The sequence below is a fragment of the Mauremys reevesii genome, unplaced genomic scaffold (assembly GCF_016161935.1).
Source record: "Mauremys reevesii isolate NIE-2019 unplaced genomic scaffold, ASM1616193v1 Contig54, whole genome shotgun sequence".
NCBI lineage: Eukaryota > Metazoa > Chordata > Testudines > Geoemydidae > Mauremys > Mauremys reevesii.
The window spans coordinates 217,288-360,234 of record NW_024100867.1 but is presented as its reverse complement, the minus strand read 5'-3'; the positions used below and the strand labels follow the sequence as shown (position 1 = coordinate 360,234).

General features: G+C 48.0%; 3 protein-coding genes and 1 long non-coding RNA gene across 12 annotated transcripts; 2 read left to right on the top strand and 2 right to left on the bottom strand.

The window, feature by feature from the left end:
• The first annotated feature begins 16,788 nt into the window (after nucleotides 1-16,788).
• On the top strand, nucleotides 16,789-17,652 carry LOC120394384 (olfactory receptor 1009-like). The gene has a single exon (XM_039518616.1). It carries the CDS (start codon nucleotides 16,789-16,791, stop codon nucleotides 17,650-17,652), a length of 864 nt encoding a protein of 287 aa, XP_039374550.1.
• Nucleotides 17,653-33,815: 16,163 nt separating this feature from the next.
• On the bottom strand, nucleotides 33,816-85,977 carry LOC120394386 (NACHT, LRR and PYD domains-containing protein 12-like). 9 transcript variants are annotated; one of them, XR_005592271.1, is made up of 13 exons: nucleotides 85,826-85,977; nucleotides 80,571-80,771; nucleotides 75,227-76,949; nucleotides 69,751-69,840; nucleotides 62,661-62,831; nucleotides 60,795-60,965; nucleotides 51,614-51,787; nucleotides 49,709-49,879; nucleotides 48,677-48,847; nucleotides 45,920-46,090; nucleotides 36,448-36,618; nucleotides 34,918-35,238; nucleotides 34,230-34,360 (listed from the first exon to the last, which is right to left on the bottom strand). XR_005592271.1 is itself a non-coding variant. In XM_039518618.1 (12 exons), exons 3-12 carry the CDS (start codon nucleotides 76,891-76,893, stop codon nucleotides 34,195-34,197), a joined length of 3,123 nt encoding a protein of 1,040 aa, XP_039374552.1. In that variant the 5' UTR covers nucleotides 76,894-76,949; nucleotides 80,571-80,771; nucleotides 85,826-85,977; the 3' UTR covers nucleotides 33,818-34,194. The 9 variants fall into 9 exon arrangements, 8 of the variants coding, with proteins under 8 accessions (XP_039374557.1, XP_039374556.1, XP_039374554.1 ...); XM_039518618.1 differs by lacking the exon at nucleotides 34,918-35,238 and having other exon boundaries at nucleotides 33,818-34,360; XM_039518621.1 differs by lacking the exon at nucleotides 34,918-35,238 and having other exon boundaries at nucleotides 33,818-34,360; nucleotides 45,920-46,033.
• LOC120394389 lies at nucleotides 38,010-51,619 on the top strand. Its single transcript, XR_005592273.1, has 3 exons — nucleotides 38,010-38,126; nucleotides 49,723-49,954; nucleotides 51,529-51,619. It is a non-coding gene; the product is annotated as an uncharacterized LOC120394389 (long non-coding RNA).
• A 4,757-nt stretch (nucleotides 85,978-90,734) lies between the features above and the next one.
• On the bottom strand, nucleotides 90,735-142,608 carry LOC120394385 (NACHT, LRR and PYD domains-containing protein 3-like). Its single transcript, XM_039518617.1, is given in 17 exon segments — nucleotides 90,735-91,384; nucleotides 93,618-93,788; nucleotides 97,349-97,519; nucleotides 99,658-99,828; nucleotides 101,466-101,636; nucleotides 104,559-104,729; nucleotides 111,358-111,528; nucleotides 113,636-113,768; nucleotides 113,771-113,805; nucleotides 116,057-116,227; nucleotides 118,293-118,463; nucleotides 129,609-129,698; nucleotides 134,303-136,028; nucleotides 138,127-138,168; nucleotides 140,897-141,377; nucleotides 141,826-141,984; nucleotides 142,448-142,608. Coding segments are annotated over 15 exon segments (3,768 nt in total). The 5' UTR covers nucleotides 141,180-141,377; nucleotides 141,826-141,984; nucleotides 142,448-142,608; the 3' UTR covers nucleotides 90,735-91,293.
• Nucleotides 142,609-142,947: the final 339 nt, after the last annotated feature.

Genomic DNA, 142,947 nt, shown 5'->3' with positions numbered 1-142,947 from the left:
CAGCAATGGTTAAGGGCTCAGGTCCTTGGCGGGAGCTGAGCACACAGCAATAGTTCAGGGCTCAGGTCCTTGGCGGGAGCTGAGCGACAGCAATAGTTCAGGGCTCAGGTGCTTGGCGGGAGATGAGCAACAGCAATAGTTCAGGGCTCAGGTGCTTGGCGGGAGATGAGCACAAAGCAATAGTTCAGGGCTCAGGTCCGTGGCGGGAGCTCAGCACACAGCAATAGTTCAGGGCTCAGATCCTTGGCGGGAGCTGAGCACACAGCAATAGTTCAGGGCTCAGGTCCTTGGCGGGAGCTGAGCGACAGCAATAGTTCAGGGCTCAGGTCCTTGGCGGGAGCTGAGCAACAGCAATAGTTCAGGGCTCAGGTCCTTGGCGGAAGCTGAGCGACAGCAATAGTTCAGGGCTCAGGTCCTTGGCGGGAGCTGAGCACACAGCAATAGTTCAGGGCTCAGGTCCTTGGCGGGAGCTGAGCACACAGCAATAGTTCAAGGCTCAGGTCCTTGGCGGGAGCTGAGCACACGACAATAGTGCAGGGCTCAGGTCCTTGGCGGAGCTGAGCACACAGCAATAGTTCAGGGATCAGGTCCTTGGCGGGAGCTGAGCACACAGCAATTGTTCAGGGCTCAGGTCCTGGGGGGATGCTGCGCGACAGCAATAGTTCAGGGCTCAGGTCCTTGGCGGGAGCTGAGCACACAGCAATAGTTCAGGGCTCAGGTCCTTGGCGGGAGCTGAGCGACAGCAATAGTTCAGGGCTCATGTACTTGGCGGTTGCTGAGCAACAGCAATAGTTCAGGGCTCAGGTCCTTGGCGGGAGCTGAGCGACATCAATAGTTCAGGGCTCAGGTCCTTGGCGGGAGCTGAGCACACAGCAATAATACAGGGCTCAGGTCCTTGGCGGGAGCTGAGCACACAGCAATAAAACAGGGCTCAGGTCCTTGGCGGGAGCTGAGCACACAGCAATAGTTCAGGGCTCAGGTCCTTGGCGGGAGCTGAGAGACAGCAATAGTTCAGGGCTCAGGTCCTTGGCGGGAGCTGAGAACACAGAAATAGTTCAGGGCTCAGGTCCTTGGCAGGAGCTGAGCACACACCAATAGTTCAGGGCTCAGGTCTTTGGCGGGAGCTGAGCGACATCAATAGTTCAGGGCTCAGGTCCTTGGCGGGATCTGAGCACACAGCAATAGTTCAGGGCTCAGGTCCTGGGCGGAGCTGAGCACCCAGCCATAGTTCAGGGCTCATGTCCTTGGCGGGAGCTGCTCCCACAGTAATAGTTCAGGGCTCAGGTCCTTGGCGGGAGCTGAGCACACAGCAATAGTTCAGGGCTCACGTCCTTGGCGGGAGCTGAGCACACAGCAATAGTTCAGGGCTCAGGTCCTTGGCGGGAGCTGAGCACACAGCAATAGTTCAGGGCTCAGGTCCTTGGCAGGAGCTGAGCACACAGCAATAGTTCAGGGCTCAGGTCCTTGGGGGGAGCTGAGCACACAGCAATAGTTCAGGGCTCAGGTCCTTGGCGGGAGCTGAGCACACAGCAATAGTTCAGGGCTCAGGTCCTTGGCAGGAGCTGAGCACACAGCAATAGTTCAGGGCTCAGGTCCTTGGCGGGTCTGAGCGACAGCAATAGTTCAGGGCTCAGGTCCTTGGCGGGAGCTGAGCACACAGCAATAGTTCAGGGCTCAGGTCCTTGGCGGGAGCTGAGCACACAGCAATAGTTCAGGGCTCAGGTCCTTGGCGGGAGCTGAGCACACAGCAATAGTTCAGGGCTCAGGTCCTTGGCGGGAGCTGAGCACACAGCAATAGTTCAGGGCTCAGGTCCTTGGCGGGAGCTGAGCACACAGCAATAGTTCAGGGCTCAGGTCCTTGGCAGGAGCTGAGCAACCAGCTGGTAGGTCCAGACTTCTCTGTCTGAGCGCTGGGGTGAGGGGGAGACTGCCACCCGTGAGTGGGGTGGCAGGGGGGACACAGGCCCACCCACTCCACTGTGTCCCAGCCCGGGGCCCTAACAGCAGCAGTTAGTCTGCTGCTGGGTCGGTGGGGTCCTGACCGCAACACACCGACATCGGCTCAACGTCTGCTGTAGCCAGACTGGGGTCAGCTACCCCCGGGCTACTTTCCATTTCCCCCTGCATGGATACCTGCTCAGTACCGGTGTCCGGCGCTGAGTCCCACACCATGGGCTCCTCCTCGTGCTGAGTGTCGGCTAGCTCGGGCTGCTCCTCAGGACGCGGGTCCGGGTTACGCTCAGGTAGCTCCTCGGTGTACCGGGCCCGGGGAAGGCTCGGCCAGTCCTCCTCGGGGTACCTGGCTCGGGGCAGGCTCGGTCCAGCAGGAGCTCAGTCAGGAGCGTCTGTCCTCTCCGGCCGCCGGGCTGCAACTGAGCGCTGGGCCGAGGCTTTTATACTTCCTGTCCCACCCCTTGACTTCTGGGGGGCGGGGACAGGCGGCAATGGCTCCGCCCACTGTGGCGGCTGTTCTGGCTCCTCCCTCTCAGGTGCGGCCGGGAGCCAGACCGCCTCACTACAGGCCTGTCTACTGCAGCCAGGTGTTGACTATGTGCAGGCACATCCGGAGCCAGAGTCCATATCTGCGCTGGAGGTCAAAGCTGGGTGGTCGAAATTGCCGGTGTCGGGGAAGATCAGGAGGAGGAGGAGGCAGGGCTGGAGCGGGTGGCTGGAGGGCCTGGAGCGAGGCTAGAGAAAGGCAAGGAGAATACCGAGCCGGGTTTCAGAACCCAAATCTGGAGCCAAGAAGGGTCACACCAAAGTCATAGCCAGAGACCGGAGTCAAGAGTCCAGCCAGAGTCAACAGCGAGAAACCGGAGGGCAGGGCAGGGCAGGGCAGGGGGTACATGCGGGCGGGAATGTGGATGACTTACTTGAGCCTGGAGACCCCTCATCGGGGGACTCCCTTCCTAGCAATAACAGAAAGACAGCGGGATGACAAAGATGTCTCTGAGCCTGGGGTCCAAGCCAAGGGGAGCTCCCATCCAGGCTGTGTGCCAGGACCCCGACACCCTCCCTGTTCATTTCACACTCTCAGACCCCCTAGCCGGAGGGGAGAATAAAGGGGCAGAAGCGAAGGTGCCCCTGGGGGAAAGGCTCTTGGCCGGGACCCAGTCCACTTCCCAGATCTACACCCAGGATTGTGTGACCAGGCCCACAGCCCTTCCTCTGCATCTCAGTTCCCACCTGCCAGACGGGGAGGCTGCTCCCCTGCCCCAGGGTGTTCAGGGGGAGTTTCCTTCCTGCCTGGGAAGGGCTCAGATACCGGGTGGGTGGATTGGGCCCCGGCTGGGGGATGGTCGGATGGGCACAGGGTGTTACTAGTCCCCACCGCCCCAGTCCTCCTCCCTTTCCCCTGGGTCTCCCCTCACCTCCAAAGAGGGAGCCTTGAAACACAGGGCTCCCAGACCCCACGGAGGAGCTGCTGGACCCGCAGGAGAATACAGAGCTGGTGCTGTCACTGAACTCCTGCTCTGGGCTGGGAGGAGGCGCCACAAGTGCCAGGCTGGGGCTGGCGGGAGGCTTCTGAGTCGCCAGGCTGGGGCTGGCAGGAGGCTCCTCGGTGGCCAGGGTGGGGCTGGCGGGAGGCTCCTCCGTGGCCAGGGTGGTGCTGGCAGGAGGCTCTTCCGTGGCCAGGGTGGTGCCGGCGGGAGGCTCTTCCGTGGCCAGGGTGGTGCCGGCGGGAGGCTCTTCCGGGGCCAGGGTGGTGCCAGCGGGAGGCTCCTCTGGGGCCAGGGTCGGGCTGGCGCAGGGCCCCTCAGCTGCCACGATGGTTGGCGGCTCCTGCTGGGCCCTGGGGCGCAGGTCCTGGATCCTTGGCTTCCTGAAAAGGAAGCCCCAGAGCTGCCGTCCCTGGCTCCTGCCCTCCCCTGGCTCTCTGCTCCACGGCTGAACCCGGGGCCACCTCCGTTTCGGCCCAGAAGGTGCCTCCGGGTCAGCTAGAGGAGCTGCTGTCTTCCGCCTCCTCCAGCAGGCGAAGCAGCTCCTCCCTTTCCCCTGGCCACGAGCCTCTTCCCCGCCTGCGGGGACAGAGGGGCCGCTCTCCACCTGGGCAGGTGGGCTGATGTCTTCTTCTGGCTGTGGAGCCACCTGCCCGGCCTTCCTCCTGAGCATCTGCCTGATTCGCCTCATCCTGGAAGTGAGTGGGGAGCAGCCATGAGTCTGGCTTCAAAGCAGCCTCTCATTAACGAGCCTGCCTGCTCCTCTGCCCACCTCCCCTCTGCTGAGGCAATTTCTCCTCCCGACACATCCCACCGCAGGGCACAGGAACCCTTAACCTGGGGAACAAACCCTGACAAGGGACGGGCTGGGAGCCCTAGTGGTGGGATATTCCCACCACACTGGGGATGGCTCTGGAGAACTCCACTTACTTACTCTAGATCAGATGATGCTGAATGGCAGATGCTCGGGGTTGCTCCTCCCTTCACCCTCCTCGCTCTCCGCACCCAGGTGGCCGGCAACGGGTGCCGCTCAATGCCCTGCCAGCAGGGCAAGGGGTAGAAACCAGAGCTCTAAACTGGCTGTGAAAACAATACAATGCCACTAGTGGAACGCTCCTGGGACACTCCATAGCTGTACCGGGGCCACCTCCATTTGGGCCCAGAAGGTGCCTCAGGGTCAGCTAGGGGAGCTGGGGGCTTCCTCCTCCTCCAGAAAGCCAGAGCTGGCAGTGCCAGCAGGACTCGATTCCCAGTCTCCCTGGCTCCAAGTGGGACCTGTTGTAGTGACTGATGGATTTGCTCCTTGTCCCCCATCCAAAGCCAATAACACATCTCTGGGTTGGCAGTCATGAGTTAGACCTTCTCAGCACCCCTCTGTCTCCTGCAGCCCTCAGCTGTTCCTTGGACTGCGGTGGCTTGGACGGTAACAGGAGTGGATATTGTTACTGGCTCACTGGGTGGTTCTAGCCAATGAGCGTCTCAGTCTAGCCTCAGAGGCCCACACCCCCAGACACTACAGGTCAGGGTGGATTGATTTCATTCCAAATGTTTTGTAGTTGTATTTTTGAGTTATTTTCCTAATGAGAGATTGATTCTCATGAAATTCTTAGTGGTGGCCGATGACAGAACACGGAGCAACGGTCTCAAGTTGCACTGTGGAAGGCTTAGCTTGGCTATTAGGAAACACTAGTTCACTAGGAGGGTGGTGAAGCCCTGGAATGGGTTCCTAGGGAGGTGGTGGAATCTCCATCCTTACAAGTTTTTAAAGGTCAGCTTGACAAAGCCCTGGCTGGGATGATGAAGTTGGGGTTGGTCCTGCCTGCAGCAGGTGGGTTGGACTAGATACCTCCTGAGGTCTGTTCCAGCCCTAGTCTTCTATGATGCTAGGAATAGGGATTCATTGAAACATGCTGACTTGCTGGTTTTGCAGGATACAGAAAAACAAAAAGGTTGACTGAACCATTTGTTTTCATTTCAAACAAACTGAGGTAAAGAAGTATCTCTAGTTCGTGCACTGAACTGATTGTTCCTGCTCATAACGTCCTTCCAGATTTTAGAAGTAGTAGCTCACACCTCCTCCTCTCTAGCCTTCATCCTTTTTCAACTCCCAATCAGTTTCTTACATTTGAATGAAGTAGCTGCATCAACTGGAATGAAGAAAATATTCTTTCTGCACCCGCAGAAGAGGCTAGTGCTGCCAAAATCTGGCTGAGTGTTTCAATAACTTCTGGACCCCCAGGTGCTTAGGCAATGACTTCCAACAGTTCAGTGCTTTGACTTCCCCTGACACTTGGCAGCAAACATGGACTTCTTCATATATGTAGTTATTTAAATTACTTTAATAGGCTGGAGCAACTAGAGTCCTTAACATCACTTGTCATCATTTCAAATTTTATACTGGATAAGTTTAAAAGAAAGCTTTTTCAATATAAATTTAAAAAACCCAGTTTAAATAAAAATAAAATCTCTTTTGTGGGGGAGGGGGGGTTAGGTTGTGAAAAAGCCACTGACTGGTCTTGCCCTTGATTTTAGAAGAACTACTTCATCTGAGAGAATCAGAAACTGCTTGTATTCTAGTCAAGGAGAGGAGGCAGCAAAATTCATCCTAGCAGTAATTTGTTGGGCCTTATTTGCTCAGTCTCAAACAAACAAGTGTGCAAAACTCTAGCTAGTTTCTTTTATGTAGGCCCAGCTAAGAGGTGGTGGGAGGGGCAGGAATGCTGTCTCCATCCCAGATCCAGTAGCAATTGCACAGGATATTGCCACAAAACCTACATTTTACTGCCAAACTCTCTAAGCCAGTCCTCTCCTGCGCTTCCTGGTTTCTAAGTTTCAAATCCACAAAACCTTCCCCTTGACAGTCACTGCCCAGGTGGTGCAGCAGGCAGAGGAACCTGAGCAGTAACATTGTGACACCAGAGGTAACTCAGCCACCTGTCGCTCCCTGACTCCACTAACCCGGAGCGTAAACCCGAAGCCTGAGCCCTGCCTTGGGCATCGCTCCCACGGAAACCTGCAGGCTCATTTACTGACTTATGCAAATCACCTGTGGAGAGTTAGCACTGACTGGCTGAATTCATTCTCAGGTCACAATGCCCTTCAGCTTACAGCACGAATGGAAGGGGCACAGGGTGGAAATCAGGCTTTTCTGGTGGCCCGTTTTCCAATTGAGAAGAAGGGACAAGAGGGAAGCAAAATGGCCACATTCCAAACGCTCCCAGCGAGTCACAGATTAATTCCAAGCCCAGAGGAAACCACTGTCGTCTGACTTTCTCTTTCACTTCGGCCATAGAATGTGCCTCAAAATAATTCCCATAGGAATTAGAGCAGGTTTTTAGTAAAACACCCAAGCTTGATTTTAAAGGAGGCCAGTTGCGGAAAATCCAGCACAACCCTCAGTGAATTGCTCCAAACTCTAATGTTAAAAATGCTCCTCGCCTTCTTTCCAGTGTGTATTGGTCTAGCTTCAGCTTCCAGCCATTGTCTGCTCATAACCTTTCTCTGGTAAAGGGAAGATGGAGGCTTGCTGCAGCAAGGCTCCAGGGCTCTGCGAGGTTCCCCCTGCCCCACATCCCTGTCCTGCCTGGCTGTTGGCAAGGGAGCTCTGTGAGGTCACAGACGTCTCACTCATAGAATCATAGACTATCAGGGTTGGAAGGGACCTCAGGAGGTGTCTAGTCCAACCCCCTGCTCAAAGCAGGACCAATTCCCAACTAATTGTCTTTGCTCAATGGGCTGAGCTCCTGCCAAAAGCTTTTGTGAAGTCACTGCCACACCCACCTTTCCCTGGCAGGCCTGACCTTTGCCCCTGGCCAGCCCCGCTGGATGTTTGAGCTGCACCCCGGATCACCCCACTTGCTCATTATTGATTCTGGGGAGCAAGCAGGCTACCCAGTAAAACAGCAGAGTCTGTTCCGCACCCCACACTGAGTTTTTCATAGAGGCATCAGTTGTGAAACAATTCAGTCTCCTAATCTGGCCTCTATTTCACGGGCTATGAAATTTCACACTCTTAGCACCCTATTGAGCCCAATTGCTTGTAATTCACTAAAAGGCACCTTCCCAACCAGTTATGATGGTAGGACACCAGGAAACAGAGACTCCACCTCTCCCCTGGGTAATTTCTTCCAGTGGCTAGTCTCCCTCACTGTCATAATTATATTGGAAATTGACAACCTCTGATAAGGGCCCAATTTATGACAATCTTTTAAATAATTTAAATAGAAGAGAAAAATAACATTCAGTAGAACATGTTCACTGCCAAGCTTTTCAGACAGTCGCACCACTGATGTGATAGCTAAGGCCCTGGAAGCAAAGCTAGCTGAAATGCTAACCCAGCTTCGGGCAGCAGTAGCTTCCTTGAAAGGTGCAGAAAATATTGTCTTCCTTTCAGTTTATTCAAATCGTTCAGTTCAATCGACTAGTTTGCTGAAATTCAAGAAAGCCATTGGGAATTCACGAAACAGGCAAACTTGTTTTCCTCCCTCAATCTATGGATAAAAACTAAGGGGTAGATCTACTGGTTCATCAGTCTAGAAACATGTGGAGACTAGAATGTATCATTTCAGTTCATGAACCACACATCAAATTGCCTTTGTTTAAGAAATCGGTTAGTTTGAAATGCAAAACATTTTGATACAACTTCTTTCTTATGCTTCTCTTTCTAGCTCTGGCATGGCCTTGCTGTGTGACCAAAGAGAGGTCACTTCTTTTCTCTTTCCCTCGGTATCATGGGGGATGGAGAAAATTCTCTCAGCCCTAGCAGGAGAGAGATTTGAGCAAGTCAGGCGCGTTAGGGCCCTCGTGCTCTAAAGGACAATGGGCGATTATTGTTTGGGGTAAGAATCCCGACAGATTTGTTACTTGTCCCCCAACCAAAGCCAATAACACATCTCTGTATTTTCAGTCATGAGTTAGACATTCTCAGCACCCCTCTGTCTCCGCAGCTCTCAGGTGTTCCTTGGATTAGGGAGGCTTGGATGCTAAGAGAACTGGAATTATTTTACTGGCTTCTTGGGTGTTACTAGCCCATGAGGGTCTCAGTCTGGCCCCCAAGGCCCGCACCGCAGACACTAAAGATCAGGAGGGGTTGATTTCACTCAAAGTGTTTTGTATTTGCATTTTTGAATTATTTTCCTAATGAAAGATTGATTCTCATGAAATCTTAGAGCTGGCAGATGACAGAACAAGGAGCAATGCTCTCAAGTTGCAGTGTGGAAGGCTCGGATATCAGGAAAAACTTTTCCCTAGGAGGGTGGTGATGCCTTTGAATCTGCTAGGATAGAGTCCCCTATCTTGTATCTATATCTAGAACCTATATTTTTTCTTACCTTCTACACAGATGACAACGTCTTTGAAACAAATGAATGTTTGGAATGAAAAACACATGCACTGAATCTCCTGCACACCAACGTCTCTTGGTCCTGAGTAAGAGACCGTGAGCTGGAGGCTTGCTGCAGCAAGGCTACAGGGCTCTCCGAGGTTCCCCCTGCCCCGCATCCCTGTCCTGCCTGGCTGTTGGCAAGGGAGCTCTGTGAGGTCACAGACGCCTCATCATCTTTGCCCAATAGGCTGAGTTCCTGCCAAAGGCCTTTGTGAAGTCACTGCCACACCCACCTTTCCCTGGCAGGCCTGATGTCTGCCCCTGGCCAGCCCAGCTGGATGTTTGAGCTGCACCCCAGATCACCCCACTTGCTCATTATTGATTCTGGGGAGCAAGCAGGCCACCCAGTAAAACAGCAGAGTCTGTTCCTCACTGAGCTTTTCATAGAGGTTATGAAACAATTTGATCTCCTAATCTGGCCTCTATTTCACAGGCTATGAAATTTCACACACTTTGCACCATATGAAGCCCAATTGCTTGTAAGTCACTAAAAGGCACCTTCCCAACCAGTTATGATGGTAGGACACCAGGAAACAGAGACTCCACCTCTCCCCTGGGTAATTTCTTCCAGTGGCTAGTCTCCCTCACTGTCAGAAATGTGTGCCTACGTCTCATTTGAATTTCTCGGGCTTCAGCTGGCAGCTGTTGGTTCTTGTTGTGCCTTTTTTGGCTAGATCGAATTAGCCCTGCCCCGTAAAATCCGATCTCCCCGTCCTGCTGGACCCCCCAGCCAGGAGAACCCAGTAGGGGCCTCCTAGCTGTTTCTCTGCCCGGCTGGGGACAGGACTTCCTCTCCGTGGGGATATCAGACACACCTGCAGAGGAAATGCAGAAGTGAGCGCGCTGCATCAGCCTGGCGTTGGGCTCAGGGCTTTGGCCTTGGCAGCTTCTGCTCCACTCACGTCTCTGGGTGCCCTGACTCAGAGCTTCTGGCCCCCTGTGGCTGCAGCCAGTGCTGGGGCACTGGGCTCAGGACTTTCATTCCCCCCCCACTCCTGCCGGCGCTCTGGGTGCCTGGGCTCGGAGCTTCTGCCCGGCATCTGCAGCGGCGGCTCAGGGCTTCCCTTGCAGGTCCTTCTGGGGCTCAGGGGTCCATTTCTCTGGATGCCCCGAAAATGGTAGGAGCCGAGGTGCTCCCAAGTAGTCGGTAGGAGCTGAGGTGCTCCCAACAGCAGGGACCCACCTGCACATCTGGGAACCTCCTCTAGCTTCAGAAAGGTTGCTGGCTGCTGCCCTTGGAGCCAGGTCTGAAGGCAGTACAGAAGTGAGGGTGGCAATGCTGTGACCCCCCCCCACAACAACCTCTGAACTCCCCCGTTCTCCCAGGTTGGTGGGGACCCCCATGGTTACAATACCAGGAAATGTCAGGTGGAAACATCGAAATGATGACGTTGGTCAATTTCAAGGCCAGAGGGTTTGTAAATTAGTCAAAGTGAGCCCTGAATTTGGTAGGGACCTGGCTATTATGGAGGTCCGAGCAGGTTTGCACTCCCAGTTCTCTTGAAAGGCCATGGAGAATTACTGCTGCCTGAGAAACTTCCCAGAATAAGCTACCAGGACTGGGGGGAAACGAAGGAAACCAACCAAAGCCTGAGCTAGGATGGAGAGCATTGATCCAAGCCGTGTTTGAACCCCTCCACCCCCCACCTGCCTGCCCGTGGTGAAACAGACAGGGGGGCACTGATTTCTAGTCGTGAACTTGCTACAGACCGTGGGCTTCAGCACAAGCCGTACAGCCCATACTCTGAACTCTTGGATAAACAGCAAAGCTGGCTTTTCCGAAACCTTTCCCCCCAGTGCCCTGCATCCACTTGGGATTGTGCCCAGCAGAGGCTGGTGGAGGAGGAAGGGAGAGGAGGCCATGCAAATGTTGTGGCGTCTGCACTACCCCCCAGACACACACTACAATGCAGGGCGTAATATCCAGGACAGTAAATTATTTGGCCATAACCTACCAAATCCTCAGTGTTGAAAGTCCAATTTCTCTAGAAAACAATGGGAGGGAGGGGTTAGAGAGCTGCAGTAACCACCTGGACTTCCAGTCTCTGGCCAGGCACATCCCTCTCTGCAGAGTTTTCACTGCTATCCGTCTCCAAACTGGTCCTCCTGATCTAATGTGAGGTCACATCCTGGCCTTTAGGGACATTGGCAGGATCTTCCCTGTTCTCAGCTGCAGCATCACCCTCGTTATCCTGCCTGATAAGGATCCCGCCAGGGCTCAGCTAAATGGCATGTGGCAGGACAGGCTCTTTGCTGGAGGCCCTTGGCAGCGCTCAATCGAGATCTGAATCGGACGGGCACGTGCAGCTGCATTTCCTGACTTTTTACTGGACTCCTGGACCCTCTCATGCTGCTGCTGCAAATGTTCCTTCTCGCTCAGCGCTGAGCAGCAGAATGCTCATTGCCCTTTGGCTGAGCGACACACAGACGTCTAGTCCTGCTGCTCTGAAAGAAACCGTCTTCACAGCTTTAATCCTGGCAGATATTGATTAAAATCTTGCCGTGCTCCTCTAAGTGTATTTGTGATTGGATGTGCTTCTTGCTAGGGGGGATTTTTAGATACATGAACTGCATGAAACAGAGGGAAAGGCAAAGAGAAGCATCAACACGTCTAAGAACTTGAACAATATTTGAAGACCATATATTGGTGTATAACGACGCAACTGGTATTTTAATGAGACACATACCCCACCTGTGCCTGACCTGAGATTCAGCACCCTCAGGAGGAAAAGCTCAGTGGTTTAAGAATTGGCCTGTTAAATCCAGGCTTCTGAGTTCAATCCTTGAGGAGGCCATCAAGGGAATTGGGGTAAAATTATGTTTGGGGATGGGTCCAGCCTTGAGCAAGGAGTGAGACTAGATACCTCCTGAGGTCCCTTCCAACCCTGCTATTCTGTCCTCTTGTGTTGGCAGAACAAATAAACCCCACCTCCAGTTACCCCTTATACAATCCATTTGAGTTCAAGAAAGAGAGATCTGTCTTGCAACAAGTATTAACATTACGAGGCAAAGACTAAGGTGAGTGGTCTCTTTTCCTTTCAGTTCTAATACCTGATGAAAGCTTCAAAATCCATTCTGTCGACCAAGAGAAAAGATTGTTTTTCTGCTCTCAAAGTGCTGATGCTTTTGACCCCAAAATGTTGTCTTCATTTTCTCTCACAAAATAACTTGCAGTGAAATGGGACCAACTGCCTAAACTATCCTGAACGCTGCATGTCAGAGTTTGGGAATATCAGGACATATCATCACCTGGTGTCAGTTGTCACGGATCCATCAGCATCAGCAGAGCTACGGTGATTTATACCAACTGAGTGTCTGGTCCATTGTGCTGTACTGAGTTAAAAGATTTTATACGCTGTGCGTATGGAGATGAAAATAGTCTGTTTAAAATTACCCCTTGGTTTCAAAGAATCTTGTTTAATGGATGTTTTTTTTTTCCCTAAAAATGTGCTTCATTTATTTGCATATCAAACATTTTCATTTAAAATTTCCCAGAGTGGGTTTTGTGCTGGTGAAATATTCCCAGTTGACAGCCCTGGAGAGAGAAGATTGTGAAAAAGACAGTACAGTATGGAATGGGCTTCCCCAGTGCACCATTCTCGGCCCCCATGGAAGCTCTCATGGGTTCGGGGTGGATACACACCAACAATGGAATGACATCTCTCTTGCATAGTTGAGTTTTCTTCTTAGTTTGAAGCGGAAGAAGGAACAGGAACTTCTGGACCCACCTAGCTTCCAAGGGAAACATTTTTCTTGATGCTGTTTGACCTGCAATTCATTGTGGCCCATTAGGTGGAGATCAGTGGGTATTCTCTAGGAAGCTGCTTTATGACTCTGCTAAAGTAATATCTTCTAAGGACAGGCTGGTCCTCCCACTGCCTCCACTCACTCACGGTAAATTATAGAGATTTGTAGCCGTAGGTTGTACAGGATGATAAGATACTGCATGTGAGCATGGGAGAGAGGGAGATGTTTTACTTAGTATTCATTGGGGTCCTTTCCTTTGGAGGTGGAAGCTTTTCCAAACTCACTTGCTGCTTCTGCTTCCCCACTGCAGAACTCCAGTTGTAGGCTGTGCAATAAGCCAGAGCAGGCATGAGGGTTTCACCCATAGTTTTAATTCAGCTCTCGCTGCTTAACTTTGCTCTTCATTCATGTCTCCTCAGTTAATATACAGTGAACCAGTGTGAACGTAATCTTATTGATTTCAACAAGAATGCTGGTTATTGAACTTATCAGATTTTATTCCTAGTTTGTGGTTTTAATTGACTTCTTATAAATTGCATAGCTCCAGGTTTAGTTATGGAAAGGTGCTAGAGTGCTAATATGAGGCTTAAATCTACCACTCCAAGCACCCCCCGCCATAGATCAGGTAGCTGTGGTGACACTTGGCCTTTTAGTTTCATAAGAAGAAAATTATATTTGCAATTGTTGACTTTGCATTGTTTGTGGTTGGCATTTCTAAAATGCTGACTTGGGGCGGGGGGAAACATTTGCAATTGTCAATTGCTTCAAAGCAAGCAGCCTTTGGAAATTCCAAAATGCTCATCTCCTTCTTTTTAAAGTAATTCTTTTTCTCTGCCATTGTCATTCAGTTCACTTTCTCGAAATAGCTACAGTATTAGTGGGATTCACTTAGAGATTAAATATTTTAACTTTAATAGCAACTTTGGCTCTTTCTACCTGGAAATGATTCTTGAATTAATTTCTTTTCTATCCCACCTTACATAACAGTTAGGAGGGAACACGACATTTGAAAGTGTTCTGGATATTGCTCTGTTACAACAAGGTAAGAGTTGATGATGTTTTAGGAGCAGTTCTGAAACCTGGAAATGATAACGGATATAATAATATATTAATATTCCATTTGGTGGAAAAAATCCTTTATTTTTCAATTGTCTGTTTAATATAATGTTTTTTTCTCTTGATGTTTTCTGATGGGTTCCTATTATGGTGAAACGTGATTAGTCCCAACAGGACAATTGAAACGTGTGTGCATGTGTATGTGCGTGCGCGCGCATGCGTTTTAATTTTTCACATTGATAAGGTAAAGAATTGCAGAAATCTAGTACCAAAATAGCCACCTTACTAGGAAATGGGGCTTCCAGATGAGTGTGACTTTATGCTTCCATTTCCATATGGAAATTTTGATTCCTATCTTTGGTGTTTCTTTGTCTCATGGAGAAATGCAAGAACTTTGTTACTGGAGACCTTGTTCATAACCATAGATGGGCAAATCTGAAAAAAAACTAGGAGCTGTAATAAAAAGCAGCCAGAAAAGACCAGTTTGTGCAGAAGATGCATATCTCAGGGAAATGACTGAATATTCATGCAAATATATTGTTCACCATGTTTTTATTTGCAAGACTTCAACCCCAAATGATCTCAAAGTATTAAAGTGCTTGAATGAAAAGTCCACCAGCTATTCCAGTTTATAGCAACTCAGGATCGGGCTCCATAACTTTACCTTTAAAAAGATTTCAGGTAGGCGCCCACGTGGAGTGGGCCTGGCTGTATTTTGCATTGGCTGAGTTGCCCAGTGGACTGGTCATGCCATTTTGTTATGGATGTTGTTTCATTAATGATCTGGAGGATGCCGTGGACTGCACCCTCAGCAAGTTTCCAGATGACACTAAACTGGGAGGAGTGGTAGATATGCTGAAGGGGAGGGATAGGATACAGAGGGACCTAGAGAAATTAGAGGATTGGGCCAAAAGAAACCTGATGAGATTCAACAAGGACAAGTGCAGAGTCCTGCACTTAGGATGGAAGAATCCCATTCACTGTTACAGACTAGGGACCGAATGGCTAGGAAGCAGTTCTGCAGAAAAGGACCTACGGGTTACAGTGGACGAGAAGCTGGATATGAGTCAGCAGTGTGCCCTTGTTGCCAAGAAGCCTAATGGCATTTTGGGCTGTATAAGTAGGGGCATTGCCAGCAGATGGAGGGATGTGATCATTCCCCTCAATTCAACATTGGTGAGGCCTCATCTGGAGTACTGTGTCCAGTTTGGGGCCCCACACTACAAGAAGGATGTGGAAAAATTGGAAAGAGTCCAGTGGAGGGCAACAAAAATGATTAGGGGGCTGGAGCACATGACTTATGAGGAGAGGCTGAGGGAACTGGGCTTGTTTAGTCTGCAGAAGAGAAGAATATGGGGGGGATTTGATAGCTGCTTTCAACTACCTGAAGGGAGGTTCCAAAGTCCATGGAGCTAGGCCGTTCTCAGTGGTAGCAGATGACAGAACAAGGAGTAATGGTTGCAAGTTGCAGTGGGGGAGGTTTAGGTTGGATATTAGGAAACACTATTTCACTAGGAGGATGGTGAAGCACTGGACTGGGTTCCCTAGGGAGGTGGTGGAATCTCCATCCTTAGAGGTTTTTAAGGTCAGGCTTGACAAAGCCCTGGCTGGGATAATTTAGTTGGGAAATGGTCCTGCTTTGAGCAGGGGGTTGGACTAGATACCTCCTGAGGTCCCTTCCAACCCTGATATTCTAGGATTCTACTAATCAATTAAAGGCAGGTAAAGCTGTCACAAACATCTTGGGAATTTAGACCCTGCTTTCAATTTCCTGATTTCAGGGCATTCAAAATCTCATACTGAATAGTTCAGTAAAAGAGGACGTGTTTTTTCCTCTCTGAGTTCATGTACATTTATAATTCGGTGTGAACTTTACTAATCTCTTTGCCTTGAAGATCTCCTGCATTAGGGAGTGCAGAAGGTTCAAATACACTGAGTGTTACCTTGCCTTGCTACTCACTCTGCTAGCTGGAAAGATGATAAAAACTGATATTAACAAACAACCTGACCCAAACCACAGTGAAAGAAATGGAAAAACTCCCCTTGGCGTCAATCTGTTTTGGATCAGACCCTCCTACAGTGAGTGGGAACACTATATTCCTAGGAAATGGATGAAAATTGACCTCCTCGCACAAAAACAAACAAATCTCTTTTGCATTGAACTTTTCCATGGAAATGTCAGCATTTTTACAACAAATAAAATAAAATAAAATCACAATAATCAATACAAATATTGTTACTCGGGAGTTCTAGCACTGTAGGGTGGAAGGGACCTCATGGAGTCAAGTCAGGCTCCCCATGCTGGGGCAAGACCAAGTAACACCAAGTAAACTTCCCGATGGGTGTTTCTCTGACCTGTTCTCAAACATCTTCAGCACTGAGCAGTCCACATGCTGATCTGTCCAGCTGAAGTTCCTCAGACTTCCAGTCTCCTTTACAGGCCAGTCTTGTTGGTTTGGCTACATCTCCCAGTTGCTCCATTTCAAAACCAAAATACTTCAGATTTCACCCAAAATATACCAGCGCCAAAATCATTTGGATTTGGGGTTTTATTAATAAAAGCTCAACACTTTCCAAGGGGACACGTGGGAATTTTGACCAACTCGACATAAAAAGCCTCTCTTAACAGGGAGGGTAATTAACTCTTGGGATGATTTACCAAGGGTTGTGGTGGATACTCAGTTTACGGACGATTTTTAATTCAAGATTGGATGATTTTTTAAAAGACATGCTCTACTTTACAATGAAAACTATGACCTGTGTTATACCAGCAATTAGACTAGATTGGGGTGTTGAATTTATCGTCTGCGAACACCTTGGGATCCACAGACTATACCTAAGGGGTCCTCCAAAGGTGGTTGTTACCATAGAACACTGCTTTTCAACCTGTCGGTCGTGGATTCCTAGGGGTCCACAGATTGTGTCTACAATTTCCACCTCCATTCAAAATTTTGGATTCATCCACAAATGAGAAAAAAATCCACTGGTCTAGATAATGAAAATGGGCTTTGGAATCTCTGACTAAATTGAATTTCCGTTGTTTCGGCATCCCTTAAGAGAGAACACGAGTCTCCACTGTACATCAGATTTATTGTTGTGGTACCCATTGCTTCTATCCCCTCCTCTGCCTCTTCTTTGACACAAAGCACAGTGACAGGAGAAATGGCTCCCGGAAACTGCACCAGAGTGACTGGCTTCATTTTCCAGGAAATCACTGACAGTCTAAAGCTGCAAAACATCCTCTTTGTGTTCTTCTTTGCCATTTTTTTCTGCACGCTGGTGGGGAATGTCTGGGTGATTGTGCTGATTAGCATTGACTCCCAACTCCACAGCTCCATGTACTTTTTCCTCAGCAACTTGTCCCTCTTAGATGTTGTCTCCTCCTCTGTGATTGCCCCCAAGGCGATGCTCAGTTCCCTAGTGATGAGTAAAGACATTTCTTTCCCAGGGGGTGTGGTTCAGTTTTTCCTCTTCTCCTTCTGTGCCAACAATGAGCTTTGCCTCTTGGCTGTGACGGCCTACGATCGCTTTGTGGCCATCTGCCACCCATTGCTTTATTATGTCATCCTGTCCAAGAGAGTCTGCTTCCAGCTGGTGGCTGGCTCTTCCCTAAGCGCCTGTGTCAATGCCACTGTGCATACGTGTACTGAATTCAGTCTGTCCTTCGGCCACTTCACTGTCCTCAATCATTTCTTCTGCGATATTCACCCACTCCAAGAAATCTCCTGCTCTGACTTTCGTATCAATAAGCGAGTGCATTTCATCTTTTCAGCCATAGAAACAATAAGCACCATTTTCACCATCCTCATCTCCTACACTTACATCATCTTTGCCATCCTGAGGATCCGCTCCATGGCAGGAAGGCACAAAGCCTTCTCCACCTGCGCCTCCCACCTGACTGTCGTTTCCATCTTATATGGGACCCTGATCTTTACATATTTACGACCCTCCTTTGGCAGCTCAGTGGACTGGGAGAAAATGGTGGCCGTGTCCGATACCCTTGTGATCCCCCTGCTGAACCCCTGATCTACAGCCTGAGGAACAAGGGGGTGAAGGATGCCCTGAGGAGGACAATACACCAGAAAATTATTCCTCACTGTATGTAAATGTAACCCTTCTGCCCCTCTGAGTTGGCAGCAACAAGGGCCGGGTTCAGTATCAAGGGGTTCTGTTTCAATAACACAAGGCAAAACCGGCTCGAGTCCGCACCCAGTGACCTGGGACAATTACATATCACCCCCCCCGGGCACCTCTAGGAGGCAATACTTTCCCACTCGCAAGCACAGAGTCCAAGTGTAGCAAAATCCTTTTAATAAAGGAGGGAACAATGCGGCATCATGTTGGAGAGACACCACAAACAGGACTATACACAAACCATAAGCAAAACCCACCTCCAAGTACATTTGGCACTGTCCTTTCCCCCTTAGGGTCTTAAGTCCAATCACCCCAAAGTCCAACAACCCAAAAGTCTCTTTCTCTGGTCAGTGCCACCCCAGAGTTCAAAAGTTTATCTGCAGAGTTTTACCCCCCCCCCAGCCTAAGTGGAAATGGGGGGGGGCGCACACACAGGGTGTTAAGGGGCACCTTACGTGGGCCAGGGCTGACTGCTCTGCCTCTCCATGCAGTTCTGCTGCAGCGTTCACCACGACTGGTTCCACTCCACCAGCTGTGCCACTCCTCCAGCCGACCCGTGAACCGCTCCACACTGCTCACTATTCCATGGGCTGCTCCAACGTGCTGCAGACTGCTCTGCTCTGCCAGCCGCTTCGCGATAGATCTTCAGGCTCCCCCACTAATTAACACAGCACTCAGTGATCTCAGCTCAGTAAGCTTAGCTCTTTTAGTGATTTCAGCTCTTAGCGGTTTCAGCTTGTAGTAGGGGAGCCCTGGTGCTGGTACACCATTGGCCCAACGTGAATTTGGGTCAGCAGTCTCTAGATGGACTCCTAAAGGATTCAAAATTAGCTCTGCTCTTCAACAGTGGAGAAAGGAGGATATGCAATTGGTGTTCCAGGCCCTCAAAAGGGGCCCATACCATCAAGTACACACACCAGTCCCCAACCTCTCTCCATTCACTGGGAGTTGGAACCCATGTCCCTTGTCTAGCAAGTACTATTTAATGTAGGTTGAGTCATTTCTGTCATAAAGCAGTCTCATAGTTCCTCATTCACATAATTAAGGTGACAGCACTTTTTTTCCTTCCTGCCCCAATAACAAAGAAATTGGGGATCCCACAGCTGTGAAAATAACCATCCCAGGCTGCTGTGTGTTATGCTAAGTGGAGTGGGTTTACCAATGCAAATGCACATTCTTGAAATTCCTTTGCCCACTCCTCATAATTTACCACTAGATGTCAGGGTACAGCTCATCCTGACTCTGCTTACATCAATATGGGGATTGTTTTTTCTGATCAGTACTGGAGTGCAGATATGAGCTAGTTCTCGCTCATTAAGTCATTGTGCAGAAATTTCTGCATAACATCATATGATTTACAGGAGAAAACAATATGGAAATGGAACTTGAGCCTGATAATGAAGGAAGGCACCATGTCCCTTGAAAAACAGTGTCCAGTAACTGTGTTACAGCTTCTCCTTTATGCACTGATATGTGATTTCTGCAATATAGACACCTCCCCCTGCTTGTTCCACTACCTTCTGAACTATGTTGGTTAACTTAGCAGATGATATAAAGAGGAGATGCTCAGACTGTAATTATTTCCGTTTGCCACCACTATTATCTCAGTTCCCACAGCCCCCACCTGAAATCCCTGTACAATTAAATAAAGGGAGGTGCACATGGAGAGGTGTTTTTATAGCTAGATAGTCAGACAGATGGTTCTGTTTGGGGACAGACAGGTAGACACTAGACAGACGGATGTTTTGCTATGGGGCTAGATAGACAGAGACATGGTTATGTCTGGGGTTAAATAGACAGAAACACGTCATTAGACACACACAGGGGAAAAGAAGGATGATCCAGAGGTTATCGCACTCGCCTAAGACTTGAGGGGTCTGAGTTTAAATTCCGCCCCTGCTGCAGACTTCCTTTGTGATCTTGAGCAAATCACTTTGGGCCAATTTTTTAAAGGGATTTCAGTTCCTAATTCCCATTGAAATCCATGGGATTTATGTGGCCTAAATACCTTTTAAACCCCTGGGTTTAGGCTTCCTTTGCCTCTGTTTGCTGCTTGTAATATGGAGGTAAGAGAAGGAGTGTTGTAAGCAGGCTTACCATCTCCTTATAAACTTGCTGCTGCAATGTACCAGTTCTGTGGGAGGCTTTGCTGGGTGCAAGTTGTGATCCCACAGTGTTCAACTTAGGCAACTTTTGTGGGCCGGGCCTGGCCTGCTTCATCATACCTGCTAGTGACATTGCAGCACAGCCATGACCTCTGTATTTTCACTTATGGTGACCCCTTCACACACCTCAAAGCTCTCGAGTGGGATATCCCTATGGCATTCAGGCCTCAGATCAGGAACAGGGGCTGTCTTACAATCCTCTGCACAGAATGGCATCTTGACAACAGCTTCACTGTTGTGATGCACTTTTAAGCTGTTTATATGCACAGTCCGAGGTGCGTCCCTGCTGTGGGGCCTGTGTACATTGCAGGTAACAGCGTGACCCCTCCCTACCACCTCAAAAGGCCCCTCCCATCAGTTTTGCAATCTGTACTTTTCCACAAGGAATAACACCAGCAGCAGATCCCCTGCATCAAACGATCGCTCACAAGGAGAGCAGAACCCCCTTTATCCCATCGAGTTGGGGCCAGAGCCAGATTGGTTAACCAAAACGTCAATAATCGGATGAATGGGAACGTGCCAGGCTGCAGCGCCATATAGGGACCATAGGAGAGATTGCCCACTTCTGGACCTGTGCGCGCTGGTTGTTGGGTTAATACGGAGAACCGGATAATGGAGGGTTAGATAAACAGGGTTCTACTATATTGCGATCATCCCATTCTTTCCGAGCTGCTTGGCTTCTAGTGAGGCTTTGCGTCGCTATTCCAATCATGGATTTAGGGAAACCTAATTTAGGCTCCTCCCTGTGAAAGGGGAAGGAAAAGTGAAGTGCTTCAGTAAGATCAACCTGACCAGAATGAAATGGTTCCAATTTTTGTTTCAAAAGGACATTTGGCTTCATAAGTGTATTTTATTTTGGATGAGATTGTGCCTTTCACGGTTTGTGGCACACAAGCAGACAAGTTAAAGAAAATATAAAATACTCTTGATGGATGTTCGCAAAGTCTTGCTAATTTGTTTCTTAGGAGCCAGAACAGCAACACGTAAGAACCCAAAACTCAGAGGAAGAGAATGCAGGCTACTGCCTATAACAGAGAGGCACAACTCACTGGGTACCTGCTGACTGGCAGCTGTTACACTCCGATTGTGTGCAGCCCTATATATAGAGAGAGTTCTTTAAAGGGGTCAACAAACATGTGGACAAGGGGGATCCGGTGGACATAGTGTACTTAGATTTTCAGAAAGCCTTTGACAAGGTCCCTCACCAAAGGCTCTTACGTAAATTAAGCTGTCATGGGATAAAAGGGAAGGTCCTTTCATGGACTGATGTCTGGTTAAAGGACAGGGAACAAAGGGTAGGAATTAATGGTAAATTCTCAGAATGGAGAGGGGTAACTAGTGGTGTTCCCCAAGGGCCAGTCCTAGGACCAATCCTATCCAATTTATTCATAAATGATCTGGAGAAAGGGGTAAACAGTGAGGTGGCAAAGTTTGCAGATGATACTAAACTGCTCGAGATAGTTAAGACCAAAGCAGATTGTGAAGAACTTCAAGAAGATCTCACAAAACTAAGTGATTGGGCAACAAAATGGCAAATGAAATTTAATGTGGATAAATGTAAAGTAATGCACATTGGAAAACATAACCCCAACTATACATACAACATGATGGGGGCTAATTTAGCTACAACGAGTCAGGAAAAAGATCTTGGAGTCATCGTGGATAGTTCTCTGAAGATGTCCACGCAGTGTGCAGAGGCGGTCAAAAAAGCAAACAGGATGTTAGGAATCATTAAAAAGGGGATAGAGAATAAGACGGAGACTATCTTATTGCCCTTATATAAATCCATGGTACGCCCACACCTCGAATACTGTGTACAGATGTGGTCTCCTCACCTCAAAAAAGATATTCTAGCACTAGAAAAGGTTCAGAAAAGGGCAACTAAAATGATTAGGGGTTTAGAGAGGGTCCCATACGAGGAAAGATTAAAGAGGCTAGGACTCTTCAGCTTGGAAAAGAGGAGACTAAGGGGGGATACGATAGAGGTATATAAAATCATGAGTGATGTTGAGAAAGTGGATAAGGAAAAGTTATTTACTTATTCCCATAATACAAGAACTAAGGGTCACCAAATGAAATTAATGGGCAGCAGGTTTAAAACAAATAAAAGGAAGTTCTTCTTCACGCAGCGCACAGTCAACTTTTGGAACTCCTTACCTGAGGAGGTTGTGAAGGCTAGGACTATAACAATGTTTAAAAGGGGACTGGATAAATTCATGGTGGCTAAGTCCATAAATGGCTATTATCTAGGATGGGTAAGAATGGTGTCCCTAGCCTCTGTTTGTCAGAGGGTGGAGATGGATGGCAGGAGAGAGATCACTTGATCATTGCCTGTTAGGTTCACTCCCTCTGGGGCAGCTGGCATTGGCCACTGTTGGTAGACAGATACTAGGCTAGATGGACCTTTGGTCTGACCCGGTGCAGCCGTTCTTATGTTCTTATGCCCTACCGAGCTCCCTAGCATGCAAGCACGCCCAGGAACCCTGCCCAACATTTAAAGTTACAGTATTCAATTTTAACACAACCACAAATGCATCAGAGCATCAACATTTTCTGTTTAATGAGGTCTCTCCTTTTTTTTGGAACCCTTGTTTCTAAACATGCCATGCGGGATTTGAATCAAATTTCAGCAACTAATTATCATGTGGGTGGAATCATCATTAATGTGTATTCTGGGTAGATATGTTGTTGGCTTCTTTAGGAAATGTTATAGCTGAGAACTTTCACTGACCCTGAAGTTGCATGAAATGAGTTTTGTTTTAATGCAGTTTAATTTAATGACTTTCAATACTCTGATCAGCACAGCACTGAGTGGTGAAACAGGGATTTTCACCAAGATAACAATGGCAATAAAATATAGACTGAACCAACGCATGAGTAAGAGCGTCCTTGTTTAAACAGCTTGTAGAGGTGCAGACTCACCCCTGCAGTGCCGCCTGCTGGTGACTTCTGGGAATTAGCTCATTCCAGCTCCAGAGCACCCTCTGCAGGCCAGTGATCCACCTGTCCTCTGGTCCCCGTGTCCCTCCCTGGACCCGGTGCCCCTTTAGCTGGGGTGCTGCCCCCCTGGCAGCAGGGGCAGCTCTAGGATTTCCACTGCCCCATGTAGGGCGGCACGCCGCGGGGGGCGCTCAGGCAGTCAGCGGTCCTGCGGCGCCGGTGGACCTCCTGCAGACGTGCCTGCGGAGGGGCTGCTGGTCCGCGGCCCCTCTGCAGGCACGTCTGCAGGAGGTCCACCGGCGCCGCGGGACCAGCGGACCTTCCGCAGGCATGCCTGCGGGAGGTCCACCGGAGCCGCCTGCCGCCCTCCCACGGGACCCTGCCCCAAGCGCGCGCTTGGCGCGCTGGGGTCTAGAGCCGTCCCTGCCCGCAACCCTGCCGTCCCGCTCCCCCGGCAGAGCCCATGGTCCCGGCGGACCCGCTCTCCCAGCTGGAGCCCCGCAACCCCGCGGTACCGCTCCCCTGTCCGAGCGCTGCAAGTCCCGTGGCCCTGCTACCGCGGCCCGAGGCCCGCAACCCCGCTCTTCCGGGCGGAGCCCCGCAACCCCCCGGTCACACTCTCCCGCCCGAGCGCCGCAACTCCTGCTGTCCCGCTACCCCAGCCAGAACCCCGCAACCCGGTGGTCCCACTCCCCCAGTCAAACGCGGCAACACTCGCTGCCCCGCTCTCACGGCCGGACCCCCGCAACCCCGCAGCCCAGCTCTCTCGGCCAGAGCCCGGCAACCCGCCGTCCCGCTTCCCCTGGCCGGAGCCCAGAGACCTCACGGTCCCTCTCCCTTGGCCGGAGCACCTCAACCCCGCGGTCTCGCTCTCCCAGCCGGAGCCCCGTAACCCTGTGGTCGCGCTTCCCCGGCCGAGCGCGGCAACTCCCGCAGCCCTGCCACCTCGGCCGGAGCCCTGCAGCCCCGCTTTTCCAGCTGGAGCCCCGCAAACCTGCGGTCCCGCTACCCCGGCCGGAACCCCGCAACCTCGCAGCGCCGCTCTCCCGGCCGGAGCACCTTAACTCCGCGGTCCCGCTCTCCCGGCTGGAGCCCCGCAACCCCACCCTCCCGCTTCCCCGGCCGGAGTCCAGGGACCCCGCGGTCCCGCTCCCCACGCTGGAGCGCCACATGTCCCATGATCCTGCTACTCCGGACGAAGCCCTGCAACCCCGCGGTCCCCCTCTCTCGGCCGGAGCACTGCAACCCCGCGGTCCCGTTTCCCCGGCGGAGCGCGTCAAGTCCTGCGCCCCCGCTACCTCGGCCGGAACCCTGCAACCCCTCATTCCTGCTCCTTCGGCTGGAGCCTCGCAGCCAGGGCCGGCTCCAGATCCCAGCGCGCCAAGCAGGCGCGTGGGGCGGCATTGTCCTGGCAGGGCGGTATTTGGCTCCGGCGGATCTTCCGCAGTCATGCCTGCGGGAGGTCCACCGGAGCCCCGGGACGAGCGGACCTGCCGCAGGCATGACTGCGGAGGGTGCCCTCTTCCTGCAGCTCCGCTTGAGCTCCCGCAGGCATGACTGCGGCGGGTGCGTTGGTCCCGCGGCTCAGACGGAGCTCCCGCAGGCATGCCTGCGGATGCTCCACCGGAGCCGCGGGACCACGGGACTGTCCGCAGGCACTTCTGCCCCTGCTGCGGGACCGGGGAAGGGTGGTGCGAGCGGGGCAGCGCGCCGCCCTGCTTGGGGCGGCAGAATTTCTAGAGCCGCCCCTGCTCGCAACCCCTCGGCCCCGCTACCACCGCCGGAGCGGGGAAATTCGAAGTGCCACCCAGAGAGTACATGCCCCAAGAATGGGGCCCCGCACTGGCTTAAGCCCACCCTGACTGCAAAACTCCCATTCATGGCCGGCTCCAGGCACCAGCAAAACAAGCAGGTGCTTGGGGCGGCACATTTCTAGGGGCGGCATTCTGGCACTGGCCATCATAGGTGCCGACTCTGGGGCATGGGGAAAAAGTGCCCCCGCCGCCCCCACTTGCTGCCCCAGCTCGCCTCCACTGGCTCCCCTGAGCGGCCGGCTGCCACTTCTCTTCTCCTCCCTCCCTCCCAGGCTTGCTGTGCGCGAAACAGCTGTTTTGCGCAGCAAGTCTGGGAGGGAGGAGAAGCTGAGCGGCAGGCACTTGGGGGAGGCGGCAGCGGTGGAGCGGAGGTGAGCTGGAGTGGGGAATGGTTCCTCTACCCCTCCTTACTTCCTGTGCCCCCCCACCCTAGCTCACCTCTGCTCCGCCTGCTCCCCTGAATGCGCCGCTGCTCCACTTCTCCGCCCTCCCTTGCCTGAGAGAGAGAGGGAGAAGCGGAGCAGCGGCACACCGGGGGGAGCAGGCAGAGCAGAGGTGAGCTAGGGTGTGAGGTCGTGCGGGCCCCCAGGAAGCAATGGGGAGGGAAATGCTGCACACCCAGGGGAGGAGGTGAGGCTGGGGATTTGGGGAAGGGGTTCAGAAGGGGTGGAGTTGGTGAAGGGCTGGGGGACATGAGAAAAAGGGTGGGGTGGCCAAAAATGTTTTTGCTTGGGGCGGTAAAAATCCTAGAGCCGGCCCTGCTCCCATTGTCTTCAGTGGCGCATGAATCAGCTTTATGGGTCTGCTCCAAAGCCCACTGAATCAAAGGGAATCTTTCCCTGGGCTTTGGATTTAGCTTTATGTGGGAAAGTGACCTCTAGAGTAATCATCACGTCACACCAGGATTGGTCCTTTTTTTTTTTTTAATGTGACTGGTCTGATTTGGAGCTTATGTTGGAGAGAGATTTTTCCCCTCACGCTAAGACTATGCCCCCATTTGCATCACTTACTCATGACCAAAAACCCACCTATGCGTTGATGGAAACAGGTATAATACTGTGTACATGCATAGCCCTGTGGCCACACTGCCACTGTAAGTACACAGCAATAGCCCTGCCACTTCAGGGGTGGTTTCTCAGGGCTCTCTGTGTCACAGGAAGACACTACAAGAACCGCTTTGCTGTGAGGTATTGCTATTGTCCTCCACCTTCACATGCTTGCCTGTGGCAGTTCTTGATCATGTCACTCTCTGATTGTCACTCCCCACAGAACTGGGTAGAAGACATGGAGCAATTGAATGATGATCTGGTTCATCTCCTATTCCTTACTGAGGGATAAATGGTTATGCAGTGAAGTGGGTGCTCAGCAAGCTGCTGGATGGAATTCTGCCCCAGCATTTTCTGACACACTGAAGATGGCTGACCCTGTGGGGCACTGACAAGTCAATTCTGCCCACACGGTATAGTTATGTGAATGCCTGTATTGTCACGGTGCGTCCTTCTAGTGACTGTCACATCTGGTGAAGGAGAACCAGCACCCTATGGTAGGGTGTAAGTTGTGTGCCGAATGAGGCAATAGACCTACATGGAGCTCTGTGATGAGCTTGTGCCAACTCTCCAGCGCCAGAACTCTTGATTCAGGGAAGCCGCACCAGTTCAGAAGTGGGTGGCTATTACCTTGTGTAAAAGCAGCAAAGAATCCTGTGGCACCTTATAGACTAACAGACGTTTTGCAGCATGAGCTGTGGGTGAATACCCACTTCGTCGGATACCCACGAAAGCTCATGCTGCAAAACGTCTGTTAGTCTATAAGGTGCCACAGGATTCTTTGCTGCTCTTACAGATCCAGACTAACATGGCTACCCCTCTGATACTATTACCTTGTGGACGCTGGCTGCACCAGACAGCTATAGGTCCATTGTAAACCACTTTGGGGTTGACCCATCCACTGTCAGGGTTGTGGCTGTGCAGGTTTGTGAGGCAGTGAACACTGATGTACCCACAGGTGGGTGTTATAAGAAAAGTTCCAGCACTACTAATTGGTTTTCAGAGAATGGGGTTTCCGAACTGTGAAGGGCCATCGATGGCACCCATAGCCCAATACTTTGTCCCTCGCGCTGGGCAGGTGAGTCAGTGAACTGAAAAGTTTACTAGCCAATCGTCCTGCAAGGCCCAGTGGATCACATACTGCTGAATGGAGGGATTTGGTCATCTATGAAGGTGGAGGAAGCAGATTTGCACTGCCGGTGACCCTGAAGAACCAGCTGGAGTTTTTGCTGCAATAGGGAGGAAAAGTCAGCGCACAGTATTTTAAATGCCCTGGATCTTAAAACTGAGAATTAAGCACCAGAGCAAGAAGTGATATTGGTGAGGAGGCATTGTAGCTGACAAGCCTCAGATTCTGGTTCCTGACACAGCTCGGGGAGGTCTTCCTCAGTTCGTCATGGGGGGGCTTCTTCAACCTGCTCCTGCAGGTACAGGTGTAGAATCACATTCTCCTCGTCCTCTGAGGCTTCTGGGGTGTCCTCCACAGTCTCTGCTGCCTTCTCACCCTGGCCCCAATCAGTGTCCTCTTGGCAGGCAACAGCGCTCCAAGCGCGTGCCTGGGGCGGCAAGCCACTGGGGGCGCCCTGCCGGTCCCTGCAAGGGCGGCATGCCTGTGGGAGGTGCACCGGTCCCGCGGATTCCGAAGCTGCGTGACCGGTGGACCTCCCGCACACATGCCGCCAGATCTGCGGGACCGGGGACCTCCCACAGACAAGCTGCTGAAGGCAGCCTGCCTGCGTGCTTGGGGTGGCTGAAATGCTAGAGCCGCCTCTGGCTCTTGGAGAATGAGGCCAGTGTGGTTGAGCAGGGGATTGTGAGCCCTGGAAAGAACCTGGTCCAGCTTCTTGTAGAAGGAGTATGTACGACGAGCCCTCCTGGAAGAACTGCTTAAGTCTTTGGCAGCCTGTACGGGAGCCTCAAGTGCTTCATGGGGATGGAATTTGCTGAAAGCCTCCTGTTCCATCCTCCGTGAAATTTCCAGATACAGAGAAATGTTCTTGGTGCTCGTGGCACACAGTGTACTGCACCCATGCATTGATCAGCAGCCGGGTTTGCTTGGTGGGCCAAGCTGCTGCTCTCAGTGCAGGATCCATTTTCACCTCTAAGGCGAGCAGTGGAAAGCCAGGCTGCCTTCTGTGGCCAGTCAGTGCCACACACTACCACCAGTGCTCAGGGGGCAGGGACCTAGACTGGGAAGGGTCAGGAAGAAAAGGGTCATTGTGGGAATGAGGGTGGAGGACTAATGAATCTCAAGAGCTGGCACATTCCCCCTGTTCACACTGCAAACTGGCCCCTGGGTCTGGCCCCATGCCACAGATAAGGCACGTGCTTACCCATGGCCCTGAGGCTTGCTAGCTCCCTCACCCTCTGCCTGCCTTGAGACAGGTGCTGCTGGAGTTTAAGTGTGGACAGTAGGGGGTTATAGCACAAGCCTGAGCATACACGTATGTGGAGTCACCAGCGTAGCTGTACCCTAGAGCAGAAGTCAGGGTGAGTTGGGGGGTGACAATCTCATTCTCTGGCTGTGTTAGAACATCCCCATCGCCAGGGTGTCCCGTGTTCTGTGCAGTCTGGCAGGCTGAGGGCACCTCTTCCAAACTGCAGTCAAAGAGCATCTGGTGGCACCTGAACATGGGAGACCCAAGCTGCACTTTGCAAAGGATAGAGAGTGTGCCCTGCTGCATGGCTGTCCTGCTCCCTGTGCCCCTGCTGAGACCTGTGTCCCTTTTCATGCTCCCCTCTCTCCCTGCCTTTTCTGTACACGATAATTGCCTGGCACATAGTCCATGGCAATCCCAATCTCTCTGCTTTGTGCAATATAGAGGATCATCGCCACACACCATGTTTGATTGCAGGCAGCAAGTGACACTCAATGAGGACTGGTGTAGGAAGAAGATGGGAGAGGGATCAAAAAGTGGCTAAAAAGTGAGCCCCCCCCCAGATCACAGCCAATGCTTGTTAGGAGGGACGGGGCAAGATCTTTGCATGCTAAAATGTGGGTTCTGTGCTGGTGCAGATCCAGGGGAGAAGCATGCTCCATGCACCCATTCATTTTCCACCCATTCATTCAGGGACATCACACATCACCCCTCCATGTCATACCCTGTCATTCTGTGCACATATCCCAGCACCTCAAACAGTAGCCTCCACTGAGCCAGCCCACAAGGGAGGGAAATCACAGTCACAGGCCCAATCCTTCATAGGTAGAGGCCAGGGCAAGGACAGGGCTTCCGTGTGTTCAGGGGATGTCCCATCCTACCCAATAAACAACCTAGGCCCATGGTTCCCTGCCCCTAGCTCTGTCTCCCATTTTCCTGGGAAAGAAACTGCCCCAGCCTTAGACCCCCACAGGGCATGGGCTTTCCCCAATATCTGGTTTCACAGTTCACAGATGTAAGGCAGAAAGGGCTGTTGTGACAATCTAGTCTTACCTCATGCAGAAGGCAACACAACATCCCTGAATTAATTCCTGCTTTAAGTCTAATAGCTGTGCTTGATCTAGAGCAAGACTTTTAGAAAAATAGCCACTCCTCATTTTAAACGTGCCTGTGATGGAGAATCCAGTGCAATTCTGGGTCAGTTGTTCCAGTGGTTAATTACCCTCCCTGTTAAAACTGTGTGCCTTATTTCCAGTGCAAATTTATCTAGCCTCAACTTCCAGCCATTGGATCCTCTTACACATTTGTCTGCTAGATTGAAGACACCTCTGTTATCAAACTTCTGTTCCCCATGGAGGTATCTATAAACTGATCAAGCCACCCCTTAACCTTCTCTATGACAGTATGTTTTCCACAGTTTTCCAGTGCCACATACAGAGGACTATGTAACTCTCTGACTGGATTAGCTCTGCTCTGCGCACTGGTGCTCTGCACCGAGTCATTAAAGGGTTTTTTGCAGACTGACTGGTTAAACACGAGCACTTGTGACTCTGGCAGTTAAATGCTCGATCACCAATGATTTGGGAGTTTTCACTATAAACAATAAATAGCTTTGTAACTCTGTGGTGTGAAGATGCCTTCAAAAGGTAAATCAATCACTAGAGTTGGGAGTTTGTGGTTTCTGCTAAAAATCATTGGTTGATATTTTCATTGGTTGAGGACATCAGAGCTGTGTCTAAGGGCCCATCTCCATTAAGACATTCACTCAGAGATCATCTATATTAGTGACACCAGGGTGAGTCCCTAGAGCAGATGCTGCCCCAGTGCAAAGTGAGGGTCACATGGGGGCAGCACAATCCATAACTCCTGGAGGAGGGGGGGAGAGGAAGTTTACAATCCTGGGAAGCTGAGGGGACAGAGGAGAATTGCTGGGGTAGAGTTTGTGGGGGCTGCTTAGAGAAGGAGGGTGGGAAATCTTTGTGGGGACATGCAGGAAGAAAGATGAGGAACTGTCAACCTGCAATAACAAAGGAGGAAGTGTTGCAGAAAATTGATAAATTGAAGAGCAGCAAGTCCCCAAGACTAGGTGATACACCCTGGGTGTGTTTAGGTAAATACAGTTTGCTCCTGCTTTGCTTAGATTTAATAGATATTCAGCTGATGAACCGGTGTTTTGCTCATTGTAATGGATTTAGCTGGTGTTGGGTCACAAATTATTTTAGCCCTGAATGCAGGGGTAGTGAAATATGATTCCCAATGTTTGTAATTATTGTGGGAATACAGAAAAGAAGGACTGTGCTTAACCTGTCCCAAAGGAGCTAGTCACTTTCAGTTTAAAGAACCTTGGTAAAAAAAAGGGCTCAAATGTCTGAGCCTTGTAAAAATATGAGGGTGTGTGTGTGCACCAATGGCTGCATACCCTCAAGGGGTGTTGGATCAATGGAAAGGAACCCCTAGATATTCAACCTGGCTCCACCTAGCGGAAGGGTTACATTTTGGGGGGGCTCGTAAGCACCTGATGAGTGAATCACTAAGTTAGGAACACAATTGTGTTTATATTTGAGGGAAGTACTCTGTATAATAGCTGATAAGTCAGGTTTGTTGGGCCCTGACTCAGCAGCTCCTAGCTTGGGGGCTGCAGCCTTGGCAGATGATTGGGGAAAAGCACTGGGGCAAGCATTGGAAAAGGTTGTGCTGTTCCATGCTACATCAAGCTCCTATCTTTAAGTTAAGGTTATTTGCTGGGGGTCCCATTGCAATACCTGGGGAAGAGAAGTGTGAACCCTGGTTGGAACATACCATTGAAATGCTGCAGAAGTGGGCCATACCAGGCACAGAAAAGTGAAGATGTCTAGTAGAGAGCCTCAGGGGCCCAGCTTTAGATGTGATTTGCACCCTGAAGCTCACTATCCCTGGGGTCGGTGTGAAGGATTGCCGAGAGCAGGGTGGGAAAACTACAGCCGCAGGCCAGATCTGGCCCACCAGCCATTAAGCCGGATTAAGGCTGTTGAGCTCCCACTGGGGAGCGGGATAAAGGGCTTGCCCCACTCCGGCACTCCAGCCGGGAAGCTGGATCGGGGGCCACTCCGTGCAGCTCCCAGAAGCAGCAGCATGGCCCCCCTCTGGCTCCTACATGTAGGGGCAGCTAGGGGGCACTGCTCTGCATGCTGCCCCTGCCCCAAGCACCGCCCGCGCAGCTCCCATTGGCCGGGAACCATGGCCGGGAACCATGGCCAATGGGAGCTACAGGGATGGCACCTGCAGACAGGGCAGCGTCCCGAGCCACTTGGCTGCACCTCTGCTTCCAGGGGCCGCTTGAGGTAAGCACCACCTGGAGCCTGCACCCTTGAGCCTCTCCTCACACCCCAACCCCTGCCCCAGCCCTGAACCCCTTCCCACCCTCTGGACCCCTCAATCTCAGCCCAGAGCACCCTTCTGCACCCAAACCCCCTCATCCCCAGCCCCACCCCAGAGCCTGCACCCCCAGCCAGAGCCTGCGCCCCATCCCATACCCCAATCCCCTGCCCCAGCCCTGATCTCCCTCCCACCCTCAGAACCCCTCTGTCTCAATCCTTCTACCAACAGATGTTTAGGCATCTGCCTATACAGCCACTGACCGGCCTTGGCCTGTGTGGCCTTGTAGTAGTAAAATCTTAGGTTTGTATTTTGTATAATTTAAAATAAAAAATAAAGACTGGTAATGTAGCATGTATTAAATGTATTAATGTATAATATAATTGAACAATATTCTGCCAGCCACCATGTCTGAAAGCAGAAAGGAATGGCCTAACAGGCCTTTGGTAAAAATTGCATCAGCCAGAATCTTGTGTCTAAAGCTAATTTCAAGGCAGTAATAGACCTTTGGGGTCACCACTTTGTTGTAGGTTTAAAATTAGCATTTTAAAATTAATAAAATAATGCAATAATGGTTTTCTCCTGCATTGCAATTTAATGTTCCTGTTCAAATGTTCTGTGTAAATCAATCCTGTTTTGTGTGTAAATAAAAAATGTGTATGTTAAAAAATAACTGTCAAGGCCATTATCAAACCAAATGTTCCAACCCCCCACCCTCCCAAAACAACGTAAAGATACCAAAAAATTGCCACATGCCCCTATTAAAATGTCAAAAAAGGACAAATTAACAACTCTAAAAAATAAGGCAGTTACCTATCAACCGGGACAAAATAACTAATCAAAACCAGCATGGGGTAACTCCCCAAAAAACTAATAAAAAACAAAATAAAAAATAAAAAAAAATTAAAAAACAAGCCCTTGTCAAACGGCAATTAATTACAGCATAATGGTGAAAAACTCATTGGTCTCAATAAAACAAAAATCTCTATATAAACAGGGTTCTTTGCCATAACATTATGGGTTCATCCTGCCAAGACTTCCCCAGAGCATCGTGTCGTGACCTACAGAACCTGGGTCCTCCCTACTCATAATCAACCTAGCTGGCCACTAGACTGAGACAGCCTCTGAACTGGTAACTGTAACACTGACTAGCGGGACAGTGTGTCTATGTGTGTAATTAAATGCATATGCTAATTGTTGTATCTCCAATATCCGCGGCGTATTGCCTTTTCCCCTAAAAAAAAATCCCGTGTGCTTCTTCTAAGCATAACATTTGTTGGTGGAGAATTGCAAAAGGGGGAGGACATGCACCGTGATTGTTGAAAATACTGCTAAAGGGTATATCATACGTATAAAGTGATCAATCATTCAGTTGTGCACACCCCTGGTCATAGAGATACTGGGCAATAGGGAGAAGATTAGAGTCCTAGGTGCTCCTACCCATCTGTCGGAAAACAATATATATATATATATATATATATATATATATATATATATATATAGGATAGGTGAATATACCCTTGGTCATAGCAGGATCAAGCCCAAAAGGTAGGAGGGTTAGTGTTTACCCCTCCTGCTCTGTCAGTCAGGGTTTTTTTAGCGTGTACAGACTTTTTGTGTTTTATAAGTCCCAGCACAAGTGTGGGCATTATCTTAAATGTCTTGTTTTTCCCTTTTTTCTATTTTTGCCTTGGTTTTGTTAACTGGGAGATGTCCCAGCCCTTTTTATTCTCTAATCTGATGGTGTGAGAGCCTGGGTTTGTACATACATGCAGCATGTGCGTACGAGCACCAGTAGAATCCACACCAGGAAGGCGCGTTAAAGAAAGTTCCCCGGATAGAAGTAGCCCTAAAACAGTCTAAAAGACATTTGCTGAAGTATGTTCTGTCTGTGTGTGTTTGAGGCCTGAGAAACAAAGCTGTCAGCTGTAAATTGCTAAATAAGAGATGTCAAACTGCTGCTTAGCAGAGTGTGTTTTTTTAAAGCCTGCACTGTAATAGCTCTGGGTGAGGGGAGGAAAGTGTTCACCAGCACACACTGAAATGTCAGGAGAAAGCTTTGTAATTGGCTCTGAGCTTGTGGTTCGGACATTAAATAATAAACTCCTTACAGTATTAAGAGAGTGACCCAGCACCAAGTTATAGATTTGGTTGATTGGGTAAAATTCTTTAGTTGGGATTCATAACCCAAACAGTCACCTTCTTAGATCCTTTTTAGGATTAATACAACAAATAATCAGTTCTTATAATCTGATGAGGTAACTAATTTGGTGACATAGTTTTGATCCAACACTGAGACTAATTTAATCGGGGTTTGATTTTGTTTGGATAGTTGCATTGCTCTGTGCTTCATTTAGTTTTGTAGTACGGTTAGTAGCTTCACTTTGGTGATACAGTTTGTTGGTGTAATAGTTTTAATACAATTTATAAAACTGAAACCAAACATTTCTTTCAATAAGCAACAGGGGTCTACAACCTTGAGGATGTGGGCAGATATCAGTGGGTGAACCTAAAAAGCCTAACCAGCTCCACATAATAAGCCTTTGGTTCTCACAGCCCTGACAGTCTCTTCCAGTCCTGCGCCTGTGGAGGCTGAATGTATAAATTCAACAAGCTCACAAAACGGGAGCGTATTTTCCCCATAGTGTGAGGTTCTCACTCTTAACACCAGCAGGAGAATATACATCTGGAGTCCTTGGTGATGCCAGAGATGCCTTAAAAGAGGCAGGTCCTGTCCCTAGCTGCTGTCCCAGCTAGCAAGACGACAGCCAGGCCAGAGCAGTGTCAGTGCAATGGCTCCTGTTCTCCAATTTTTCCATATACATATGACCATATCAGGTTTCCTCTTTCTCACAGCATCTAGCTCTCTCTGTGTGTCTTCATTTACATTGACACTGCTCAAGCTGTGGGGGAAAACAAGTCAAGAAAAAGTGTTAGACATAATGCCCGAGAACACAGTCCCTTTGAAGCAGAGTTAGCCGCACACCATTGGTTTCAGTGAAATCATCTCCGGAATGGACACAAAAGACTATTGCAATGAATGTTCAGACATAACTATCTGGGCCCATCTTCTTTCCCCATCCCACACATTTTTGGTCCACCCCGGCAGTCACCATCTGCACTGGATTCCCTTTGGAGTCTGACCAGGCCCGTCCTTGCCTGCTGAAGAGGCTGCTGTTGAGTGACGTGTGGAACTCTCGGCCCACTTAGAGGGAGGGAGATGCCAGCATGTGACATTTATAGCAAGCGAGAAAACTGACTTCAGCGAACTTATTTGTTTCTGAATTGTTATTAATCTATAAAGTTATTGTTCTAAATCTAAATCATTTTGAAAGCTGCTATCATGTGTTTTGGTTGTAACATCCCAGAACCAAAGGCTGTGTGGGGGATGTCTAGGACTGTATAGAAATCTGGACATTGTTTAAATGTATTTGCTATCTCAATGCTCCACAGAACTTACTTCCATTTTTTAATTCCCATCAGTCTTTTATCTTCCTTTATTTCTGGTCCTTTTAGTTCTCTCTCTTTTATAGATTTGCCTTTTCCCCTTCAGGCCAGTGGTATGGAAATTTCAAAACATTCTCTTGTAGCTGTCCAGCTGTCCGGCAGTGCTGGATTTAAATGCTGCTTAAGCTGAAACTCTGGTAGCTTTTATGAACTAAGATGATCTTAAAAACAGTTTTAAACTGCCTGACATTGTTCTGGAGGAAAAGGCAGATGTCAGTTGCCTAAGGAGCCGGCTGGACTTTCCAATCCTACCAATATCTATATGAGCTGATGACTAGACAGACAACCAAGATGAGGAGGAGAGGAGTGAAGAAACGGGATTGCCATCATAGACAGAAAAAGAAATAAAACAAAAACAATTAGGTGTCGACTTTGTATCCTTCCCCTCTTTTCCTTTTTCTCTTTGTCTGTTTGGCTTTGTCCCAGAATTATTTGTTGAAATGGTGGTAAATTATCACTGGCATGGAGAGTTATTTTAATTCAATTGTGAAACACCCCAGACTCATATTCTCAGTCCTGCTTACTGAGTAAAATAACTGAGATTCTAACTAGGGTGATCAGATGTCCCGATTTTTGGCTCTTTTTCTTATATAGGCTCCTATTACCCCCCACTCCCTGTCCCAATTTTTCACATTTGCTGTCTGGTCACCCTAATTCGAACACAAAACTACGCTGCCTTTGAAGTGCTCAAACAGCCACTTTATTATCCCATGTTTAAGCTAGTCAAGCTGCATGACTAATACATTTTTCAGGTTGGTGGCTGAACTGAAAAAAAAACAAAAGAAAAGGTTCATTTTGAACCAAACCCTCAATTTTCAGGGTTTTTATTGTTGTTGTTGTTGTTAAAAGAAATCAAACAAACAATTTTTTTGGTGCCAAATGAAAATTTATTTGAGCTGAAAAAAATTCGGGTCTTTTTGTGGCTTTCTTTAGTTTCTTTTTAAGTGTTTTTCACCCTCAAAAAAACAATTAATCAAATTAGCTACATTTCTAAACAAAACATTGTTTCAAAGTGACAAGACAAATCTTTTGTTTGAAAAAAGTCAGCTTTTTATTCTGCCAAAATTATTCATCAGATGCAACATCCATTTGCAAATATTTTCATCTTGAAACTGCATTTTTCTGCAAATTTACTATTTGAGCAAAAAATGTCACCCAGCTCTACTGTTATCACAGCAGTGGATCTCTCTTCCTTTCTCTGCAGGAGGAGACTAGGTGCCTGTTCTTGGGTGCCTGGACAATAACACTGACCCCAGGAGAAAGAGCTTAAATCACATCACTATGTGCCAGATTTTCCAAAGAACTCAGCACCCACAACTGGGGCTGGATGTTCGAGGGGACTGAAGTCCCATTTACCCAGGGTCCTGCTGGCTTTTCTGAAAATCTGACCATAGAAGTCACAAGCTACTGCATGCTGAGCACTTTCGAAAGCCTGGCCCCATGTGAAAGGAACACTCGTGAAAGGAGCCCACTGGTAACTTACCCCAGTTTCTGCAGTTTGCAGTTTGGGTGTTTCAGTCCTTCACATAACTGTTTCACACCTGAGTTGTCCATTGTTTTCTCTCCCAGGATCAGCTCTGTCAGCGTCTGGTTGGTGCTGAGAGCAGAAGCGAGATTCTTACAACAAGCAGCTGTGAAATGGCAACCACTCAGTCTGCAGGAGCCAGAGAGATACAAAGATTTGTGACTGCTTATTTTTGCCCCATTCGCTGGCATCAGCAGTCTTCATTCTAGGCATGCACAGTAAACCACAGTGCTCTGAGAGGAGCCTTTGGGATTAGTCATAAATTCCAAGGCCGGAAGGGCCCACTGTGATCTGGTCTGACCTGCAGTACAGGACGTCCGCCAAACAATTCCTGTTTGAACTAGAGCAGAGCTTGTCGACAAAAATATTCCATCTTGATTTTAAAATTGCCAGTGACAGAGAATTCACCACAACCCTTGGTAAATTGTCCCAGTGGTTAGCTGCCCTCACGGAACCTTATTTCCAGTCTGAATTTATCTAGCTTCAACTTCCAGCCATTGGATCCTGTTACACTGTCCTCTGCTAGACTGAAGAGCCTGTTATCAAATATTTGTTCCCCTTGTATGTACTTGTACACTGTGATCATGTCACCCCTTAGCCTTCTCTTTCTTAAGCTAAGTAGATCGAAGTCTGTCACTATAAGGCAGGTTTTCCAATCCTTGTGTTATTCTCATGGCTCTTCTCAGGACCCTCTCCAATTTATCAACATCCTTCTTGGACTGTGGGCACCAGAACTAGACACAATATTCCAGCAGCCGTCACACCAGTGCCAAATACAGAGGTAAAATAACATCAACTCCTACTCAAGATTCTTCTCTTTATACATCCATTAGCCCTTTTGGCCACAGCAACACACTGGGAGCTCATGCTTAGCTGATTATCCACCGTACCCCCTCAAGTCTTTTTCAGAGTCACTGCTTCCCAAGATAGGATTCCCTATCCTGTAAGTATGGCCTAAATTATTTGTTCCTAGATGTACACATTTCTATTGGTCTGTATTAAAATGTACATATTGTTTGCTTGCACCCAATTTCCCAAGCAACACAGATCGCTCTGTAGCAGTAACTTGTGTTCTACATTATTTCCCCTTTTGCAATTTTTGTGTTATCTGCAAACTTTATCAGTGATACTATGCTGTCTGCCAGGTCATTGATAAAAATGTTACAAAGCATAGGGCCAACTGATCCCTGTGGGATCCCCATAGAAACATACCCTCTTCTCTTAAACACTACAAGGCCTGGAGGGAATACTTCACCATGTGCAGGTGTTGTGTCAGTTACTATGTGTTCTATATGCGATTGTTCAGATGAGTTGAAGGGACAGGCAGATTGAGGTGTGTGATACAGGAGGGCCTGGGAGCAGGGGTAGAGTGGTAGCCCTAGGCTAATTAAGGTGTGGTTCCCTGTAGACTAGGGAGGGTTGCTACAGGTTAATTGTAGCACCTGTAGTCAATTAAGGCCCCATCAGGAACCTAATGAAACCCCCTGCTTCAGGCAGTCAGGGGAAGAGGAGGAAGGAGAGAGGACTAGAGCTTGGAGGTGTGTTGTGAGATTTGAAAGATCAGAGAACCAAAGTAAGGGAGACTCCCTCCCCCAACATCTAAGGACTGAGGATAACCCCACCCAAGGGGGAAGAGGGTAAGAAACCCGCAGAGGTTGAGAGGGACTCAGAGTGAGGAGAAAACCTAGACCCCTTCCCCGCTTCCCTCCTCTACCACCTTCCCGGGCCACTAGTGGGGCCCTTGGCACCCAAGAGCAGGGTCAAGGGGTAGTGTCTTAGCCCCTCCCAAGAAAAGCGCAGGACCCACCATACAAACATTGGCCATCTTGTTACAGGTGCTATTTCTAATGGGTGGGATAGTCCTAACAATACACTGTAATGACCTGCTGGTTCCCTACTGGGTACCCCCCATCTAGAATGGTAGGAAGAGAAAGGACTAAACCAGTGTTCCTCAAAGTGGTGCCCGTGGGTGCCATGGCACCCACCAGGGCATTTATGTGTGCCCGCCTAGTGCCCAGCAGGGGACCTGCCAGGGACAGAGAACTCAGGCTGCGGGCGCGGTGTTCTCTGCTCCCGGCAGGTGCGGGGCCTGCCTAGTTCCCAGCAGAGAAGAGAATCTGGGGCCCTGCGCCTGCTGGGGACAGAGTACTCCAGGGCTGCGGGCACCGGTGTGCTCTGTCCTTGTGGCTTTTCTCCGGCTTCTCTCTGGATTCATATATTATGTAATATTAAATATGTTTTTTTTGTATTATTTAATGTACAAATACAAAATAAGCCTTCTGAAAACATGAATATGCTACTGGTCACAAAAAGGTTGGGGACCACTGGGCTAGGTTATTCTGGTAGAGGAAGAACCTAGATTAGCATCTCACCAGTAGGGGGCGCTGTGTTAATCAGAATGAGGAGGAAAGAGACGTGACATCCTGTGGACAGAAGGAATCAGGCTGGGAGAGCGAGAGGGCCAGTGTGTGTGTGGGGGGTGGGGGTGAGGAGAAGGCTGTAGGCAGCGAGGACAGAAAGCCTGGCAGTGGTATCCTGAGAGCCAGGGCAAGGAGGCAGGTGGGAAGGGGAGAGCTGATCAGAGAAGCAGGCTGTGGCTGGCGGGCTGGGAGCAGCAGCACCAGGACATGGGGGGTGGAGCAGCCTGCAAGCAGGAGGCGAGAGGCAATTGCTAAGGCTTGGTGACACAGGAGGACAATGCACAGGGATGCTGAGGAGACCAGAGATGACAGGGCTGAGCTCTGGCCAGTGGGGTTGCAGACCAGCCCTGAATTAGCTGCCATGAGAAGGATGGGCCAGAAAAGGCACTGGGTGCCAGCCGGTTCTCAGCGATACACTTTCTGGCTGGGCTGTGTTATCAGTAGCTGGGGTGACAATGCAGATTTGGCCATGCACTGCTACAGGCTGGGGACTGACTGGCTAAGCAGCAGTTCTGCAGAAAAAGATCTGGGGATTACAGTGGATGGGAACCTGGATATGAGTCAGCAGTGTGCCCTTGTTGCCAAGAAGGCCAATGGTATATTGGGCTGCATTAGTAGGAGCATTGCAAGCAGATCAAGGGAAGTGATTATTCCCTTCTCTTCAGCACTGGTGAGGCCATATCTGGAGTATTGCATCGAGTTTTGGATCCCCCACTACAGAAGGGATGTGGATAAATTGGAGAGAGTCCAAAGGACGGCAACAAAAATGATTAGGAGGCTGGGGCACATGACTTATGAGGAGAGGCTGAGGGAATTGGGATTATTTAGTCTGCAGAAGAGAAGCGCGAGGGGGGGTTTGATAGCAGCCTTCAAGTACCTGAAGGGGGGTTCCAAAGAAGATGGAGTTGGGCTGTTCTCAGTGGCGGCAGATAACAGAACAAGAAGCAATGGTCTCAAGTTGCAGTGGGGGAGGTCTAAATTGGATATTAAGAAAAATATTTCAGTAGGAGAGTGGGGAAGCACTGGAATGGGTTATCTAGGGCGGTGGTGGAATCTCCATCCTTAGAGGTTTTTAAGGTCTGGCTTGAAAAAGCCCTGGCTGGGATGATTAAGTTGGGGATTGGTCCTGCTTTGAGCAGGGGGTTAGACTAGATCAGTGGTCCCCAATATGGAGCCTGCGGGCACCATGGCGCCCGCCCAGGCATTTATATGCGCCCGCTTAGTGCCCAGCAGGGGACCTGCCGGGGACAGAGAACTCAGGATGCGGGTGCAGTGTTCTCTGTTCCCAGCAGGTGCGGGGCCTGCCTAGTTCCCAGCAGGGTAGAGAAGCCGCGGCCCTACGCCTGCCAGGGACAGAGAACTCTGGGGCTGCAGGCTGCGGGCACCGGTGTTCTCGGTCCCTGGCAGGTGTGGGGCTACATCTTAAGCTGGAGAGAAGCCACGGCCCCGCGCCTGCCGGGGACAGAGAACTCTGGAGCTGCAGGCGCTGGTGTTCTCGGTCCCCGGCAGGTGCAAGGCCCACCTAGTGCCCAGCAGAGAAGAGAATCTGGGGCCCTGCGCCTGCGGGGGACAGAGTACTCCAGGGCTGCAGGCACCGGTGTGCTCTGTCCTTGTGGCTTTTCTCCGGCTTCTCTCTGGATTCATATATTATGTAATATTAAATATGTTTTTTGTATTATTTAATGTACAAATACAAAATAAGCCTTGAAAAATTGTTGGCGCCTGCCACGCTCTTCTGAAAACATGCATGTGCTACTGGCCACAAAATAGTTGGGGACCACTGGACTAGATGACCTCCTGAGGTCCCTTCCAATCCTAATCTTCTATGATTCTGTTAAATGATGGGTAATGATCAGAGGGGAGTCCCAGCCCCTTTGTGGGAAACACATTAATGTTGATATTTATTCACATTTACTCTTTACAGCCCTTTGGGGAGAACAGAGCCATGTTCAATTTCCTTTTCTTTCCAGCCCTTTTGGGAGAGCAGGAGTGACAGCTCCAGTTCAGGGCAGTGTGCACACATGTGGGGTTGTTACTGCCTTAAGCCTGGTCTACACTAGGCGTTTAAATCGGTTTTAGGAGCGTAAAACCGATTTAACGCCAAAACCGTCCACACTAGGAGGCACCTTATATCGATTTTAATGGCTCTTTAAATCGGTTTCTGTACTCCTGCCCGACGAGAGGAGTAGCGCTAATATCGGTATTAACATATCGGAATAGGGATAGTGTGGCCGCAATCGACAGTATTGGCCTCCGGGCGGTATCCCACAGTGCACCACTGACCGCTCTGGACAGCATTCTCAACTCGGATGCACTGGCCAGGTAGACAGGAAAAGCCCCGCGAACTTTTGAAATTCATTTCCTGCTTCCCCAGCGTGGAGAGCTCATCATCACAGGTGACCACGCACAGCTCATCAGCACAGTTAACAATGCAGTCTCCTGAGAATCGAAAAAGAGCCCCAGCATGGACCGCTCGGGAGGTAATGGATCTGATCGCTATATGGGGAGAGGATTCAGTGCTAACAGAACTGCGTTCCAAAAGACGAAATGAAAAAGTATTTGAAAGAATTTCTAAGGCTATGACGGCTAAAGGCCACAGCAGGGACTCCGTGCAGTGCAGAGTGAAAGTTAAGGAGCTCAGACAAGCCTACCAGAAAACCAAAGAAGCAAACGGAAGGTCCGGGGCAGGTCGAAAAACATGCCGCTTCTATGCTGAGCTGCATGCAATTTTAGGGGGCTGTGCCACAAGTACCCCACCCCTGACCGTGGATTCCGAGGTGGGGGTTGTAATCTCTGCCATGTCTGAGGATTATGCAGACGGGGAAGATGAAGAGGAAGAAGAAGAGGAAGACCTAGCAGAGAGCACACAGCACTCCGTGACCCCCAGCAGCCAGGAGCTTTTTATCACCCTGACGGAATTACCCTGCTCCCAGCTCTCACAAGCAACTATTCCACAGAATGACGCCATGGAAGGGAGCTCTGGTGAGTGTACCTTTGCAAATAGCAAACAGTGTTTTTTAAGCAAGCCTTTTTTAATGATTGATTTGCCCTGAGGACTTGGGATGCATTCGCAGACAGTGTAGTTACTTAGAAAAGTTTGTTAACATGTCCGGAGATTGAGAGGAAATCCTCCAGGGACATCTCGATGAAGCGCTCCTGTAGGTACTCCAGAAGCCTTTGCAGAAGGTTTCTGGGCAAGGCATCCTTGTTCCGCCCACCATGGTAGGACACTTTACCATGCCATGCATGTAGCAAGTAATCAGGGATCATTGCGTGGCAAAGCATAGCAGCGTATGGTCCCGGTGACTGCTGGCATTCAAGAAGCATCCGCTCTTTATCTTGTTCTGTTATCCTCAGCAAAGTGATATCGTTCAGGATAACCTAGTTAAAAATCAGGAATTTAAGTAAGGGGGGTGGCCATTTTTCTACTGGGTTCGTGGAATGCAGCAGCTTAAAAAAAACACTTTCCTGCACGTAGCGAAGCGGGGGGAGGGGAGGAGTGAAATGCCGATGATCTTTTCTGTTTGGTCACCGGTGAGGCGATCTTCCCCAAGCTACCGGACAAGCAGTGGGTGGGGGGGAGGGGGAAGGTTGTTGATTAGCAGGGAGCTAGCGTGGTATTAGCCATGCGTTGGGGGGGAGGGGTAAATCACTGAGACAGTGGCTTACCATGGCCGCATGGAAGCTGAATTCTGATGCCTGGACCCGATGTGTCTGTGAGATCTGTAACCCCAGAGCTGCAAGCAGTCACTATTAAGATGAAAAATGCGACCTTGTAGGGAAATCACATGTGCTAGGTGAATAGTGATGTTCACTGTGAAACAGTATAACCATTGTTCTGTAAAATTTATCTTTCTAAATATTTATCTCCCTCATGCAGCTGTAAATTTTTCAACCATCCCTCCTCCATCCCAAAGGCTAGCACAGATAAGGCGGAGGAAAAAGAAGACGCGAGATGAGATGTTCTCGGATATTATGGAAGTTACACGCAATGAAAGAGCTCATCTGAATGAGTGGAAGGACGTGGTTTCAAATTACAGGAAAGAGGCCAGTGAACGTGAGGACAGGAGGGACAACCGAGATGAGAGGTGGCGGCAGGAAGACCGGCAGGAAAATCAGCGGTGGCGGCAGGAAGATCAGCGGTGGCGGGATGCAACTCTGGGGCTGCTGCGTGATCAAACTGACATGCTCCGACGTCTTGTGGAGCTTCAGGAACGGCAGCAGGATCACAGAGTGCCTCTGCAGCCCCTGTATAACCACCCTCCCCCCTCACCATGTTCCTTAGCCTCCTCACCCAGACGTGTAAGAACGCGTGGGGGGAGGCTCCGTGCACCCGCCCACTCCACCCCCGTGGACAGCCCAACCAAAAGGCTGCCGTTAGTCTAAATTTTTTTTTAATGGCCTTCTCCATCCCTCCTATCCTCCTCCCAAAGCACACCCTTACTTCTCTCCCTCTTTTTATAATGAATCAATAAAGAATTCATGCTTTTTAAATGAGTGACTTTATTTGCATAAGTAAGCTGTACTCGAAGGGGGAGGGGGAGTTGCTTACAGGGACTGAGTCAATCAAGGGGGGGTGGGTGTTCATCAACAAACACAGCAGTCACACTGTACCCTGGCCATTGATGAAGCTTGTTTTCAAAGCTTCTCTGATGCGCACCGCTTCCTGGTGTGCTCTTCTAATCTCCCTGGTGTCTGGCTGCGCGTAATCAGAGGCCAGGTGATTTGCCTCAGCCTCCCACCCCGCCATAAGGTCTCACCCTTACTCTCACAGAGATTGTGGAGAATACAGCAAGCAGCAATAACATAGGGGACATTGGTTTGGCTGAGGTCTGAGCGAGTCAGTAATGTGCGCCAGCGCCTTTAAACGGCCAAATGCACATTCCACCACCATTCTGCACTTGCTCAGCCTGTAATTGAACAGATCCTGACCACTGTCCAGGCTGCCTGTGTATGGCTTCATGAGCCATGGCATCAAGGGGTAGGCTGGGTCCCCCAGGATAACGACAGGCATTTCAACATCCCCAACTGTTATTTTCTGGTCTGGGAAGTAATTCCCTTGCTGCAGCCGTTTAAACAGAGTAGTGCTTCTGAATACGCGAGCGTCATGAACCCTCCCTGGCCATCCCACGTGGATGTTTGTGAAACGTCCCTTGTGATCCACCAGTGCTTGCAGCACCATTGAAAAGTACCCCTTCCAGTTTACGTACTGGGTGCCCTGGTGCTGCGGTGCCAAGATAGGGATATGGGTTCCATCTATCGCCCCCCCGCAGTTAGGGAATCCCATTGCAGCAAAGCCATCCACTATGGCCTGCACGTTTCCCAGAGTCACAACCTTTCGTAGCAGCAGCTTAGTGATTGCTTTGGCTACTTGCATCACAGCAGCCCCCACAGTAGATTTTCGAACTCCAAATTGATTCCCGACAGACCGGTAGCTGTCTGGTGTTGCAAGCTTCCACAGGGCTATCGCCACTCGCTTCTCTACTGTGAGGGCTGCTCTCATCTTGGTATTATGGCGTTTCAGGGCAGGGGCAAGCAAGTCACAAAGTTCCATGAAAGTGCCCTTACGCAGCCACTGGGAATCGTCCCAAACCTGCAACACAATGCGGTCCCACCAGTCAGTGCTTGTTTCCCGGGCCCAAAATCGGCGTTCAATGGATAGAATCTGCCCCATTACCATCAGGATCTCCAAAGCACAGGGGCCCGCGGTTTGAGAGAATTCTGTGTCTACGTCCTCATCACTGTCATCGCCGCGCTGCCGTATCCGCCTCTTACTCGCCTCGGTTCGAAGGTCCTGGTTCAGCATATACTGCACGAGAGTGCGCGAGGTGTTTAAAACATCCACGATTGCGGTATTGAGCTGAGCACGGTCCATGCTTGCTGTGCTATGGCGTCTGCACAGTTCTCCAAGCAAAAAAGGCGCAAAACGGTTGTCTGCCGCTTTCAGGGAGGAAGGGAGGGAGGGATGAGGCTGTACCCAGAACCACCCGCGAAAATGATTTTTGCCCCATCAGGCACTGGGATCTCAACCCGGAAATGCCAAGGGGCGGGGGAGGCTGCGGGAACTATGGGATAGCTACGGGATAGCTACCCACAGTGCAACGCTCCAGAAATCGACGCTAGCCTTGGACCATGGACGCACAACACCGATTTAATGTGTTTAGTGTGGCTGCGCGCACTCGATTTTATAAAATCTGTTTTACAAAACCGGTTTATGCAAATTCGGAATAGTCCCGTAGTGTAGACGTACCCTGAGTGAGTAAAGTCATTGTTTTCTAATGTCAAAATATGCTGCATTTGTGGTTTGCTAAAAGCCACCGGATTCTGTCCTCGGCTGCACCAAGTTCACATCTGGCACTGCTGAGAGACTTTGAGGAGAAGATATTGGCTGTAACCCACCTTCCTACTGCACTGATCCTGGGCCAGGTGGGGGCCAAAACAGCCTCTGGAATAACTTAGAGGAATCTCAGGGCTGCTCTAAGTTACTCCAGCTGCTGTGCCAGGCTAGGATCCGGTAAAGTGTCATTGCACTCCACCCTGCCCCTCCTAACCTCTCTGCCCTTCCTATGCTGAGGCAGGAGGGATGCTGTGGAAGGGTGCCAAAAATGTGGTTAGACCTGCTTTGCACCACCTAAGGATTACCCTGTATTGAGGGACCTTTGGCTGCCCCTTTAGGACAATTACCCAGCTACTTTGCCTGCTGAACAGGGCCCAGGGACTGAGCCCACTGCAGTACTCAGAACTCCTGCATCTTGCTGGGAGTTAGAGCAGCTGATCATTGTAGCCCCTTCTAGCCCTATGTTCTGCAGTTCTCTCATTATTCACTTGTTTAACTAGCAGAATGTGACCAATGAAGATATCAGTGAGTCTCTGTTCTTTGCCTTGGGAGCAGAGTGGGGCTGGTCCATGGCTGGGTTCTATGCAGGTTATTGTGACCCTGATAAACAGAGTGTAACTCACCAACTACAGTGTTAACAGGCACAGACTAAAGGGAACCATCTGGTACTTACTGCAGTGTCTGTAATTTGCAGTTTGGATGTTTTAATCCTTCACACAGCAGCTGCACTCCTGAATCTCCTAGGTTGTTCCACCTTACGCCGAGCTCTGTCAGGGTCAGGCTGGTGCTGAGAACAGAGGACAGATCCCCACAACAAGCAATTGTGAGATCACAATACCCCAGTCTGTAGGATATGAAGATATACAGAGAGCAAAATGATGACTTGTTTATGCCTCTTCCTCTGCATTTCCCCTTCTTGATACCTGTGTGTAACTCTAAAGCAGGGGTAGGCAACCTATGGCACACGTGCCGAAGGCGGCATGTGAGCTGATTTTCAGCGGCACTCTCACTGCCCAGGTCCTGGCCACTAGTCTGTGGGGCTCTGCATTTTTCTTTAATTTTAAATGAAGCTTTTAAAAGGTTTTAAAAAACTTATTTACTTTACATACAACAATAGTTTAGTTATATATTATAGACTTATAGAAAGAGACCTTCTTAAAACATTAAAAGGTATTACTGGCACGTGAAACCTTAAATTAGAGTGAATAAATGAAGACTTGGCACCCCACTTCTGAAAGGTTGCCGACCCCTGTTCTAAAGTGATTCTTAATTTGGAAGCAATAGAGAAATCATTTCACTTTGATTCAGATTACAAAAAGACTCCTACATGAGGCTCTAGACCAGGGGTGGGCAAACTACAGCCCGCAGGCCATTTTAAGCCGGCCCTCAAGCTCCTACTGGGGAGTGGGGTCTGGGATTTGCCCTGCTCTGGTGCTCTGGTGCTGCAGCCAGGGAACAGGGTTGGGGCTGTTCCACACTGCTGCCGAAAGCAGCCACGTGGCCCCGCTCTGGCGCTCCAGCCGGGGAGCAGGGTTGTGGGCCACTCCACGTGGCTCCCGGAAGCAGCGGCATAGCCCCGCTCCGGCTCCTATGCACTCCAATGTCCTCCTCCGGTGCTCCAATGTGAGCTGCAATGGCGGTGCCTGCAGATGGGGCAACGTGCAGAGCTGCCTGGTTGCGCCTCGGTGTAGGAGCTGGAGAAGGGACATGCTGCTGCTTCTGGGAGCCATTTGAGGTAAGCACCACCTGGAGCCTGCACCCCTGAGCTTCTCCCCACACCCCAACCCCCTGCCCCAGCCCTGATCCCCTCCTGCCCTCTGAATCCCTCCATTCTAGCCCAGAGCACTCTCCTGCATGCCAAACCCCTCATCCTCAGCCCCACTCCAGAACCTGCACCCCCAGCCTGCACCCCTTCCCGCACCTCAATCCCCTGCCACAGCTTTGAGTCCCCTCCCGCCCTCCAAACCCCTCAATCCCAGCCCAGAGCACTCTCCTATACCCCAAACTCCGCATCCCCCAGCACCACCCCAGAGGCTGCAACCTCAGCCGGAGCCCTCACTCCCCTGCACCCCACTCCCCACTGCAGCTCACAGTCCCCTCCTGCACCCTGAACTCCTCATTTCTGGCCCCACCCCAGAACCCGCTCCCCCAACCACAGCCCTCACCCCTTCCCACACCCCAACCCCAATTTTGTGAGCATTCATGGCCCACCATACAATTTCTATTCCCAGATGTGGCCCTCAGGCCAAAAAGTTTGCCTACCCCTGCTCTAGACCTCTAACACACAATTAGAGCTACAACCAAAACCCCAGTAGCATTAATTATTCTAATAGGAACTTATCCATTCAGCTACAGAAAACACCTTCTCAATCCTCTTTAAAACCCCAATCAAACAGAGGCTCATTGCAGCATGCCCAGAAGGTCCGTAAATGTGGGGGATTTTGGACTGCGGGAAAGGGAAAGTCCCAGAGCCCTCACAGAGGCCAACCATCCCTTCTCTTTTATAACAAAGGGGGAATCAGCTCAGGTGCCCGTGCTGACTGCAGTTGGGGCAGACACAATCCCTCAGGTAGGCCAGTCCCAGGTCATTTAGGGCTTTATAGATCAGAACCAGCCTCTTAAACTCCACCCAGAGACCAATGGGCAACCAGTGCAGATCCTGGAGCCATGTGCTCCCAGCAGGATGCCATGCTCAGTAAGTGACCTAGCACTGTCTACACTGGGGCTTAGGTCGGCTTAACTAAGTCTCTCGGTGGTGTGAATTTTTCATGCCCCTGAGTGACGTAGCTGGGTCAACCTAACTTTCTAGTGTGGACCAAACCTTAGTGAGTAAAATTAACAGAGGACCTACAGAAAATATCTACAGGGCATGAAGAGGCTCTGTGTGACCCAACTTCTGTCTAGTAAAATACAAGAAATCTACAGTGTGGTGGGGTCTCTCAGCTGTACGCAGGAGGAGAGTAGGTGTTTTTGGGTGATCATTAGATGAACCATTTGGGATTTTTTCAGTGACATAGTTTTTCCATCAGAAAATGCAGATTACTCACACACTTTTTGTGGGAACGTCGTGGTGTTGATGGAAGTCCTGTCAGGAAGGTCTTTCTTAGCCAGGCTGGACTTTCAAGGCAAAACTACAGACAGAGCAAGCCTAGAATAGCCAGTAGCCCTGTGGTTGGGGCATTCACCTGGCCTGTGTGAGGCCCAGCTTCGTCTCCTCCCAAATCAGGCAGAGCAGTGACTTTAACCTGTGCCCCCACACCTCAGGTGAGTGCCCTAACCAATGGGATCACAATGCAGAATGGGGGAAATATTAAGTTTTCTCAGGATAGAAAACAGTTTTCCACAGCTGCCAGGAGTACGGATGCCTCAGTAGACAAAGCTCAGGTCACTGTTAATAAGCACAGACTGCAGGAAACCAGCTGTTACTTACACTAGTTTCTGCAGTTTGCAGTCTGTGTGTTTCAGTCCCTCACACAGCAAACGCGCGCCTGAATCCCCCAGTTTGTTATCCACCAGTTCCAGCTCTGTCAGGCTCTGGCTGGTGCTGAGAATAGTGGAGAGATCCCCACAGCAAGCAGCTGTGAGGCTGCAACTTCCCAACCTACAAGAGACAAATACACAGAGACAGAAGTGATCATTTGTTTCTTCCCTGTTGGCTGTGGTTCCCTCACTGGTGTCGGTGTCTGTCTGGAGAGGGTTTCATTTCCATTCTGGAGGGAGGGAAGGATGGCTCTTGCCACATGTGCCACTAGCCAAATTCTTAGGGGCTAGGGACATCCCAGGTCCTCAGCGAGTAAGGGAGGTGAGTGTCCCATTCTACTCATCACCGGTGAGGCCTCAGCTGGAGAACTGTGTCCAATTTGGGGCATCACAGTTCAAGAAAGATGTTGATGAATTAAAGTCCAGATGAGAGCAACAAAAGTGAAAAGAGGTTTAGAGAACAAGCTCCACAAGAAAAGGGTGAAAGACTTGGGCATGTTTAGTCTACAGAAGAGAAGGCTGAGGGGCAACATAACAGTCTTCAACTATGTGAAAGGTTGTTATAAAGAGAATGGTGATCCATTGTTCTCCAGGTCCACCAAGGGTAGGACAAGAAGTAATCAGCTGAATCAGCAGCAAGGGAGATTTAGGTTGGATATTAGGAAACACTTTCAAACTACAAGGAGAGTAAAGCCCTGGAACAAGTTACCTAGGGAGACTGTGGAATCCCTGTCCTTGGAGGTTTTTAAGAACAGGTGAGACAAACACCTGTCAGGGATGGCCTACGTTTACTTAATTCTGCCTCTGCACTGTGGGATGAACTTGATGGCCTCTCAAGGTCCCTTTCAGCCATATATTTCTATGGAATGGAAGGTGCAGGGCCTGGGGCTGGTGGGAGCACAAGCATTACGGTTCTGGAAACCCAGCAGCCAGAGCTACCATGCTAGCAGGCACAAACGGGAGGAGACCAGCCGGTACTTACAGTATTTTCTGCAGTTTGCAGTTGGGATGTCTCAGTCCCTCACACAACACCTGCACGCTTGAATCTCCCAGCTTCGTCCCCCAAAGGTTCAGCTCTGTCAGGGCCTGGCTGGTGCTGAGAGCAGAGGAGAGAAACCCACAACATACAGCTGAGAGTCTGCACCACTCCAACCTGCATGAAATGAAGAGAGAATGGAAAACAATTCATTTCTGACCCATGCACTGTGTTCCCCTCACAGATGTCCATGTAAGTCTAGAAAGATTTGTTATTGTGGGAGTGCGGGGAGAGATGACAGCGCTGTGGGAAGAGGCCAGGGGGAATAAAAACACAGAAGGCCGTTAGTGTGGATTTCTTCCATGCACACCTGTCAGGCAGGGTTTAGCTCTCATTTATGTTGGTGTAACTCTGGAGCATCCCTTGCAGTCAATAAAGGCAGACTTGCAAATACAGAGCAGCTGAGAGCACAGTCTGGCCCATTATGTTGGTTACCCAGCATTCCACAAGTGACTGTTCACTTGAAGTGAAGGGAGGGGGCAGGTTGTGGGTCACTTTTAGTGGGTTGGGAGGGGGAAGGTCATGGCTGGAAAATAGTTCAAACGTTTTCATTGCTAGCGCTCTGGATCCCTTCTGGTCTAAGCAGATGGAGCAAGAATAAGCTCTCCAGCCCAAAATGTTCCCTAGGGCTGTTTTGGGGCAGATTTTCGAGACAAAAGCACCAGCAAAGTGAATGTCAAAATCAGCCTTCTGTTACTGCAGCTGCTGTTTATCACTGGAGGTTTAGGGTTAATGCCACCAACTCCTAATCCAGGGACCCCCACTCTTTCCCCAGAACATCAGACCCATGGCTGGAGGGCTGAGCTGCTTCTGTCCCCATCTCAAAGCTCTGCCTGTCAGTATGTAGGTGGACAAGACTCATCTCAAAGCTCTTTGTTTTTTCTCCACCATCAGTGACGACTGGCCTCTCTTCCCCCACAGCCCTGCAGAGAGTGATGGTGGCACCTCTCCCTGGTGGCAACTGCCCCATCTCTCCCTCACAGCTCGGTGGAGGGTGGGGAACGAGTAACTCACTGAGAGTGATATAGGGTGGGGGGGGGGCGGGAGGGAAGATACACAACTGAAGTTTGTCTGCTTCACTGCTGTGCTGCTCTGACAGATCTACTGGAATAATCCATGGAATAGTCTCCCTCCGGAAGGGGTGGAAGCTCCATGACTTGGGCCATCATCACAGTAGACTAGACAACTCACGGGGAAATACACTGTAGGGAGCAGGGCACAAGGTGAAATAATGGCCTTGTGAATCTGGTGCAGTGCCCACCCCCCACCAGTTTTGGATCTAATGTGCTGCAGAGAAGGGGTCTCTGGAAGTTGTGTTAGTGACAGATCACTCCTACATCACCACCCACCACACTCTGATTGACAGCTGCCTCAGAAGGAGGCAGCTTGTGCCACTCACTGGGCTGGGGTATATGCACTCAGCTGCTTTGACGACATGGAAGGCTTTAAATCTGTGCAGAAAAATGTCACAAGTTTTAAAGTTAATATATAAAGGTGTCAAAGTCATTAAAGTTATCTTTAAAATGGGCTGTTAGTGGAAGGGTAAGAGAGTGCTCTTTTTAAAAAAAAAAAGCCCAATATTAAAGAATTGGTTTTAAAAAAATAAAATATTTATTCACTGGGACTGTGTTACCAGCTGTCTGCTGTGGGCCCACCTTTGCTTAATATTTCCATTTTCCAAACAGGGCAGGCTGGGTGCATGTTGTGAGCCATTGACAATGGTGCTGGAGAGACACTGAACTCTCAGTTTTTCCATATACCTACAGGGGGCAGACACCAGCTACAGCCCCTGTGAAGCACTTTACATAGATGTCATCAGAAAATACACAGAGGAGACCAAATATTACTTACCCCAGCATCTGTAATTTGCAGTTTGGATGTTTCAGTCCCTCACACAGCAGTTGAACTCCAGCCTCTCCCAGAGAAAAATTATAACTGAGGTCAAGATCTGTCAGGCTCTGGCTCATGCTGAGAACGGTGGAGAGATCCCCACAGCAAGCGCCTGTGAGACCGCAAAATCTCAACCTGCAAGAGAGACAAATGCAGAGCAGATCCATCAGAAAATGAATGAGGCTCATCACAGCCATTCTGACAAGTGGCCCACCCAGCATCTCCTTTCCCTGACCAATCAGTATCAGGAATGAGCCACAAAACCATCCCTAGACTCTGTCCTAAGACCCATCCCTTGACCAATGAGAACCCAGAACCAGGTTTGGGTGTGACTTCCTGCATTTGCCCCACTGCTTGCACTATAAAGAGAGAGAGAGAAAGTGAAGTTTCAAGGAAGGCTCTAGGAAAGGGTCAGGAGGAGGAAAATGGGGAAGATGGATGGAGAAGTTTAGAGGGTGGAAAATATCAGAAGAGAGAAGTTAATTGGAGGGTAAAACAGACAGTACAAAACAATGAGGAAAAAAGAGTCAGAGAAAAGGAGAGAAGAAAACTTTCAAGCAGAGAAAAACTAAAAATAGTAAAGGGGAGATCTAGTGGCACTCTGTTACATTATTTTATATCAAGTTTGATGCCACAACATTGCAATAAAATATACTCATGACATGTGGCCAACCCCAAAAGTTCCAAAATCATGAGTCAGGCTCCAAAAAGTCACGATATCGGCTTAGATTTCATGGGATTATTTTTTACAAATACATTTTGGGTTCTTCTTCTTTGTCTTCTGGTTTTTGAGACTTTAGGGTTTGTGTTTTCAGGCTCTATCTGTAACCACAAGGGCTAGAAACTTAGCCTTCATTTTTAAAATTGAGGGGCTCACTTATTCACATGACTCTAGGAGCTGTGACTTTAAGAAAAACCATCAAATATCAAAATTTGTGATAAAATTATGAGATGGCAACAATATTATATATCAGACAAAGTGACTTCATAGGACAATGGGGTCTCTGTAGCCTGGTTAGGAATGGTAAGTGGGCATGGGAGTCCATTTGACCAGAGCTTAGAGGAGGGAATAACCTGATTTTTGTTTACCTCAAAAACTTTACTGTAAAATAATGGGTTTTCAGTCCTCCTTTAATTGCAAATCTGAATGCAAACTTAATTATAGAATTGCTAGCACTGCCTCCACAAGTTTTTCCCCAATGCTAGTGCTAGGTTTTAGAATATTTCATGCTTGCATCTACCTGAAATAATCATATATATTTAGGGGTCCTGTGGTTTTGATGCACATCTGGTTTCACAGTACGTTACCTGATGCACTAGCAAGTTATCCTAGCACAGAAGTCCAGATGAACAGCGGCTGTGCTCGTATTATTGATTATTTTATTACATTATTTTTATTGCACAGCATTCTGACTTTGAAACATATGAAAAGCTTCTAAAATACAGGAAATTGCACCTAACTTTTCAAAAATGTCTGGGTGGCGGTGGCTAGTTCATGCCGCTGCTCACCGCTGCCCGTGCTACCGCGGCTATGCTACTATTTTTAGTGCACTAGCTAAGATCAGCACTAGCATTAATGTGTGTACGTGAGCTGGGAATCACACACCCCCGGTTCCAACTGCAGACAGAGCCTAAGGCTTCAAGGGCAGAGAGCTACTTATCAATGGATAGATACTAGGAGTAGTGATGAGGGGTCCAAGCACAGTATCTGATCTGAGGAACCGTGTTCAGGAAATTCAGGAAGCTGACTACCCAGGGCCTGGAGCTACCCAAGCAAAAATGCAAAAGCCACGAACTCCTACCCCCCACCTCCGGATACATACTTGGAACAGCTAGCTCATGCCACTGCTCACACTACCGTAGCTACATCACTATATTTAGCACGCTGGGTCGATGAGAGCTAGAGCGAGTGTATCTAATCACTCTGGGAATCACATTCCCAGCTCCGAGTGCAGACGTAGCCTTCATGTGAGCAAAAGACTGTGGGAGTGTCTCATGGGTATGAGACTTTTCCACTCCAATCCAAGATTTACATGGAAGCAGGGCCGGTGCAAGGAAGATTCGCCTAGGGCATGAAACTTCCACCTTGCACCACCCTCCCACCCAGCTAACTCCCCCCGCCCCTGCAGCTACCCCTGCCCGGGGGGAAACCCCCCCCGACATGGAAGCTAACTCTGCCCGCAGATACCCCGCCCACACATGTGGAAGCTAACCCCGCCCGGAGAGACTCCCCCACCCCCCGCAGAAGCTAACCCTGCCTGGGGAGCCCCCTCCTGCAGCAGCTAATCCCACCTGGGGAGCCCGCCCCAGCTCACCTCGGCTCTGCCTCCTCTGCTGAGCACGCCGGCATCGCTCTAATTCTCCTCCCCTCCCAGGCTTGCGGCGCCGATTGGAGGAGACTTAGAGCGGAGGCTGCATGCTCAGCAGAGGAGGCAGAGTGGAGGTGATCTGGGGTGGGGAGCGGTTCCCCTGTGCGCCCCCGCCTGTTACTGCGGGCAGCCCTCCCCACGCCCCTGCCCCAGCTCACCTCCACTCCATCGCCTCGCCTGAGTGGGCTTTTAGGTGACCTAAGCGGCCGCCTAGTTTGCCTAAATGGTTGCACCGGCCCTGCATGGAAGACACACAAGAAATACAAGCCAGCCTCTGGAAAGTATTACTCTAGGCACCAGCCACCAATCCAGTGCAAATGAGTTTCAGCCACTGCACACAAAATTACTACAGACACAGGCACACCTCAGGATCAAAGCTTGTGTTGAACAAAGCAAGGTTAGTGGCTGAAAAGCCTTTTATCAGCTTGGATTAGATCCCTGACCTGGTCTGCAACCCCAGAGCCTGGCTATCTGACACAGCAGGCTGGGAGCGGGATCATTTCATCCTTCCAGCTGACACAGGGCCCTACAGACCCAGACCAATTTTATTGCCACCCAGCTTCAAATGCAAAAGAAGATCCTTTATAACAAAATCCCTTGAGTATATCTACTTAATCTGAGAGACCAATGACAAGCCCAATAAGACATTCCAATAGCACAGATCTATTACCTACAGAGTTTTCAAGTTTTCTGGAGGAGCTGACAGAGACACTGGCTGACATGGTGATGCAGTTCCTGAGGCTCCTCATTCTTGGAGGCTTAATGATTCACACTGACAATACACCAGATCCAATGCACAAAACTTTCTATTTTCCCTGTTCACCTTTGGATTCTCACAGGCAGTCTCTAGGCCTTAAACACACACACAGCTGGTCACATCCTGACCTTTATAATGAACGTGGATCAATCCCTGATACCAGTCAGATTGCCACCTTCAAAAGAAAAAGAACATAAGAATGGCCATACTCCATCTAGCCCAGTATCCTGTCTTGTGACAGGTGCCCCAGAACGAATGAACAGAACAGGTCACCATCAAGTGCTCCATCCCCTGTCGCCCATTCCCAGCTTCTGGTCAACAGAGACTAGGGACACCATCCCTGCCCATCCTGGCTAATAATCAGTGGTGGACCTATCTTCCACGAATGTATCTAGTTCTTTTTTTAACTGTGTTATAGTCTTGGTCTTCACAACATCCTCTGGCAAGGAGTTCCACAAGTTGATTGTGCATTGTGTGAAAAAAATATGTCCTTGTGTTTGTTTTAAATCTGCTGCCTATTAATTAATTTTTTTTCTTAACATCATGGTCCATCCTAGATTGCTCACTGATCCAGTTAGACCCACAAAGCACTGATGCCCTAGCCCAGCAGCCAAGGACTAGAAGAACCAGTGAGACATCACAGTCACTGACTGACCACAGCCATGAATACTTTGGTTCTGAAGCACTTCCTTCCCATATGGCCCTCACAGAGCTTTGTGGTTTCTTCTTCCTGTGACAGATGATGCAAGGAGGCAAGAAAACCCAAGCGTCAGTGTTGAGAACTCTCAAGAAGAAACTGATTTCTGAACAACAAATTCTTCTTTGCCTGCTCCTTGGCCCTGGAGGAGACCAAGAGATCCTCCTTCTCCTCTTCCATAGCAACCACCAAGGCTACATTGATGCAGTTGGACTATGGGGGTGTGAATTGCAACAGCACAGCATTTTGGTGCACACAGCACCCCAATGTGGATGGTCCTAGTGCAAACTAAGAGGTACCTAGCTTGTGTTAACATAGTCCTCTTCAAACAGGACTATGTTAGCACGAACGAGGTACCTTTTAGTTTGCACCTGCATTGTCTATATGGGGGAGTTACAGCACAGCAGTTTGGTGCATGCTGCACTTCATACTGCTGTAGTCTGAACTGCAGGGCTGAGTAGACAAGCCCCAAGTCACACCCCACTGAACTATTTTGGATTGTCAATAACATTGCTAACTTAGATGCCTCCTAGCTCCAGAGCCCAGCACCATTCGGCGTGAGGAACTGTACCCACTTCACAGAGAAGATCTTCCACATCCAGGATGGCCTCTATGGCCATCAGGGACAACACAAAACCCTCCTCAGAATTCTGTTCATTCACAAAACAGGAATCCTAGACAATGCTAGATGAAATCTGAGCCTCTGCCTATGACTCTGATCCTTGATCTCTGTGGCTAGTGCAGGCCAGTAAGAGCAGGGCCATCCCTAGGGGGGTGCGGGGCCCGGGGTGAATGTGATGAATACATCACTTCCGTGACTGACCCGTCACTTCCGGGAGCGACTGCGCTGGCCAATTGCTCTGGCCCGCAGGGCCCCCAAAGGCGGAGCCGGAGGGGTCGTCCTGATTCACCATACCCTAGGAACGGCTCTGAGCAAGAGCATCTAGAACCCCTACTAACAAATACTGTCATCATTTGCTTTTGAGGACAGACATCTGCTCCCCCAACCTGGAGCATGCAGTAACCTGGCCAGGACTTAAGAATTCATTGCTTGATACAACCAGCCTTACATGTGAATGCCCGGTATCATCAAGGATACGTCTACACTACGGGATTATTCTGAATTTGCATAAACCGGTTTTGTAAAACAGAATTTATAAAATCGGGTGGAGCGCGGCCATACCAAGCACATTAAATCGGTGGTGTGCGTCCATGGTCCGTGGCTAGCGTCGATTTCTGGAGCGTTGCACTGTGGGTAGCTATTCCCTAGCTATCCCATAGTTCCCGCAGCCTCCCCCGCCCCTTGGAACTTCCGGGTTGAGATCCCAGTGCCTGATGGGGCAAAAATCATTGTCGTGGGTGGTTCTGGGTAAATGTCGTCAGTCACTCCTTCGTCTGGGAAAGCAACGGCAGACAAGCATTTTGTGCCTTTTTCCCCTGGATTGCCCTGGCAGATGCCATAGCATGGCAATCATGGAGCTTGTTTTGCCGTTTGTGACTCTCACCGTATGTGTACTAGATGCCACTCACAGAGGCGATTCAGCAGCGCTACACAGAAGCATGCTTTTGCTTTTGCATGACAGCAGAGATGGTTACTAGCCATATTGCACCATCCAAACCCTTCCATAAATTGGAACTGAGGATGATCATGGCTACCAGTCCTTTTGTACCATTTGCTGCTAGTGCCCCTGGCCGATCAGCCAGGGGCGCAAAAGCCAAGATTGGTTACTAGCCATATTGCACCTTCCATCGTTTTGTACCATTAGCTGCTGTCATAAGTGCCCCTGGCCGATCAGCCAGGGGCGCAAAAGCAAAAATTGGGAATGACTCCCTGAGTCAATCCCTCCTTTTTGGTATCTAAAAATAGAATCAGTGCTGCCTAATATAGGCAAGTGTACTAGAGAACCACCGTATCATAGAACCAGAGAGCACAGCTGCTCTGTGTCAGAGCCTGCAGAAATTATGATCTGTATGCTATTCACAGGGGATGCTCCTATAAAAACCCCACCTGTTGATTCCGTTCTTCCCCCAGCCTTTCTTGGCTACCGTAGCATTGTCCCCCCACTTGTGTGATGAATTAATAAAGAATGCAGGAATAAGACACACTGACTTGTTAGTGAGAAATGAGTGGAAGGCAGCCTCCAGCTGCTATGATAGTCCAGACAGGACATTAAGCAGTGTGTAGGAGAGAAGCCCAGCATCCCACTGCTAGTCCAGGGGCAACTGAATCTTTTCTTTACACATGAAGGGTGGGGGCTGATGGAGCTCAGCCCCCTGTTGCTATGATGAGGATGGTTACCAGCCATATTGCACCATCCATCCACCAGAAAAAATTAGGGCCAATAGGCTGATGATGAGGATGGATTTCCAGCTTATTGTACCATCAGCTGAGGCTGATGATGAGGATGGATTTCCATCTTTTTGTACCATCAGCCGCCCATGGCGGGGGGGGGGAGCAAGGATGCTGGTGTTGAGTGCTGCACTATCGCGTCTATCTGCAGCATTCAGTAAAGATAGGGTGACATGTAAAAGAGTCAGAGGATTGTTTTACCTTTCGCTTCTGGGGGTGGGTGGGGGGGGGGTGAGTAGATTGCCAAGCTATGCCTGACCCGCAGACACTGTGTTTGACCCTAGAAGCATTTGGAGCTCAGCCAAGAATGCAAATACTTTTCGGAGGCTGCAGGAACTGTGGGATAGCTTCAGTCCTCCAGTCCATGAGCATCCATTTGATTCTTTGGCTTTCCGTTACGCTTGTCACGCTGCAGTGCGCTGAGTCCCTGCTATGGCATCTGTCTGGAGATTTTTAAAAAAGGATTCTGAATTTCATCTTCTGTAACGGAGCGCTGATAGAACGGATTTGCCTGCCCTTACAGCGATCACATCCGCATGGTCCATGCGGGAGCTCTTTTTTTATTTTGATTTCGGACTGCATCACCACCCGTGCTGATCGGAGCTCCACGCTGGGCAAACAGGAAATATTCAAAAGTTCGCGGGGCTTTTCCTGTTTACCTGACCACTGCATCCGAGTTCAGATTGCGGTCCAGGGCGGTCACTGGTGCACTGTGAGATAGCTCCCGGAGGCCAATACCGTCGATCAGCGTCCACACTAACCCTAATCCGATATGTTAATACCGATACTAGCGTTACTCCTCTCGTTAGGGAGGAGTACAGAAACCGGTTTAAAGAGCCATTAAAATCGATATAAGGTGCCTCCTAGTGTGGACGGTTTTGGCGTTAAATCGGTTTTACGCTCCTAAAACCAATTTAAACGCCTAGTGTAGACCAGGCCCAAGTCTCTTGTTTCTGAGCAATCTAGTCAAGCAGTAACTGAACAGTTGCATCCAACTTCACCTGTCCATTGGCAATATCCAGCTGGGTTTTAAGCCTAGACACAGAACAGACATGGCACTGCCAAGGCTGATGGAGAACCTCCTCCTGTCCACAGGCAAGAGGATTTTTGAAGCTTTTTATTGTCAGGGTTTGCAGAATGGTGACAAATCCTGTTCTTGTTGAAGTCAACAGTAAAACTTGGAGATGGGGTGGGGGAGCACCTTAGTATTCGGATGTTGTGTGCAGCAAAAATTGCTTTCATCCAGCTCAACGATGACGGGAGGACATGGGATGGAGAACCGAGAAGATTCAATGGCAGCCTGGGTGTAGGTGAGGGGACGTGAGGAAGTAAAAATCAACAGGGAGGTCACAAACCTGGATGGTGGGGCAGGGTCAGGGACAGAGGGAGAATCAGGAGGGGATCAAGGCAGCAGGAACTGACTTAAATGAATCTTATATTATTTTGTCTCCAGTTCGCTCAATGGGGTGGGAGGTGAATTCCCTCAGCTCTGTAAGTGCTTTGAGATCCTCAGCTAGACGGTGCTATAGGAGGGCATGTCATTTGGCTTCAGGAATAGAGACTGTTCCTGTCCCTCCCACCACCTACCCTACAGAGCAGGGGAGAGGGATGAGAAGTGGATGCGGGGGTGACTGGACATGAGGAGAAATAGTTAACAGAGGGATCAGAGCTGTCCTGGTTTGCAAGTGGTGATTTTTATTCACTGCAAGGGTCCTCCTGGGTAGTGGCTCCTTATTGCTTTCAGATGTTGGGGGGTGGGGAGAAAGTATCCCCAACTGAGGCATTAATAGGAGACAAGTATCAGAGGGGTAGCCGTGTTAGTCTGGTTCTGTAGAAGCAGCAAAGAATCCTGTGGCACCTTATAGACTAACAGATGTTTTGCAGCATGAGCTTTCGTGGGTGAATACCCACTTCTTCGGATGCAAGCAGTGGAAATTTCCAGGGGCAGGTATATATATATAAGCAAGCAAGAAGCAGGCTAGAGATAACGAGGTTAGATCAATCAGGGAGGATGGGGCCCTGTTCCAGCAGCTGAGGTGTGAAAACCAAGGGAGGAGAAACTGGTTCTGTAATTGGCAAGCCATTCACAGTCTTTGTTTAGTCCTAAACTGATGGTGTTAAATTTGCAAATGAATTGGAGCTCAGCAGTTTCTCTCTGGAGTCTGGTCCTAAAGTTTTTTTGCTGGAGGATGGCCACCTTAAAATCTGCTATTGTGTGGCCAGGGAGGTTGAAGTGTTCTCCTACAGGTTTTTGTATATTGCCATTCCTAATGTCTGATTTGTGTCCATTTATCCTTTTCCTTAGAGACTGTCCAGTTTGGCCGATGTACATAGCAGAGGGGCATTGCTGGCATATGATGGCATATATTACATTGGTGGACGTGCAGGTGAATGAACCGGTGATGGTGTGGCTGATCTGGTTAGGTCCTGTGATGGTGTTGCTGGTGTAGATATGTGGGCAGAGTTGGCATCGAGGTTTGTTGCATGGGTTGGTTCCTGAGCTAGAGTTACTATGGTGCGGTGTGCAGTTGCTGGTGAGAATATGCTTCAGGTTGGCAGGTTGTCTGTGGGCGAGGACTGGCCTGCCACCCAAGGCCTGTGAAAGTGTGGGATCATTGTCCAGGATGGGTTGTAGATCCCTGATGATGCGGTGGAGGGGTTTGAGCTGGGGACTGTATGTGATGGCCAGTGGAGTCCTGTTGGTTTCTTTCTTGGGCTTGTCTTGCAGTAGGAGGCTTCTGGGTACACATCTGGCTCTGTTGATCTGTTTCCTTATTTCCTCATGTGGGTACTGTAGTCTTGAGAATGCTTGGTGGAGATTTTCTAAGTGTTGGTCTCTGTCTGCGGGGTTAGAGCAGATACGGAGAGACTCAGATTTTAACCTCACCACGTACCTGCAGGAAGTTTATTGTACCCCATCCACGCCTCCTGCCAAGATCTTTACATAGAGGAAACTGGTCAATACTTACACTAGTCTCTGCAGTTTGCAATTTGGCTGTTTCAGTCCTTCACACAGCAGCTGCACTCCCAGAGCTCTCAGTTGATTATCACTCAGGTCCAGATCTGTCAGCAACTGGTTGTTGCTGAGAGCGGAAGAGAGCTCCCCACAACAAGCAGCTGAGAGTTTACAAGCCTTCAATCTGAAAGAGATAGATGCACAGATTAGAGAATGAGCATGTCTGTCCATCCAGTCCTCTCCTCTCAATTGAAATTCCAGCATGTAAAGCCAAGAAGCATTTACCATAGTCCCCATGACCCTTAATCTAAGGATTTGCAACATATCAATAAACAAATGCATAGAGACTGCTGAGGAAAATGAAGAATAATGGAATTGTATAGGAAGCCAGTTGTAAATTATAGTTTCTCTTTCTTGTAGACTAAAAGTCTCAGTGCTTTAGAAAGAAATATCACCCAGATCAAGGAGACCATGACCAAAATAGACAAACTGAAGATATATTGTCCTCTTTTCTCAATCTAGCTGCATTTACACCAGGGGTTGAATTTTTAATTTATTTTTATTTTAATTGACTTTTCCACACCTATGAGCCTTGTAGCTATGTTGACCTAAATTTTAAGTGTAGATCAGGCCTTAAACATGATGGCTAGATACTGAGGGCTTGTCTATATGAGGACATTGACCAGAATAGCTCCCTGTGTGGACACTCTTCCAGAATCAAAATAACTTTTCCTTTAGAACAATTACTCTGCTTTGCCAGTTATTGGGATTCTCATCTGTTGCAAGCTGCAGAGTTGTCCATTAGCAGCCTGGGGATCTCAGAGCAGCTCTAGTTTACACTAGGGAACTATTCGAATACCTGGAGCAGCCCTGAATCTGGGAGGCGTAAAGGTGGTTTAAATCCACTTAGCTCCACTCTCTCTCTGGAATGTGAGATTGTTGCTGCGCCTCTTAGCAATGAAGCTCAGCAATGAATCTTAACCTTGGTGTTGGCAGAAGTGGGAAGAAGAGAAGAGAAGTTTACACTGGGGTCCTTCTATGGGCATCTGTTATGTCCATTAGCCTGTGTTCCACAAGTGTGCGTTCAGCTAAGCTGAAGGTGAGGGTAGAGGGTGGCTGCATTTTCAGTGGGCTGGTGAATCCCAAAATGCGGCTGTGAAACCATTCAAAACTTTTTCTCTGTGAGCTTGGAGGGGCCATGGGAAGTGCCTAGCTTCTATTTGCCACAACACACTGACATGGGCTCTGGCAGTGCTAGGGTCAGCTGCCCCCAGGCTACTTCCAGACTCCCCCTCGGGTAGTACCTGGGTCAGGGTGGTGTCCTCCGGGGGGTCCAGCACCATGGGTTCCTCGGGGCCGTGGGCGGTCGGCAGGCCCGGCCCCTCCTCCGGGTAGTGAGCGCAGGGCAGGTCCGGCACCTCCTCTGGGTAGCGAGCGCAGGGCAAGGCAGAGCAAGTCAGGCCAGTCCTGGAGTGCACCTTGATCCGCGGGGTTTTCCCAGTCGTGGGCTAGGCTGGAGACGTCTGTCCTGCCCGGCGGTTGGCTCCCTAGTGAGCTCTGAGGGCGAGCCTTTATACTTCCAGGTCACCACCTGACCCTCTGAGGGGAGGGTTCCGAGCTCCCTAGCTCCGCCCACTCCGATCTCCGGATGGGCTCGTCCCGCTCCAGGGTGGAGGGGAGCCACACCGCCTCACTACACAGCTATTTTTAGTCCTGTAGTATGAACCTGGATCAGTTGAGCCAGGATCTGAGAATTCACTGCTGTGGGTCTTTTTTGCAATGTAGACACCCCCTTCATGTACCTGCAGGGAGCCACCGTCTTGCACCATCCTCACACTCCATGGAGTCTTTTACGGAAAAAAAAAAGGCAAATACACACCTCAGTTTCTGCAGTTTGCAGTTCACATGCTTCAGTCCCTCACACAGCAGCTTCACTCCTAATTCTCCCAGGCTGTTTCCTGCCAGGTGCAACTCGACCAAGGTCTGTTTGGTACCAAGAATAGAGGAGAGATCCTCACAGCAAGCAGCTGTCAAACGGCAATCACAAAACCTGCAGGAGATAAGCAGAGAGGAAAATGAGAACTTCTGTCTGTCCAGTCCCACCGTGGGTTTCTAGAAAGATTCTTTTATTTGGGAATGGGAGTGGGGAGGGGGAAATCACAGAGCTGTAGTAATGAATGGTGGGGATCACATGGTTATGTGTGGATTTCAATCCACGTGCATCTGTAGCTCTCACTGATCCTGTATTCCCATATGAGTGTTTTCCATCTCTGAGCAGACACACTTGGGCATCTGCTAATAAGAAGTTTTGTGGATGGGAGGAGCCTTTTCTTCTTTCTTGCTGCATCTTGTCAATTGAGGACTCAGCAAATAAGCCACCATCTATGGAAGACTTAGTATTGAACATTCAGGATTCAGGGGTGGCTCCAATTTGCCACGTCTCAAGTCTCACCCCCCCCCACCCCCATCTCTCTCGACCATATATTAGAAAAGGCTGGAATTTCCCTAGAGAGCCCAGTCTCAAAGGGCACAAGAGAGAGGGAGGTCTCTCTTTGCCACATCCCTGAACAAGAACCTACCAGCCTTCTGCTGATAGCCTGGAGAATAGATAATGTTAGCAAAGGGGGCTCTCTCTACCTCCATGAGAAGAATGCTCCTGTGGACCTTGGTACCAGCTCCTGGTGACACAGGCACTGGTGCATCTCAGAAGAGACAAGGATTCTATAATCTTCATAGACTCCTACTGGCTAGGCCACATGCAGCTGTCCAAAGCCAACTCCATTGGGCTGAATCTGGTCTTGGTTGCTAACACAGAACAAAGGCACCTTGCTTCATCTCAGGAGCCCTCTTCCTGACAGCTTGGCTCCTGACAGGGCACAGGCCATATGCAGGAGCCTCATGTCTTCCTAGAATCATATCATAGAATATCAGGGTCGGAAGGACCTCAGGAGATCATCTAATCCAACCCCTGCTCAAAGCAGGACCAATCCCCAGACAGATTTTTACCCCAAATCCCTAAATGGCCCCCTCAAGGACTGAACTCACAACGCTGGATTTAAGCAAGACAAAGTTCAAACCACTGAGCTATCCTTCCCCATCTACCAGTGGAAAGAAGTTCTGGTAGGGTGCAAGCAGGTCCACATGGTGCTCTCTATTATCTCCACAGAAAAGCAGTTTGACTGACTCCTTCATCCGAGTCTATCCTAAAGACTGATGCCACACAGAGGCATTTAGCAGCTATTCCAGCCTCTCAGGAAGTAGACAAAGTGTCCCGTCCCTGCAGCCCTTATTATCCGCTTCATATAGGGCTTGACACTTTTGAAATCCTGTGTCAGAGAGGGGTGTGTGCGTGCGTGTGTGTGTGTGTGACTGTACAAAATTACAAAGCCCATTTTGTATTAGCTGTTGAACACATGTCTGAACTTGCCCAGGACAAACCCATTGAACAGCATTTCCTGAGCAGGAAAAGTGCCTGGCAGCCAGTTGAAGGACTGTCAGTAAGAAGCCATCAGGACTATGCTCTGGAGTCATTGACTGTGATTATCTCAACTTTTGGCCCAATCCCTTGGAACAGAGGGGACACAGGCAGGGCAAGCATGACTAGGAGAGAGTGCTGGGGCAACCCAGTGGGTCACATGGCAAGGGGACAGAGACCCCAGAGCTGCCCTGTGCAGGGGATGGGTATGACCATCATGACATGTAAGCAGGATGTACAGTAGCGAGAGAGGGCAAGAGGGACTCTGCCCAGCCTGAAACCCTGACATGCCTCGGACTCGTGGGAAGGGCCCAATAAGACTCAGGGAGGCGGGATCTCAGGACTTCTGTTGTTTTTCAAAGATCTGTAACTCCTGAGTGCTTTGAAGACAAAGTCTCTGATTAATAAGCCCCTGTGCCAAGCCTGTGTTCCTTGCTTTCCTGCCACATTATCCCTGAAGGTGACAAGCTAGAAGCCCAGAGAGCCCACAACCAAGGTGGAGCGCTGGAGCAGGGTGAGAGTCTGACTGGAGGTGGGACTTGGGAGATCTCAGACACTGATTTCAGGGCCTAGGGCAATGGGAAGGCAGCGCCTCACATTCCAAGGAGGGACATCAGACAAGAGGGATGAGGAATGACCCCAAAGATCCAGACCTGGAAACAAGGACTAGACCACACCCAAGCTCACCTGGCTTAGAAGCAGGTGTCACCCAGTGATTGGGTCCCACTCACAACAGTCTGGCAATCCTCCAGAGTGGTACTGGGCCAAGTTGTAAAACCTCCATTCCCCGGTGTCATGGGATAAAGTCAATGAAACCTCCTTTTGAATCACTTGGTTAATGGAGCTTAATTTCTGTACCTGGAAAGTCATTTTCCTACCGACAGTGATTCTGGCTCAGAGCAAGTGAGCTTCAGGCTCACATGACTGGTCCACCGTATCGCATTTTACAAAGCTAAGGTGATAGTATAGACTCCTCTGAGATTCCTCCCCAGTGTGTTTTGAACTTACTAGTCTATCCATCCTGACAATTTTTTCCCTCATGCCTGTGTGCCCATCTGAGTGGGGCCCTTCCCCAGGGACTCAGTGTTCTATTTGGGACAAATTAAACATTTGGAAATACCAACCAACTTTTTAGGAAAAAAAACTTTGATTCATTTGACACCAATTTGACACATTAGCTCTTCAAAAGGCCAGGAGGAAGTGGTCCCATTTTTACAGTTAGTTCTCATTAAAACAGTAGAACCTTGGAGTTATGAACACGTTGAGAATGGAAGTTGTTCATAATTCTGAAATGTTTATGACTCTGATCAAAACGTTAGGGTTGTTCTTTCAAAAGTTTACCACTGAATACTGACTGAATACTTTACTATGAGTGAACAACTGACTCTGAAACTGTACTATGCAGAAGAAAAATGCTGCTTTTAACCATTTTAATTTAAATGAAAGAAGCACAGAAACTGTTTCCTTACTTTGTCAATTTTTTTAAACTTTCCCTTTATTTTTTTAGTAGATTATATTTAACAGTCACATAATGTATTTATTGCTGCTTCTTTTTTTCCCCTCTGCTTCTGCCTGATAGCCTACTTCTGGTTTCAAATGAGTTGTGTGGTTGACAGGTCACTTCATACCTCCGGTGTTTGTAACTCTGAGGTTCTATTATAGTTTATTTTTATACAGTTTTTCCATTCCCTTTACTTCGCAGTGAGAAATCAGTGCATATTCCATTGGTTACCCTCAGTCTGCTGTGGAAAAGGGCAGTGCATTTGCCTAGCTTCACAGATCACATTGGGATTGGTGTCAGCAAGAATTTGCTCTGTGGATAAAGGTGGCTGTGATGCCCCGTACATGTGCTGTTGTTGGCAAAGTTTGAGGTTTCAGTATTTGGGCTTCCATTGTGTAGCAAACTCTTCCTTCACAGCCAACATGTAAACAGTTCCCAGACAGAAGGCTTTGTCATACTGACATTGAAGTTACTGTGACCTGCCCCCAACCTTGTAGAAAGAGATTAAAAAATGCTGGACTGGATGCCTTTCTGGAAGATGCTTTAGTTAAACCCAAGTTACTGGGCTCAGTGCAGGGGTAACTGGGTGAAATGTAATGGTCTGTGTTATACATGAGGTCAGACTAGATGATGTAATGGTACCGTCTGGCCTTACAATCTATGAGTCCATGAATTTCTGTAGTGGATTTATAACCTCCTCCCTTTTGGAGACCACCATTTTCCCCCCCAACATGGAATTACTGTAGGCCATCGGGGCCTGGAAACAGCAAAATGATGTTCCATTTAATTCTTTTCTGCACTTCTATTCCCTAGCCCTTCGCCACTGTCGTCCATGGCTTTGTCACCGTTCTGTTGGACTGCCACAACTCACTCTCTCTCGGTGTGGTATAGGCATCCCATTCACCTGGCAGCAGATCGCTCCTTAAGCTACAAAGGCCAAAGTGAGCATATCACTTTGGTGCACTATGTCCACAAACAGCACACTCTGCAAATGCTGCAGGCCTGTGGCTTGTTGCATCTGACCCACACTTCTTAATACAGCTCCCTGAACTAGGAGCATAATGTCCATGGCTTACAGTGTATGTTCTCTCTTAATATTTTTAGTTTGCTGCATTGCCTCCTTTAAATGGTTCTGTCCTGCCCTAAAATATGCACATAGGTTGTGAATGGCAACATCCTCTCACTTGCAGAAGATGTGATGGGATCAGCAGCTCCCACTGCCCTCTGCCAAGCTGCCTGTGGGCCTGCTGGGCCAGGATATATCATGAAGAGCACCAGCAGCTGTGGGTGTCTGTGCTTGTGAGGGGCTGGATTTTAGTCATTTGTTCAGTTGTTTTGTTATGTTTTCAGATCTCGTTTTGTGGTTAGTTTTGGCACTGAACGAGCCGTTCCTTTGCAAGTAGCTCTTTGGGAGCTTGAGATGACCGTGCTCTGGGCTCAGAGGGAGAATATCATTCAGGGCCCCTCCTCCATGCAGCCCAGAGACTTTGGAGTTCTCCCCCACCTCCTGTTGTGGAGTCCTTGGGGCATGTGCAGCTTGCCGGGGAGGATGGGAGCAATGAGAACCATGGGAAAGTAAATGGAGTTACTTGGAGGTGTGGGAGTGCAGAGGGTAGTGCTCGTCTGCTTGTTAATTCATTAGTTAATTATCCTGCTCTGTGTTCTTATTTGCAGATCTCAGCAGTATGGAAGTTGCTGCTGAGGCAGTGAACACTCCGTGCAATGTGTGCGAATGTACATGCACACGCACCAGGACAATGTTCACAAGCTGTTGCTTGTCTGATTTTCAGAAGAATTCTCAAGGGGCCAAATAAAAACAAGATTTCTGTTTTCAAGTTGAAATTCAGATGTCGTCACCTGAGGGTTGGGTGTTTAGGGACAGACATGGGGCTGGCATGCAGAACTGGCTGGAAATTGGAAGCAATTTTCTGATAATTTTGTATCACCTTTGTTCATTTTTTCATCCAAATTATGAAATCTTCTGTCTAGCTTCAGTGAGTGGCTTATCACGACAGCACCAGTACACTGAGCTGTCATGGAAGGCTGGGCAGGGGCATTGTCGGATTGAATGGGAAGTATTTATTGCCCCACTGCAGCTGCTCTGCCAGTGTTTGTGCTGAATCAGTGCAGAGGGACATGGTAGGAGACAATATATCATTGCATTTGATTAAAATCCAAAGGTGATATGGTGCCTTGTGCATTGCTGAAGTATGTATGTGGCTGTGCAGTGATACAGGTATATTGCTGTTGCTGCTGGTAAGCTCAAAGTTCTCTAGCACAGATGTCGTCTCAAACCGCTCGATCCACCAGCACCCTGCAGAACAGCTGTGCTCACAGGGACAATCCAGCTATAGGAGCCCAGGCTCAGACTCTTGGGCATTGGGGCAGAGAATTCTCAACAGCTAGAGCCCTGCTGTAGAACTCCTTGTCAGAGGGGATCAGACTGAGTCCTGGCCTAGCCATGGTCAAAGCAAAATGCAAGATCACCTCTTTGCTAAAGACTTTCCCAGGAACAACTCCAGGATCACCACAGAATCCCAGAAGTGTGGGCTGGAGGTACCTCAATAAGTCATTTAGTCCAGTCCCCCACACTCAAAGCAGGACTAAGTAATAACTAGACCAGGAGTCAGCAACCTATAGCACACATGTCAAAGGTGGCATGCAAGTTGCTTTTCAGTGGCACTTTGCTGCTGGTCTGGGGTTCCATCTGCCAGCCCGCTCAGCCCGCTGCCTGCCTGGGGAAATTGGAAAACTCAGCAAGGAAAAGCAAGGGCAAGGATCACAACTAAACTGATAAGATCTACATTTTAATTTAATTTTAAATGAAGCTTCTTAAACATTTTAAAAACCTTATTTACTTTACATATAACAGTAGTTTAGTTATATAATATAGAAAGACACCTTCTAAAAACATTAACATGTGTTACTGGCACACAAAACCTTAAATTAGAGTGAATAAATGAGGGCTTGGCACACCACTTCCGAAAGGTTGCTGACCCCTGAACTAGACCAACTTGCATGAGATGGAGCTGGTGTAGTAGGAAGAAAATAAAGAAGCCAGGAGAGAGTTGAGGGTGGAGCAGAGAAAGAGAAAGAAATAAATCAATCCCCTCCCAAAAAACCACACCTGTGAGTCAGGGAGAAATGAAATCCAGTGAAGATACATAGATGTTAAATAAATAGATATGTTCAGGGCTTAGATACCCTGGTGACAGGTAGGGCTGGGTGAATAATTGGTTATTTGGTTCAGTGCCTGAACCCAATAATAAGAAAGTATTTTATTTGGGTTCACTTGAAACAGAAAAGACAATTTTTCCCAACAAAATGAAAAAAAACTGTAAAACAAATGGTTTGGGATCAAATGAAATGTTTTGTGCTCCCCTAAACAAAATGCTTAGTTTTCAGGTTTTTTGTTTAACTCTATTTTTTTAATTAAACTGAGCTAAAATTTCCTAACAAAACATCATTTTGTCACAGACTTTGAAATTTTGTTTCAAAAATGTCAAAACTAAATATTTTGACTTTTTTGGAAACGTTCTCCCCATTTTTATTCAGTTTAAACTATTCATCAGATTTGACCTGAATTCATGAACAGTCAACTCTAAACTGCATTATTTGCCAAATCAGCTATTCACCAAGTAAATTTCACCGAGCTCTAGTGACAAGCACCTCAGAAATATCTAAATTAAAATGCCTAAGTTTGTATCTTCCACGTCCTGAATCTTTCCTGATCTCAAAGAATTCCCCCTGGCCTTCTGACCCCTGTCTCTCAGGCTCATCTGTGGGTAAGGTAATTGGGTTAACTGTCATTACAGCACTAGGCCGACTAAGCCAACCCCACATGTTTTAACTGAAAATTTAAACTCAATCCTCAGAAGTTACACAATTCTATGTGGTCACTATACCAACCATGGTGAAGAGCTGCACTGCTGTAGAATTTCTGGGATAGCAGCAGTAATAAGGGGATTTTAAAAAGAAAGAATAGTTACTTACTCTAGTTTCTTTAATTTACAGTTTGGATCCTTCAGTGCTTGACAGAGCAGGTAAATAGGTGAATGCTTTGGCTTATCCTGACGGTTTTTCCTTAAAAAAAGGAGAAAATAGAAATTTTCTTTGTTGTTCTCTGAAGGCAGATTTTAATTCTATTTCCTGAACATTGAAATAGCCTCTTGGACAGTGTGATACAGTGCACATAGGTTATTCTGCAGGCAGTTAGTTGTTGTAAGTCCCCCAATTCAAAACTACATCTACTACTTTGATATGTGTTTTAAGTATACGGAGTCAAATAGAATACATGCGACTAAGTTTAATCCATTCATTTTATGAACTTGTGGTACTCTGATTCTCTGAATATTAAAACCAGTTCTAACTACTCACACAAATGGGAATGTCTCCAGAGGTTTTATGCTTGTGTGTCAGGCAGTAACTGCAGTATCATTTCTGGAGATACAGTAGAAATTATTGTGTTTATTTAACTAGGAATGTTGTCTTTAATTTGCTCACAAAGCTAAAAACCAAATATAAGTATTTGCTTAAAATTGTAATTATGACAACTGTTACTCAATAGTGTATAATTGGGGTCACACTTAGTAAATTACATCCCTAGGAGGAACCAGAAATGGAGCTGATTGTTTCCTGACAGCAGAATGTGTAAAATGGTAAGTTAATTTTAAAGCAGCATCTGTATAAGAAATAGTGCTGGATGAATAATTAAACAACTAAAATTCAAGAATATTCTGATGAATTTTAAAGTGAATTTATTTCCACTGTGTTCACACATCTTTATTGTGCACTTTCCAAATATTCTAGCAAAGGGAATTTGCAGACAGGAATGTTGTTGAAGCAATGCGTTTAAATCACTATTACAGAATATTCCCGTGAAAGCAAAATTTGTATTTATAATCCTGAGCATTCATACTAGAAATCTGGTTCTCATATTTATATTCATCGAATCACAGAACTGAAATATCTAATCTGTGTGTCCAATCAAAATGAATAATTTAGAAAAATTAATATTTAAAAAAATAAAATTGATTGGGTAACTTGTGAAAAAGGCAACATTCATTGAATGAATTATTAATTATTATCTGCCCAGCTCTAATAATCAGGTCTTTCTTAAACAGCAGTTGTAGAGTACTCAGGGAGACAGGGGATAGTTGGAGAGACAAGTGGGGGTCACGGGAAGGGCTTTTTATCATGGGGGCAGGGCCAGCTCCAGGCACCAGCTGAGGAAGCTCATGCTTGGGGCGGCAGATTCTAGGGAGTGGCTTCTGCCCAATATTAGGGCGGCACAGCCGCTTTTTTTTTTTCTGCTGATCTGGCCGCCCTGTAAGGGGTGCAGGAGGGGAGCACCCTGCAGCAAACTTGGCAGGGCAGCCAGCGTCCTTCCCTCCCAGCCGACCGGAGCAGCACGGAGCCCTCCCGGCAGGCAGTGCGGCGGTTGGGGCCGCGGGAAGAAAGCCCCGCTGAAGCCCTAGCTGCCCCCCTTCTCTCTCTCCCCCCCCCACCACCACTAGACCAGGCGCGCACTCTCCAGCACAGGGAGTCCCCCTGCACACTGGCTCCGGCCGCCCTGTAGGGTTTTTTTGTTTTGTTTTTCCCCTGCTTTGCCAGCCGCGCCATTCCCGCCCCTCCCCCGCTTTGCCGCTCCGTGTTTTTGTTTTGTTCCCCCCCAACACTTTGCTGCGCCGTGTCCCCTCCTCCGGCTTTGCCGCTCCAGCCACACCGCAGGGTTTTTTTTTCCCACCTGCTTTGCTGCTCCAGCCGTGCCTTTTTTTTGTTTTTTTGTTCCCCCTGCCCCGCTTTACTGCTCCCCCCCTTTTTTTTTTGCTTGGGGCGGCTAAAAAGCCAGAGCCGGCCCTGCATGGGGGCAAATAAATCACACATATGTTGCCAAAGAAATGGACCAGAGTTTGAGGGGGGGAAACATGAGGAATGGAAGGGCATTAGGGACAAGGTAGATCAGAAGATAGGATGGGATGGTTGATGGTGTCACTGAGGCTGATGGTGGGTAAAAGGAGAGCAGGCCAAATCCCTGTCTTTTGTCACCCTGTCCAGTCTGGCTTCCTCACCACTGAAGCTTCCATCTTAGTTTTTATTAACCTCACCCTAGCCAGAGTTCAGGTTCTGTACTCGGTCCTCTCCCTCCTCAACCTCTCCACTGCCTTTAACACCTTTGCCTACTCTCCTCCTCTTGAAACCTCTTCTTCCCTCAGCTTTCAGGAGTCTGTTCTCTCCTGCTTCTCCTCCTACCTCTCTCGTCAGCATTTCATGTGCTGCATCCTCCCACCGCCCTCCATCTTTCACTGGCACCCCACAGGGCTCCTTCCTTGGCCCCTCCTTTTCTCCACCTACACCTTGACACTGGGCAATTTCATTCAAAATGTGGCTTTGACGGTCAAATTTATGCTGAAGACTCAGATTATTGTAAGGTCATCCAACACTATGGTGTCCCAGTGCCTTCCACAAGACATCTCCCCTCCATCAGGAAAGAGCGTGGGTATCACTGGGGTTATTTTTAAAAAACATGTGTAATGTGATGGTGCTGGTGAGAGCTGGTTCTTGTGGGAAAACTCAGTCAGAGATGTAGAGTTTGTATTCAGTTTTGAGGCAATGTGGGTGGGTGGGTGCAGGGGGTTCATTCTTATTTCATTGAGCAGTGAGTTCCACCTTGTGACCCCACACCTGGGACAACTGAATCTCCTGCAGAGACGAGCCTTTCCTTCCTTGTCAACTGATTGTTTTTTCTTGTGGAACAAAGCCACCAGGCCAATTCGTTGTCTTGGAGGGACTGTAGCTTTCTCTCTCTATCTCAGATCTAGGGCCAGCACCATGCAGTGCTTTGAAAAGAGTCAGTACAACCTTATTTAACTTGACTCGGGCCAATAGGGAGCCAGGGCAGGCAGCACCGTTTTGGGGAGATGTGTTCCTGGTAACCTAGCCACCCCTCTCCACTGAATCGAACACAAGTTACCATTTAGCCCTTTATGGCTTAGCCTTGCCCTGTCTGTTACTGTAGCACATTATCAAGATGTCAACCTCTGCTTCTACTCTGCCGACCAAGCCAGCTTTCATTACTCATTAGTCCATAATATTTTCATGCTTTCTCCCTTGCCATCCCCTATGCCTGGGAGGAACACATCATAACTCCACTAAGGAGTAAGGAATGGTGTCCCTAGCCTCTGTTTGTCAGAGGGTGGAGATGGGTGGCAGGAGTGAGATCAGTTGATCATTACCTGTTAGGTTCACTCCCTCTGGGGCACCTGGCATTGGCCACTGTCAGCAGACAGGATACTGAGCTGGATGGACCTTTGGTCTGACTCAGTATGGCCATTCTTATGTTCTTATTACTCCTTTGCAATAGCCTTTTTCAAATCCCTCCTTAAAACTTACCTCTGCTGTGAATCCTGCAAAAAGGGGCGGCTCCAGGCACCAGCACTCCAAGCACGTGCCTGGGGCGGCAAGCCACTGGGGGCACTCTGCCAGTCGCTGCGAGGGTGGCAGGCAGGCTGCCTTCGGTGGCTTGCCTGCGGAGGGTCTGCTGGTCCCGCAGCTTCGGTGGACCTCCCGCAGGCATGCCTGCGGAGGGTCCACCGAAGCCGCGGGTCCGGAGGGTCTGCCGAAGCTGCGGGACCAGCGGACCCTCCGTGCTTGGGGTAGCAAAATGTCTAGAGCCTCCCCTGCCTGCAAAACACTTGACAATGGCCGGGCAGCTGGTGCACATGACTCCTGCTTACTAACTTCTGCCCATTAGACTAAACGTGATCATTTACTAGTTAGTGTAACACATGGTGGTGAGTTTGTGAGGTGGGAGCTGGTACTGACCAATCTCAATTCATTCTGGGGCCACCAACATCCTATTAGCGGGGAATGGTGTTTAATCCCTAGCACTAGGCTGTTGGGTTTCAGGATTGTTAGGCTGGGTTCTCTTCCTTGCTCTGGGAGGAATCTAAGATCTGCTGGTTAGAGACAGCAGAGCCATTGCAACAACCCTCCTGCTTGGGTTGTCTTCAGTTAGAAAATGTTCAACAAACATTCCTTAATACCTCTGGAGAGAGGAAGAGAGAGAGAGCTCTCATCTCAGAATAGCAAATAACCCTATGGGTAGTGTTTTTCTCTCTGTTGGAGCTATTCCACTTTGTGCAGATCCTTAAATATTAATTGGGCCAGAGAGAGCGAGACTGATTCTGTAACTGGGTAGTTAGGACACTGATCTGAAATGTGAGAGACCAGGGTCAGATCTGTTCCCTGCCTGATTTGGCCAGCCCTGATCTGCAGGGAGTGGTCCTGGGCTCTCAACCTCAAAAGAGGAGCATCTGTCACTTGATTTATAGGACCACTCCCATGAGTACAGGGGCTATTAGAGATCCATGAACCGCTTGCTGTACGATCTAGTCACTAGACAGGAATAAAGAGCCACTCTGAATGTGGATTACACAGAGATATTTTGGCTCTTTTTACCTTGTAGGCAGGGTGGCAAAATGGATGAGGCTTAGATCCATGCTATTAGAGGCCTGGGTTCTATCCTCGGCTCTGTTGATGTGAACTTGCCAATCGCTCTGTTATCTCGGCTGTAAAATGGGTGGGTGATAGTTATACCTCCCCTAAGGCAGGGTTTTGAGGCCTATGTTAAGAAGGGATGAAAAAAGCAGAGAAATATCAAGAGCAGTCAAGAAAACAACTGGGATTAGAACTCACAGCCCTTTAGCTGGTACGTCAATGCACCATCTGCTAAGCTACTGGGTAGAGTGACCAGATGTCTCCATTTTATTGAGACAGTCCTGATTTTTGGAGCTTTTTCTTACATAGGGAGCCAGGGCAGGCAGCACCTGCTGTCCCAATTTTTTACACTTGCTATCTGGTCACTCTACCACTGGGTATTGTGGCATCTTCGCTCACCCAGAAAAAACAAAAAAACTCCACACTCCCATTCAACTAGTTATGTGGAAACATGTGACAGTTTTGCAAGATGTGCAAGATGTGGTAGGTTGGGTTAGGATTGCTTTTGGAGACCTGCCAAGCAGTTGTTAATACCGACAAGCCTGGGAGGCGGGAGAAATGAAGCGGTCATGGCATGCTCAGGGAGGAGGCGGGGCAGGGGTAAGCTGGGGCGGGGAGTTCCCCCTGCGTGCTGCCCCCCCCCCCTTACTTGCTGCAGGCAGCCCTCCCCGCACCCCCCTGCCCCAGCTCCCTCCGCCTAAATGTTGGCGGCAACCGGGGTGGCCAAAGATCCAGCTGCTGAGGTTGCTGCCGAAGAAATTGGCGCCCCCCAAATCCTAGCACCCTAGGCAACCGCCTAGGTTGCCTAAATGGTTGCACCGGCCCTGGATAACTGTATCATTAGCTTACAGTAACAGTAGAATTGTTCTCAGGTGGGTCATTCAGCCAATTAGTAGTTATCAAGACATAGGAAAAACAACATTCGATCTGTTAAAGAAACTACAGATTTTTCAGCTCAGATAATACTTACTGATGTAGCCACTTTTGTCGTCTTGGGAGTTCTTCCTCATGGTCTTCTAAGCTAAATGTACAGTCACACATACAAAGTGAATCCAGACTACGACAATGCTTTACACAGAATGAAAGAGCCCATTGATCCATCTGGGTAAATTTATTTTGATTTAATTTCAGTTCAGTGAAGTGATCCAATGCATTAACTGCAAAATCTTCTTCATGCATCTCATACACACAGTGAAACAACTCAAGCTGATAACTTTGATAAATCCCCTCATGAACACAGGGCAAGGTTAAATCTGTTTGTTGGTTTGCTTGAACCCACTTCAGTAAATCTGCCTTAATTTTAGGTGAAAGTTTACACCCAAATTTTTCCTGCAGGTCCTTCATTCTTTCTTCATTTAAGAACCCAAACAGGAATCGCACTGTTAACATTAAATAATTTTTAGAGTTTCTATAGTTTTCTAACAACGTTTTCACATCTTTCTTGGGAATCCCTGAATCTGTTGTTTCACCTTCCTCCAGGACATATAACAAAGCTGCAAAAAACTCTTGAAAACTTAAGTGAATGAAGCTGTAGAGACATTCACAGTCAGTTTCTTTTTGAAAAATATTCTCATTCAAAAAGAGGGGAAGAGAGTTCTCTTGATCTAAGCCAAACTTCTTGATTTCTTCTTCCTCAAACAGTATCTTTTGTTTCCAGACTCCATCAGCAGCCAAAGAGCAAAGTCCCTTCAGATTTCCATGTAAGTGTTGCTTTGTATTGTTGCTGAGAGGCTTGACTAAACAGGAAAGGTAGAGCATATACACTCCAGTGACTGTTTTTGAAGTTTGTGTGAGATTCTCACCTTTTTCAAGCTGTTGTTTCAGAACCATGCAGATGATCCAACATACGAAGGGGACAAAGCACATGGTGAAAAGAATTTCATTTGCTTTCACAAATCGTAAACCTTGTCTTGCTTGGTTTTCATTTCCAAAGAACTTGTGGAAATATTCCTCCCTCTCAGCTTTGGAAAACCTCAGGATCTCTGCATAACGTGAACACTCCAAACATTGCCCGAGTTTCTCCAGAGCAGCTGGTCTTGTAGTGATCATCAGGTAGGACTCAGGAAGAACTGTTCTCCTAAATAAACTGCTCAGGAGGATTTCCATTGGCTTCTTCTCCCAGGGGTCAGTGCACAGATTATCTTTAGGCTGATCAAAGGAAAATCTCAGTTCATCAAACCCATCTATTATGAACAGGAGTTTTTCTGGATTCACCAGAATGTGGTTAACTGGTGCATTTGTATTAAGCCAACTTTTAAAAATCATGTCAGCCACACTTCCCTGCTCATTAAGAAGGTTCATTTCCCTGCAGTTTATGTAGAAAACATAATCAAACTTTTTCTTATAGAGTTCCCCAGCTGCCCAATCGTACATGATCTTTCTTGCAGTCATTGTTTTCCCAATCCCAGCAGCTCCCAGCAGCACAACGACTTGTGGTGTTTGTCCATCTTTATCAGGTTTATAGAGAGTGGCCAGTGTAACTGCAGAACTAGCTCGTTCAGTCATGATTTCTGCATGTCTCCATCCCATGGCCATTATTTCATGTTCTCTCTCCTTTGCCTGACGAGGTCTGTCTACAATAGTGAGGTTTGTGTATCTTCTGTTTAGAATCATATTGTCACCAAAACGACTGTTCATGTCTTTTATTAGCTTGTATTTCTTTTTAATATCTTCTTTATACTTCTTATTGTAACCTGTATCAGCAACATGAAACATTAGAAATATTGAACTGAAAGTTCAGAAAACAGACAGACTAATCTCAGACTAATGTCTTAAAATAGTTCTACTGGAACAACAATAATGGTTCTTCACATTTATAATGAAACCTTCTTCAAAAAGGATCCTGAAATCATTTAAATATGGGTGAGATCCTGCAGCCCTTATTCAAACATGGTCGCCTCAATGAAATTATTCATTTAAGTAAAGATTGTAGGCATCACCTCATCCCCTGGTGAAACCTGGCTACTGTCTACACAACAAGGTAGGTAACAAGTGGAGGAGAATATCATATGCAGTTGAAACAATACTGGGAATGTAGGTGGAAAGAATGTAACTTCATAAACTAGAATTTGTCAGGACACATGGGTTTACAAGAGAGAGCATCACGGGATCTTTAATTACCACAATTGAGTACTTCCAGTTACCTGCCTCACTTAAGAGATGGTGCCACTACACAGGGGCGGCTCTTGACATTTCGCCGCCCCAAGCAGGGCGGCATGCCGCGGGAGGCGCTCTGCCGGTTGCTGGTCCCGCGGCTCTGGTGGACCTCCTGCAGGCGTGCCTGTGGAGGGTGTGCTGGCTGCCGCGCGGGACCAGCGGACCCTCCGCAGGCACGCCTGCGGGAGGTCCATCGGAGCTGCCTGCCGCCTTCCCAGTGACCGGCAGGGCGCCCCCCGCAGCATGCCGCCCCAAGCATGCGCTTGCCGTGCTGGGGTCTGGAGCCGCCCCTGCCCCTACAGCAGAGTGTCCTCCAGCATGAGGCTAGTACATTCACTCAGTACTGACCCAGAGGGACATTTTGCACATATCTGTATTGGAAGTTGCCCAAGGTAACAAAAGTCCCACTCAGCCCATTATAGAAAATTGTTTGTAAAACAACTGATACAAACTGGATCATTTACTCTAGAAAAGCAGTACTGAGGGGTCTGCAAGGCTCCTGGTAAAGTCATAGGTTGGCATGACAATGAGCCGAGAGATTCTAGAAATAGGAAAAATGTTTATAATTGAAATCACCAAGTATTTTGATTGGTTCATTGTAATGGCATGAAGCTGCCGCCCCACTTTGTACACAGTTTGTCTGCGGGTCGCTAAATGGAACAGAAGAGCACATGAAATGGAAGGAGCGAACTTTCCATCATGGCTGGGATTCCCATCACCTCCTGGGATCCACCATGACACAAAGAGTGGAAAGACAGACAAATTGCTTAGGATGACAACAAAAGGATTGCACAGAGATGTAGGGACAAAATCAGAAAGGCTAAGGGACAAAATGAATTACACCTAGTGAAGGACATAGAAAACAATAAAAGGCTCTATAAATACAACAGGAGCAAGAGAAGGACAAAGAAAAGCACAGGTCCACTGCTTAGCAGGGAAGGAGATCTAATAATGGATGATACCTAGAAGGCTGAGGTGTTTAATGCCTATTTTGCTTCAGTGTTCACTAAATATGTTAATTGTGACCAGATGCTAAGACAATTCTTATTAATAACAAAAGGGAAAACCCAAAAGCCAGAATAGGGAGAGAGCAGGGTAAAGACTACTTAGATAAGTTAGATGCACTCATGTCAGCAGGGCCTGAAAATTCAACTTACGATACTTAAGGAACTAGATGAGGCCATCTCTGAATCACTCTCTCTGAGAACTCATAGAGGATGGATGAGGTCCCAGTGGGCTGGAGAAGGGCAAATATCTTTTTTATGATGGAACAAAGACAACCTAGGGAATTAAAGACCAAGCAGCCTAACTTCAATGGATGGAAAGATACTGGAACAAATTATTAAACACTCAATATGTCAGCACTTAGAGCATAATAGGGTAAAAAGTAATAGCCAATGTGGATTTTTCAAGAACAAATCATGCCAAACCAACCTAATTTCCTTCTCTGACAGGATTATTAGCCTACAGGATTGAGGGAGTCATAAATATCACTTGTCTTGATTTTAATAAGGCTTGAGACACAGTCCCACAAGACATTCTTATAAGCAAACTAGGGAAATGTGGTCAATTGAATTACTATAAGGTGAGTGCACAGTAGATTGAAAAAAAAGTATTCAAAGAGCAGTTATCAATAGATTGCTGTCAAAATGGCAGGGCATTCTAATGGGGTCTCAATGATGGATCTCGGTCTAGTACTATTCAGTATTTTCATTAATAACTTTGATGAGTGGAGAATACACTTATACAATTTGTGGATGACACCAAGCTGGGAGGGGTTACAAGCACTTTGGAGGACAGGTTTAGAATTCAAAAGGACCTTTATAAATTGGAAAACTTGTAAGAAATCAACAACATGAACTTCAATAAAGAGAAGTGCAAAGTACTACACTTATGAAGGAAAAATCAAATGCACAAATACAAAATGCGGAATAACTGGCTAGGCAGTCGTATTGCTGAAAAGATCTAGGGGTTATAGTGTATCACAAATTGAACATGAGTCAACCATGTGATGCTGTTGTGAAAAAGGCTAATATTCTGGGGTGTATTAACAGGATCGTCATATGTAAGACACAGGAGGCAATTGTCCTGCTCTACTCAGCACTGGTGAGGCCTCAGCAGGAGTCCTGTGTCCAATTCTGGGTGCCATGCTTTAAGACAGATGTGGAAACACTGGCGAGTGCCCAGAGGACCAACAAAAAGGATAAAAAGTTTAGAAAATGTGACCTATGAGGAAAGGTTAAAAAACCTGGATATGCTTAGTCCTGAGAAAAGATGATGAAGGGGGCCTGATAACAGTGTTAAAATATGTTAAGGACTGTTATAAAGAGGATGGTGATCAATTGTTCTCCATGTCCACTGAAGGTAGGACAAGAAGTAATGGGCGTAATCTACAGCAAGGGAGATTTAGGTTAGATATTAGGGAAAACTTTCTAACTATTCTTATAGGTGAGCTCTGGAATAGGCTTCCCAGGAAGGTGGTGGAGTCTCTATCATTGGAGGGTTTTATGAAGACAAACACCGGTCAGGGACGGGGTAGGTTTACTTGGTCTTGGCTCAGTGCAGGGGAGTGGACAAGATAACCACTCAAGGTCCCTTCCAGTTCTAATTTTTTGTTATTCTATGACAATGTTGGGCCTTCATCATCTTGATCCTGAAAGACTTTCTGACCAGCCTGAGGGAACCAAATGGCGAAATCCTGGACACTACCCAGGATGTGAGCCTGAGGCTTCTGATGTCACCCCGCATGCCCTCCCCCCACACACACCATGTCATTTGCCTTCCCCGCCATGTTTCTTTTTTCTTTTTCTATCTAAGGAAAGTCTGGCTCAGCTGGCCAAGACGACTCCATCTGTCCCAGCACTGCTGTTGGCCTGACCACAGAGTCAGATAAAAGTCACGCCTTAGTCTGACATTGGTAAAAGTTTGCTGGGTCTCAGGGTGGCTGATCAACACACCTGCTGCACCGGTAACTCAACAGCAGGGAAGCTGCACGGGAACGTCAGCATCAGAGACCAGCAGCATTTTCTCTTTGCTATTCGTCTCTCCCCTTTGTGAAAGGAAACAGGATTGGACCTCAGCGGCACCACCGCCACAAAGGCATTTCCTGGGGATTGACGTTGGCTGCTGCACATTAAAACCTAGGGAATGATCCTCACCTGCAGGGCCATTGCCACAGTCACCATCAACATCTTTACAGTGCTGCCTTTGGTAGCGTTACTGCAGTTTCACGGTGTTCCCTTTTCTGGAGAATTGCCAGGGAACCCTGTGCTAATGGTGTCACCTGGAAAGGCACTTCCTGGGTAGCCATCACATACCTTTTGCTGACAGCTCTGATGGGTTTTGACTCTGGTGAAACTCTGAAAGGGAAATTACATTTAAATAACAGTGAAAGAATGTAGAGTGTAGTTCAATGCAAGTGCATTTCTGTTCTGTATGGAGGCAACAAGTGACTGATAATCCAATTGCATCCTCTGTTAATGAAGTAATCACCAAGGAGAGCACTGCTACCAGCCATCAGTGTATGAAGTTCAGTTTGGGGAATACTGTTTCTCAGACGTCCCCCTGCCTGGTTCCACTGATGACTAGTCTGCACTTTACATGATGAGCCGGCCACGTGGTCAGAGAAACACAGAACAACTGGCACTGGGACAAACAGTCAATTCAGGAGCGTTTGTGGGGAGAGGGAATCATGTGAGTGTCTCTAGGGCAGCGGTTATCATGTTCACTCTATGTGCAGGGCGGATAGAAGCAAATGCAGCCCTCTGTAAAGGCAGCTGGGGAAGAAGAGCCCCTCCCTTGGCCCAGCCCTGCCGGAGCTGCCGTGGTGGGGGAGAGGCACCTCTCCCCTGACCCTGAGTTTCTGCAATGAGAGAAGGCTGGTGAGAGTCCTCTCCCCGCACCAGAGCCCCGGGAGAGCCTGCACCCCAACCCCCCATCCCTGGCCCCACCACAGAGCCCGCACCCCAACCCTCTGCCCCAGCCCTGAGCCCCCTCCTGCACCCCAAGCCCACTCCAAAGCCCACTTCAGAGCCCACACCCACAGCCAAAGCCCTCATCCCCCCAACACACCAACCCTCTTCCCCAGCCCTGAGCCCCCTCCCATACTCTGAACCCCTCTGTCCCACTCCCACCACACAAATTTTATTATGTGCACCAATAGGAAGGTGATGTGTCACACATCTCCTCCATATTGGTGCACATAACAAAATTCATTCCACACATGGATGTAAAAAATTAGCGGGAACACTGGTTGCAACGTGGCAGCTTTGGCAGTGCCTTGCCAACTGCTGACAAAAATGTGCCATCTTAACACAACAGAAAAACCAACAAAAACCTCCAACATTCCCTCTGTAAGCTGCAGCGGCCATGTAACAATCATGTAACTTCTGGAGTGCATCCATCACATGGCTGGGTGGGGAGCAAGGCTGGCGTGGCACCTGGGTTGGGTCTGTGTGCTCGGCCCTCAACTTGCCAAAGCCGCAGTGGCTCCTCTCAGGACCAGGAAACGGGATGGATGTGAGGCTTGCCAGCAGGGAGAGGTAAAAGGGTAAGAACTGGGGGGAAGGGCTCCTGGCAGGAGATGGTAGGGGACTCCATCGAGGGCTGAGGCTCCTGGGGGTGGGAGATGGATGTAGAGGCTCATGGGAAGTAAGAGGCAAAGTGGACTTGAACTTCCCCCAGCCTCCCACCTGCACTTCCCTCTGCCTGGGGGTGGGGGTGTCGTCAGGCTGCTGGTAGGACAGGGGCACCTAAGAGGAGAAGAGGAGGGTCAGGGGAGTGGTGGGAGTAGTGGCCAGTTTTGCTGCATCTCGTAGATGGCAACCCTATTTCTCTGGTGCTCTCACTATCGAATCTGAGGCTACATCTACAGTACAAATGAAGAGTGTGATTCCTCTGCTCATGTGCACACACTTGTGCTAGTTCTCACTGAGCTCGTACGAGCATTAATAGCAGTGTAGCTGTGACAGCACATGTAGTGGGAGCAGGGGCACAGCTCAGCTGTGCCAAGTACGTACCCACCAGTTGATTTGCCAACTCCAAACTGGTTGGCCACAGACCTGTAGCAGTCTGGGATAGCCAGGTTCCAGTAGCTATAGCACCCCACTTCTGGTCTGGCCTGCCCCCCCCAATACGTGTTGGGACACTGGATGGTCCAGGCAAGCTGACCCCACAGCTCCAGGAACATCCGCTTCTTCATGCAAAAGTTCCGCAGTCACTGCTGGTCGTCCCAGGCCCACCTGACAATGTCATCCCATCAGTCTGTGCTTCTTGTCCTGCTACAGAAGCACCAGTTGACATGGGGGAATCCATGGTTATGGAACCAGGCATGAGCAGCCTCAGCTGGGTTGTGACTGGAACATCAATACCCCTCTCAGAGACAGGTACCTTCAACAGGTCAAATACCACCACTGAAACATCCACCAGCATCTTGCAGATGCTCTGTCTGACTCATGAAGAGGACTGACAGCATGAGCTGGAGAAGTTCTTCCACTCCATGCGGACGACTCCAGCTCCTGGGAGCATGCAGACCCAAAATAGCTTGGTTGGTTATATTGGCAGGCTCCAACCACATCCGGTCAAGCCATACATATTGGACAGAAAAGTTCTCCCACAATCCACTATGAACCAAGACTAGAGCAGCTACGATTGACAAGGGTGCTAGAAACCCTGGGATATGCCCCTAGAAGCAGAATGTTTGATTCAGATCTGCATAGCGCCATATGCATGCATCAGCACAGTCATGAGGCCTGGGTTTACAGTGCAGTATGGAAGCTCAAGCATGGGCTTGTAAACACTGAGTCTGCAGGTGCGGGTCCCACAGGCCCGGGGTTACTATGCAGTGTAGACATAGCCATGGAGACCAGGCGAGAGGGTTGGGTGTCTGTTTCCACATCTTTCACACAAGGGTTTTGAACAGCACAGGAAGTTTCACATTTTTGTAGCATTCAACATTTTCCAGTTTTTCTTTGAAGTGAAAAGAATTATTTCAGTTCAAGTCAAGATGAACATTTTGGAGGCTTTCTGATCTGTAATTTCCTGCATCCCTCCTCGCACAGTTCTTTAAAGATGGTTGCAAGAATTGCTACCCTCCAGCCCTGCAGATATTATGAGAATTTATTTTGGTTAGTTGCTCAGCTGCTTCAATCTCCACTTCACAGTCTAAGACTGGAGACTAGTTGCTCTTATTTTTTTCCAATATGTTCCAGCACTTCCTCCTTAGACACCCCAGTTTGACAGTCCCTCATTCTCCTTTCTTTAGGTTCCCACAGAGATTTTCCTCTCTTATTCCCTGAACCACTCCGCACAAATTTTCTTCTCCCTGAAGTTCTCCTCTCCTCTGAAATGCAGGATTCTCCCTCTCCCCTCACAGGAGTTATGGATTACACTGCTGCAGGGAGACCCTCACTTTGCACTGGTGCAGCATGTGATCTGGGAACTCGCACCAGTGTCACTCACATAGTCACACCAGAACAGATTTCCTTAGTGGAGAAGAGGCCTTAGATATGGCTTCTACCTCCTCTAGACTACTCTGAAAACGTCAACCTAGGATTTTAGGAGAAACCATGACAAGCTGTCAACTCTAGTGATCGGTTCATCCTCTGAAGGGATCTTCACACCAAAAAGGGTTAAAGATTTTTTTGGTTTCATAGAATCATAGAATATCAGGGTTGGAAGGGACCTCGGGAGGTCATCTAGCCCAACCCCCTGCTCAAAGCAGGACCTAAATCCCAACTAAATCATCCCAGCCAGGGCTCTGTCAACCCTAATCTTAAAACCTCTAAGGATGGAGATTCCACCACCTCCCTAGGTAACCCATTCCAGTGCTTCACCATCCTCCTAATGAAAAAGTTTTTCCTAATATCCTCTGATTTGTCTAGGTCCCTCTGTATCCTTCCCTATGCTGCAGTGTATCTACCACTCCTCCCAGTTTAGTGTCATCTGCAAACTTGCTGAAGGTGGAATCCACGCCATCCTCCAAATCATTAATGAAGATATTGAACAAAACCGGCTGCAGGACTGACCCTTGGGGCTCTTCGTTTGATACCGGCTGCCAACTAGACATGGAGCCGTTGATCACTACCCATTAAGCCTGATGATCTAGCCAGCTTTCTATCCACCTTATAATCCATTCATCCAGCCCATACTTCTTTAACTTGCTGGCAAGAATACTGTGGAGACCGTATCAAAAGCTTTGCTAAAGTCAAGGAATAACAAGTCTACTGCTTTCCCCTCATCCACAGACCCAGTTATCTCATCATAGAAGGCAATAAGGTTAGTCAGGCATGACTTGCCCTTGGTGAATCCCTGCTGACTGTTCCTGATCACTTTCCTCTCCTCGAAGTGCTTCAAAATTGATTCCTTGAGGACCTGCTCCATGAGTTTTCCAGGGACTGAGGTGAGGCTGACTGGCCTGTAGTTCCCCAGATCCTCCTCCTTCTGAGGTTTAAACGTCTCAGATTAGTTTTTTATATTGAAACCATTAGTCACTAGTGATAGGACATTTCATCGCTAGAGTCACAGGTGCTCTTATTTAATCAACCAGTTTGCAAGAAACCCTTTAACGACATTGTAGAGAGCAGCAGTGCACAGAGCAGGGCTAATCCAGGCAGAGGGGGCACAGCAGCACCCATAGCTCTCTAGTCGCTGTCAGATGCAAAGATGTTGGGGAAGCAGGAAGATGCAGCATGTTACAGAATTCAGACCAAAGATTCTTCTTTACTGCAGACAGACATTTGTGATGACAAAGGCCAGGCAGGATGAGCTAATTCCCCACTGACCCGTACAAAGCTGTACTGAGTTGAGTTACAGGAACACAGAGCGTGATGCACTTACTGTGAGACAGGGAGAGTCCGGAGAGAACTTGGGAGCCAGCTTCCTTTCTCTGCCTCCATTTTCTCACTATTTAGACCCACAACTACAAAGACAAGAAAAGCCCAGGAACCAGAACCAGCAGCGCTGGCTCCCTCTCTCCTCACCCTGCAGAGTCTGCATTAGAGAGACGGTTGCCAACTTTCACGCAGTAAATAAGCACCCTGACTTTCACAATAAGCCAAAAATCAAGCTGATCCCGTTTCAAAACAAGGGCAAAACAAGCCAATCCCTAAGAACCCCAACACTCTATGTGACTAGATCCCCCCGGTGTGCAGTCTGGGACTGTGGTGGGCCTGCTGTGCCCCCTGACTCTCTTCCCCCCTTGGCACTGCTTGTCCTTTGCCTCTGCTTGCCCCTGCTTGCTGGGAGCCAATCAAAAAAAAAAAAAAAAAAAGAAGAAGAAGCTACAAGCACAAACTAGCCCTTTTTCTGGGTTTGTTTCCCTGGGTTTGGCATGTCTGGTTAGAGAGTGAGAATAACTCCGCCTGTGAAAGTGAAACTCAGAGCAACTCACTTACAGTGTTAACCCTTTACTCACCTCAGCACAGTCCCATCCTCTTGGACTCAGTTATGCCTGGATCTTGCACAGCGGGGAGCCCACAAGGAGCTTCCCTGGAACTTGCACAACCTGTGTAAGGGCCAGGAAGAATTGCAGTCCCCAGGGCCGGTGGAACGACCAAAACAGCTACGCTGCCCTGCCGAGTTTGCTGCAGGGCGCTGCCCTCCTCCGCCCCCTACAGGGCGGCCAGAGCAGCAGCAGCAAAAAAAAAAAAAAGGTGCCATGCCGCCTAGGATTGGGCGAAAGCCGCCCCCTAGAATCTGCTGCCCCAAGCACGAGCTTGCTCTGCTGGTGCCTGGAGCCGGCCCTGGCAGTCCCTGTGCTCAGGGTAGCCCGAGGATTTCTCCCTCTGCATCACCTCACAGGGGCAGGAAGGGTGGAGAGGTGGGGCTGTGGCACCAGCCCACAGTGAGGGACTGGCACACACAGGGTGTATAGCACCTTGAGGGGGCAGCAGAAGCACATGAGCTGTCACAGGTAAATGGAGGGGGCCGGGCAGAGGTACCCAGGGGGCAGCAGAAACACATGGGAGGACTGAGGGGTCAGAGGCACATGGCAGGAGCTGCGGGTCGTGAGGCCCCTGGCAGTCACCTTGGGGAGGGATTAATGGCTCCAAGGGCTTCTTTGGCAAAGTTCAGAAGAGAGCTGCCACCTGAGAGAGGGAGCTGTTCAGGTGGAGTGCAGATGTGGGTGCTGGGGACCTGGGGGATCCAGGCTGAGCCAACCCCTTGGCTGGGGAATAGAATAGGGAGATGGGGGGTGGGTTTTCCTTACCAGTGAAAGGGGATCCAGGCATTACAATTGGGAGGCAGATATGGAGGAAGCTGGCAGTGTGGGGACTAGGGCGGTGTCAGTTTCTTGCCCACATAAAGGGGAAACTATGGGTCTGGGGTGCTCACTGGGCAGGCAGGGACTTCCCCATAACACATGGGAACCCCATCCTTGCCTTGGGCTCTGCCTGGGAAGGGTGGGGCCCGTGGCTGGGTTTTCCTTCCCTTGTGCAGCTTGGGGGCTGGTGCGGTGGAGGCACCTGCTCAGCTGCCCCAGAGGGGGATGGGACCTACCTCTAGAAGGGGTGTGTGCAGAGAGACTGGGTACCTGTAAGACAGGTGGGCGGGTGCAGAGTGAGAGGCTCTGTCTGTATCCAAGGGTCGGCGGTGCAGTAAGTTGTGTCTGTGGAATGAGCGTTTGTGTGGAATAGGCATGTGGGCAGAAAAACAGGATGGCGTGAAAGTGGGAGTGCTGGGTGAGACAGCTGGAATGGATGCACCCGCTGGCTGTGAGTAGGACAGACAGACTATTGATACATATTTAAGCACATATCTATAAATAGAATCTACTGGTTCTCTGCTTGCAGATGTTGACAAATCCACCTAGTATCTGAGCAACTCACAATATTTTTTAATTTGTTTCTCATCCAACACCCCTGTGAGGTAGAACTATCACATGGAGACAAGCCCCTAAATTCTGCTGGAGAATCAGGATGGCGCTCCCCTCTGTTCATTCTCTGCCGCAGGTGCAGAAGGAAGAGATGTTATAATCCCTGAACCGAGGACCTTGTTACTGCTACATAGGGAACATGAGAGTGAGAGGGATCTGCTGGCTTCAAGCAAGAACCAGCCCAAGCAGTTCCTAAGACAAATGCTGAAGAAATAGGCAGGGGAAATGTCTCTCTCTGCAAAAGCTTTCACTGCCGTGGTACACGCAGTGGAAAATCCCTAGATCTGCACCAGTGCAGTATTCACATTGTGCCTTGCAAAGATCTCACCCGCCTCCTGAGAAGCCCTGGATGGCATTTGAGGGGCCCCACTTCACCAGTTAATCCTTTGGCCATGCTTTATTCTCTCCATGTCTCCTGTCGGCACCACTCACCGATTGTCACAAGCTGCCTGCAATCAAACATGATCTTGGGATGACCTGCCATATCACACAAAGGCAAGGATGTTCCCATTGCCATGATCACATGCTGGGCAATAATCTTTCACAAAAAATGGCCATTGGGAGGGGAGCGCACAAAGGGACACAGATCTCAGCAGGGTGCATGGGGAGAGGGACAGCCATGGAGCAGGGGGCACTCTCTACCCATTCCAAAATGCAGCCGGGGTCTCCCATCTTCTGGTGTTGCCAGATGCTCTGTGGCTGCAGCTTGGAAGAGGAACCATCCTGACTGCATAGAACATGGGACACCCTGGGGATGGGGATGTTCTAACAGCCCGAGAACAAGACCATCACACCCCGACTCAACTTGGCTTCTGCTTTAGAGTCTGGGGAAACCACCATCTTCAGAATAAGCACACAACCAGCCCAGTCACATCCTACGAAGAGACCGATGCAGGTATGACGTGGAGGTTACTTCTGAGTTACCTTTGTCACATATGGCTGAATCCAGCTCCTATTAACATCAATGGAAAGACTCCTTTTGACGGCTTTGGATCAGGCCTACAAAGCCTGGGTGACCCTGTTGCTCCAGGGCTTGCTACAGAGCACTGTTGGGTCCCTAGTCAGCTCTGTGTTTGGCTGTTACATGAGGAGGGGCACCTGCAGCCTGCTCAGCACCCACAGGCAAGTCACTGGTAACAATCGAACACTAGCCCCACAGGAGGCCTCCCTTCCCTCAGCGAGGCTCTGGCAGGCAGCTGTCTCTAGTCAGGTCCTGGCCCCAGCCAGACATCTCTCACTCTGGGAGCAAGGGGTCTAGACTCCGTCCCAGCCACCTCAGCTGGGCAATCCCCCTTTAACCCTTCCCTCCAAGCCTCACCCCCTCTGCAGGTGTAGCACGGCAGGGCTAATCAAGCCCACAGTTACCCTTTCCTGACCAGTGTGAGGTTTGCATCCCCTGTCACAGTCCATTCCTGCCCCTCTGCAGTCAACGGGAGTGTTGGAGTGACTGCAATGGGAGCAGTACCAGGCCTAGAGTGGATGAAATTCCCTAATGAGGTTTAATACGCTCTTCACACCAGCTTTGCTCAGACACAGCTGTCTGAACATGGGGCTGTGCGGGGGAGAATCACCCAGAGTGTGTTAGGGGCAAATTCCACCTTGAGTTACCCCCTGTGCAGCCCCTTTGGCTTCTGCAGGAACCACCCTGTGCTACCAGGAAGATCCTGGGTCTTGTCTTGTCCATGTGTAACTTCTGTGGTTCAGGGGAGCTGCACGGATGTAACTGAGTGCAGAATTTGGCCCTGGTGATCCCCCCAATCTATTAAGTACATCCTAGTTCTGTAAGAGAGGAATTAACATGTCAAACTATCCAGGGTTAGCAGGATAAACTACGCATGGCCTGCTCCAATTGCACACACATTGAAACACAAACACACACATTGAAAAATCCAATTCATGGCTCCTGAACTAAGCAGCCCTGATATGGAGGGAAACAAATATTTGCTTCTTCAGAGGCAGAAACATTTTATATTCAAAAGTAAGATGCACTTCACATTTCCCAGAGAGATGAGGAGCATTTAGAAATGGGCAGGTGATACTTTCTCTGCACTCATTGTTAGGGCTTGTGCACACTAGCACTTATGTCAGTAGAACTTATGTCCCTCAGAGGTGTAAAAAAGCCACCGCCGCCCCCCCGAGTGACACCAGTCACACCAACCTAAGCACTGGTGTGGACAGTGCTATGCTGGTGGGAGAGCTTCTCCTGCTGACATAGCTACCGCCTCTCACGGAGGTGTTTTTATTGTGCCGACGGGGGCTCTATCTCCCACACAGAACATCTTCACTAGCCGGGCTACAGCCGCGCAGCTGCATCAGGGCAGCTATAGCACCTCTAGTGCAGACTAGCCCCATGTCACACCTCAGCCAGGCATTACTAGTCACTCCACGCCCCTGGAGGCAGACAGGGTCTATCAAAATTCACCACCACGTGCATAGGAAGCTCAAATTTATGTCCAATAACTTCTCCAGTAGTCCTGGGGTTCCCCCTAAAACATCTCACTCCCCTGTATTATTTTCAAGAATTTCCTCTCTTTTTATAAGACTGTATCATATGAGAAAACTGTACAAGCACCACTCAGAGTATAATGGATCTTCATCTATAGTCAGTGCGTTATCTAGTTTAGGACTCTCCCTAAGGCCACCTTTCGATTATGGGGTGGGGTTCTGTTGCAGTTGCAGAACAGCTGAGTTTTCAAAGTGCTTTAAAATCCACTTGTGTAAATAGCAAAGCCTGAAAATTGCTAGGCTGGTAGAAGGTCCAGGGTAGAGTTTGTGGTTTAAATTTGGACTTATTTGGTCAAGTGGTTCCCACGTTACATCATCCCCCATTCACCACAAGAACAACCTTCTTTTAAAATGCAATAATTAACACTTTTTAGCACAGAGCTAGGGAAAGTCCAGTCCTCCTCCTGCCCAGGTCCAGCCCACAAACAAATACACACCCTCTTTGTCTCACTGAAACCCAAACTCTGTGTGTTTGGGGGTATTTTAATTGTTGTATCTGTGTGAACAAGTCAGTGGCCCTGAGCAGAGTGAGTTTTCTCCAGCCTCCTCAGTTAGTTGTGCAACAACTTTAACGGGAGAAGCAGCATCTGTTTGGGCACATGAAACTCCTGTTAGAGCCTTTGAAAATGCCAGGTGATCAGCCATGTCATTAACAATTTCTCTGTCCTGCTCCTTTGTTTGTCACTTACACCTGCACATTCAGGGCCAGTTGGTGCTCACCCACACCACCTTTCTGAAAAAGCCATGAGCTTCCAGAAAGGTGTAAAAAGGCTGTCATTTCTGACTGCATTAGCTTCTGCAAGTGTTGACTATAATGGATAAGAAACTGGGACCATGAAAAGATGTCTGGAAACAATCAGAGAACTCTCCTGCCCCTGAAGCATGGGAGAATTCTTGGGCATTAGCACAGACTATAACAAGAAACAAACTCTAAAGTGCAGCGTTATTTCTTGGTTCATGATATTTATTGAACTCATCAAAACTGAAACGTACATCCAGGAAAAACAAATGTTGGACCCAGATACAAAAAATGCCAATTTCATAACTATGGGTTGGGGTCCAAATGAAAGAACTGTTGGAAAGAAAGAAAATTCCCCTCCGGATTCAAGGATGGTTCTTGAGTCTCTCCCCTGCACCGACAGACACTGAAAGGGGATGGCTACCAGACTCCTCCATCTCACAATCTCACATTTGTTCCTCCCCTAGGCCCTGACCCCCTTCATCCCTCCTTCCTTCCCACCCCAACCCATTAACTCCTCCAAGGTCAGTCCAAGCACAGATCAAACCCAGCTCCTACTCCTGAGTCTCTTGCCCCCAGGCAGTAGGGTTGGCCCAGACAATCTTTACCCAGCCCCCTGTCATAGATGCTAAAATATGCTGCTGGAGACACTGGAGGTTGCAGGGGTCCCTCTAAAAAGAGGCAGATCCCCACACTGCCTGGCTGCTGTCCCAGCTAGTGGCAGGGCAGCCAGGCCAGAGTTGCACTGGCTTCCACTCAAACCCTACCATATCTCTATGACCAGATCAGGTTTTATCACTTTCACAGCATACAGCTCTGGTCTTGTTTCTTCATTAACACTGTGCTGGGACAAGCTGCAGGGGAAACAAGGAAAGAGGGGGACATGTTAATTCTCTGCAGGTCCAACGTCTGATTCCTCCAGCGTCTGAGGCCCAAAGCACTGCCCACCACTCGGTTTAGTATTATTACTCCTTGTATTGTGGTGGTGCCTAGGAGCCCCCATCATGGGCCAGGATCCCATTGTGCTGGGCGCTGCACAACCACAGAACACAAAGACGGTCCCAGCCCCAAAGAGCTCACAGTACCAGCTGCCTGCCAAAGCCCCCGGATCTGTGTCACTGTCACTCCTCTGCCTGCTGGGCTAACTGCCAGCGGGTGCCTCTCACTTGTGGGAGGGGAGGAGAAGCGCTAGTGCAGTCTGTAGCCTGGCCTGCTCCCCCACACCCCACTCACCCTGTGAACTCTGGGCAGGGACAGCAATGTCCTTTCTGCACATAAAGGGCTGGATTGTGCAGCCCTTGCTCAGGGCAGTGAGCACTGACTGACACGGACAGTCCCATTGATCGCTGTGGGGTACACAGTGGAGCCCGCAGCCATACACATGACACACCATAGCAACAGCTCCTGTGGCTCTGGTCCTGTGGGGCTGGCTGGGCTTGGCTCCCGGTCCAGGTGTTGTGACCTCAGTGGTTGCAGCGCTGCTCAGGTTTGGCCCTGACCAGGGGTGGGGGAGGCCCGGAGGCAGTAGCCAGGCAAAATGTGTGTCAGTGGTGCTGCAACCCCCTGCACCAGGTCACACAGTCACTCACACAAATTTGGCCCATCATCACGATGGAGGAGTGGCTGGGCCAAGCCTGAATGGGGGTGCGACCCCAGAGGTTGCAACACCAGGAGAAAGGAGCCAACCCCAGCCAGCTCCATGGGACCAGAGCTGCTGGAGCCACCACTGCAGGGTGAGTGTGGGGTGGGCTCTGCCACTCCCTTAGGGCAGCACCCAACGCTTCCCAGTGCCCACCCCCCTTGGGGGCAGCACCAACCCCCCCTCCCCAAGGGCCTCCCATGGAAATATTTCTGTAGGTGCCCCTGGAGCTACTCAGCGCTCACAGGGAGCAGGGGCTGAAAAATCCAGCTCACAGAATCTTGCCATGGAAGCAGCAAGATCTCAGCTCTCAGTGCTGCCCAGGCTCCTCACACCCTCTCCCCATAGGGCTTCAGTAACAGAGTCCTTGAAGGGGGAGAGTTTTCAGCAGGGATGCAGACTTGTGGGGCTGCAGAGTTGGCCTGACACTGCTGAAATGCAGGTGGGAGCTCAAAAATTCACCATTTACTAAGCACATTTGCAATCCCAAAGCTCCACAGAACTTGCTTCTATTTCCTCCCATCTGACTTTCATCTCCCCTAGTCGTCTTTTCTCTTTTCTCCTCCTCAGTCTCTATGAATTTTTTTAAACAGTTTCCCATTTCCCTCTCGGGCTTATGGCCTAGTGACTTTACCCCCTTCACTTCTAGCTGTAGATTTAAAACACTTGGCTGGGTGGTTGTTTGGGTGCTTAACCTAATGCTCTTCTGTGTGCCCTTCCACTCTTCCTTTCTGTTTCTCTATCTGTCTGTTAGTCTTTGTCCCAGGGTTACCTATGACAAGGGCGGTGAATGTGAATGAAGAAGGTTCCTTTAATTAAATTGTGGAAGGATCCTAAACTAGTGCTCTCAGTCTTGTTTACTGAATAAAATACCAGGAGGTTCTGATATAAAAGTAGCTGCCTTCAGAGGGCACTAAAAGCCGCTACATCAGAGGTTCTCAACCTTTTTCTTTCTGAGCCCCCCAACATGCTATAAAAAACTTCACAGCCCACCTGTGCCACAATAACTGGTTTTCTGCATATAAAAGCCAGGGCCAGCATCTGGGGGTAGCAAGCAGGGCAACTGCTGGGGGCCCCATGCCACAAGGCCCCCCACGAAGCTACATTGCTCAGGCTTCTGCCCCAGGTGGTGGGGCTCAAGGACCTGGACTTCAGCCCCATGCAGTAGGGGGTTGGCTTTCTGCCCTGGGCCCCAGTGAGTCTAATACTGGCTCTGCTTGTAGGCCCTCCTGAAACCTGCTCACGGCTCCCTAGGGGCCCCGGACACCTGGTCGAGAACTACTGCACTACATTACCCAACTTTTAAACTTGTAATATGAAACCAATCAGCACAGCAGCGGGAGAAGAATGAGAACCGGTTCTTGGTTGGGGCTTGGACGGTAACACTGTAATTCTAGTGAAAACAGCTTCATCACAATATAATTAAAAGGAATCCAGCTGTAACTTACCACAGTTTCTGCAGTTTGCAGGTGGGATGTTTCAGTCCCTCACACAGCAGCTTCATGCCAAAGTCTCCCATTTTTTTCTCCTGCAGATTCAGCTCCCTCAGGGTCTGGTTGGTGCTGAGAGCAGAGGAGAGCTCCCTGCAACAAGCAGCTGTAAAATCGCAGTCCCCCAATCTGCAGAGGACAGAGATACAAAGAGGAAACCATGCATATTTTTGCCCCAAACACTGATGTCAGTGGGTCTAAAAGGAGATTCTTCACTCTGGACATGCACAGGTAGATCCCATTGGCTCTACAGGTCCCGGAGGGTATTCTTTTCCATGTGCACCTGTTGTATCAGTTACTGTTACTCCTGGGGAAATTCTGCGCATCTGCAGATGTTCAGAATTAATTTGTCTTGAATAATTTTGAATTTTCCCTCATAAAAAACATTTTGGGTAAAAAGTGCTGCAGTTCCACCTTTTGCCCACCAGAGGCCGCTCTGGCGCCAGAACAGCCAGCTGCATTCATGCTCTAGCTCCACAGCGGCCTCTGGTGGGCAGAAGGTGGGACTGCAGCACTTAGGCAAAATGTATTTTATGCAGGAAAATACAAAATTCTATGCCCAGTGCTGCAGAATTCCCCCAGGAGTAGAAGTTTATCACAGCACCCTGCCCATGGAGCCAGGTTAGGACAGAGTGAGGCACACAGGGCTGCTGGGGGGGGGGGGTGTCACAGACTGGGTTCAGAATGGCTAGTGTGGTGGAGGGACAGACCAGAGCATGGGCTCAGGATCTAGTGGGGTGACAGCGCTGAGCCTGGGGACAGGGGAGGGGGCTGCAGGGACCCATGAGGATGAAGGGTGTGAGGATAGGGGCAGATGTGCCTGACTGAATGGGAAAGGCTTGGGGTCAGCCAGGGTCTGTATGGGGGAGACTTCTCAACACCCGAACAATTCCCCTAACCCACCCCAAAGAAAAACCTCCCATCCACACCCAACACCTGCCAGGTTCACGCCTAGGTTCCTTCCCTCTCCCTCAGCTCCTCCATTACCCCTGGCTCCCCCAAACCTTTGCACTGCTTCTGGCAGTTGCAGTAAATACAGTTCTGTATTGTCATTTAAATGAATTACACAAAGTTCTGTATTAATTTGCCTGGTAAGGAATCTATTTGTAATAAATAAATAAATAAATAAAAATACCAGAATCTTTTTTTGGGGGGGTCTGTTTGTTACAGAGATACTTGCTGACAGGTATTTTGAAATAAATTAAAATAATTGTTACTGGCATGATTGTATGGTGTTATTTTGACAGGATATGCAGAATTTTGCAGAATTTTTAATTTTTTGGTGCAGAATTTCCCCAGAAGATAGTGTGTATTTCCCTAAGGAATGATCAGCATAGTTGAAGGGAAAAGTATACTGAAGGGAAAAGTATGCTATTTCTAATCAATTGGGAGTCCTAACAATATCCTATAACAAACTGCTGGTTCTGTTCTGGGCACTCCACCACCTAGAATGGGGTGAAAGGAAAGGACAGCTTTGGGGTTGGTCCTGCTTTGAGCAGGGAGTTGGACTGGATGACCTCCTGAGGTCGCTTCTAACCCTAATCTTCTATGAATCTATGACTGGGCCCCAGGTTAACCTGAGAGAGGAAGGAACCCCGAATGACAAGGAAAGAGAAGTGACATCGTGGGCACAGAGGGGATCAGACTGATAGTGCTGGCCAGTGTGGGTGAGGGTGAGCAGCAGGCTGCAGGCAGCAAGGGGAGAAGGCTGAGTAGCAGCATCCTGAGATCCAGGACAAAGAGGCAGGTGGGAAGGTGAGAGCTGATCAGGGAAGCGGGCTGTGGCTGGCAGGGGCTGGGAGCAGCAGCAGGACACATGAGGAGGAGCCTGCAAGCAGGAGGCAAGAGGCAATTGCTAAGGCTGGGTGATAGGAAGAAAATGCAGAGGGACCATGAGGAGATCAGAGATGACAGGGCTGATCTCTGGCCAGTGGGGCCACCGACCAGCCCTGAATTATCTGCCATGAGAAGGATGGGCCGGAAGGGCACCGGGGGCAGCCCACAGCCAGCTCTCAGTGACACTTGCTGGCTGAGCTGTGTTATCAGTAGCTGGGTGACACTGCAGGTTTAGCCTGAAATGACAGGTGATGAGCAGAGGGGATCCCAGCCCCTTTGTGGTAAGACATTAATACTGATGTTATTTATTCCTATGCGTTGTTTACAGCTAAGGGAGAACAGATACGTGTTTAATTTTCTTCTCTTCCCAGCCCTTTTGGGAAAGCTGGAGAGATGGCTCCAGGCTGGGGGAGGGGAGAATGTTGTTACTGGGTTTCTAACATCAAAATATGCTGCATTTAGGGTTTGCTAAAAGCCACTGGACTGTGTCCTCAGCTGCACCATGTTCACCCTCAACACAACTGACTAGACTTGTGGATGAGGAAACCGGCTCTAAGTCACCTTTCCACTCTCCTGATCCTGGGTCGGATACAGAATCATAGGACTGGAAGGGACCTCAATAGGTCAGCTAGTTCAGTCCCCTGCCCTCAAGGCAGGACTATTATCTAGACCATCCCTGACAGGTGTTTGTCTAAGCTGCTCTTAAAAATCTCCAATGATGGAGATTCCACAGCCTCCCTAGGCAATTTATTCCAGTGGTTAACCACCCTGGCAGTTAGGAAGTGTTTTCTAATGTCCAAATCTAAACCTCTCTTGCTGCAATTTAAGCCCATTGCTTCTTGTCCTATCTGCAGAGGTTAAGGAGAATATTTTTTCTCTCTCCTCCTTGTAACAACCTTTATGTACTTGAAAACTGCTATCATGTCCCCCTCTCAGTCTTTTCTTCTCCAGGCTAAACAAACCCAGTTTTTTCAATCTTCCCCCATAGGTCATGATTTTTAGACCTTTCATCATTTTTGTTGCTCTTCTCTGGACTTTCTCCAATTTGTCCACATCTTCCCTGATATGTGGCTCCCAGAACTGGACACAATACTCCAGGTGAGGTAAAGTAGAGCGGGAGAACTACTTCTTGTGTCTTGCTTACAACATTCCTGCTAATACATCCCAGAATGATGTTTGCTTTTCCTGCAACAGTGTTACATTATTGACTCATATTTAGCTTGTGATCCACTATGACCCTCACCTTCTCTCGTCGACATAGCAACTTCCTCTCCCTACGTTGATGGGAGAAACCCTCCTGTCAGCGTAGATAGTGTCTCCACTGAAGTGCGACAGCGGTGCTCCTGCAGCATTTTAAGTGTCAACCTGGCCTTAGAGGAACCTCAGATTTCTGTGTTACCCCAGTGGCTGTGCCACCTAGGATCTGACACAGCACCATGAACTCTGCCCCGCCCCCTCCTGCCCCAACATACGTCTCCATGACCCTCCATACACACTGTGCTGAGGCAGGGGGATGGGGAGAGGGGTGGTGTAGAGTTGGCCACACATGGTTAACACTACCTAAGAATTACCCTGTGCCAGGGAGATCCTTGGCTACCCCTTGAGGGCAGCTGCCCCCCAGCTGTTTTGCCCTGATGAATACAGCCCAAGGATTGAGGGTTTATTTGATTGTTAATTAGTAAAATAAAACCAATGAACACGAGTGGGTCTCTGTCTTTTCCTCAAGAGCAGTGTGGGGCTGCTCCGTGAGTGGGTTCCATGCACTGTAGGATATTGTGATCCTGGTAAAGAGAGCAACACACAACACCACCGTGTTAACAGGCACAGACTAAAGGGAACCAGCTGTTACTTACGATAGTTTCTCCAGTTTGCAATTTGGATGTTTCAGTCCCTCACACAGCAGCTGCCCTCCGGAATCCCCCAGGCTGATCTTCCACAGGATCAGCTCTGTCAGGCTCTGGCTGATGCCGAGGGCAGAGGAGAGATGCCCACAACAAGCAGCCGTGAGATCAAAATCGGACAACCTTCAGGAGACAGACATACAGAGAGGGAAATGATCATTTGTTTATGTTCCATTAGCTTACAAAAAGTAAAATGGTGTAAGTCAAATTAGCCCTCCCCTTACCTGAGCTTACACATTTTTGCACCTTCTTCTGGCTCCTTGGTTTTAAGCGATCAGCTCAGACTCCCTTACACAATTGGGCACTAGGTGTAAATAGGTGCTGAGGAGTCTAAATTAGGTCTGGTCTACACTACAGTCAGGTCGATGAAAGGCAGCTTAGGTCAACCTAACTATGGAAGTGTCTACACTTAAATTTTGCCCCCACTGATGTAACTGCCCAGTTACACTGACTTAATAACTCCTCCTCCATGAGCAGTGTAGAGTCAAGGTTAGCTAGGTCAATGCAATGTCAGTGTAGACGCTGCCTTACTTATGTCATCTGTTCCTGGCTTTCAGGAGCCTTCCCACAATGCCCCACACCGACAGTACAATCGATACAAGCACTCCTGGTGAGAACGCGCATGGCTGACACACAGAGCAAAGTGCAGACACACACAAGCGGTGTAATCACTGTGGCAGTTGTATGCAGACATAAGTTAGGTCAACTTAATTCTGTATTGCAGACAGGACCTTAGTCTAGGGCATTCTGAGTGTGAGCGACTGATTGAGAGCAGCACAGGCCCTAAGGCTTTCCTAGCTGGACTATTGTAATATCCTCTGTGTGAAAAATACCTCCATGGCAGTAGTGGGATTGTATCTCTCTGGGGGAAACATCAAAATGTATTTTATTTGCTTTTTACAGCAGTTTCTGGAGAACAACATTATTTGTTTCTTCCCAGCATGTTTGAGTTAGTGGAAGCCAGTCTCCAGGGCTGGGGATGCTGCAATTCTAAAGGAAGGGACATGGCCGCCATGTTTGTGTCAAGCACCAAAGAAAAAACTTTTATAACAATTCAGGAACAAGTGATTTCCTAGTCTACAATGGTAAAGTGCTAAACTCCAAACAACTGAAAAGCTGCCTGTATGGGACCCTATTACTGATTGCTCGAGAAGAGATATTCCCCCACCCCTACTTACGGCTCCCTGCTGACCTTTATGAGGGAATCAGGTGACCTCTGCTCAGGTGTGCCTAACTAGGCTTGGCTGGCCCAGGTCTCTAGCCCTTAAGGGGAAAGCCACCTTGTTAAACTAGCCCAAAATACCACAGAACTCACTTCCATTCACTCACATCCATCTCATCTTCCCTCCTCTCACTTTGTTTCTTTTCCTTTCCATTCTCCATTGATGAGGAAGCCAGGCTGCAGCCCATTCTCTCAGAGTGGTGGATTTAAACCCTGAGCCAGCTGTCTGTGCTGGACTGAAATAGCACCTAACCTCATACTCTAGGGGTTTTATCAACTAAAGAGCTTCACAATCATTTACAGCTGCCTGGGATTGTTCCTGACCAGCCAACTAGACCTGCAGAGCTAACTGGACCTGCCAGTGCTGCCAACACCTGTGAGAGCTGCTGCCTGGAGTGACGGGCAGGCTGAGGAATAGAGGGGTGAAGCATGAAGTACTTACCAACAGATATCTGCCCCTAGAGGTAGTTCCTGGCTGAATCACTCTCTTTTTGCCCTTTCCTTTTTTTCCTCCCTCTTTCTGTTTCTTTGTCTCTGTGTTAGGTATTTCCCAGGATTAGCTCTTGTGATGGTGGTAAAGGATTTGAATGGAAGAGGGTTATTTTAATCGAATTAGGAAAGTCAGCTATAACTGTGTTCTCCTTCACACTTAGTGAGTAAAATAACCTGAGTTTTTACACTAACTTGTACTGCATTTCCAGTATCTGAAGAGCCACTGTGTGATCTAACTTCTTATCTAGTATAATATGATCCATTTACATGGCAGGGGGTTTTCTTTCCCACTCCTTTGGAAGATGGTAGGACCCAGATTTTTAAAGGTATTTAGACGTTTCATCTTCAGAGCCTAAATCCCACTGACAGTCAATTAGACATTACAACACTGAGTGCCGCAATGCCGAAATACCTTTAAAAATCTGGGCCATGGTGCTTTTCAAAGGTTGTTGGTGCATTCACACTGATACTGTGATCTCAGGAGGAAGAGCTGAAATCACAATAGTATAACGTTAACAGGCTCAGTCTAAACGAAATCAGCTCTTACTGTATTTTCTGCAGTTTGCAGTGTGGATGTTTCAGTCCCTCACACAGCAGCTGCACTCCTGAATCTCCCAGCTTGTTTTTCCACAGGTTCAGATCTGTCAGAGTCTGGCTGGTGCTGAGAACGGAGGAGAGAGCCCCACAGCAGGCAGCTGTGAGATCACAGTCAGACAACCTGCAGAAGACAGAAACATACAGAGAGGGAAATTACTATTTATTTATGCCCCATTCTTTACAGAAGAGTAAACAGTGTAAATCAAAGTAGCCCTCCCTTATCTGAACAGACACATTCTTACAGCTTCTTCTGACTCCTTTGCTTTAACAGATAAGCTCAGACTCCCTTATACAACTGAGGATTAGGTGAAAATGGGTCTAGAAGAGCCTAAAATTAGTCTAAGGAATTCTGAGTGTAAACCTGAGGGCAGCAGCGCCACACAAGCTCTGGAGCTTTCCTACCCGGAGTACTGCAATACCATTTTTGTGTTTCATCCAGGACCCACCAACTTTGTCATTTTCACTCCTGTTTTGATGACACGTGGGGAATTTTTTTTTATCCATGGCTTCAATAAATGGTGGGGGTTGGGAAGCAGTAGTGCAGTGTAAGAGCCTTTTCCTTCACCTCCTGCTCCAAAGATACCAGTCTGAACCCAGGTCAGTGATTAGTTATTTCCTGGTTTTATGTGAGAAATATCTCCATGGTAGCAGCAGGACTGTATCTCTCAGTGCTCCGACCAAGGTTCTACTACACATGCTTCTTATGCTGCTCCCCTACCAAGCTCTCAGTAACAGATTCCTTGAAGGGCCTGAGTTTCTCAGCTGTGGTGGTGATGCAGGTTTGGCCTGAAGCTCCCTCTGAGAGCAGGTGAGGAAGTCAAGACCTTCGGGTGGTAAACATTAACATTATATCTGCTCATTTATTTATTTTTATAGCTGGTTCTGGTTCTTTTCTTCCTGGCCTGTTTGGGAGAGCTGGAACCAGTGCTGCCGATGCTGATGTTCTAAGGAAAGGGCCAGGGCAACCATGTTATCTTACTGTCAAGCACCAAAGAACAGACTTTGGGAAAAAATTCAATCCTAACTGTGTTTAATCTGCAAAGCTAAGAGGTTCCAGTACAAATAACTGCGTACCCTCACCTTGATGTGTGTCTGAAGGGAACCTATTATTGTCTCACAGAACCCAAATCTGGGTGAGGTATCTAAGACAGTGTAAACAGTTGGATGTTTTGGAAACATATCACCAGCCCCCAAAATTCCATAGAACTCACTTTCATTCACCTGTATCCATCTCTCATCTTCCCTCCTCTCATTTTGTTTCTTTTCCTTCCCATTCTCTGTTGGTAAAGGAGACGGGCTTGCAGCCCAGAGACTTAGCAACATTCTGTTGGAGTTGTGGCTTTAGACACTGAGCCAGGTGTCTGTGCTGGATTTAAATGGCACTTAATTTAATACTCTGGGATTTTTATCAGCTAAAGAGTGTGATTAATTCTTGAGATGGTGACTAGTGGTTCTAATCAAACTGCACATCTATCATTGATTCTCATTCACATTAAATGAGTAAAATAACCCAAGTACCTCCATTAAAATATACTACATTTACAGTGTGTTAAAAATAACTGTGTGACCCAACTTTTATCTAGCAAAATTTGACAAATCTGCACAGTAGTGGGTCCTTTTCCCACTCTTTGGGAAGACAATAGGTGCTTTTCAAAGACTGTTGCTGCATTCACAGCAGTGAATCCCAGGAGAACAAGCAGAAACCACAATATTACAATGTTAACAGGCACAGACTAAAGGAAACCAGCTGTTACTTACCCTAGTTTCTGCAGTTTGCAGTTTAGATATTTCAGTCCCTCACACAGCAGCTGCACTCCGGAATCTCCCAGTTTGTTTTCTCCCAGGTCCAGCTCTGTCAGAGTCTGGTTGATTCTAAGAGCAGAGGAGAGATCGCCACAACAAACAGCTGTGAGATCACAATCTGACAACCTGAAGGAGACACATATATAGAGAGGAAAATGACTATTACTTTATGCCCCATAGTCTGTGTTGTAGGGGGGCAGAGAGAGAGTCTCAGACACCCTCAGAAGGGTTGGGGCCCTCCAGATCCCATCCCAGCTTATAAGGGAGATAAGGATGTGGGGCTGACAGATGTTCCCCACTCCTAACCCTTCCCACTTCCCCTGACATGTCACCCCTCCCAGTGTCCCATTCTACCTCTCCTGTCCCACTCCCAGTCTAATCCCTTCCCCTCCCACCCATCCACATTTATCTCCCTCCTCATAATCCTCCTTCCACTTGCTGCAGCCCCCAAACTCTCTCTCCCTATTCCCCCCACTCCTCCACTCCCTGGTCCCAACAAGCATTTGCAGCTGTGATTTTTTTCTTTTTCAAAAAGAGTTTGAGCACTTGGAATTTTCTGCTGTACTCAGATTACATTTCCTCAAAATTAAAAAAAACAACTCACCCTTTGACAGAGACAGATTGAAGCCACTTCCTACTTCTGCCCAAGGGTGAATTTGAACTTATAACACCTGGGTGTTTCTCCACTTCAATGGCCATAATAGAGGCCTTTAAGCTATTCAGGTCCTGTGTATAGTACCTCCCTAAAATGCCTCTTCGGCTCTGTGTCTGCACACGCACAGTGTAATCAATTTGACATGATAATATTTGGAATGTCACTAGCTAGAGAACTAAACTCTTTCTTAAATAGTATTTTCATTCTGCTCCTCCAAAGAGGCAATGAGTGGTGTACGCACTAGCTAGGGTATGGGTCAAACTATTCAGATCATGTGGCCATGATCAGAGCCACGGTTTGATCCCTAGAACTGCACACAAAAAAGTTTGCAGAATTCTTCAGTTTTATGAACACTTTTTTTTTTCCGGTGGGGCCCCTTACTCAACCCCTTACTCAAATGACTCCAGATTTGGATCAGTAACCTAGCTCCATGTCCCCATGAAGCACACCACATTTCAAGGGAATGCAAATAATCATGTGGCATGTAGAGCACTTAGACCTTTAAATAGACAGGCGATCTCACTCTTAACTACAACGGAGCTGGCACGCTGTTATAATATTCATAGAATCATACAAGTGTAGGACTGGAAGGGACCTCAATAGGTCATCTAGTCCAGTCCCCAGCACTCAAGGTGGGACTAAGTAATAACTAGACCTGATGAATATATATTAATATAATAACTAATATTTTGTTTTGAACAAGTCACTGTGTTCTCACTGGCCACAGCTCCTGAAGGGAAATCTAACAGATGTCGAACACAGTAAATCTACTAAGTAATAGTGGATGGTAAACAGGGGTGCTGCAACCTGGACCCCCAGTCTAAAAGTGGAGGAATCAACAATGTTCCATTCTGAGAGAAATTGTGTGCAGTTTTGGTCTCCCATGTTTAAGAAGGATGAATTCAAACTAGAACAGGTACAAAGAAGGGCCACTAGAATGATCCGAGGAATGGAAGGCCTTTCGTATGAAAGCAGACTTGAGGAACTCAGTTTGTTTTCCTTAACCAAAAGAAGGATAAGAGGAGATATGATTACACTCTTTAAATATATCAGAGGGATAAATACCAGGGAAGGAGAAGAATTATTTCAGCTCAGTGCTAATGTGGACACGAGGACGAACGGATATAAACTGTCAGTCAGGAAATTCAGGCTTGAAATTAGACGAAGGTTTCTAACCATCAGGGGAGTGCAATACTGGAACAGCCTACCGAGGGAAACAGTGGGGGCGAAGGACCTCCATGACTTTAAGATTAAGCTAGATAAGTTTATGGAGGGGATGGTATGATAGGATAACGGGATTAGTCAATAGGTCAATTAAGTGCCACACTGGTAAATAGTACAATGGGTCAATGGTATGATATAACCTTTTCCAGAGGGTTTGGCTGGAGAGTCTTGCCCGCATGCTCGGGGTTCAGCTGACCGCCATATTTGGGGTCGGGAAGGAATTTTCCTCCAGGGAAGATTGGCTATGGCCCTGGAGGTTTTTCGCCTTCCTCCGAAGCATGGGGCAGGGGTCGCTTGCTAAGGAGTGGGTGGATCGGCTTATGTGGCCTGCATCTTGCAGGAGGTCAGACTAGATGATCATAATGGTCCCTTCTGATCTTGAATTCTATGATTCTATGAATGTGCCGGGCCTCTTACTGGGAAGGGTGCACTCGGAGAGACAGAGGGGTCAAAGATGCAGCAAGCCTTGAACTGTGACAGCTAGTGTTTGTTGTAGGGTTAGTTCTTGTAATGGAGGTAAAGGATTTGAATGAAGGATGGTTATTCTAACCAAATTGTGAAAGGATCTTGTAACTGTGTTTTCATTAATGGTTTGTGAGTAAAATAAGCTGAGTACCTACATTAAACTATAACACATGTACAGTGCATGAAAGTCATTGTGTGATCCAACTTCTTATGGCTTTTTCAAACAGTTTTCCTTTCCCCCAGTGGCTTAGATACCTTACAACATTCACTTCTACCTGTAGATTTAAAAACAACTGGCTGTATTTCTGCGATGGTAAACAGTACTTTCCTTTGTGTCCTTTCACTCTGCCTTTTTCTCTGCTTGTCTCAGGATTAATTGTGATAATGGTGGTAAATTAGTTGAGTGAATGAGGGTTCCTTTAATTAAATTGGGAAAGGATCCTAGACCTGTGTTCTCAATCTCGCTTACTGAATAAAAACTTGAGATTCTAACATGCAAACGTGTTGCATTTAGAATGTACTGTGAGACGTATTATCTTACTTTTTAACAAGAAAATGCAAACTATCAGCACAGCAGTGGGAGAAGAATGAGGGCCAGTTCTTGGGTTGGGGGATGGACAGAAACACTGTGATTCTTGTGAAAAGAGCTTAATTGTGACTCTGTGTTAACAAATACAGATTAAAGTGACTCATCTGTAACTCACCCTAACTTCTGCAGTTTGCAGTCTGGATGTTTCAGTCCCTCACACAGCAGCTGCATTCCGGAATCTCCCAGTTCATTCCCCCACAGTTCCACCTCTGTCAGGGTCTGGCTGGTGCTGAGAACAGAAGAGAGATTCCCACAACAAGCAGCTGTGAGACTGCAAATCCTCAACCTACAGAGACAAAAACATATGGGAGAGAAAAGTTTATTACTTGATTCCTCCCTGTTCGCTGTGATTCTCTCATTGATGTTAGTGTCTGCCTCAAAAGGGAACCATACTTGTTCATTCAGAAGAGAGCAGTCACAGAGCTCTAGCAGGAAGCTGTAGGATGGTCTGTGTGGATTCCATCCACGTGCCCCTAGCTCTGTCAGTCACCCCCAGCTCCACAAGGGAACATTGATGAACTGAAGGGAGGGCAGCAGACTGCAGGGGTATTTGTAATGGGATGGAAAATTCTAACAATAGGCACTGAGGAACAGTTCAAACCCTTTCCCAGTGCTGGTACTCTGGTTCCTTTCTGCGTAAGCAAATGAAATCTAAAGCTGCTATGTAAGCTCCCCTTGTTACCCTGGATTTGAGGGGGGGGGTGTACCCCAGAATTTGATCTAGCCAACTGCAACCATACTATGTCCATTCAGCCATCGTGAGTTAATAAAATAGAACACCACATAGTATAGGGTTAATCTGAAAGCAGGGCTTTTGAAGGCAAGATCAAAACTAGCTGGCAGTTTCTGCTAAGCAAAATGGGAGGAGGGGAGAGAAAAGTAAATAACTGAGACTGAAAGAAGGGGATGAAACACCTTGAGCCTGAGCGCCTCTGATATTAGACGTTTATTGAAAGTTAGGAAAAGTGATGATTTTGTAGAGGTGGTTATGACCTATGTGTTTTGTGGAAGTTAGTTATAAAAGACTAGGTAATATAGTGTATTTTAGAGCAGTCCTCTGAAGCCACCTTGAGAGACATTTTTTCCTGACACCTTTTCTCCCCGATGAGTGAGTAACTGGCCACTGTGAACCTGCTGTTAATAACTCAATACCGCTCCAGATGTCAGGTAAATATCTGGGATGTTCTAAACCTATTGCTTATGTCTGTGTTTGCTTAAATCTAATAAACTGCTGTTTTAGATATAGAGCATGTTTACTTGCATTAATCTTTTATCAGATGGATTTGCTGTGCTCCCATTGATTTATTCCTGGCACCGCTGGGAGTGAAATAGTTATGTTACCACTGCTGTGGGTTCTGAAAACCCTAGGCAGGGCCGGCACTTCCATTTAGGCGACCTAGGCAGTCGCCTAGGGCGCCAGGATTTGGCGGGGGTGGCATTTTGCTGGGAGGGCGGCAGGCGGCTCTGGTGGACTTCCCGCAGGCGTGCCTGCGGAGGGTCCGCTGGTCCCGCGGCTCCAGTGGAGTATCCGCAAGCACGCCTGCGGCAGGTCCACCGGATCCTCCACAGGGACCCCTGCGGGAGGTCCACCGGAGCCGCGGGACCAGCGGGGAAATGGGTAGAGCTGGCCTTGCGCCTAGGGCGCCAAAAACCCTGGCGCCGCCCCTGACCCTGGGTAACACCCTGCCTTCCCCAAAACATTCCTCAGTGCCTAAAAACTAATCAGTCATGTCCGTGGAAGCCAAAACCCTTCCAAATTGGATGACAAGTTACATTATTTTTCTCCCAGCCAGACTCCCAGCTACCTATACTGCAGATGAAAGCCTACCACCACCACCACCCCCGCTCATCTGTTTAACACAACTGGATTCCTTACTCCCAGGGGGACTTTCTAGGATTAGGAGAGAAATTACCTTCCTATCCCCCCTGTATCAGACCCACTTACAAAAGGCTAAAGGTGGGGTTTACAGTGCTTGTGAAACTAAGGGATTCACAGTGCATCCAAGCAAGTGCTCCTTTTAATAAGTTTCTTAGCTGGGACACATGATCTCAGGGTCCAAGTTAACCCTCAGATAAACTGCATGCTGCTGTTTTTGTAAAGGGACCATTCAGCCTTACAAGAATAACATTTTAGTCACAGAACTGCAGGTTGGGCAATCTACTACTTTATTCAATTGCATCTCACCAAACTAAGTGTTGGGGGGAACTTTCCCTCCCAAAACAGGAAGTGAGGGAAGGCTGGAGTATGGCTCCATTGTCTAGTACTCTGGATAACTCGGTTAACTCTATGATGACCATTTCACTGCAAATTTGCAGGCTCCACAATCAAAAACACCTATGACGAGAGGGTATTCCTTGGACTATTGAACTATGGGAAGTTTGTAGTTAACCTCCATGCTTAACCCATTATTAAACTGCTACCTATGAAAAAAATCTGGGTCTGGACCACAGAATGTGACATCTTGGAAAACACAATTAAAATCTCTGCCCCTCACCTTCTCCTACTACTAGAATGAGGGCAATAACACTGACCAACCTCAAAGGAGTGGTGAGGGGATTGCACTAAATTAGGTTTATTAAGTGCCACCTAAGTGCAAAGTGTTGTTAAGGCCAGTCACTGGGAGAATGGGGCACAGACGGCAGGAATTCATGGCTCCTGGCCCTGTGTGTATTCCTCTGCTCCATATTGTCTGTAAATATAGGTACAACATTTACTAATCTCCATCACTGTGGCCTAGTATCTGGTTTTAAAGACAGAGCATTATAGTGGGGCAGTAGCATTCCTAGTCTAGGTTAAGAATCTTCCTGTGCTGCAGGGCCTCTTCCCCGTGGGATAGCCTGCAAAGTGAAGTAGGGAGGCAGGGACTCCCCTTCATTCCCTTGCTGCCTCCAGCCAGTAGACGTGCTCCTCACAGCCCATCGGTACCAACTTCCTTCCTCACAATGGCCCCACCAACCCTACTGGTGGCATGAAGAGAGCAGGAAGAGACCAAAGCTGGTAGCTGAGTGGCACTGAGGTGTTCCTAGGAAGCCTCCTTGAGGCCCCCCACACATGCAGGTGCCCCACAATCATGCCATTCTCCCTACCAGCACTTGGGGCGGCAGATTCTAGGGGGCGGCTTTCGCCCAATCCTAGGGTGGCACGGCCGCTTTTTGTTTTTGTTTGTTTGCTGCTCTGGCCGCCCTGTAGGGGGCGGAGGAGGGGAGCGCCCTGCAGCAAACTCGGCAGGGCAGCCCGCGTCCTTCCCTCCCCGCCAACCGGAGCAGCGCAGAGCCCTCCTGCAGGCGGCGCAGTGGTCGGGGCCACGGGATGAGTGCCCCGCTGAAGCGCTGGCCACCCCCCCCCCCCCGTCTATCCCCCTCCTCCCCACTAGACCAGGCGCGCACTCTGCAGCACAGGAGTCCCCTGCACCCTGGCTCCGGCCGCCCTGTGGGGTTTTTTGTTTTGTTTTTCCCTGCTTTGCCAGCCGTGCCGTTGTCCCTCCCCCTACCCCCACTTTGCTGCTCGAGCCACGCCATGTTTTCGTTTTGTGTCCCCCCACGCCTTTGCCTCGTCGCAGGTTTTTTTTTTTCCTCCTGCATTGCCGCTCCAGCCATGCTATGGTTTTTTGTGTGCCCCAACCAGGCGTGACCGCTCCGGCGGTGCTGCAGGTTTCCCCACCCCGCTTTGCCGTTCCAGCTGTGCCCTTTTTTTGTTCCTCCCACCCTGCTTTGCCGCTTTAGCTGTACCATGGTTTTTTTTCTTTTTTTTTCCCCTGCTTTGCCGCTCCAGCCGCACCATTTTTTTTGTTTTTGTTCCTCCCCCTTCCCCTTGCTTTACTGCTCCGGCCGCACTGTGCTTTTTTGTTGTTGTTGTTGTCCCCCCCCCCCCCCGCTTTACAGTTCCAGCCACGCCGTTTTTTGTTCCCCCCATCCCACTTTGCCGCGCTGTGTGGTTTTTTTGTTTGTTTTTTTTGCTTGGGGCGGCAAAAAAGCCAGAGCCGGCCCTGGCTAAATGCACTTTTACGTAACACTCTGATATCCCAGAAATACACAGGTAATGTCCACAGAAACTCTGCCCTGCAACCTTAACTCTGCACCCCCTGAAGCTGCAATAGTCACTGGGGATATACTGTGAGTAGGTTGCAGACAGGGCTGCCCCATAACAAGCAGACCTGAAGAATGATGAACAAAATCTGCCATTGTGCATTGTGTCCAACAGAATTATATTCACTCATTCCCCTGCATGCACTACCCATCCCTGTGTTATGTGTAGCTGTATTGGATGAGGAACGATTCACTGCAGCCGGTGCCACAGCTCACACTGTCATACAAGGATGGTGTAGATGTGTCAAGAGGACCAGGGATCTCTTGTCTCTGTGCTGAGGTGTGCTGGTTGTCTGAGCAGAGGGCCACAATGGTATATGGTTGCCATAGGGATTTGTAGCATTTTGGTTCAGGACATCACAGGACTCGCTAAGGGGTAGATGAAAGTCATGTCCGAGAGGGAATCCTTAGGTAAAGGGTGAAGGGGAGGTAATTCCTGGAAACTAAGGTGGTTTGTGCAGATTAGGCTAAGTGGTTGAGTGCAGGCCAGGCGCAGCTACCTGTTTTTCACTGAGGCCAACCGAAACCTGGCTGTTGCCTTGAGGAAGATATAATATAATAGTTTCTCCTTTAGTACTGATGAGCTCTGTCCCCACTGTGGTCCATGTCTTCTGGAAGGATAGCTGTCATAAACAGATAGTTAAGGGTTAATGCCTCTTTTACCTGTAAAGGGTTAAGAAGTTCATCTAGCCTGGCTGACACCTGACCAGAGGAACCAATGGGGGAACAAGATGTTTCAAAAGGAAGGAGGGAAGTTTCCTTTGTTTAGAGTCAGTTTCAGTTTTCAGCCAGAGTGAAAAAGATCCAGGAAGCAGCCTCTTATCAGAGTAGTAAGTTTTAGAAAGGGATAAATAGGTTTATGTTTATTTTCTTTGTAACTTGTCTTGGTACCATTAAGGGAATTATCAAAATTTGGATATTCTTGTGTGTATTAAGATTTTTGCCCAGGGGAACATCCTCTGTGTTTCGAATCTGTTGTCTGTGAGAGTAGCTGGTATGCTAATCTCTCCCAGAGGGTTTTCTTTTACCTTTCTTTTCTTTAATTAAAAGCCTTTTTCTTAATACCTGATTGATTTTTTCCTTGTTTTTTAGATCCAAGGGGGTTGGATCTGGATCCACCAGGAGTTGGTGGGAGAAAGGAGGGGGATGGTTAATTTCTCCTTGTTTTAAGATCCAAGGGGTTTGGATCTGTGTTCACCAGGGAATTGGTGAAGAGTCTCTCAAGGCTATCCAGGGAAGGGAATTAGTGCTTGGGAGTGGTGGCAGCGATACCAAATCTAAGCTGGTAATTAAGCTTAGAAGTGTCCATGCAGGTCCCCACATCTGTACCCTAAAGTTCAGAGTGGGGAAGGAACCTTGACAATAGCATGCTATGATTAATGATTTGGGGTGGATTGGCGCTCAAAGTGGACAGTGTTAAGGTTGTGGAATGAGCTTACCTCTTCATTTCCCAATTTTCAGGGGTTAAGTATAGATGCACTTGACATTCTAGAAGGGTACAAGGTACTGCCAGTCAACCTTAACTCTGTGTTCACAGGGTGTTGGGGCAAATGATATTATTGCAAGCAGCTCACCTACTGCATTCTTAAATTCAAATGGCAGTGGGTCAAAGCCCACTACAAAGCTTTTAGAGTGTGGCAGCAGGTTCCATGCAACCAGTTAGCGTGCACCAGGCTAGTTCACTGTACAGTCACACCCTGGCTTGCCGCACACTAAGTCGCAATGCAGACAAGCCCTGGGGCAAGTCAGGAGGTGACCTCCCTTATACAGGCTGAGACAATGACTTCATCCTCATGCAAACATACTCAGTCACCCCACAACGGACATGGCTTTTCAAGGCAGTTCCATAGCTTGATGCCCGAGGTGCTGTATCCCACAAGAGGCCTTCAAAGAGGAATGGATGATCTCCTCATTAATTCACCAGTCCTGACCCAAATCCTCAACACAGCAGACTCCTGAGTGCACACTTTGCACTGGGCCTGATTCCATACAAGGACTTCAAAAATCCTCTTACCATATCAGGAGGAGATCGCAACTAACTAATCAGTAATTTCCAAATCCAGTTGGTGGATCCATCCTCTGAGGTTTTATCAGGGGTTCCTATTGTTGGGACCAGCAAGGCTAGCGATTGCTACAGATGCCTGCCTGCATGGCTGGGGGCATAGGGAATGCGGTCTGACTCGGAAAAGATGTATAAGCTGATCAGAACTAAGGGCAATCAGGTGAGCCCTCCTTCATACCCAGCAGTGAGTATCATGTTCTTAGCATCATCTACAAAACAACTGATGGGGCAAAGTGGGGACAGGTGTGCAGGACTGGAACTATGAGAATAGCAGGTGGGGTAGCAAACTTATGCAGTCAAGTTGTATGAATGGCAGGTAGAGATTTTTTTCTGGTAACTTGTTTTGCTTTATGCCTAGAAAGATTAGGGGGTGCTGAAATATCCTTGCTCTCTTATCGTGGTAGCATCATGATCCTAGCATGCCTATTTACACTACCTTCTGCAGTCTCAATAAGACAATCACTGAGGTTTCAGCAGCTTTGCTGGTTCAGCAACTTTGGGCTAAACCTACCCCTGAAATGTGAATGAGAGCTGAATGTGCAGGAATCATTAATGTTTGTTTATCTCGTACAGCCAGTTGAGAACAGTTCCCAGGGTGAAGGGTTTCCCCCAGACTCAGAAGAGTGTGGGCATCCTCCACCACATAGCATGAGGAGAGCAAGGTCTGGTCCTGGGCTGTCTGGTGCAGCTGTGTTTGATTGCTGTAAAACCATTTCAATGTTACCGTTCTGATAGGCATAAGCTAAAGGAACCAGCTGTTGCTTACTGTAGTTTCTGCAGTTTGCAGTTAGGATGTTTCAGTCCCTCACACAGCAGCCTCACTCCACTATCTTCCAGTTTGTTCCTCCACAGGTCCAGCTCTGTCAGGGTCTTGTTGGCTCTGAGAGCAGAGGAGAGAGCCCCACAACAAGCAGCTGTGAGTCCGCAGTCCACCAACCTGGATGAAGAGATAGAGAACAGTGGCTTATCTTTGATATCATAGGTGCTGAGTTTTCTTTTTCCCTGAGGGTTCTCCACCACTGCTCTGCCCCAAGGCCCTACCTCCTCCCGAAAGCACCTTCCTCATTCCACCTCTTCCTGGCCCCACTACACCCATTCCCCTGAGGCCCCGCCCTCACTCTGCCTCTTCCTACCCCACTCTAACCTCTCCACTGAGGCCCCATCCACCCGCCACTCACTGCTCTCCACTCTCCCCCAAGAGCCTCACCTAGCCGCCAAACAGCTGATCAGCAACTGCCGCCAAACAGCTGTGGCTGGTGGCCGCTGAGCACCCACTATTTTTTTTTCAATGGCTGCTCCAGCCCTGGAACACATGGAGTCGGCGCCTATGGGTGCTCCAGCCCCAAAGCACCCACAGAGTTGGTGCCTATGTTTGACATAATCACTATATTGTGGGAGTGCAGGGAGAGATTGCAGCAATGAGCATTGGGAACAAAAATTTGAAAGGCCAGTTGTGAGGATTCACTGGTGTAACTCTAGAGCTAATCCACTGCCATTAATAGAGACACACTTGAAAGTACAGAACTGAGGACCCCTTATGTCAGTTACCCTGTATTGCACCAGTGAATGTTCTGTTGAACTGAAGGGACTGGGTACACTGTGGGTGTCTTTTCAGTAGGTTGGGGTAATCTGAACAAAATGCAGATGGGTGTATCTGGGAAATAGTTCACTGTGCTTCGTGGATAGCACTCTGGTTCCCTTCTGATTAAGCAGATGGAGCTGTTATTTCGGTATAAGCTCTCCTGCCCCAAAATATTCCTCAGGGGTAAAGACCATTTATTAACTATCCCTAGTGTGAACAGAAACCTTTCAACCCAGAAGCCAGACTGCCTGATTGTTCTGACACCAAACACCCATATTGTTGATGATCCGGGACCTTTGCATCCTCTCTGCCTACCAAAGAGGGACTGGAATCCCTTGTCCCAAACCACCTTCCAGACCTCTCAATATCTGTGGTAACACATCTCAGTGATAACTCATTCAAGCAAGAGGGCATTGTCACCTGCCCCATGTCAGCTAGCAGGAGGCTGTGTTGTCACATCAATGGAAAACTTTTCCAAGTCAATGGAAAACCAACAAAGACCATGACAAATGATCAAAACCACTCGGAGGTGAAAAGGACCATTACAGCAGGCATGGGATTGCCCTGGCTATGAATAAAGACAAACCACTGTTTTCAGTATAACAGAGTGTAGGGATGGGGTTGCATTCATGAATGTTTGGATCTTAGTTCTTGGAAACCAGCTAGTTCTGCAATTCACTCAAGCTGGGGTAAAGTCAACTTTATGAGATAGGAAAGGTAACTATTAATTAGTGTACATCCAGGTTTGCATTTTATGATTTTGTTTTATATTGTAACTATTTGTTTCCACTGCTCTCTATTATTTCTCTATCCTCTCTTAAATAAATCTTCTCTTTTTTTATTATAAATGGTCACAAGCGCTGTGTGGTTTTACAGGGTTTAAGCTGAAACTGGTAATTAGTACACTGCACCTTCGGGTGCAGAGGATCTGGAATTTCTGTTACCACAGGCTGGATATTAGAGGGGAACAATTCAAAGGGACACCAGGGGTGGGGTTAGGGTTAGGATACAGCTTGTGTGGAAGTGGAAGTTAACATGAAGTTAGGATTAGGAGACAGCTTGAGTGGCTGAAGGGCTGGCAGTGTCAGTGAACTGAGACCCAGCCACCACCAGCAAGGCCACCTCTCATTAGGGGTGGAGGGTAACAAGTCCTGGGTATCCTGAGAATTGCCACAAACCTCCAAACCAGGTGATGAATGACAGAAGCAACTGACATGTGACAAGGGCTGGAGAGTAGACTACCTGTTATGTTACATCATGATTGAACAGATCAATGATTTTTAACTATAAAATCTGTTTTTAAGGATGTTTTCTCCCTGCATGAATTAAATAAAACAGGGCTTTAAAAAGAAAACTAGAAGAACAAGGAGTGATCCTGTGTAACCACAAGGAGCCCTTCCTGAGGCAGGAGCAAGAGTTGGGTCAGAAATTTTCAGATCCACTGAAATGGATCAATACTTACCGCAGTCTCTGCAGCTTGCAATTTGGATGCTTCAGACCTTCACACAGCAGCTGCGCTCCTGTGTCTCCCAGTTCATTATCACTCAGTTCCAGGTCTGTCAGGAACGGGTTGGCACTGAGCACAGAGGAGAGGTCCCACAACAAGCACCTGCAAGTTCACAACACCTCAATCTGCAGGAGACAGGTGCACAGATTAGAAAATTAGCATGTCTGGCTAAATCCTTTTGCTGCTGTCAGTGGGTTCCTAGAAACATTGTTTTAGAAGATGTCATTCTAGAGGAGGGGTAGTAGGTGCTGAGAACCTAAACATGCTGAAGAGACAGATTTTTAACAGATGTTAGGATGCATAAAGAATGGGACAGGAAATATCACTGAAAATATTATAGTACTGTGATGGGGTGTCTACCCCACACAGGATGGGAAAGGGTTACAGTGGCCAGGTAGGACTATTAACTCCACAGGCTGCACCTGGAGGGAGAGCCAGGGAGCAGGGAATTCATGGCTAGCAGGCTCAGCTGGCAGGAATAGGTGGGGCCTCCAAAGCCAAGGAGCTGGTAACAGACAGCTGCTGGGAAAGGGCAGTCGCTCCCTGGGAAGAAGGAGGAGGGTTTGGAGCTGGCACACCGAGTAAGGAGGGGAACCAGAAGTTGCAGGAAGCAGTCCATGGAAGAAGCAGTGAGGGCTGGAAGAGGAAAGCCCAGAACTTTTGGGATGAGGGTCTCTGGACTGGAACCCGGAGTAGTGGGTGGGCCCGGGTTCCGCTACCAGCCACTGAGGGCGTGGCATAAACTGGCAGGGCAGTGAACAGGAAGACTGCCTGGGTCACCATGGGAGTGACAGAGAATTGAAGGATTGTACCCCAAAAGCAGGAGTGCTGAGTGACCTGGCCAGAGGGCTGAGTCACAAAGAGGACACTGCAGTTCCTGGGACAAGAGAGGAGCTGCAAAGATGGTGTAACGGTGAGCAAACCACAGAAGGGGGCGTCCACCTTAACAGCTAATCCCTGGGGTGAGCAGGAGGAGGTGCCACACAAGCGGTGAATGGTGCACCCCATGACAGGAACACTGCGTGCAGAACTGGAGGGGGTTCCAAGAAGAGTGGTGAGAATGACCAAGCCCCTGAGGTCCCTTCCAACCCTAATATTCTATGAAAATATCCTGTAAAACTTGAACAGAAGTTATGGAATTGAGATAAAGGTTATTGAATTAAGTTAAACATCACTGAATTTGGGGTAACCTCTTTGCAGTTCACTGTATTTCAAATGCAAAATGTTTATGTGCTACTGTGAGATTGTATGGAACTTCTTTAGCAGAAAGACAAGATTAATGCAATCTCTGGAAGGTATGAGGAAATTCATGTGTATTCATCCAAAAAGACCACTGAAGTGGATTTCCATAGGAAATACCTTGAGGTGAGGGGAATACAAATTCCCCTTGAGGTGAGGGGAATACAAATTCTCCTCCTCTGAAAGCCAACCTTTTGAAGATATGGCCTGGGGAGAGAGACCCTTTTGTATACTAACTACTTGCTTCTGGAAATTCTAGTTCAAAGACCCCTGAACTGTAGGAAAAGGGAACTGAGCATGTTATGAGCATGCTTGTTCTGAACTGAAGCTCTAATGAACTTGTAAACACAATGAGACCTGGAGGAGGGGTATTAAAAGACTGCACTTGCCAGAGGCCCTGTGAGAGTTGGGATGAACTCTGCTAAGCTTATTAGCAGGCATGTTGGTTCTTTTATAGTTTTAAAGTTTTCTCTGTAATGCTTTGTACCTTAGGAATAAAGTAGGCTTGCTTAGAAAGAATTGTGTGGTAACTTATATCTGTAGCAATTATACTCTTATCCATCTCTGAAGAGAAGGCAGGTGTTCTACGGCAACCTATCTGTGCTGGGAATGACACAGTAAAGTCAGCGAACTGTCCAGCCTGGGAATACCCTAGTCAGAAGGAAGAGAGACCTGTGTCTCAGTCCAAGAGCGGTAACAGCTGAGGAGCTGAAAGCCAAGAGTGGGTGCCCTTAAAGACCCGCTGAGGGGAAACACCGATGCAGTCGCCCTGCCCTGCGACAGGACCGAGCACCTCAGCACTGAGATCTGTAGGTTGTGTCAGTGGCGATGAATAAGAGTTTCTTTTTGCCACAGGGGTTGTCAGCAGTCTGGAGGCACAGGTGACAGAGTAGTTGCCAGGGTTCAGCCAGGGGCACATGGAGGCAATGGCTCAGAAGGGATCCAAAGGACAAGGAGTTGCATATGTCCCCTTTCTTTCACTGTTCATGAACATTTTTGAACGGTCTTGGTTTTCTCCTAAGGCAGAATGGGAAAGTTTCTGAAGTTTCAAACATTTTTGTGGGACAGGGAAACTGTTTCCCAGCCAGCCAGCATCAGGTTAACAGGTGTTAGTTACAGAAACCAGCTGTTATTTACCTTATATTGTGCAGTTTGCATTTGGGATGTGTCAGTCCTTCGCACAGCAGCTGCACTCCTGGATCTCTCAGTTTATTGTGTCCCAGGTCTAGCTCTATAAGACTCTGGTTAGTTCTGAGAGCAGAAGAGAGATCCCTGCAACCATCAGCTGTGATATGACAATACCACAACCTGTAGGAGAAAGATACATACAGAGAGTCAAATGACTGGTTGTTTATCCTCCCCTCCCTGTCTCGCCCTCACTGTTAGTTGGAGTCTAGAAAAGGATTGTTTAATTTGGAATTGTAGTGTTACAGTCGGAGTTTAAAGGGGGTAACATTTAACTTTAAAAAGAGGAACTACACAAGAATGAGGATAAGGGGATCAATGGCTAATATTTCCTCATAGCTTTTGAATGGGAAAGTAAAGGCTGCCCCTAATAACCATGGCTTCTACATCCTGTTGCCTCCCATGATACTGAAGACAGGCTATCCCTGGGGAATATTACCATCCCCTGGTCTCCACGGATAGGAAACTGGACAGGAAACTAAAAACAACCCAAGGTGATGTGGGGAGCAAAAAGAAAACACAGTGCGAATAAAGTGAGACACAGGAGGTAGCAGTCAGAAAATGAGGGGGGCATGGGAAGGGGGGTAACCAGGTCAAGGGCTGGAATGGTGCGATGGGGCTCTAAAAGCCCCAGGCCTGGTGGGGGGAGAAACCTGATGACCCTCCCACAATCCCTGACACAGGAGGCTTGTTCTGGGGTGGGGCTAAAGGGCTGGAGGAGAGTGGCCTTAGCCTGTGCCATCAGCCAGGGCTTTCCACTGCTACAGAGCAGCCCCTGGCAGGGGGAGCTGTAAATCAAAGCAGCCCTCAGAACTGTCTAGTTTTACACTGGGGCCATTCAGCCCCCAGAGCAGCTCAGAACCTAGGATTTGTATAGGCATCTTAAAGCCATGTTAGCCCAGTGCATCGCCCCTCCTCCAGACACAACAATAAATCTCATTCTCGGGGTTGTCCGTATTGGGAGTGTGAACCTGGAAGGCACCATTGTGTGAATTTCCATGTGTATCTGTTATGGCCCTTATCCTGCACCCCACAAGGGGCATGTGTGGAAAGCTGAAGGAAAGCAGGGGGTTGAGCGTGGCTGCATTTCCAATGGGCCAGGGAACCTCGGCTTTAGAGAGAAACATGTCGCTGGGCTATAGTCAGGCTCACTCTCCTTCTCTGGCCCAATGACTATTTAAATATTTACACAAAGAGGAATGGCTCCAACAGGAGAGACCGAGCGCTCCACATAACAAATATCCTGTAGCCCAGTGGTTAGAGCAGCCTCTTGAGAGCTAGGAGACCCCTGTCCAAATCCTTTCAGACTGAGGGGGAATTAAACCTGAGTCTCCCACATCCCAGGTGAGTGGTCTAACCACTGGGCTAAAAATTATAAGGGAAGTAGTAGCACTACCACCAACACCACATTGTATCAGGCCCCCCAGGGATGACAGACCAGCAAATGCTTATCTTCCCTTAGATTGTGAATCGTGCTGGGGCTTAGACCTGAGACAGGCATCCACGCACCTAGAGTGAGGCTGCAGGACACATGTCCAGAGGCAGAAACTTGGCTGTAGAAACTTTTCTTGTAGAAATGTAGGTGCCAAGTGAGTTTAGGCACCTATAGGGTTAGGTGACAGCCAAGTGGGCAGTTTGTGGATTGCAGTGGGGCCTAAATCTGGGGTTTAGGTGCCTAATTCTCTTTGCAGATCTGGGCCTGTGTGAAGCTGTTCCTTCCCTGAGGCCTAAGGGAAAGGGGAAAGCCAGCCTGCCTTCGAGAACATGGAGGGAACTAAGAATTGTTACGAACAAGGGCCATTTGGAGGCCTTCTTAAAGGGCCCACGCTTTTGTGCTTGGGTTTGGTCTTCCCCTTCTCAGCTCCTGTATAGGGTTGTATTTAAAAGGATGAGATTATGCTTCAGCTTTCATTGTAATAATAATATTTAATTTCTTTATTAAGACAAATACTTATTCCTCAAGTTCAGAGGAGTTTGGAAGTCGTACTCCAGTTTAGGGCCCTCTTTAGATATAACTTCCATATTCAAAACATTAGGGGCCATCAAGGTGTTGGTAGCCACTGACACTTCCGGTCTTGGAGGGACACTTAGTTTTCATCCTCTCCACATACCTGCAGGGAGCTCACATCATACACCATCCCCACACCCTGCTGAGTTCTTTACAGAAAGGAAACTAATCAATACTTGCCGCAGTTTCTGCAGGTTGCAGGCTGGATGTTTCAGTCCCTCGCACAACAGCCTCAGTCCAGAATCTCCCAGGTTGTTCCCCTCCAGGTTCAACTCTGTCAGGGTTGGTTTGGTACTGAGAACAGAGGAGAGATCCCTGCAACAAGCTGCTGTGAGACCACAACTCTCCAAGCTGCAGGAGACAGAGATAAACAGGGAAGAAAATGAGCACTTCTCTCTGCCCAGTTCCTTCAGTGAGGACCAATGGGAATAAAGATTCCTTTATTCTGGGAATAAAATCACAGATCTGGAGTAGTGGATGCTGAGGACCACATGACCATGTGGTGTTTTTGAATCCATGGGCATCTGTAGTTCTCATTGATCCTGTGTTCCATATACAAATGTTATTCTAAGATAAAGTTCCCAAATTCCATCCCCTTTCCCAGGGAAGATCAGACTGATCCTGGGACTGTCCATGATCAGATCTAAATGCCAGACCAGCCTCTCTGATCTCTGATGATAACCTTTGTTCAGGCAGCTCTGACTGCTGCGCAGTATGTAGCCTTTGAACATATGGAAGGGCACAAGCTCATACTCACATTTCAGAAAACCAGGAACTACTCAGCTAAGATTCCTGTGCCCCATTTGGAACTGGACAGGCAACCCCCAAATGTCAGAAATCCCATACATTTCCCCAAGGAAAAGGAACGCATTTTTTAAACAGCACATACACAAGGCTTACACTTCATACCCTGGCACAGAGGCCCTGCAAGTACACCCGTAAGAGTTAATATGGCACAATTATTTTCCTTGCACCCTGCTTCCAAAATATGAGCACAAAGCCTTCTTGATCCTGGGTCCTTGGATGACAGAGGCACTTGTCAGAAGCATCTTCTCTGGCTGTTCAAAACAAGCTGAAAATCTGTCTCCTTTGCCTCCCACCCAGCAGCAAGGTTCTCACACACTGGGAAAAGTTCAACAAGCGCTTCTTATTACACGAAAAAGGGGTGAGTTTCTAAAGATCTGAGCATCATGGACCTTGCCTTGACACCCCAAATTAATGTTAGTGAACCTGCCAAACTGGATCACCAGGCTGTGCAGGATCATGAAGAGAAAGTTGAAAATTTGGTGATGGGAAGCAAATTAAATAGACACCTAAATCCTATCCATGGCCCCAATACAATTTGGGAAACATAAGTGTTTAGATCTATCAGTTACTTCCTGCACGTGGACCAACCTTATGACCCAGGCAACAAAAACCCTTCGAATAGCCACAGGCACATCAATTAGAACAGCTCCAACTGTGCATTTTCCAGCATCACATTGGTGAGCCACACACTGGTAGCAATTGGAGGTGGTAGGCTTCCAGATGGTGATTGTCACGTGCTTCTCCACACTAAAGGGCAGAGTCAGACCGTCTCTGATGCTGCAGCTCCAATGTGAACTCTGCACAGACTTACAGCAAAGTGGTCTTCTGAATCCTGAAGTTCTGAAGCCACCGCTGATCACCCTGGGCCTGAAGCCCTATCCTGTCCCACCAGTTCTGGCATACACATATGCTGTATTTTACTCCCAAAGTAAACATTTGTTTTGGATTTTAAAAAATCCGCAAAAGTTTCAAAAGTCTTTTGCAAAAATGAATTTAAAAAGGAATCAGGAGAGAGGAATTTAAAAAAAAAAAAACAGTTAAACCGTCTCAGACAGGAGAGAATTCTACCAAGCAATCAGGACCATGCCAATGCTTAAATGTATACAGGAACAATTCCAAAGGACTGGAAGTATTTCTGATTATTTGGAGGGGAACAGCACTCTCTATTTCGTGTCTTGCCTTCTAGGCCAGTATTGTTCATGTTCACAAAACGACTGGTGATAATTATGGGCTATCTGCACTGTCCACTTACTTGAACACTTGGCTGATCAAGGACATAGTTGTGGAGGGTATCAAAATCACTTGGGTTCACACTAAATTGCCCCAAATCTCCACTTGTCCCCAGAAGACAATTAGAGTGGGTAGGAACTTTGCAAGACATGGCTCAACTCAAAGCCTTCCTGTTACATGCCAATATTCAAGACACCACCGGTCCAGAAGAGAGGATGAAAAAAAGCCAACAGGTGACTTGCTAGAAATGTTGGGTCTGAAGCCTGCAATGGAATCTATAGTACCCAGGGCACATCTCCACATGAGATAACCTCACTAGCTCTTCAAATCTCTGTGCAAGCAAATGGTTCAGGCACTCTCTCATCACATCCGGGTAACAGACAAGCTGTGGACTTCTCTGGTTTGGTGCCCAATGACATCACCAGCCAGACAAGCTCCAGCTGAATGCCAGACACCACTTGCAATAAAATGGAATTGGACTTTAACAACAACAGCTCCAGCCCATCTCCGCTAACTTCTCTTTTCCCCAGAGGACAGTTATTACCATCTTTGATACCATCTAAGAGCCTGTCGAACAAGAGTTCTTTTCCTTCTAAAAACTCTCTCCAATTAAAGGGAAAGGGGAAAATGTCTACATTTGCAGTTTTTGTGCTGTCAGTTTCACCAGTGATAGGGAAACGGTTAAAGAAAAGCGCTGGTTTGTGTATTAACTTAGGGTCACAGGTGTCAGAACTTCATCACTGATGAGAGCAGCGCCCTGAGGGCAGCTATCCCACAGTGCAGCTCTCCAGGAAAGGTGGGAGGGGTGATTGCAGGGCATCTTGGGTCCCTGTACACCCCCCTTTCCTCAAACACTAGTCAGCTCCAGTAGCTCAGCATTGCTGCAATCGGGATCCTTTGCTCTCTGGAGCAGGCATTGTCACCTGGACATAAAAAAGGAAGGGGAGTTTCAAAGTTCCTGGGGCTTTACAAAGGGAGGGGCGGACATCTGTTTACCTGGCATCAAAGCAGCGGAAGTGCTGGCTAGAGTGGTCAGGTAGGCACTCTGGGATATCCTGAGGAGGCTGCAAGCTGTTATACAGGAAGAACGTGTCTTCACTTACACTTACACTTAGGGACAAAGGGGACAATCGGGAATGGATTTCCAAAACCCTCCTGTCCAAATCACAGTGACCAGAGAAACATCCAGCCGGGGACAGGGAGCCGATATAGAAGGACTCCAAACCCAGGAAGCTTGGTTTGTCCAAGAACAACTGCTCATAGATGTTCTCGAGATGCAAACAGTCCTCTAACCACTAAGGACCTTCAAAGACCTGGGTTGAAATCCTGGCCCCATGGAAGTCAGTGGCAAAACCTTCATGAACATAAGTGAATCCAGGGTTTAATCCCTTAGTATCCCCAAAGGGGGTCCTGATTCCAATGGAGATACAAGCAGGAGGCACCTGACAGCGAGTCATGCGCTGGGAAGCCCTGCAGGAGTGAGAGCAGGCTCTGCCCCACCAGGCATTCTTAGCCATCACATACATGGCAGGGAAGGAGAACACAATCATAGATAGAGCAAGCCAATACATGATAAATCCTCAAGAGTGGTCTGTGACCAGGGAATGACAGATCAGAAATACCTGTAATGTTCAGTGGAAAGGGTTTCTGGAGTATGAGCAAACAGGTTCACATGGACCCTTTATTTGCCCCCCACAAAAACAGCCTGACTAATTTCTTCACCTGGGTCTATCCTAAAGACTAACTCCATCCAGGAGCATTCAGAAACTATTTCTGCCTGTCATGACCTACGCAGCCCCTTATCATCCAGTTCATATGGGGTTTGACACTTTTGAACCCTCCCAGGGGCTGCTAACAGGGAGTTTCACAAGGGAGTTCTCCAGGTGAAGGAGGAGCTAATACAGCATCTGTGGGGTAAGTGACTGTCTGTAGTGTGTGTTTGTGTTTGGGGGTTACTTGCTGTGTGCTGAGCTTGTGTTTGTCAGTCTGTTTGTTTGTTTGGTTGTTTGAGGACCATGTGCTCTGGCTGGCAGTTGGAGGCAGGTTTGAAAGCTCAAGCCTCTGGTAATTGGCTGAGCCTTAATCAGTGGGCGGGCATTCACTCAGGCCAGGGCTTTATAAAGCCGCGCACAAGCGACCAGGGCTGCTAACAGGAGTTTCGCAAGGAGTTCAGAAGGGAGTGGAAGGGAGTGGGAGCCCTCGCCGTCGTAACCCCTTCCCGTGCCCCCTAAAACCTATAAACCTAACCACATTCCAAAACCCCTTCCTGTAAACCACCCTTCCACTAACTAGAGACAATGCAGGCAGAAGCCCAGCAGCAGAGTGGGGCTATCCAGTTTATTGCACTGAGTGTTGCATGTATGATTACCTGCCCTGTGGGCGGGTGGCGATGTGTGCAGTCGGTGCAAGGAGCTCCTGGCCCTCAGAGACCATGTATGGACTTTGGAGGCCAGGGTGGCGGAACTGGAGGAGCTAAGAGAGGCAGAGAGGTATGTTGATGAGGCTTTCCGGGACACTGTAGAATTGTCCCACCTCCGTTCAGACAGCTCCTGTGCTGTTGAGGAGGAAGAACGCCCAGGAAGTAGAGCAGTCAATGGGAGCAGAGGGAAACCTTCCCGTAGTTGGGACCCTCCTTCCAGATGGTGCTGGGGTTGCCTCTCGCACTGAGGTTGCCTCTCCGGGAGAGGGAACTCCAGTTTCTAGGAAAAGGCAGGTGTTAGTAATGGGAGATTCGATCATTAGAAATGTAGATAGCTGGGTCTGTGATGACCGGGAGAACCGTATGGTGACTTGCCTGCCTGGTGCGAAGGTTGCGGATCTCTCGAGGCATCTAGATAGACTTGTGTGTAGTGCTGGGGAGGAGCCGGTGGTCGTGGTACATGTAGGTACCAATGACATAGGGAAGGGTAGGAGAGATGTCCTGGAAGCCAAATTTAGGCTGCTAGGGAAGAGACTGAAATCCAGGACCTCTATGGTGGCATTTTCAGAAATGCTCCCAGTTACACGCACAGGGCCAGGTAGGCAGGCAGAGCTTCAGAGTCTCAATGCGTGGATGAGACGATGGTATAGAGAGGAGGGGTTCACGTTCATTAGGAACTGGGGAAACTTCTGGGATGGGAGGAGCCTATACAGGAGAGATGGGCTCCACCTAAACCAAAGTGGAACCAGACTGCTGGCACTAAACATTAAAAAGGTTGTAGAGCAGTTTTTAAACTAGGAGATGGGGGGAAAGCTGACTGCTGCAGAGGAGCGTGTGGATCGGACACAGACTTCTCTTAGGGGAGAGTCTGATGATAGAGAATCTCCAGGTTATAGTCAGGAGCAGAGGACTGAGAAGTATAATGTAAGGGCCGGATCAGATGATAAACAGTCACATAAAAAAGAATCCGGCACATCAAAAAAGGCAGGCTAATAAACAGGGACAAGTTTTTAAAGTGCTTGTACACAAATGCCAGAAGTCTAAACAATAAGATGGGTGAACTAGAGTGCCTTGTGATAAAGGAGGATATAGATATAATAGGCATCACAGAAACTTGGTGGACTGAGAGCAATCAATGGGACACAATAATTCCGGGGTACAAAATATATCGGAAGGACAGAACAGGCCGTGCAGGGGGAGGGGTGGCACTATATGTGAAAGAAAGTGTAGATTCAAATGAAGTAAAAATCTTAAGCGAATCCACATGTTCCATAGAGTCTCTACGGATAGAAATTTCATGCTCTAGTAAAAATATAACATTAGGGATCTATTATCGACCACCTGACCAGGACAGTAATAGTGATGATGAAATGCTAAGGGAAATTAGAGAGGCTATCAAAATTAAGAACCCAATAATAGTGGAGGATTTCAATTATCCCCATATTGACTGGGAACATTTCACTTCAGGACGAAATGACTGCTTCATGGAGCAGCTGGTACGGGAACCCACAAGGGGAGAGGCAACTCTACATTTAATCCTGAGTGGAGCGCAGTAGCTGGTTCAAGAGGTAACTATAGCAGGGCCGCTTGGAAATAGTGACCATAATACAATAGCATTCAACATCCCTGTGGTGGGAAGAACACCTCAACTGCCCAACACTGTGGCATTTAATTTCAAAAGGGGGAACTATACAAAAATGAGGGGGTTAGTTAGACAAAACTTAAAAGGTACAGTGACTAAAGTGAAATCCCTGCAAGTTGCATGGGCCCTTTTTAAAGACACCATAATAGAGGCCCAACTTCAATGTATACCCCAAATTAAGAAAAACAGTAAAAGAACTAAAAAAGAGCCACCGTGGCTTAACAACCATGTAAAAGAAGCAGTGTGAGATAAAAAGACTTCCTTTAAAAAGTGGAAGTCAAATCCTAGTGAGGCAAATAGAAAGGAGCACAAACACTGCCAGCTTAAGTGCAAGAGTGTAATAAGAAAAGCCAAAGAGGAGTTTGAAGAATGGCTAGCCAAAAACTCCAAAGGTATTAACAAAATGTTTTTTAAGTACATCAGAAGCAGGAAGCCTGCTAAACAACCAGTGGGGCCCCTTGACGATCGAAATACAAAAGGAGTGCTTAAAGACGATAAAGTCATTGTGGAGAAACTAAATGGATTCTTTGCTTCAGTCTTCACGGCTGAGGATGTTAGGGAGATTCCCAAACTTGAGCTGGCTTTTGTAGGTGACAAATCTGAGGAACTGTCACAGATTGAAGTGTCACTAGAGGAGGTTTTGGAATTAATTGATAAACTCAACATTAACAAGTCACCGGACCAAATGGCATTCACCCAAGAGTTCTGAAAGAACTCAAATGTGAAGTTGCAGAACTATTAACTAAGGTTTGTAACCTATCCTTTAAATTGGCTTAGGTACCCAATGACTGGAAGTTAGCTAATGTAACGCCAATATTTAAAAAGGGCTCTAGAGGTGATCCCGGCAATTACAGACTGGTAAGTCTAACGTCGGTACCGGGCAAATTAGTCGAAAAAATAGTTAAGAATAAAATTGTCAGACACATAGAAAAACATAAACTGTTGAGCAATAGTCAACATGGTTTCTGTAAAGGGAAATCATGTCTTACTAACATATTAGAGTTCTTTGAAGGGGTCAACAAACATGTGGACAAGGGGGATCCGCTGGACATAGTGTACTTAGATTTCCAGAAAGCCTTTGACAAGGTCCCTCACCAAAGGCTCTTACATAAATTAAGCTGTCATGGGATAAAAGGGAAGGTCCTTTCATGAATCGAGAACTGGTTAAAGGACAGGGAACAAAGGGTAGGAATTAATGGTAAATTCTCAGAATGGAGAGGGGTAACTAGTGGTGTTCCCCAAGGGTCAGTCCTAGGACCAATCCTATTCAATTTATTCATAAATGATCTGGAGAAAGGGGTAAATAGTGAGGTGGCAAAGTTTGCAGATGATACTAAACTACTCAAGATAGTTAAGACCAAAGCAGATTGTGAAGAACTTCAAAAAGATCTCTCAAAACTAAGTGATTGGGCAACAAAATGGCAAATGAAATTGAATGTGGATAAATGTAAAGTAATGCACATTGGAAAAAATAACCCCAACTATACATACAACATGACGGGGGCTAATTTAGCTACAACGAGTCAGGAAAAAGATCTTGGCGTCATCGTGGATAGTTCTCTAAAGATGTCCATGCAGTGGGCAGAGGCGGTCAAAAAAACAAACAGGATGTTAGAAATCATTAAAAAGGGGATAGAAAATAAGAATGAGAATTATTTATTGTCCTTATATAAATCCATGGTACGCCCACATCTCGAATACTGTGTACAGATGTGGTCTCCTCACCTCAAAAAAGATATTCTAGCACTAGAAAAGGTTCAGAAAAGGGCAACTAAAATGATTAGGGGTTTAGAGAGGGTCCCATACGAGGAAAGATTAAAGAGGCTAGGACTCTTCAGCTTGGAAAAGAGAAGACTAAGGGGGGACATGATAGAGGTATATAAAATCATGAGTGATGTTGAGAAAGTGAATAAGGAAAAGTTATTTACTTATTCCCATAATACAAGAACTGGGGGTCACCAAATGAAATTAATAGGCAGCAGGTTTAAAAACAAATAAAAGGAAGTTCTTCTTCACGCAGCGCACAGTCAACTTGTGGAACTCCTTACCTGAGGAGGTTGTGAAGGCTAGGACTATAACAATGTTTAAAAGGGGACTGGATAAATTCATGGTGGCTAAGTCCATAAATGGCTATTAGCCAGGATGGGTAAGAATGGTGTCCCTAGCCTCTGTTCGTCAGAGGATGGAGATGGATGGCAGGAGAGAGATCACTTGATCATTGCCTGTTAGGTTCATTCCCTCTGGGGCACCTGGCATTGGCCACTGTCGGTAGACAGATACTGGGCTAGATGGACCTTTGGTCTGACCCGGTACGGCCTTTCTTATGTTCTTATGTTCATTAAGTAGCTTCCTGCATTAGCTCCAGGCTGTAGCGACTGACCCACCTTACCCCATATTGCAAAGCTATGGTGACAATACATACTGAGATTCCTCCCGTGGGGGGTCTTGAACTTCTACCTTTATGAGCCACATTATGCTTGGTAAAGACAGATGATGTGGAACCAGAAATTAGTGCATCAAAATTGGTGTGTTGGGTATTAGGCCTAGTTGGTGGACAAAATAATGAGGGAATGGGCTACTCCACTCATCACTCCCTTTTTGGTTCCTTAAAGAAAGAGACTTTGGGGGGAAAAATGAATAGAAGAACAGATGGAGGCTATTGGAGTGAGTTTCACCATCATGGCTGACATGCCCACCATCTCCCGGAACCCTGGACCTTCTTTGTCCTAATCCCGAGGGATAGTCTGACCAGCCTGGGCCAGACAGAGGGGTCCCAATGACATCACCAGCCAGACAAGCTCCAGCTGAATGCCAGACACCACTTGCAATAAAATGGAATTGGACTTTAACAACAACAGCTCCAGCCCATCTCCGCTAACTTCTCTTTTCCCCAGAGGACAGTTATTACCATCTTTGATACCATCTAAGAGCCTGTCGAACAAGAGTTCTTTTCCTTCTAAAAACTCTCTCCAATTAAAGGGAAAGGGGAAAAGGGATGTTGCTAAAATGAAAGTCTGATTTAATACTTTACACCTCCAATGTTTTAACTATTTTCCTCTCTTCTTTATCTTTAAGTGAAAAGGTTAGGTAAGAATCATGCATATAGGCCTGCTTTGTTATTTTAATCCAGTTTCTCTGCATACTGTATTCCTTGTAAATATTAATGTGGTTTTAAAAGGCTAAGCAGCGTCACCGCATTCACCTTCTGGTTAACAAAGCTCCCAAGAGGGCAAGTCTCTGGAGGCAGGGAGCCTAAGCCCATTTGGACCTGCTAAGGGAGCCATGGTGAAAAACAGGGCTACTGAAATCCAGAGACACAGTCTCAGGGCATGTCTATACTTGCCATTTAAAGTGGAAAAAGTCCCTTTATTGTGCAAAAAACTGGGAGCATCTACACTTGCCAAAGACGTTTTTCAGTGAAACTCAGAAATTTCACTGCAAAAAGAAAAGCACCTCCACGAGAGGCATACAGCTCTTACTGGTTATGCTTTTGCAGTGATGTGTAAGTGAAGACACGTTCTTCCTGTATAACAGCTTGCAGCCTCCTCAGGATATCCCAGAGTGCCTACCTGACCACTCTAGCCAGCACTTCCGCTGCTTTGATGCCAGGTAAACAGATGTCCGCCCCTCCCTTTGTAAAGCCCCAGGAACTTTGAAACTCCCCTTCCTTTTTTATGTCCAGGTGACAATGCCTGCTCCAGAGAGCAAAGGATCCCGATTGCAGCAATGCTGAGCTACTGGAGCTGACTAGTGTTTGAGGAAAGGGGGGTGTACAGGGACCCAAGATGCCCTGCAATCACCCCTCCCACCTTTCCTGGAGAGCTGCACTGTGGGATAGCTGCCCTCAGGGCGCTGCTCTCATCAGTGATGAAGTTCTGACACCTGTGACCCTAAGTTAATACACAAACCAGCGCTTTTCTTTAACCGTTTCCCTATCACTGGTGAAACTGACAGCACAAAAACTGCAAATGTAGACATAGCCTCAGAGTGTGCCCTGTGATCTATTACATCACTCCTTTACTAAAGCCACTCCCAGGGTCCTCATGAGATGGAGATGGTGAAGATGAGAGTGCATTAAAAGAGGAAAGAGAATGAAAAAGAGAAAAGATGACAGAGAGGTGGGTAGGAGAGAGAGAGAAAAAAAGAGAGTAAACAACTCCCCTTCCCACCCAAATCAGGGAGAAATTAGATTAATTGAGGATACATGAACAAGTACTTTAGAAATATCCAAGATAGTCTCTCTAGGCTCCTCTTTGCAGACCGCACAATTCCCTCATGCCATACTCCTGTGAGCCTGGTGCCAAACATATTTGTGGGCCCCCATGAGTGAAGTGGCGCATGGCACGGGGAGGTTGGTCCCCAGAGCGAGGGCATGGTATGACAGGGCACTATTTACAAACCAGCAGTTGCCAGACGCATAGTGGCCTGTCAGCATGCTCCTTCCCCTCAGGGGCAGGCCATGCCATGCCACACATCCCCCCTGCCCAATACTGGAACCCCCCATTCCCTAAGACCAGAGCCCCCCAGACCCTCTATGCCCATCACCCCCCCGATCCTGCCACAAATGCCCAGTGCCCCCCTCCCCACAGCCCACAACTGCCCAGCACCCCACATAGAACCCCCACTCCCTACTGCCCCAACACACACAGATCTTCCCCATCCCCTAACTCTCCAGAGACCCCCTCCCCGCCTCCCAGCTGCACTCACTGGCCCCCTGGAAGGCGACTGCACCTGCCGGGCTGGGGAATTACTCCAGCCCCTCGGGAGTGGTGCAATCAGCCAGACCAGGGCCTGTCCCAGACGGGATCCTCAGGACCCACTTGCCTGGAGGCCCATCCAAGCCCCCACACTGTCCCCACCCTCACAACCAGCCAAGACTGGCCAGGCTTCTGCACCAGTCCCACGCGGCTCAGCTCCAAGGAGATAGGTAGGGCCCCACAGGTGACGGAAAGCAGAGACTGCCCCGAGCCAGAGGTACACTGGGGTCTGGCCAGGTGGCAGAGAGGACCCGGCGGGTGGGGCCAGAGGGTGAAGAGGCGGGCAGGCCGAGAGGAGCGGGGCTGGTGGGGTCTCAGGGCACAGTGCAAGCAGAGCAGGTCGGGGCCCTTTCTGAGAAATGGGCCTGGCTCCATGGAGCCACTGTAAACCCGGCACTGCTTACCCCTGTCTCTTCACCTCACTTATTGATATGGTAATTGGCTTAAGTGGCATTGAACTACTAGGCTGACATTAAGCCAACTCCACACATACTAACTAGAAATTTAAACAAATTCTTAAGCACCAGATGAAGCTATACAGTTGCTACAGCAGCCATGGCAAGGAGAGCTGCACTGATGTAGAGATTCTCAGATAACAGCAATAGCAAAGGAATTTTTAAAAGAGAGGAATTGTTTCTTACTGTAGTCTCTTTAATTTACAGTTTGGATCCTTCAGCGCTTGACACAGCAGGTAAATAGAAGAATACTTCAAAACATCCTGATGCTGTTCCCTAAAAACAAAAGAATAGAAATTGTCTATGTTGTTCTCTGGAAACAGATTTTATTTCTATTTCCAGAACATTTAAGTAGCCTCCTAGCTGGTGTAATCATACACGATTTATGAATTACGCTGCAGTTTCTATTAATTGTAAATCCTCCACAAACAAAAATAAAGCGGATACCAAAAGATGTTCCTTAAATGCACATAGTCAAATAGGACAGGTGCAACTAAGTAACCCATTCTTTTTTTTTTTTTGAACTAGTGGAACTCTGGTGCTTTGAGCATTCAAATACAATTCTAAGCATTCACACAAATGCCAGTGTCTCTAGTGGTTACATGCTTTTGTACTGGTCAATAGTTGTTTTTATCATTTCTGGAGATGATCATTTTTTACCAAGATTGTTGATTTTAATTTACCTGCAAAGATAAACACTGATAATATGAGCATTGGCTTAATGTTTTTACTATGAAAACTAACATTCAGTATTGTATAATTGGTGTTTCACTTTCTGAAATGACATCCCCACATGTAACCAGAAATGATGGCTTATTAGTTTCTGACACCAAAAGGTATAAGAGGGGAAGTTAATTTTAAGGCAAGAATATTTTGTTTTTATCTGATACTGACAGATATTTTAGATCATATGTAGCAATGAATGCTTTTAAAACACTAACTTTAGCTTTAACCATATTTTACTGCATGTGGGTAAGAGGTTTCCAGTGAGAACACTTCTTCTTTATTATTTTAACATGCTACATTATGGTGGGGTACTATTGACACTGGGCTTAAGGCAGAATCCCTGATACTGTAGAGTTCATTTAAGCATTAAACTTTAATGTTTAAGAAATGTCTTAAAACTGGCAATAAGCAAAACATAGAAATTAAGACTGACACAGTATTTTGGATTTATCTGACTCATGCTGTAATGCAAAACCTTATCTGTGACCTCAGCAACCATGGTGTGTGTGAATGAAGCAGCTAGAGTCAAGATTGCTGGAAGAGATGTGAAAAAATCTCTAAGGGGGAAGCACAAGGCAGGAGTTGAGGGTCTGCATTACAGCATTAATCAATGAATGTGGGGAGTGCTGTGTGCGTCTGTAACTCCTTGAAGAATGTGGGGAGTGCGGTGTGTGTCTGTAACTCCTCTTCTCTCTGATGGGTGTCAATGTCTCATTGGTAGTGAATAATTGGAGCTGTGTGCTGCAATGTGGGGTAGACCTTCCCTTTAACTGGGTATTCCCTGTCTCTTAAGGTTTTGGGTTGGTGGTAGCAATGTGCCTTTGAGCAACATCATCTCTTTTTAATGACGTTTGTCATTTTAATTTTATTTTAATACCAAAGAACTATTAAAGCAAACAGATTTCCACATTTTGCAGCACTGCAGAACTACATGCTGATTTTTATTTAAGCCTGGTCTACACAGATTTTGTACTAACATAACCATTTTGGCTAGGGATGTAATTTTTTTTTTTTAACCAAACTACTTATGCTGGTAGTGGTACAAACCCTTGTGAGAATGCTGGTACAGTAATGTAAAGGTGCCTTATACAGGTGTATCTTATTCTCTTTTTCTTATGGGAATAAACTCTATTGATATAGCAACAAAGAATCCTGTGGCACCTTATAGACTAACAGACGTTCTGCAGCATGAGCTTTCGTGGGTGAATACCCACTTCTTCAGATGCAAGTATTCACCCACGAAAGCTCATGCTGCAGAACGTCTGTTAGTCTATAAGGTGCCACAGGATTCTTTGTTGCTTTTACAGATCCAGACTAACACGGCTACCCCTCTGATACTTGACATCTATTGATATAGGTATGTTTATACCAGTATAACTGCATCCAGACTAGGTGGGTTAGCTCACTACCTGTCCACACTGGCAAGGCACGTAGAGCGCTCTGACTCCGCAGCTAGAGCACTCCTGGTAATCCACCTTGGCGAGTGGAGTAACATTTGATGCGCACCGGCTGAAATGCCCAGGCATCAGTGTGAACGAGGTATTGCATTACTGCGCTCTGATCAGCCTCCGGAAACGTCCCATAATCCCCTTATGTCAAGTGGCCACTCTTGTCTTGGTTTTGGAATCTCTGCAAGAATGCGGATATGCCCTTTCAAAGCTCCGTTTCTGACAGCCGGCACGCTTATATGCTCCAGGAGCGAGGCAGGGAGAGGGGGATCTGCTGCTGTGTGAACTCACAAGACAGCATGCTGACATGCTCTCAGCCACCCAAAAACCCACTCTCTCTCTCCCCACATACGCACAACACACTCCCTGTCACACTCCACACACACACTCATTTGAAAAGCATGTTGCAACCACTTGCATGCTGGGATAGCTACCACAATGCACTGCTCTCTGTGGCCATTGCAAGAGCTGCTAATGTGGCCACACCGGTGCACTTGCAGCTGTCAGTGTGGACAGACTGCAGCGCTTTCCCTACTGCGCTCTACGAAGGCTGGTTTAACTCAAACCGCTCTACATCTGCAAGTGTAGCGAAGCCCTCAGAACCATTAGCAATTATCTTTCAGAACTCTGGGAGGACACGTGAGGTCCCAGAAGACTGGAGAAGGGCAAATACAGTACTTATCTTTAAAAAGGGGAAGAAAGAGGACCCAGGGAATTATAGACTAGTCAGCCTAACTTTGATACCTGGAAAAATACTGGATCAAATTATAAAACTATCAGTTTATAAGTACTTTGAGGATAATAAGGTGATAAATAATGCATAATGTGGATTGGTCAAGAACAAGTCATGCTAAACCAATCTAATTTACTTCTTTGATGGGGTAACCAGCCCAGTGGTGGGGAAAGCAGTAAATGTGATATATTGGGACTTCACTAAGGCTTCTGACACAGTCCCACATGATATTCTGATTAGCAAACTAGGGAAATGTGGTCTAGATTAAATTACTATAAGATGAAAAAGGTACTAAAATGGAAGTTATCAATAGTTTCCTGTCAAATTGGGAGGCTATCTCAAGTGAAAATCTCAAGTGAGGTTCCACAGGGAGTATGGTGCTATTCAATATTTGTATTAATCACTTGAATGATGGAGTGGAAAGTATGCTTATAAAATCTGTGGATGACACCACACTGGGAGGGGCTGCAAGCACTTCAGAGAACAGGATTAGAATTCGAAATAACCTTGATAAATTGTAGGTTTGAAATCAATACAAATGACATTCAGTACATACAAGTGCAAAATACTGCACTTAGGAAGGAAAAAAATCAAACAGACAACAACAAAATGGAGAATAACTGGGTAAGCAGTAGAACTGCAGAAAAGAACCTGGGGTTGTAGTGGATCACAAACTGAATATGAGTCAACTGTGTGATGCTGTTGTGAAAAATGCTATTATCATTCTGGGATGTATTAACAGGAGTGTCATATGTAAGACATTGGACGTAACTATTCTGCTCTATTTAGCACTGGTGAGACCTCAGCTGGAGTACTGTGTCCAGTTCTGGGCGCCACACTCTAAGAAAGATGTGGACAAGTTGGAGACAGTACAGAGAAAAACAACAAAAATGATAAGAAGTTTAAAAAACCTGACCTATGAGGAAAGGTTGAAAGAATTGGGCATGTTTAGCCTAGAAAAGAGGAGGCTGAAGGGGACATGATAACAGTCTTCAAATATTTAAAAAATTGTTGTTAAGGGGACAGTGATCAGTTGTTCTCTATGCCCATCAAGGGTAGGACAAGTAGTAATAGGCTTAGTTTGCAGCAAGGAAGATTTAGATTGGATATTAGGAAAAAATGTCAGCTAAAGATAGATAAGCACTGGATCAGGTTACCTAGAGAAGTTGTGGTTTCCCTTTTTTTGGAGGTTTTTAAGATCTGTCAGGGATGGTTTCGGTTTACTTGGTCCTGTCTCAGCATGGGAGGATGGACTAGATGACCTCTTGAGGTGCCTTCTAGCCCTACAATTTCTATGATTCTATGTAAAAAGGCATCAGTCACATCTGTTGTGTTTTACAAGGGAAACATTGTTTCTCTGCCATTCACTGAGTATAGGTGGCACTTTCTATCTTTTACATTCAGTGAGTTCAGTGAAATTAAGAATGAGAAGATAGTTTGAGTTAGGCTAAAGAGAATGTGAAAAAGCCCACGAGTTATTTTTGCTCCCTTTATTGAGAAGTTTTTACATTGAGGATGTGGAAGCAGGTTCTGTATCCTTGTGATTTGCTGGCTCCCTGATGAAGTGCTTTGAAAAGTCAAGCAAGGTAAGGATACAGAACCTGCTTCCACATCCTCAATGAGGAGCTCTCTAACTTCCTTTTTCAATTGCTGACACAAAGCACATTCCCCTCCCCTGAATTCTTTAGTCTCAGCTGCTTCCCCATTCCTGTCTCATACACATAAAATGACAGAAAACTTTCCAGTAATGGAGAGAACAGAGAAGACCAAGCAATCATTATAATTATTATAAGAGATAATATCCTGGTAGTTTGAACCTGAGGAAGCTCCATAACTATTTCATTAGCTTGCTGAAATATTAGAATTGCTTTGTGGTGGGTGATTCAACCATATATTAGTTATCAAGATGTACGGGAAAATAACATTTATTCTATTAAAGAAATTGAAAAATGTTGAGCTCTGGTAATACTTACTGATATAACCCATTTGTTGGTGTTGGAAGTTCTTCCTCGTGGTCTTCAAACATAAATTCACAGCAATTCACATAAAGTGACTCCAGCTTATGACAATTCTTTATACAAAATGAAAGAACCATTTGATCCATTTGGGTAAATTTATTTCGATTTAACTTTACTTCAGTGAAATCCAGTGCACTTTTCACAAACTTTTGTTCTTGGATCTCATACAAACAGTGAAACACGTCATGCTCGTACATCTCCACATCATACTCAGTGGGACTAAAAGGGAATAAATCCGTTTGTTGTTTTGCTTGAACCCACTTCAGTAAATCTGGTTTAATTTTAGGTGAAATTTTACAGCCAATTATTTTCTCTGTGTCCTTCATTCTTTCTTCATTTAAGAGCCCAAACAGGAATCGCACAGTTAACATTAAATAATTTCTAGAGTTTCCATAGTTTTCTAATAATGTTTTTACATCTTTCTTGGGAGTCCCTGAATCATTTCTTGTTTCTTCATCCTTCTCCAAGACATAAAATAAAGCTGCAAAAAACTCCTGAAAACTTAAGTGAATGAAGCTATAGACACGCACACAATCAATGTCTTTTTGAAATACGTTCTCATTCAAAAAGAGGGGAAGAGAGTCTCTCTGATCTAAGCCATAGTTCTTGATTTCTTCTTCCTCAAACAGTATCTTTTGTTTCCAGATTCCATCAGCAGCCAAGGAGCAAAGTCCCCTCAGATTAGCTTGCATCTGTTGCTTCATATTGCTTCTTAGAGGCTTTACTAAACTGGAAAGGTAGAGTATATACACTCCAGTGGTTGTTTTTGAAGTCTGTGCAAGATCCTCACCTTTTTCTAGCTGCTGTTTCACAACAGTGCAAATGATCCAACATACGATGGGGACAAAGCACATGGTGAAGAGAATTTCATTTCCTCTCACAAATCGTAAAGCTTGTCTTGCTTGGTTTTCATTTTGAAAGAACTTGTGGAAATATTCTCTCCTTTCAGCTTCAGAAAATCCCAGGATCTCTGCATACCGGGACCACTCCAAACACTGTCCCAGTTTCTCCAGGGCAATTGGCCTTGTAGTGATTATCAAATAACTTTCAGGAAGAACTGTTTTCCTAAATAAACTGCTCAGTATGATATCCACTGGCTTCTTCTCCCAGGGGTCAGAGCACAGGTTATCTTCTGACTGGTCAAAAGGAAATCTCAGTTCATCAAAACCATCAATTAAGAACAGAAGTTTTTCTGGCTTCACCAAAATCTTTCTAATCGGTGCATTTGTATTAGAACAATTTTTAAAAATCAGGTCAGCCACACTTCCCTGCTCAGTAAGTAGGTTCATTTCCCGACAATTTATGTAGAAAACAAAGTCAAACATTTCCTTATAGAGTTCTCCAGCTGCCCAATCGCACATGATCTTTCTTGCTGTCATTGTTTTTCCAATCCCTGCAGCTCCCAGCAGCACAACAATTTGCGGTGTTTGTCCTTCTTTATCAGGTTTAAATAGGGTGTCTATAGTAATTACAGAACTAGCTTGTTTAGTCATGATTTTTGCATGTCTCCGCCCCATGGCCATTATTTCATGTTCCTTCTCATTTTCATGACGAGGTTTGTCTAGAATAGTCAGCTTTGTGTATCTTGTGTTTAGAATCACATTCTCACCAAGACGACTGTTCATGTCTTTTATTACTCTGTACTTCTTAAAAACATCTTCTTTATACTTCTTCCTATAACCTGAACCAGTAACGTGGGACATTAGAAATATTGAACTGAAAGGTTCAAAAAAGGTTTATTAATCTGTTACAACAAAATTACTACAATAGTAAAGGTACCCAGCACTGATGTTGCACCTTTACCTATAAATTGGATCCTGAAATCACTTGATTATGTGCCTGGCCCTGAACCCTTACAGGGGTGGGGAACCTTTTTTCTATCAGGGGCCACTGACCCACAGAAAAAATCAGCCATGGGCCACCCACAGCCCTGTGGGGAGTGGGGGAGGGGAAGGCATGGAGGCTCGGGGCTTCACCTAGGCCGCGCCCGCAGGTGCCACCTCCGCAACTCCCATTGGCTACAGTTCTCAGTCAATGTGAGCTGTGGAGCCAGCACTAGGAGTGGGGGCAGGGCAGGAAGCTTTCCTGATCACCTAGGGGCCACAGGGACATGCTGGTCACTGCCAGGAGCTGCGTGAAGCCAACCAGACTTCTGGCAACCCAGTGGCTTCTGGCCCATAGTGCGGAGACTTGCCACGGGCCAGATTAAATGAAGCAGCAGCCTGGATCTGGCCCACAGACCATAGGTTCCCCGCCCTGCCTTGCTCAAATAATTCATCCCACTAAAATTATTCATGTGCATAGACTGTAGGCATCACTTCACCCCTCACACAAATGCAATCACCACTTGGGGGAAACCTGGCAACCATTTATCAATTCACAGCAACACTATACAAGTTATGACACAAAGTGGAAGAGACTGTCATATGCAACTGAAACAATTCTGAGAATTTAGGTGGAACGAATGTAACTTCACAAATTAGAATGTGCCTAGGGCATTTAAGTTGGAAAGAGAAACTGTCATAGGATTCTTAATGATCAAAGTTGAGTACTTCTAGTTATCTTCCTATTTAATTCTGAGCTGAAATAATGCTCCTCGTAGTAGTGTCCTCCAGGGAGATGTTGTACACACATATGTTATAAGTTGCCCGAGGTAACAAAAGTCCCACTCGGCCCATTACATAACATTATTTGTAAAAGTCACCAAGATTTAAAACAGAGTGACTGGTTCAAAGGGTCTACAAGGCTCCTGGTAAAGTCATGGGTAGGCATGACAATGGGCTGAGAGAGTCTAAAAATGGGAGGAAACGTTTATAGTCAAAAACACCAAAATGCATTTTGATTGGTTAATTTTGATGGAATGAGGTAGACAGCCTGTTTGGACACAATTTGTGTGGTAGGAGTCACTCAACAGAAGAGCAGGACATGTGGATTGTAAGTAGAGAGCTTTACCATTATGGCCGCCATCCCCACCATCACCTGGGATCCACCATGACACTGTTGGGCCTTCATCCTCCTGATCCTGAAAGATGTTCTGACCAGAATGAGTCCCACACAGGTACCCAAATGACATCACCATCTCCACTGGCTTTTGCCAATTCATGAACTTCACCTGGGATGTGAACTGAGACCCACCCTCTCATAGGATTTCAGAGCCTGGGATCCAGCCCAAGCCCAAACTCCTACACTGCAGTTTTTAGCCCTGCATCCTGAGACCCACAAGCCTGAGTCAGCTGACATGCGCCAGTATAGACACACCCTCTGAGACCACAGAGGCAGCTAAACACAATGTCTTAAACAGCCAGACACTGGTAAGAGTTTGCTGGATCTCAGAGTGGGTGATCAGACCATGTGCTGGACCTGTGATCCCCAGCAGAGAGGCTGTCAGGGAAAGTCAGCACCAGAGAAAGAGAGGCTGCATTTTCTCTTTGCTCCGCTTTTCCCTCCATTGGTCTGAGTGGAAACAAGACTGGACATCAGCAATTACAGCTGCACCACCATAAGGGCATTTCCTGGGGACTGATGCCAGCGGCTGCCCACTACAAACTAGGGAATTTTCTTTGGCTAGAGTGCTATTGCCGTTGTCACTATTACAGTCTTCACTTTGTTGCCTTTGGGAACCGGTAACATTAGTGTCGTATATCTGGAAAGGCGTTTGTAAAGGCTATGTTAAGACAGGTCAGTTTCTGTGTTTCACAGGGATAGTTCCAGGAAAGCATCCAACCAAATAAGCACAAGGCCACCGCACCGGGGTAACTTCCCATGCAGATATCACATACCTTTAGCCGACAACTCTGATGTTTTTTTATTTGGACGCCAATCTGAAAGGGAAAGTACTTGTAAATAACACAGTAAGAATGTTTTGTGCATTCCAAGACAAGTGCATTTATATTCTATATAGACCCACCCAAGGACTGAATGATACCATTGCATCTCACGCTAAATGTAATCGCTGAGGAGAGCACGGCTACCAGCAGTCATTTTACTCAGTGCAGTTTTTGAAATATAGTAAAGGACGCTCTATTTCTCTGATTGTGATGGAGTGTTCACTCCACACTTGCACTGAAAGGGTTAGTGCAGTGAGAACAGGGCTAATTAGCCCAACAAGTCACAGCTGAGGGGAATCAGGTGGCCAAGCAATCCCCTGACTGAAAGAGGGAGCCCAGCTGGAGAGGAAGTAGCTGTGCTGGGACTATAAAGACAGGAAATTGGAAACAGGAGAGCTGCGTGAGCCGAGGGACGTGCTGGCCACCACTTCCCGCAGCCCCCATTGGCCTGGAGCGGCGAACCGCAGCCAGTGGGAGCTGCGATCGCCCACCTGCGGATGCGGCAGGTAAACAAACTGGCCCAGACCGCTGGGGGCTTTCCCTGAACAAGCAGTGGACCGGCTTTGAGAAGCACTGAACTATATGATTTTTTTTTAAAGTTGTATAGGCAACCCAGAATAGCTTGCATAAAATAGCCACTGCCATTGTCAAGTATCTGTTAATAAACTAAGTTAGGAACAAAGTAGCCTCTTTCCACCCCTCAAATATAGACTTACTATTGTGTGTGTTCTGGTAGGATCTAGAGCCCCAATCAGTGAGCAGGGCCCCACTGTACTAGGTCCTGTGCTCACATATAACAAGACCATCTCTGCCTGACAGAGCTCACAGTCTAAAGCAAGTAACTGCCCCCTGCATTGCGCTCTGGAGGCTTCTAAACTCTCCCCCTGGGGGACTGTCCAGGGCAGTGAATTTCAAAGGCCTCTAGGGAGAGCCCCACTGCCAGCCCTGGAGCTTCCGTCCCAGGGACTCCGGGCAGAACCAGCCCAGCTGAGCTCCACTGTCACCGTGGGGTACAGGGGAGAGGAACAGGAATGACTGAAGCTACATCTGCACTGGAAAGTTCAAAGTGCTGCCCAGGGCTGGCTACAGGCACCAGCTCAGCAAGCAGGTGCTTGGGGCGGACAAGGGGAAGAGGCGATACGTCGGGCTCTTCGGCAACAATTTGGCGGCGGGTCCCTCAGTCCCTCTCAGAGGAAAGGACTTGCCACTGAATAGCTGCTGAAGAAGAAAGAGGCACGGTGGAGCTGCCTCCGATCATGATCATGGCTTCCCACCCCCCCACCGCTTGGGGCGGCAAAAACCCTGGAGCCGGCCCTGGTGCTGGCGCGGGAGTGCTCCCATGCCAGTGATTTGAAGTGTGAATGTGGTCACGCAGAGCTCTCCCAGCGCTCCTGGTAATCCACCTCCACAAGGGGATTAGCTCCGAGCGCTCCGAGCCAGTCTATGCTAATGCTTTAAAGCGCTCCAACTTGCTGCGCTCGGTGGGCAGGGGGGTGATTTTTCACACCCGAGCCAGCAAGTTAGAGCGCTATAAAATGTCAGTGTAGACAACAGCCCTAACAGGGTTTGAGTTCAGCTCCACCACAGAGCACATGGATTCTAACACTGCTCCACTAAAGCAGGGATTCTCAACCTTTTTCCTTCTGAGCGCCTTCCCCCTCCCTGCCCCTGCCCCTGCCCCGACACCATGCTATAAAAACTCCAAGGCCCACCTGTGCTACAACAACTGTTTTTCTGCATATAGAAGGCAGGGCCGGCATTAGGAGGTAGCAAGCAGGGCAATTGCCCAGTGCTCCATACCACAGGGGGCCCCACAAAGCAAAGCTCAGGATTCAACATCAGCCCCAGTTGGAGGGGCTCAGGGCCCGAGGCTTCAGCCTTGCGATACGGCTTCAGCTTTCTGTCCTGGGCACCAGCAAGTCTAATGCCAACCCTGCTTGGCAGCCCCCCTGAAACCTGCTCACAGCCCCCCAGGAGGCCCCGGACTCCTGGTTGAGAACCACTGCACTAAATAGTGGCTCTCCAATGGCACTGGCTCTTACGCTGTTGTGGGACACTGAAAGGCAAGCTGGGGCCTTTGGAACTGCAGCTCTCCAGGTTTGCAAGCTATTTGACTGTATTTTACTGAATTTGTCTTTAATTAAAAAATATTCTTGATGATAAAGTTTGTTCCCACAACCCCAGAAATGTCTCATGGGGCCAAGCAGCTGTTTGGTGATAATATACTGGGTCAGGTTCTCTTCTGTAATCAGTTTCTAATTACAGATCTTTAATTCTCTTCCCCAGGCCCTGCATAGGTTAGAGCAGCCTGGGGGCAGTTCTAACTTACGCCAACTGCCAGTGATTCCCAGGGATTGGGCCACCAGCTGGGTATGCACCCCAGTCACTCCTCCTCCCCACCTCTCTGTCCAGGACACTTCTTCTGCACCACCAGGTTATGTCTACACACACTGGGGACTTCCCCACACTAGGCATCTTCTCAGATGGAGAGTTACAGGCTGACTGGCTCCCCTTGTGCCATCTGAGTGGTGAAAAGGGGGTGGAGCAGGTCAGAGAAACTGCCCCACTCTTGGCATCTCTGCTGAGGCCCCCTAACTTCCTGCTGGGATTTAGAATTTGTCATTCCTGCCATCAGCCTGTTTCTCCTTCTGCTGCTGCTGCTGCCGCTGCCTTCGGGCAGATTCTGGGGGGAAACCTGCAAGTTTTACAGTAACTTCCTTACCTTTTCCTCCTTCTTCTCTGAGTTTAGAAGCAGAATCTCTGAGATTGATCTGTGTGAAAATGTCCATAGTTATATCTACTGCAGCCTCTCCACCATAGAACGCCATCAGGAGGTTCTTGGTATCTATCCTGTCGGCATTCTCCAGCCGACCTCGGGGGATGTTACCTTTCCCCTCAAAGTCAGAGTGCAAGAGTTTGTCTTTAAATCTTTTGAAATTTTCATGAGAGAGGTTGTCGAGGGCATGCACGAGCAGCTCACTAATTCTGCTGCTTCTATTTTCCATCACTGGGTACCAGGAAATGAAACTTATATACAATGCAAACTCCCATTAACATGATATAATATTTTTCCCAAGTAGAAAAGGAAAGAAGTGTAGTCTGGAGGTGGCAGTAGGTCAATGAGGTTCATAACTCCTTGATGCTTTTCCTCACACGACTCACTCGACAGTTCATGTTGTGTCTCCATGCCTCAGTTTCTCCATCTGTAAAATAGGGATAATCATACTCATCTCATACCCAGGCAGTTACATTAGCTGTGAAATAAGAGATTTGGACATCATGATGCATCCGTAGTAAAACCTCAGTCAAACTTTTGTTACTGTAGCCAAATTGTTCTATGCATTCAGGGCCAAATTCTGCCATCTTTACTCATGTTGGTTTCAGTGGAATTACTTCTAGATAAGACATACTCAAGGTGAGTAGGCAGGGTGGAATTCAGACCTAACAAAGTAAACCAAATTTTGGTGAACGATTCATCCCAAATCTCTAAACTTCTTCCTACATTTGTGGACAAAGGAAAGTTTGACAGATCCCTGAAAAGCCACTGACAGAAAGTATGACATGCTTAACTCAATAAAAATTATCCCCATGCACCTAATTACAACTAGAGACTTGGGATCACAGATGTAAAAACAGCCTCCAGTTTTCTACCTGCAGCCAGCGACAGATGCAATTCTGAGTGTGCAAATCACTGTGGCCACAACAGATGTCAGGCTCTGAGCCTGCAAAGGGAAGGATGGGTCAACTCTTGCACCCACACAGATTCATTGGTGGGATGGTGGCCTCGGAAGATTTACTAACTGATGGTGCCTGCAAATCAGAAAGACTTCTAAATGCCAACACTGGAGTCCAGGATTATTTGATGTCTCAATACAGAGCCTCCAATGGATTAGGGGGGCAAAACTGGAAGTCTGTTTTAAAAAAATGCCCTTAAATAGAATTTTCAGCGGAGTTGCAAAAGAATCATTAATTTAGTCACCAATAACTAGAAGCCATAATAAAAATGAAAAGAAAAAAACAAAAATTGTTTAACAACCAAAAATTAAGATGCTAAAATGGGGGAAACACTGTACTCCGCAACCCGGTGAGATTGACAGCACTTTCACTTTCTACATCCGGGCTCCGCATTTACTCTTTAAAATCAGCCCTCCCCCTTTCCCAGTGAAAAAAAGGTGTTCTTAAACTGGAATTAAGGTTTCAAATACGCATTAATACATATTAGCAGAACACTTTCCAATTTTTTCCCTTTTAGAACCACAAAAGGGAAAGTTACATTTAAGAGAGAATTCCGGGCACATCCTGCAGCAGGGAGATGCACAAGCACCCGAACGGGGTCGCTGAGCTGCACCCTTCCAGCACTAACCCACTGCAGAGACTGGGAGGACCCAGGCCACACACCCCGCCCGCACTGCCCCACACGCAGCATAGGAATCGATGTACCCACTGATGCAAGTGGGCCCGGGCCGCCCCGCCCCGCGGCGATATGTAGCGGGTGCGTGGCAGCGCACAGTCCCCCGCCCCCCCAGCGCGCCCCCCGGAGCTGCCGCGGCTCCGCGCACATGGCGGGGCTGGGAGCGCGGCGGCCGCCGGAGGAAGCTGCTGCTGCTGCTGTTCTGCCCCTTTCCCCCAGCCCCGCACGCAGGCGCGGCAGCTCCCGTGGAGGGGGGCGGGGCTGGGGGTTCTGCTCCTTTCCCCGCCGGGGGGGCACGGCCAGGGGGAAAGGAGCAGAACATCCGCAGCTTCCTCCGGCTGCCCTAGCGCTCCCAGCCCCAC

Bases quoted from the DNA above. Each gene is read 5' to 3' on its own strand.
- LOC120394386 (XM_039518618.1), bottom strand. From the start codon at position 76,893: ATGAACAGTCGTTTTGGTGACAATATGATTCTAAACAGAAGATACACA. The intron at 46,091-48,676 runs GTAAGTAACAGC...CATATCCTACAG, and splicing joins TGCAAACTGCAGAAACTAGT to ACTGGGGTATTGTGATCTCA. The intron at 36,619-45,919 runs GTAAGTACCAGA...TGGCTCCTGCAG, and splicing joins TGCAAATTACAGACACTGCA to ACTGAGTGGTTGCCATTTCA.
- LOC120394384 (XM_039518616.1), top strand. From the start codon at position 16,789: ATGGCTCCCGGAAACTGCACCAGAGTGACTGGCTTCATTTTCCAGGAA.